At 39.4% G+C, this 114,084-nt stretch overlaps 15 protein-coding genes, 1 long non-coding RNA gene, 4 other non-coding genes and 2 pseudogenes across 23 annotated transcripts in view; 10 read left to right on the plus strand and 12 right to left on the minus strand.

Annotated features, from left to right (window-relative positions):
- The first annotated feature begins 2,716 nt into the window (after positions 1–2,716).
- On the plus strand, positions 2,717–7,374 carry LOC116197178 (putative calcium-transporting ATPase 13, plasma membrane-type). The gene is made up of 4 exons (XM_031527233.1): positions 2,717–2,866; positions 3,717–4,450; positions 4,580–5,027; positions 5,149–7,374. The coding sequence occupies exons 2-4, from the start codon at positions 3,918–3,920 to the stop codon at positions 7,210–7,212; spliced, it is 3,045 nt and encodes a 1,014-aa protein (XP_031383093.1). The 5' UTR covers positions 2,717–2,866; positions 3,717–3,917; the 3' UTR covers positions 7,213–7,374.
- Positions 7,375–7,803: 429 nt separating this feature from the next.
- On the plus strand, positions 7,804–9,352 carry LOC116197180 (annotated as a pseudogene).
- A 7,995-nt stretch (positions 9,353–17,347) lies between these two features.
- LOC116197543 (putative calcium-transporting ATPase 13, plasma membrane-type) lies at positions 17,348–21,015 on the plus strand. The gene is made up of 3 exons (XM_031527714.1): positions 17,348–18,068; positions 18,213–18,660; positions 18,783–21,015. The coding sequence occupies exons 1-3, from the start codon at positions 17,521–17,523 to the stop codon at positions 20,856–20,858; spliced, it is 3,072 nt and encodes a 1,023-aa protein (XP_031383574.1). The 5' UTR covers positions 17,348–17,520; the 3' UTR covers positions 20,859–21,015.
- Positions 21,016–21,190: 175 nt separating this feature from the next.
- Positions 21,191–21,286, minus strand: LOC116198327. The gene has a single exon (XR_004155263.1). It is a non-coding gene; the product is annotated as a small nucleolar RNA R64/Z200 family (small nucleolar RNA).
- Positions 21,287–21,429: 143 nt separating this feature from the next.
- Positions 21,430–21,517, minus strand: LOC116198326. Its single transcript, XR_004155262.1, has one exon. It is a non-coding gene; the product is annotated as a small nucleolar RNA U54 (small nucleolar RNA).
- A 77-nt stretch (positions 21,518–21,594) lies between these two features.
- On the minus strand, positions 21,595–21,677 carry LOC116198292. The gene has a single exon (XR_004155231.1). It is a non-coding gene; the product is annotated as a small nucleolar RNA SNORD18 (small nucleolar RNA).
- An 88-nt stretch (positions 21,678–21,765) lies between these two features.
- Positions 21,766–21,849, minus strand: LOC116198321. The gene has a single exon (XR_004155258.1). It is a non-coding gene; the product is annotated as a small nucleolar RNA Z199 (small nucleolar RNA).
- Positions 21,850–24,393: 2,544 nt separating this feature from the next.
- On the minus strand, positions 24,394–25,650 carry LOC116194912 (thaumatin-like protein). The gene is made up of 3 exons (XM_031523829.1): positions 25,531–25,650; positions 25,008–25,362; positions 24,394–24,887 (listed from the first exon to the last, which is right to left on the minus strand). The coding sequence occupies exons 1-3, from the start codon at positions 25,634–25,636 to the stop codon at positions 24,506–24,508; spliced, it is 843 nt and encodes a 280-aa protein (XP_031379689.1). The 5' UTR covers positions 25,637–25,650; the 3' UTR covers positions 24,394–24,505.
- Positions 25,651–28,280: 2,630 nt separating this feature from the next.
- On the plus strand, positions 28,281–30,780 carry LOC116198099 (probable prolyl 4-hydroxylase 7). The gene is made up of 8 exons (XM_031528439.1): positions 28,281–28,577; positions 28,672–28,758; positions 28,912–28,969; positions 29,075–29,179; positions 29,419–29,476; positions 29,562–29,737; positions 29,823–29,883; positions 30,225–30,780. Exons 1-8 carry the CDS (start codon positions 28,516–28,518, stop codon positions 30,524–30,526), a joined length of 909 nt encoding a protein of 302 aa, XP_031384299.1. The 5' UTR covers positions 28,281–28,515; the 3' UTR covers positions 30,527–30,780.
- Positions 30,781–31,365: 585 nt separating this feature from the next.
- On the plus strand, positions 31,366–34,861 carry LOC116197474 (putative rRNA methyltransferase YlbH). Of its 2 annotated transcripts, none has more exons than XM_031527630.1 (10): positions 31,366–31,576; positions 31,660–31,757; positions 31,950–32,045; positions 32,246–32,350; positions 32,702–32,806; positions 33,047–33,185; positions 33,561–33,676; positions 33,765–33,821; positions 34,120–34,350; positions 34,456–34,861. In XM_031527630.1, exons 1-9 carry the CDS (start codon positions 31,423–31,425, stop codon positions 34,231–34,233), a joined length of 984 nt encoding a protein of 327 aa, XP_031383490.1. In that variant the 5' UTR covers positions 31,366–31,422; the 3' UTR covers positions 34,234–34,350; positions 34,456–34,861. The 2 variants fall into 2 exon arrangements, with proteins under 2 accessions (XP_031383490.1, XP_031383491.1); XM_031527631.1 differs by having other exon boundaries at positions 31,435–31,576; positions 31,660–31,773.
- Positions 34,862–35,776: 915 nt separating this feature from the next.
- On the plus strand, positions 35,777–42,675 carry LOC116197472 (ABC transporter B family member 15-like). The gene is made up of 8 exons (XM_031527629.1): positions 35,777–36,253; positions 36,427–37,649; positions 37,790–37,844; positions 37,963–38,141; positions 38,238–38,695; positions 38,822–39,362; positions 39,489–40,403; positions 41,152–42,675. Exons 2-8 carry the CDS (start codon positions 37,395–37,397, stop codon positions 42,535–42,537), a joined length of 3,789 nt encoding a protein of 1,262 aa, XP_031383489.1. The 5' UTR covers positions 35,777–36,253; positions 36,427–37,394; the 3' UTR covers positions 42,538–42,675.
- A 1,226-nt stretch (positions 42,676–43,901) lies between these two features.
- LOC116197473 lies at positions 43,902–48,515 on the plus strand (annotated as a pseudogene).
- A 35-nt stretch (positions 48,516–48,550) lies between these two features.
- LOC116197471 (paired amphipathic helix protein Sin3-like 2) lies at positions 48,551–57,259 on the minus strand. The gene is made up of 24 exons (XM_031527628.1): positions 56,993–57,259; positions 56,807–56,882; positions 55,749–55,967; positions 55,470–55,650; positions 55,288–55,386; positions 54,969–55,142; positions 54,580–54,880; positions 54,323–54,459; positions 53,959–54,034; positions 53,849–53,878; positions 53,576–53,748; positions 53,097–53,251; positions 52,813–52,940; positions 52,447–52,701; positions 51,626–52,153; positions 51,253–51,329; positions 50,570–51,151; positions 50,381–50,478; positions 49,999–50,137; positions 49,773–49,925; positions 49,499–49,662; positions 49,304–49,415; positions 49,038–49,211; positions 48,551–48,916 (listed from the first exon to the last, which is right to left on the minus strand). Exons 2-23 carry the CDS (start codon positions 56,878–56,880, stop codon positions 49,065–49,067), a joined length of 4,002 nt encoding a protein of 1,333 aa, XP_031383488.1. The 5' UTR covers positions 56,881–56,882; positions 56,993–57,259; the 3' UTR covers positions 48,551–48,916; positions 49,038–49,064.
- Positions 57,260–63,569: 6,310 nt separating this feature from the next.
- On the minus strand, positions 63,570–64,370 carry LOC116196741 (paired amphipathic helix protein Sin3-like 2). Its single transcript, XM_031526612.1, has 3 exons — positions 64,326–64,370; positions 64,049–64,221; positions 63,570–63,939 (listed from the first exon to the last, which is right to left on the minus strand). Exons 1-3 carry the CDS (start codon positions 64,368–64,370, stop codon positions 63,606–63,608), a joined length of 552 nt encoding a protein of 183 aa, XP_031382472.1. The 3' UTR covers positions 63,570–63,605.
- A 182-nt stretch (positions 64,371–64,552) lies between these two features.
- On the minus strand, positions 64,553–65,715 carry LOC116194347. The gene is made up of 3 exons (XR_004154404.1): positions 65,359–65,715; positions 64,789–64,962; positions 64,553–64,695 (listed from the first exon to the last, which is right to left on the minus strand). It is a non-coding gene; the product is annotated as an uncharacterized LOC116194347 (long non-coding RNA).
- A 24,382-nt stretch (positions 65,716–90,097) lies between these two features.
- Positions 90,098–90,451, plus strand: LOC116196766 (metalloendoproteinase 1-like). Its single transcript, XM_031526647.1, has one exon. The coding sequence runs from the start codon at positions 90,098–90,100 to the stop codon at positions 90,449–90,451; it is 354 nt and encodes a 117-aa protein (XP_031382507.1).
- A 1,089-nt stretch (positions 90,452–91,540) lies between these two features.
- LOC116197881 (putative F-box protein At3g58860) lies at positions 91,541–95,064 on the plus strand. Of its 3 annotated transcripts, XM_031528145.1 has the most exons (6): positions 91,545–91,795; positions 92,048–92,129; positions 92,296–92,883; positions 93,128–93,166; positions 93,297–93,467; positions 94,525–95,064. In XM_031528145.1, the coding sequence occupies exons 2-6, from the start codon at positions 92,088–92,090 to the stop codon at positions 94,831–94,833; spliced, it is 1,149 nt and encodes a 382-aa protein (XP_031384005.1). In that variant the 5' UTR covers positions 91,545–91,795; positions 92,048–92,087; the 3' UTR covers positions 94,834–95,064. The 3 variants fall into 3 exon arrangements, with proteins under 3 accessions (XP_031384007.1, XP_031384005.1, XP_031384006.1); XM_031528146.1 differs by having other exon boundaries at positions 91,545–92,129; XM_031528147.1 differs by lacking the exon at positions 94,525–95,064 and having other exon boundaries at positions 91,541–91,795; positions 92,296–93,166; positions 93,297–93,438.
- Positions 95,065–98,134: 3,070 nt separating this feature from the next.
- LOC116196208 (probable galacturonosyltransferase-like 10) lies at positions 98,135–99,689 on the plus strand. The gene has a single exon (XM_031525823.1). The coding sequence runs from the start codon at positions 98,349–98,351 to the stop codon at positions 99,543–99,545; it is 1,197 nt and encodes a 398-aa protein (XP_031381683.1). The 5' UTR covers positions 98,135–98,348; the 3' UTR covers positions 99,546–99,689.
- Positions 99,690–99,926: 237 nt separating this feature from the next.
- LOC116196209 lies at positions 99,927–103,061 on the minus strand. The gene is made up of 5 exons (XM_031525824.1): positions 102,492–103,061; positions 102,139–102,403; positions 100,957–101,055; positions 100,662–100,876; positions 99,927–100,166 (listed from the first exon to the last, which is right to left on the minus strand). Exons 1-5 carry the CDS (start codon positions 102,917–102,919, stop codon positions 100,091–100,093), a joined length of 1,083 nt encoding a protein of 360 aa, XP_031381684.1. The 5' UTR covers positions 102,920–103,061; the 3' UTR covers positions 99,927–100,090.
- A 1,662-nt stretch (positions 103,062–104,723) lies between these two features.
- On the minus strand, positions 104,724–107,791 carry LOC116194713 (E2F transcription factor-like E2FF). Its single transcript, XM_031523600.1, has 11 exons — positions 107,429–107,791; positions 107,240–107,307; positions 106,901–106,953; positions 106,720–106,797; positions 106,576–106,629; positions 106,374–106,455; positions 106,153–106,220; positions 105,989–106,061; positions 105,824–105,885; positions 105,310–105,727; positions 104,724–105,204 (listed from the first exon to the last, which is right to left on the minus strand). Exons 1-11 carry the CDS (start codon positions 107,512–107,514, stop codon positions 105,113–105,115), a joined length of 1,134 nt encoding a protein of 377 aa, XP_031379460.1. The 5' UTR covers positions 107,515–107,791; the 3' UTR covers positions 104,724–105,112.
- A 1,009-nt stretch (positions 107,792–108,800) lies between these two features.
- LOC116193625 (mannose-1-phosphate guanyltransferase alpha-B-like) lies at positions 108,801–111,989 on the minus strand. Its single transcript, XM_031522367.1, has 15 exons — positions 111,824–111,989; positions 111,605–111,702; positions 111,405–111,505; positions 111,233–111,311; positions 111,041–111,101; positions 110,816–110,862; positions 110,608–110,700; positions 110,418–110,508; positions 110,266–110,317; positions 110,034–110,153; positions 109,787–109,934; positions 109,563–109,655; positions 109,414–109,482; positions 109,293–109,335; positions 108,801–109,200 (listed from the first exon to the last, which is right to left on the minus strand). The coding sequence occupies exons 1-15, from the start codon at positions 111,879–111,881 to the stop codon at positions 109,100–109,102; spliced, it is 1,254 nt and encodes a 417-aa protein (XP_031378227.1). The 5' UTR covers positions 111,882–111,989; the 3' UTR covers positions 108,801–109,099.
- Positions 111,990–113,444: 1,455 nt separating this feature from the next.
- The window catches only part of LOC116196543 (zinc transporter 5), a 3,114-nt gene continuing 2,474 nt past the window's right edge, over positions 113,445–114,084 (minus strand). Inside the window, exon 1 of the mRNA XM_031526317.1 lies at positions 113,445–114,084. This exon is cut by the window's right edge and continues 2,474 nt beyond it. Within this exon, the coding sequence (XP_031382177.1) occupies positions 113,938–114,084 (147 nt within the window). The 3' untranslated portion in view covers positions 113,445–113,937.

The raw sequence follows: 114,084 nt of genomic DNA on the forward strand, positions 1-114,084 counted from the left end.
TCTATAATCAGTTTTGTAATATGATATCTATTTCATTATAAAACGAGGCATATCTGTTATTGTGTAGATTGCGTTAAATATGATTTTACACAATAATGTCCTTGGAATAGTAGGTTCAATAGGCATCAAGTGTGACTTGATTGTGAGATCCTATAATTACTGAACATTATTCCTAAATGTCCATAGTCAAAGTATTATCGTTAATTAGGACAACGGTAATACGGTTAGACTAGTGTGAGTGTTGATTGATGACCAAATCTCATAGGTCATGGATATGGAGATATCAAATCACACCACATGTATACATTAAGAGTAATGTGTATTGAACTGACCCGCCATGAGATTGCTACATGGTTTGTTACGTGATTGTCATTAGCATATCTCAAAGTGACTATAGTGTAATGGTCCTTTGACTTGAGGTCACCATGGATTCCTACATGTAATGTCATATACTTTGATACTGTCAAACGCTACCGTAACAGGCTGGTTATAAAGACAGTTATTGGGTATATCACAGAGCATGGAGAGGAATGTGAGTAACCAAGATAGGATTTGTCCCTCCTACGAAACGGGAGCGATATCTCACGGACACTTGGTGGTTAAGTCTAAAAGTGTATGCATACCCAAATGAGTCGATATAACGATATCGAGCTCATTTGTTCTGATAGACTTACCCGGTAAACCAAGAAAAAGAGATATTGAGCCATACAAGGATGTCATCGACCATGCCTTGGGCTCAATAGAGATATAGAGGACAAATGGATTATTCTTCTAGTAGATCTTGGGATTAGTTTCACGGGTAGGAAATTTTGAATTTCTGTTCCTTTTTCGCTTCCGTTGCGCCCCGTGAAACTAGCAGGATTGTGGTTGGGACTGCATCTTGGCCAACTGGCTCTCTCGTAGAGTGTACATAACGGTTCCAAATAGACTGATATACAACTATCCAAAGTCTCTACGGTTATGTTTGTTTGGACTTAAGTGCTGAAATTTTAAATGCTAAATGAAATAAGTACTTTTCCAATTAAGTTCATTTTGTTTGATTGGATACAATGTTGAAAACTTTATATTATTTGAGATTCTAATTACATGATGACCACAAAACTTTCTTTCTTTTCCACTTTTGCCTCAATATTTTATATTTTTGCAAAAATTGAAAAAGAAAAAGTCAGATCAAATCTGACACAGAAGGGCCACCACTGCCCGAAATTGCATCCGCCTCTCTTCTCTCACAAAGAGAGAGAGGAGGTAGATCAGGGAGGTGGGCAGGTCGTTGTCCTCCACCCCACCACCTCCTATCTCTCTTGGCGAGAGAAGAGGGGTATTGCTTATTTCGGGTGGAAGTGGCCCCGATCCCAAACCACTGCCAATACGAGGTCGGCGGTAGGGATTGGGCCCACCGCTACCCCTGTCCCCCTGGTCGCCCGACTCACCTCCCCCAGACTCTCTCTCTCTCTAGCTTTCTTTTTGTATGAGTAAAAAATGGACCACTTTGCAAATTACCGAAAATATAGGGGTACCATTGAAAATCTTCAAAACTATATGGATGGCTAAGCGATTCAGTAAAAAAAGAAAAGGTAGGTTCCAATTTACTTAATGATTAAGCACTTTTTTTTTATTAGGTCAAGTCAATTTTTATATTGTGTTATCAACCAAGCTGAACTCGATTAAGTGTTGAAATTAAAATTTCAGCATTTAATTTGAGTTATCAAACACAAGAGGAGAACTACATGATCAGAAATTGAAGAAAGCAGTTGCATTCTTGGGATCATATGAAATTGGAGAAGAATGTTATGTAAGTGTGCCCGAAAACGAAGACAGGCAAGTGCTCTTGATCAGGAGAGTGAGCTTATTACTTGAGGCAGCATATATCAGGCCCCTGAGGCATTGATTTGTTGGAGCCAATTGGCCTGTACAAGAGTATAAGGGATAAATTTAGGTCAAAGGTTTTTTTTTTTTTTTTTGGAAGCTGATGGTGAATGTTTGCAGGTTGTTCTAAATTGTAGACTAAATTGTCGGAAAAACCTGAAACGACCCGGAGACAGAGGAGTGACTAGATTGGACCCTAAGGGCATGTTTGTTTCAAGGAATCAACGGGAATCGGAAATGCCATTCCAGACCGGCCGGTTCCCATTCCCATGTTCCTCGGTGCAAATGGGTTCAGGATCGAAACTCTCAAGGCAACCCCATTCCGTAAAATCGGAGAATTGAAACCACCAACCCCCCACCCCCCACCACACGCACGCACGCACGCACGCACGCACGCACCCACACACACACACACACACACACACACACACATTACTTGACGTCGGTGAAATTAGCCAAATTCATTACTTCTTCATCTCATCTTCCGGTGGGGATCAGGCAAACACTTCGAACTTACAATGGAGACCACAAGGCAAATTGTTGGGTTGGAAGTTGACGTCGACGGAACGAATATGCGCCATAAGGCAACTCCCTCGGGCCTTCCCTCAATTCCCTTTTCTTGTCAAACTCCAAAAACTGCGCCTCTTTTTCTTTCTTTCTTTTTTTCCCTCCTTCTAAATATATTTTATTTTGTATTATTCATAATTCACCATAAATTTGATTTTGAATATACCTTTGGAAATTCTTCAGGATGAAGACACGCACGGGACACGGCTCAAAGCGATTGCTGGTCATGTATAATTGCACCAGGCAGAGTCATATTCTACTTCCCATATTGCCAACTCTCATACAGTTCCGAGGTATTAGAACCATTTAAAAGCACTCGCAATTCTTGTCGAAACTTGTCAGTGTGTCGATATTGTATCCATTTGTTGCCGATCATGAGAACAAACCTCGATCAGGACTATGGTCAGTTCAATATTTCCCTCAACATGTCCAGGTCAGTGAGCAAGTACGGCACGAAATGGCGATGGGCTTTTTTGCAGATCTACTGCTGATCTATGATGAAGTGCACCGTAAAATTTCACTATTTGTTGTATTTTCATTGGTTGTCAATCTAAAAATCACTCAACAAAACGTAGGTTTCGTTTTACGCGACGTCTTTATATGCGTTGAACTAGGCTTTATAGTTGTATATAGATTTAGATATAGATAATTAAATGAAAAAAAAAGAAAGAAGAGAAGATTTACTTGCAATGCAATGGTACCCATTAGGATTATCTCGTGAACAGATCAAACCAACCATGGTAGAAGGGTTATATTCGGCTAATAGAAGGATATCTCGTGATTGTATCACAGAGAACATAGAATGAGATTTTAGGCTGATTAGCACCCTCTCACATAATAAATTGGAATTGAGACGAAAGACCATAACACATATTCATCCGCCTTAACGTTTATAGACATTTACGGTTTTATGGCTCTTCTTCGTAAACGCGGGTGAACTACTAAAAGAGAAACCTTCACGGGTCGAATTGAATTGCCGTTGATGAAATTAGTCAAATTCACATCTTTCTTCATCTTCCCTCTCGGTGCGGACCAGGCAAATACCTCGAACTGACAACTGGGGACCCGCCGCATTAATTGTTGGGTTGGAAGATGAGCAAGCGCCCAAAGGCAGCTCCCTCCTGCCTTCCCTCAGTTCCTTGCTTTCGTCATGTCAAACGCCAAAGACCGCCCGCTTTTTCTTTCGTTTATCTTTTTCTCCTTCTAAATATATTTTATTTTGCACGTACTATTCATAATTCACCTGAAATTAGATTTTCAATTTACCTTTGGAAATTTTTCAGGATGAAGAAAGGCACTCCGACAGTGATGGGGACTGTTCAAAGCAGTTGCTGCTTATACGTATATATAATTGTACCACTGGGAGGCAGGGGTCATATTGCCAACTCTCATACAATTCCGAGGTATTAGAACCATTTAAAAGCACTCGCGATTCTTGTCGAACCTTGTCGGTGTGTCGATATTGTGTCCATTTGTTACCGATCATGACAACAATCCTCGATCTGGACTGTGGTCAGTTCACTCTTTCGCTCAGCTTGCCCAGCCCGGTGAGCAAGTACGGCACGAAATGGCAACAGGCTTTTTTGCAGATCTACTGCTCGAGAGCCTTCCAGTTCCAATGCAAACATCCCCACTCAAAGGCCGTCCCGGTCAAATCCCCCTCCTTCACCGCCATAACCATCGACAACAACAGCCCTAACAGCACCGTCAGCATCGACCTGGCGGAGCTCAACAGTCTCGTGAAGGAAAAAGACGTTGACCGGATTCATAAACTCGGCGGGGTTGAAGCCGTGGCCTCCTCTCTTGAAGCCAATCTTTCTGCCGGAATCTCCGGTGACCCCGAGGATTTTTCTCGGAGACAGAGGGCATTCGGCTCTAACACTTACAAGAAGCCACCCGCTAAAGGCCTCTTGTATTTTGTCGTGGAAGCGTTCAAGGATCTCGCCATACTGATCCTCCTAGGCTGTGCAGCCCTATCCCTCGGGTTCGGGATCAAAGAAAACGGAATCAGCGACGGGTAATATATATGAACTTCTCTATTTAATCTACATAAAAGAATGCAGCTATTATCTTGATATGATGATACTGAATCATATATCCTGCATGATTAATTTTTAGACTAATACTTTGGTTACGTCTCCAACAGGTGGTACGATGGAGGAAGTATCTTCGTGGCTTTATTTCTTATCATTGCGGTATCTTCCCACAGCAACTTTACACGGAGCAGACAGTTTGAGAAGCTCTCAAGGGTCGGCGGCAATATTCAGATCGAGGTCATCAGGAATTCTCGGCGCCAGCAGGTCTCGATATTTGATATTGTTGTTGGTGACGTAGTTTGCTTGAAAATCGGAGATCAGGTTCCGGCAGATGGGTTGTTCTTGAACGGCCATTCATTGCATGTGGACGAATCGAGCATGACAGGGGAGGGTGATCATGTGGAGGTTAACCAGAGCTCAAATCCATTCCTTGTCTCGGGTACGGAGGTAGCTGATGGCCATGCAAGGATGATTGTCACGTCCGTGGGGATGAACACAATGTGGGGCGAGATGATGAGCTCAGTAAATCACGATGAGATTGAGCAGACTCCGTTGCAGGTAATTAACGGAAACAAAGAAAAAATTTTATTTTCATCATCAACCATATTTATCGGTCTTGATTTTACATTACCAGATATGCTAAAATATGTAGTGATGATTGTCATAAATATAATAACAGGTTCGGCTTAACAAGCTCACATCGTTGATTGGAAAAGTTGGCCTTGCGGTTGCTTTCCTAGTGCTTGTCGTCCTCTTGGCTCGGTATTTCACAGGAACTACGAAAGACGAAAATGGGAACCCGGAGTTTGTAAGGGGAGTTTCCACGGCTGGTGACATAGTGAATGCCGTGGTAGGGATTGTCTCAGCAGCAGAGACTATCCTCGTGGTGACTCTCCCAGAAGGCCTACCATTGGCAGTCACGCTCACGCTGGCTTATTGTATGAAGAGGATGATGTCTGATCAGGCAATGGTGAGAAAGCTCTCTGCTTGTGAGACCATGGGGTCCGCGACAACAATCTGCACCGATAAAACCGGCACCCTCACTCTGAACCAGATGAAGGTTACAAAGTTCTGGGTTGGGGAAGATTCTGTCACTGATACTGGGTCCTCCTCAGTTTCTAAAAGGGTTCTCGATTCGATCCGGCAAGGAGTTGCTTTGAACACAACAGGCAGTGTGTTTCGGGCTTCTTCTGGATCAGAGTTCAAGTTCTCAGGCAGTCCGACCGAGAAGGCGATACTGTCTTGGGCAGTCCTGGAGCTGAACATGGACATGGAAGAGGAGAAGAAGAAAAGAACAATTCTCCAAGTTGAGGCATTCAATTCACAGAAGAAGCGGAGCGGGGTCCTGCTCCGAAGCAATGCCGATGGTCCCATTCATATACACTGGAAAGGAGCGGCAGAGATGGTCCTGGCAATGTGCTCGAGCTACTACGATGCATCAGGAGTTTTGAGAGGTTTGGATGGTGAGGGGATGGAGGAGATCGAGAATGTCATTCAGGGCATGGCTGCGATGAGCCTAAGGTGCATCGCCTTTGCTCACAAAGAAACCTCGCAGACACGGCTGGAAGAAGATGGATTGACGTTACTTGGACTTGTTGGAATTGAGGATCCGTGCCGTCCTGGGGTGAAGGGAGCGGTTGAGGCTTGCCACCAAGCTGGAGTTACCATCAAGATGATTACAGGTGACAATGTCTTCACAGCTAAGGCCATAGCGACAGAATGCGGGATACTCAGCCTTGGTGAGGACGAGTCTACTGGAGCCGTTGTAGAGGGGGTTGAGTTCCGGAACTATACCCCGGAGGAGAGGCTAGCAAAGGTTGAAAAGATCGGAGTGATGGCGAGATCATCCCCTTTCGATAAACTTCTCATGGTGCAATGCTTGAAGCAGAAGGGCCACGTAGTCGCGGTCACAGGAGATGGAACAAACGATGCGCCAGCACTGAAAGAAGCCGATATTGGGCTTTCCATGGGAATTCAAGGCACTGGGGTGGCGAAGGAGAGCTCAGACATCGTCATATTGGATGATAATTTTGGCTCCGTGGCAACGGTCCTCAGGTGGGGAAGATGCGTGTACAACAACATCCAGAAGTTCATACAATTCCAGCTCACCGTAAATGTAGCTGCCCTCGTGGTCAATTTTGTTGCAGCGGTTTCCTCAGGCGATGTCCTGCTAACCACGGCTCAGCAGCTGTGGGTGAACCTGATTATGGATACTTTGGGTGCTCTGGCCCTGGCCACAGAGCGTCCCACCTGGGAGCTGATGGAGAAGCCACCAGTTGGCCAGACCGCGCCGCTGATAACAAACATCATGTGGCGGAACATAGCAGCCCAAGCAGCCTACCAAATGGCAGTCCTCCTGACCCTCCAATTCTGGGGCGAGTCGATCTTCAATGTCTCCTATGAGGTTAACCAGACCTTGATATTCAACACGTTCGTGCTCTGCCAGGTGTTTAACGAGTTCAACGCGAGGAAGCTCGAGAAGAAGAACGTGTTTGAGGGCATCCACCAGAATAAGCTATTCATAGGGATCATATTCATCACTATTGTTGTGCAAGCTGTGATGATATTCCTCAAGGGGTTTGCTGACACGGAGAGGTTGACATGGGGCCAGTGGGGAGCGTGCATCGGCATAGGGGCTGTATCTTGGCCAATCGGATTCATCGTTAGGTTCATTCCAGTTCCTGAGACGCCGATATTCAGCTACCTGAAGGTACTGAGGAAGAAGTTCATGTCCAAGAACTAAAAAGCGGCAACATTCACTTCCATGCAGCATAGATACTTTTTTTTATTTACTTCTTGAAGCAGCATGTATCAGGTTAAGGCCCAAGATGCATTGATTTGTCAGAGTTAATTGGCTTATTCGAGAGTATGGGGATCAATTTAGGTCGCAAGGATTTTTTTCAAAGCTGATGGTGAATGTTTGCAGGTTGTTCTACCTGGGCTTCCAGGAGTTTTGACCTAAGCCGATTTTCTGGGAGGTAAATTTGAGTGAAGACCTTTTGGCTGGGCATGAACCATGTGAAAGTACAGTTTAGTAAAGTTTAGAGCGAAAGCCAAAAGAAAGAAGTGGAAAACATAATCTAGGCCGAATCATGAGGAAAACGGTGAAAAACCTAGACCTTAACATTGTTCCTACCAGGACAAACCTGAAATGTTACCGCAGATTGGAACCTGGAAGCAGAGGAGTGACTACACTAGACTCAAAAGTTGAAGCCACATAATGGTCTATTTGTTAGGCCGTCAAGTCCTCATGTTAGAAGCATAACGATTCGCTATATTGCAATTCACCATATTTTATAGATCTCTCCTTAGGAAGTTTTGGGTGAGAGACGCATCAGGCAGTTTAAACGCACAAAAAATATAAAAAAAATCATCGATGCTATAACAATACGGACTCCAATGGTAACATTGGTTTTCTCCATAAGCCGAGCTAAGCTTGAGCTATCCTCAACTCAACAAACGAAGACACACTCTCTCTCCCTCCCTAAATTTTAAGAGGAGTCTGTCTGTTCTTTGTTCTGTCTTTCATCTGTCCTTGTCAAAGGCTTAGAACCCTACATAAAGTTAGCCATGGCTGAAGAGCTTAGTGATGAGCAGATTGTGGCGTTCAAAGAAGCTTTTACTCTATTCGAAAAAGATGGAGACAGTAAGTAAACTCCTAGAGTTTGGGTTTTCGTAATTCAACTTCAGTTACATGCATCTTATATACATGCAAGCTCTAGCATTACGGTTTTGAAGTTATCATGCATACTCGTCATTGTTTGAAGTTGCATCTCCCTGGAGGAGCTGGCAACGGTGATTAGCTCATTGGATAAGTACCCATGAGAAAAAGAGCTGCTGGAGATTATCAGTGAAGTCGATGCAGATAGTAATGGAACGATTGAGTTTGCCAAGCTCCTCAATTTGATGGTTAACAACATTAAGGTAAGCAGTAAGCACAGACGCACACCGATAAATAAGAAATAGTCACGTTCAAGAGTTTGATGGACAGCTGCTTTCATTGAATTGGGCCTACGTGACTGTTTTTCTTTTAGGCTTGTTTGCCTGACATGGGCCTGCGTGCCTGCGATATATTTTGCAGCCCAAATGTGGTGTTTTCTTTGGTCCGATTTGAGTTGAATAGAGAGCAAAGCTTACCGATAATAATAATTTTAACAATTTTCCGTTAACTTGGTTGCTGTGGATGTATATATAGGAGACTGAGGCAGAGGAGGGACTTAAAGAGGCCTTCAGAAGTTTCAACAAGGACCAAAATGGATACATTTCTGCATGCAAGGTAGGCAAATAACTGAGATTTGGATTCTTTTATCTCCAGGTTGTATTTATTTAGCCCGTAGCATTTAAGTACTCACATTATCGACTATCTTCACGTGTATTGAATCGATTTTCGAGCATTACACCGCCCTGCTCTGTGACTTGCCTGCAACTGCCAATTTATATGCTCAGCTGGTGCTTTGACATTTCATTATTATGGGCCTTGTTTTCTCATCCGCATTTCATTATTGCAAGTGTAGGGGACAGATCATTTCATTTGATTGTAGTTCAGATCATTTCTTTTATTTCTTAACAAGAAATCTCCATGTCCCTTATTTTGATGTTTCCGGAAAGAAATATTAGGGGACAGTTCATGATGTTGGTCTCATATGATTTTCCTGATAATGGACTATCCTGTATATGTTAACATGAGAGTAGATCTGATCACATTCATCAGTTACAATATGACAAGAGAATGGTCTATCCCAAAATTCGATTGCGAAAGCATAACTCGTCAGGCGGTCCCCAAGAACAACATTGATGACTCTACGCAGATCTAGTTGCAGTTAGCAGTTCCTTGATCTCCCCAGCAATGTGCTCAGCAAAGCCTAATAGCTATGGGAGTTGGTCTTTCCTTCCCCTGTCATTTCTTAGTGCCAATGACGTATTGCCGTGGCAGGAGGCCACGTTCGGCATTAATATGGCTCGCCTCGGTGATATGGCTTCCAGCCATCAGTTGGATTGAAATTTATTATCCTGGCTCTCAATTGAGCATCAAGAGAGAGAGGCCTTTGAGGTGACGAGGGAGACGACGATAGGCATTCACGTCAATCATGTAGGCATAGCAATCAAAGAAAGGCATCTCCTACTTGATGTGTGAAGCTCTTCTGGATATAAAACCGTCATTGTGTGCTTCCTTCTCGCCTGGTTTCAAGACTGAGAAGGACTCGGCTGAGAGACCATGGTTGGGAAGTGGAAGTATAAATAATCTTCATCTCCTTGGTCATCATTGTTTCTTCTACGATTACTTTTCGTGTACAACAAGCAACTTCCAAGGTTGTCCGAACCATCCCCATCCCAAGTTAATGTCATCATTTCAGGGCTTGAGATCATTGTAAGGGATATTGTTTGCTTGAGGAGCTGACATCGAGTTCCAATACATGGGCTTTTCCTTGAGGGACAAGGATAAACCCGATTGGAACATGACAACAGAGGAGCGAATGCATTGAAAAAAATCATCATGTTTGCATTCTGGGCCGATAAAAATCTTCCTTCGATTTCCCAGAATCTCTTTTATAGTAGGAGTTTTTACGCCATATATTACGTGATTTTATTATTTTCTCAAATATATCTCATGTTTTAAAAATTATCCAAAAAGACCTATAGTTTATATCTTATTCCAAATTTATTACAGCGTCAATTTGTCCGTCAATGAAATGTAAGTGAGTCCCAAACCTATCATATGGTTTTCATTTTTTCTCAAATATATCCCATAATTTTAATTTTTTTCTCAAATTTATCTTAGACGAAGGGCCACAGTGTCAAGGATGATCCTGCTTACATTTCATGTCAATAACACCATTAAAAATTAATGAAAAAAATTGACATTGGGATAGATCTTGAACAACAAGTAAACCATGAGATAGATTTGATAAAAAAGTAAAATCATGGTATATATGGCGTTGAAACCCCTTTATCCATATATAAGTAAAATTGTATTCTATTGTAATAAATGCTCTCTCATTAATAAAAATTTATTTAAATAATACATTAAAAAATTAAGAGAATTGATTTAATCAAATCAAGCCCAATTATGGAAACCCAAGATCTTCTTGGCTTATTAGAAGAAGCCCAATTCAAAAATTAAGTGACAATTAAGTATATACTAACAAGTAATTATTTAATTAGATATTAACCTGACATAACCAGTTTTGTATCAACATCTATAAAAATACGTATATTATACAATTATTAGATAAATATATAATGCATGACCATTAGTTGGAAAATATTTGTAGAATCATTGGAAATTAGTCTAATTTTATTAAATGATTACATAATGAAATTTCAAATTAACTCTGTGCATATTTTATTATAAGAGTAAAATTATTGTAATATGTGAACTTATTGTAATTAAAAAATAAAAATTATATATTTGAAATAAGAAAGTCATCAAATTTTGTATTTAAAAAGTACGTAACCAATTTTGTTTGAGTATCTATAAAAATATGCATATTATACATTGATTGATTAGATGAATATATAATGCATTGAGACCATTAGTTAGAAAATATTTATCGAACAATTCAAAATTAGTCTAATTTTATTAATTGATTATCAAATCAAATTTCAAATTAACTTTCAACATATTTTATTGTTTAAAGAGCAAATATATGTTTAAAAAATCAGAATAATTGTTATAGGAAAGGATATATGTGTATATATATATATATGTATATATATGCGTGTGCGTGTTACAAATGAACATATATATAAAACACCAAACGATATAAACAATGCAAAAAAATTGATGAAATATAGAATTTCTAAAATTATCATGGTCCTATAAAAGAACAAATTTATAACATAATGCTATTAACTGATAAAAAGTAAAAATAAATATAGAGATAAGGATGTTATAAACAATGTTTTAAAAATACACATTTATATTCTATTTACAAAAATTAATATATGTGATAAATTTATAGTAACGGTTAATTAAAAAATGTGATGCATAATAATTGAATAGAAATTATTATTATTATTATTATTATTATTATAAGTTTTATTAAAAAATATTGAATTTTATTCTTTATATTAAAATTAAAAGTTGAAAACTATTATTATTTTGTATAAGATAATTAATGTTTAAAATATAAATAATTACGATAAAAATGATAAAGAGATATATAAATATGAACCGTGCAATGCACGGGACAAAAAAACTACTAGTACTTGTATAACTTGATAGGTGAGAATATTCCTCTTTCTTTCTTCCCTGACTGAAATCTAGGCTAGGAGAAGTATATGTAACTTGTAACACACAGAGACAACAGTACGATAATAGAGGAGAAATTTGCGCATGTTATTTTCTTAGTTTTTGGGTTATACACCTTAGCTCATTTGAAGATATGAAGAGACAGCGAAGCAAATTCTTGCGTTGAACCACTCTCAGAATGAAACTTCTGTTGCTGTACTATTGCCAGTATTGTTATTCCAGGTAAAAGAACGGAAAATTGCATTGCACATAGAGCAGACTGACTTGACCCCGGAATCGGATAGGTCTTTGGTCTTTGGAGTATTATTATTCCATAAGAAAAGTGCAGAAAGTATCTTCAAGTTTATAGTCTATTCGTTCGCTCCAAGGAAAATGAAAGACACAGCATTCCTTGGAAAGACTAATCAAATCTTCTGAGAAGTAACAATAACAATGTCCGGGTAAAAAGATCGATTGCTTTCCGAAAATGAGAATTTTGTGGCACTTTTTTTTTCTGAAAATAAACAGCAAAACTGAAGAAATTTCATCCAAAATACTTGTACTACAGACCGATATTTTTAGTAATGAAATTTCTCTTATTTCATCCTCCTCGGCCTCAAACATTTCGGTTCACCCTTCTATCCGCTTTCCTTGAAACTCTGGTTCCCTTAATCTAGATTCCAAGGTTCGTCTTCGCGAGCTCTACGATACAAGAATACTCGAATGTTGTAATCTTCACTGACAGAGTGAGGAATAAAAGCCTATTTTCAATCATGTAAAATTAACACGATAACCTGGCCAGATGAACACTTTGGGTTACAACTGGTGGCAAACTCGAGGTATGCGTCTCACTGGAAGTATATCAAGTCCAGTCCAGATGAAAAGCATACCCAAGACAGAAAATGAGACCATCCTGATCTATTCACCATGACCGAACAAATGTGTCAAAAAAAGTCCACAATTCAAAGCGTTATTGATGGATGGCTCGAATTATAATCTCATGTTGGAATTAGCAACGCGAAACTCTTTTCGCGTCCGAGGAATGAAATCCGTCTAGTTGAAAATTAAGATATAGAGAGATTTGCTAGAATGTCACACACCAAATGGTATGGATGTGCCCTTATTTTTAGTAGATGGAATACAACATATATAGAAAGATATCAAAGACTCCTCAATATATCATATATTCTTTGATACCCCTAATCGATTCTCCACAATATCGATATCTCTCGATTCTCTCTCGTAAAAATAAACTATAAAAAGAAAAGAGTAGAACTGTGAACATATAATTTCAATATCAGTGTGCGGAAGATACAAAGAAGGAATGTTTGCGTTTATATAATTGTTCCAGATAAGGTTCTGAGAAATGTTCATGTTTCTTTTTTTTTTTAAAAAAACTTTTTTATCCCCTTTTTATTGTCAACCGTGAGATTGCTGAGAAAGTTTAATGGTCTTAATATTTTTTTTTTTGAAAAGTGGTGCGTTTAATGGTCTTAATACACTACTAAAAATTAATAACGATATCCCTTAATTCTCTCTCACAAAAATAAAATATAAAAAGAACAGAATAGAACTGTGAACAGATAATTTCAATATCAGTGTGCTGAAGATACAAAGAAGGAAAGTCTGCGTTTATATAATTGTTCCGGATAAGGTTCAGAGAAATGTTCCATGTTCCTTTTTTTTAAAACTTTTTTTTATCCCCTTTCTTATTGTCAACCGTGAGATTGCTGAGAAAGTTTAATGGACTTAATATATATTTTTTGAAAATTGGTGCGTTTAATGGTCTAATACACTACTAAAAATTAAGGGATTACTGAGGGGCAGACCTCGGAGGGACAAATCCAGGGAACTTCGTGTTTTTGTTAAAAAAAATTAAGCCCGCTACCCCACATGCGCCTCCTTTCCCTCCCACCTCTCTCATATTTTTCTTTAACTTTTGAAGTCTCGAACCCAAGACCTCCCACCCCCCATCCGCCCACCCCTCATGCCATCTCCTAAATCGTTGAGTTACGAGCATTGTTCTTCTCATTTCTCTACACTTAATTAAATTTGTATTGCTTGTCATTATATTTTCATTTATAAAAAATAAAAATCTTGTAATATTAACAAATTTGCATTGATAATATATACATTTAATAATAAATTCAACATTATTTATTTATATAATGCATGTGATATTTAATTGAAAATAACCACATAGTTTATTTGACCATCTAAATAGATTTTAATGTAACATAATTGAGAATTTTATAGACTCTCCCTTACGAGTTCGAACATGCTTTCCACTACTATCTATTTTGAGGTTTTATTTCTAATACTATTTATTTCATTCATTCCTTTAAAAAAACCATGTATAATATTAAAATTGTAAGTAACTATAAATGTATTTATCTATAATTATTATTGTAAAACAAATATATATTTTCTCATTTGATATTTTATTTTTTAACTTTTATTAGAAGAATTTAAACTTTTTAATTTACCGAAGGATTTTACCTCGGTAAATTATTTTTAAAAAAAAATTTCTTCAGTTTTACTGAGGGATTTTTCCATCGATAATTCCTTGGTAATTTATCTTTTTTAAAATAATTAATTTTTTTTATTTTATCAAGGGAATTACCCAGGGATTTTCCCTTGGTAATTACTAAGGGATGCAACCCCTCTTTAGTTCCGTCGATAATGGCTTAATTTTTAGTAGTGATAAATAAAATAAGACCTGAAATATCATAAATAAATTATTCAATAATTAGGTCATGGACTTAATAGAATTACAAACACACCTTAGCAATGACAAATTCTACAATGAAACTCCAAATTATATTCCATGGTGGAACTCTAGTTTTCTCTAGTCCTTTCAAAACTAAAGACAACATTTTAGTCCATAGATTTTTTTAATGGAGTCACAAATCCATCGGGCCAAATGTAATGTAAAATAAGGTCGCTTACTTGTTGATGGCGTTTCGTTGACGTGTCCATAAATTAAACCCACTTGCATGTCGGTGACGTATCACTAACATATTCGGCTTATATTAGACTGATTTTCTTTAAAAATCGATTTTTGTGGTCCAGTTCAATGACATTGCGATAATGGGTGACGTGACGGAATGTGATTTTACATATGGCATGAAGATTCGAGAACAGTAGTATAGTATTGTAAGTGAAAATTGTGAAATGAAAATATGAAGAAATAGAAATACTATGGGCAAAATATGTAAATAATGGACAGATTATGTTAAAAATTGGTGAGATCTAATGTCTGAAATTAATGTTCCGTCGTGGAAGACAAATTGAGGTCCCATTGTGGAATCTACCCATTGCAATACACTGCATGACGAGAGAAGCAGAACTTATTAAGAAAACTCATATATGGTCAATTTCAATATGCTCATGATACTTGCTTTGCTTCTCAATTTGCTCCTTGTACTTGTAGATCCAATGTCAAACGCGGCTCAACTATTGAATATTTGAAACAATTAATAGTAATGCATCAAAGAGACAACAAAGTGTGAGATCACAGCAAAACTCCTCCTATCTGCAGTCTAGATTCAATATATTCTACGTATATAATCTAGATCTTTTACATGACTTTCATAAAAGTTGAAGAAGTTTAACTCTTATATGTTATATAAGTTCACAGAGCTCCGATTGCATATTTGTATTTATCTTCAGAGCGCGCACTGAGAACATATAAGTGTCACATGATCTGTTCATAACGTCATGCTATGAATTGGGTGAACTTCTCTCCACGGAACTACTAAGAGAAACCTTCATGGACTGAAAAAAAAAGATACATACATATATATATATATATGAAACGCAAGAGGAGCTCCTTCTGGATAAACCTAAACTCTAAATTCTTTCGTTTTTTTAATATCTTAAATTTAACAATATTATGATAATTAATTATTATATATCAAAAAATGCAAATGAACTTTAAGAGCATTCCCACTAAAAAAATTCGGAAAAAGACATTAAAGGGTTTTAAAAAAATACAATTTCTAATCAAAATCAACCAATCTATATAAAATAATAAAAACCGAAGTAATGCACCGGAATGTACCACATAAGACGAGGCATATCTTTAGTTACGAAACCTTTTGTGTCACCATCAATAAAGACATGACCATTGGTGTAGTATCATGCCGTCACATCAACTCTAGAAGTCAAAAGACTTGAACTTATAAAAAGTCATAAATTTATATTGGTGATTATTTATAATAAATTAAATTTGATTATTTTGGACTCAATGGGGTCTTGTTCAAGAGAAATAAACCATTTTTTGGCTCAACAATCTCCAACATGGAGGAAAATTTGAAAAAGAAATTTTATCATCAACGTTAGAAACCAAAATACATTGAAATCACAAGGTTCCTCATCATCTCGAGGGAAGTAAAGTATATTGTATATAGATTAGAGAGAGGACTTTATATTAAGCACCAAAACATTTTGTCAGACAACTGATAAACTATCCGAGAAAATACAATAATGTAACATATAAAATATATTGTATATTGTTTATTCTTATTTTTTTGTTGGGGTCTTTAAAATAAATATATTCATTTGCGGATTTTCTTTTTTTCAATTGGGGAGATTGATATATTCTAACTATGGGTTGAGTACTAGATATGAGAGATTGCATCCATAAAATGTTATAGATATGTAGAGAATAAACAAAAAAAATATTGTAATAAAGGTTATAATAAAAAAAACTTATAACAATAATTTTGTTAATTATTGAACAATTCTAGATCACGCATATGTGGGGGTCGTTCGTCTAGTTTCTCAATAAATGTCGAGTGATAATATTTTATTAATTTGTGTATATACTCGCACGACATGCATACCTTTTATCTGTTTAAAGTTAATCCAAACTAGTGTTAATAACTGGCGCTTTGCACGAGCATCTGAGTATTATATGTTTGCAATAAATTTCTTATTTAAATTTGGCCAAATTCTTCAATTTTTCTTAGTGGGCCGCCCAAACTCGACTAAAATAATCGGAATCCAATTAGATTTCCAAATACTAGTGTTCACACCGAAAAAAAAATCAAAAAAAAATTCATGGAATTAAACTTGTGTAAATTGGCGCGGCTATTATGACCTTGTGTTACCGGGACACGGCATCCCACGCATTGGATGGGTGTGGACTCGCGACGCACTATGCATCCAATGGCGGGGAGACCGTGTATCACCGGGACACACAGTCATATTAGAATTTCCCTATGTAAATATAAAAGATAGATAACATAATTACATATGGACACAGGTACTAATGAGAATAGATTCGTCCCTCCATTCCATTCAAGTGGGACCGGCAGATACTCCGAACTTTCAAAAAAAGAAGAAAGAAACAACAGAGAAAGGCAGATCTATTCAATTCCACATGGGATGGGAGTTGACCTCGACGGCCCGACCGAATACGCGCCTGAGGCTCCCGGCCCCAGCTGCCCCCTTCAACTTCCTTACTCGCGACACCTACGTACTACCTTCCAATGCGAACGGAAAACACCACCTTTCATAATTGCTTAGGCAAGAAGCTAGCATGAGATACTGACGCACGTAAACCGACAGTGACTGGGGGACGCGGCGAGTCGGCGCCGTTCTCGTTTCTCTACATCTCTATATATATTCCATTGCAAACATAATTCCTCCATAAACCTACCTGCAAACCACGGACTTTGCATACATAGATACATACATAAATACAATCCTAAGGTCTCCTCCAAACCTCTTACTAAGTTAGGACACTCCTCATTCTTATCGAGTCTTCTTGGTTAACTGTTCCTTCTCGGCGTCTTGATTCGTCGCATAGCTAGCATGACCAACATCCTCGACCGAGACTACAGTCAGTTCAAGATTTCCCTCGGCGTTCCCAGCTCGGTGAGCAAGTACGGCGCGAAATGGCGCCTGGCGTTTGTGCACATCTACTGCTCGAGAGCCTTCCTGTCCAAATGCAAGCATCCTCACTCAATGCTCCCCAAGGCCGTCCCGGTCAAATGCCCCTCCTTCACCGCCCTCTCCATCAAAGGAAACGACCTCCCTAACACCTCCACCTTCAACGTCGACACGGCAGAGCTCACCAGTCTCGTGAAGGAAAGAAACCTTAAGGGGATCCATAAACTTGGTGGAGTTGAAGCCGTGGCCTTGGCCCTTGAAACTGACATTTCTGCCGGAATCAGTGGAGACCCCGAGGATGTTTCTCGGAGACAGAGAGCATTCAGCTTCAACACTTACAAGAGGCCTCCGTCTAAAAGCCTCTTCCATTTTGTGGTGGAGGCGTTCAAGGACCTGACTATACTGATCCTCTTGGGCTGCGCAGCCATGTCCCTCGGGTTCGGGATTAAAGAGCACGGAATCAGCGATGGGTAATAAATATAAACTGCTCTATTCGATCTAAAATAATGCAGGTTCTCTCTTAATATGATACCAAATCATCTAGGCATGATACGGTCTTATACTCCAATATTTAATTTTAGTCTAATCTAATATTTCGGTTACGTCTCCAACAGGTGGTACGATGGCGGAAGTATCTTTGTGGCCGTATTTCTAGTAATTGCGGTATCTTCCCTCAGCAACTTTAGGCAGAGCAGGCAATTCGAGAAGCTCTCAAGGGTCAGTGGCAATATCCAGGTCGAGGTTGTTAGGAACTCTCGGCGCCAGCAGGTTTCGATATTTGAGATCGTTGTTGGTGACATAGTTTGCTTGAAGATTGGAGATCAGGTTCCAGCAGATGGGTTGTTCCTGGATGGCCATTCGTTATGGGTGGATGAATCGAGCATGACTGGGGAGAGTGATCATGTGGAGGTGAACCTGAGCTCGAATCCATTCCTTGTGTCGGGTACGAAGGTTGCTGATGGCTATGCCAGGATGATTGTCACGTCCGTAGGGATGAACACAATGTGGGGCGAGATGATGAGTTCAATAAATCGTGATGAGACCGAGCAGACCCCATTGCAGGTAATTAATGGAACGAAGAAAATTTTTTTATTTTATATATCATCAAACATGTTTTGTGGTCTTTGATATTAAATTACTAAAGGTGCCAAAATATGTACTGATTCTCATTGCTCTAATAACAGGCTCGGCTGAACAAGCTCACATCATCAATCGGGAAAGTTGGCCTTGCGGTTGCTTTCCTGGTTCTCGTTGTCCTCTTGGTTCGGTACTTCACAGGAACTACAAAAGATGAAAATGGGAATCCAGAGTTTGTAAGCGGGGTTTCCACAACTGATGACATAGTGAATGGCGTAGTAGGGATTGTGGCAGCAGCAGTGACGATCATCGTGGTTGCTATCCCCGAAGGCCTACCACTGGCCGTCACGCTCACGCTGGCCTATTCAATGAAGAGGATGATGGCTGATCAGGCGATGGTGAGGAAGCTCTCTGCTTGCGAGACCATGGGGTCTGCCACGACGATCTGCACTGATAAAACAGGCACCCTCACCCTGAACCAGATGAAGGTCACAAAGTTCTGGGTCGGGGATGATTCTGTCACTGATACTGGGTACGCCTCAGTTTCTAAGAGCATTCTCGATTTGTTCCGGAAAGGAGTTGCTTTGAACACAACAGGCAGCGTGTTTCGGGCTTCTTCTGGAACGGAGTTCGAGTTCTCAGGCAGTCCGACCGAGAAGGCTATACTGTCCTGGGCAGTCCTTGAGTTGAACATGGACATGGAAAAGGAGAGGCAGAAAAATACAATTCTCCAAGTGGAGGCATTCAATTCACAGAAGAAGCGGAGCGGGGTCCTGCTGCGGAGCAAGGCTGATGGTTCCATTCATATACACTGGAAAGGAGCTGCAGAGATGGTCCTGTCAATGTGTTCTAGCTACCATGATGCATCAGGAACTTTGAGAAATTTGGATGGTGACGGGACGAGGAAGATCGAGAATGTCATACGGGGCATGGCTGCGATGAGCCTAAGGTGCATCGCCTTTGCTCACAAAGAAACCTCAGAGGCACAACTGAAAGAAGATGGATTGACATTACTTGGACTCATCGGAATTAAGGATCCGTGCCGTCCTGGGGTGAAGGGGGCGGTTGAGGCTTGCCAGGAAGCTGGAGTTACCATCAAGATGATTACCGGCGACAATGTGTTCACAGCTAAGGCCATCGCAACAGAGTGCGGGATACTCAGACCCGGTCAGGATGAGTCTACTGGAGCCGTTTTAGAGGGGCTTGAATTCCGGAACTATACCCCGGAAGAGAGGCTTGCGAAAGTTGAAAAGATCCGGGTGATGGCAAGATCATCCCCTTTCGATAAACTTCTCATGGTGCAATGCTTGAAGCAAAAGGGCCACGTGGTGGCGGTCACGGGAGATGGGACAAACGATGCGCCGGCATTGAAAGAAGCCGATATCGGGCTTTCCATGGGGATTCAAGGCACTGAGGTTGCCAAGGAGAGTTCAGACATCGTCATACTGGATGATAATTTTGGCTCCGTGGCGACCGTCCTTAGGTGGGGAAGATGTGTGTACAACAACATCCAGAAGTTCATCCAGTTCCAGCTGACGGTAAATGTAGCCGCCCTCGTGGTCAACTTCGTAGCGGCCGTTTCCTCAGGCGACGTCCCGCTGACAGCAGTTCAGCTGCTGTGGGTAAACTTGATCATGGATACTCTGGGTGCCCTGGCCCTGGCCACAGAGCGTCCCACTAGGGAGCTGATGGAGAAGCCACCAGTGGGCCGAACCGCGCCGCTGATAACCAACATCATGTGGCGTAACATTGCAGCCCAGGCAGCCTACCAAATCGCAGTCCTCCTGACCCTCCAATTCAGGGGGGAGTCGATCTTCAGCGTCTCCACAGAGGTAAACCGGACCTTGATATTCAATGCATTCGTGCTCTGCCAGGTGTTTAACGAGTTCAACGCAAGGAAGCTTGAGAATAAGAACGTTTTCGAGGGCATCCACCGGAATAAGCTATTCATAGGGATCATATTCATCACTATTGTTCTGCAAGCTGTGATGGTAGAATTCCTCAAGAAGTTCGCAGACACGGAGAGGTTAACGTGGGGCCAGTGGGGAGTGTGCATCGGCATAGGTGTCATATCTTGGCCTATCGGATTCATCGTTAAGTTCATTCCGGTTCCTGAGAGACCGATAGGCAGCTACCTGAAGCTACTGAGGAAGAAGTTCGTGTCCAAAAATGGTGCCATTTGATAAGAAAAACTGCACCATTCATGTCCGTAGCATTCATTCTTCTTGTTTTTTTTTTACCATAAATTTTTGAGTAGTTAGAGGAACATTTATTTGATTTGTTTATCCGATTCTTCATGTAATTAATGTTCATATCAATAAATAATGAGCTCTAATTTCATCATCGGATCCAACTATTGATCTTTTCGACATAGGCCAGAGTCGCACTAGTAAATGTCAGAAAGTTTTACGATCGCACAATATATCCGGGACCGTTGGTTCGGTAATGGCACAGACAACCGTCCGGGTCTCATCCGGCCGGGACAATGAAAGGTCAATCCGAAAACGGAAGAACCTTCGTGCTCAGAGATCATGAATTATCCTTCTCACAGACCGAAGTCTCTGAAGTCTGACATGTGATCTTTTTCTTTCATAATTCATCACCGCACAGACGCAATCAAATCAAATTCAATCCAACCGAATCAAAAAACCAAAACAGAACACAGATCCTAGACCTCCACGAACTCATAAAAAATAAAAAAGCTTTTGTTTAAGGTTTTTTTTTCCATTCAAAGGAACAAAAATTGATTGAAATGGCTCTCATTGAATGAGGTTATCAAGCTCATGCTTTGAATCGGAATAGCGTATATCGCCTCGTTACAAGGCTCGCCGATCACAGAGCCACTCCCGACAAAATCCCAGATTGAAACATCGGGCGAAATCGAAAACAGAAACGAAATCATTTGTGTTAACTACGCGAGAGATCAGAGGGAAAGGTTAATGAAGTATCAGTCACGGTTGTATCAGAAACACGGACCGAAAAGGTTTTCCTCATCACTTCTCGTAGAGACAGTTTCAAAAAACAGCAATCTTTGTTTGTTTGATATTGAAGGAGTTCAAAGAAGGCTAAAGGAGAAGAATTGAGATGAGAAATCATCAGAGACTTAAATACAAAGGAATCATGGAACCAAGTCCCATCATATTGTTGCAGTTTTTTTTCTCTCATCACCTGATTGCTCCTCGACATCAGAACGAAGCCAAACCAGCAAGAACAAGCAAGAGGAATATCAAATCGGCAATGGCCAGAAGCTAGGAAATCAATTAGAAGCTCAAGAGATAGAAAAAGAGAAGCTCGGACGAGCTCAACGAAGCTGCAGAAGGTCGTCAATGGCGGCGTCCCGTTTTCCTGATAAAGGCGATGGGGATTGCGGATATTTATAGATCGTACCGTCTGAGCTGCCGCATGAAACCCTAGATCCGACGGCCTCTGACTACGAGCCGCCACGGAGTTGGACGGGCCCATTTGTGACTTAGGCCCAATAATGAAATTCAAAAGATAGCGTCTAGGTCCAGCCCAAATTCACAAGGCTTGCGTACTTTATTATAGGGAAAATGACATTGTTGGTCCTAAAACTTTGTCATTTTTTGACATTGAGTTTTAAAAGTCTCACTTGGAAAAATGAAGTCCTAAAAGGTTTGAAAAAGTGTCAACGTTGGTCCTAAAAGGTTTGGAAAAGTGTCAGCGTTGATCCTATCCGTCCGTTGCCGTTAGTGACCCGCCAACGTGGAGTTAACGCTGTCAGTTTCGCCTACGTGGCCGTTAGTTCGCTGACGTGGCACATTTGCTCGACTGGCTCGTGAAACCCGAGTGGAAAAAAACCCTAAAACCCGAAAGCTCTGGAAAGAAAAGCCGATCGTTCTTCTTCTTCGTTTACTGAGTAGAAGAGGGTAGGAAAGGAGAGGAGAAGAAAGGGGAGCGCTCACAGTCGGGAAAGGGGAGCTTGATGTCAGAGCCATGGTTGCTCGAGGTCGAGCTCGCCGGAGCTAGAACCGAGCTTAGGTCGAGCTGGGGTGGAGCCTTTGCTGTTCTCTACGGTCCACAGAAGAAGATGAACGGTAGTTTTCTTATTTTTCTTTTTTCTTTTTTAATTTCTTTTTTTATTATCGGAATCCTAAAAGGACGTTTTTTTGGGTTTAATTTGCGCAGGAAAGAGGCCAAAACGATGTAGTTTTGTGTTTGGGATTGAAAAAACATGTTATTGTTGTCGTCTCCAGACTCTTGACGTAGGCTGTCATGTCTCCAGATCGTCTCTTCCAGTCCAATTGTCTCTTCCAATCCATTTCCCTCAAGAGTTCAGCTTGGAGTCCAAATCCACCATTGGCATTGAGTTCAATATCTGAAGCGGTCTGTGATGCTTGCAAATTTTCCAGGGACTCAAAACTGAAGAAAAGAATCGGTTATATGCATGAAGCAAATCACTGTTTTTCTTTTGGCATTTGCTTAATACTGTCATGTACGATTGAAACCGAGTGTTGATGCTGCTTCCTCTTCAGCATAGAGGTAGTGACTCTTCGGCTTACACGATCAATGACCTGCTTTTCTCACTTGTCATCCTGCAAGTAGCTTCCAACTAAACTGCATTTTTATAGCAACGGATGAACATACTCTTCTTGCTTAATGGAATTGCTCATCACGGGATTTTGGGTACGATGAGGAGAAATAACAGTTTCGATCTGTCCTTGATCCCTACAGAGTGACATAGGGGAGATTATGTATATGACCACTGTTCAGTAAAATTTGAATTATCAAATTATGCACTTTGCTTGATCTTTTCGTCTCGATAGAGCAATGACTGCAAAAAGGTTCTTTTCGCTCCATCTAATGGTGCATCCTCATTGCCACTTATATGCTATGCTCAACAGGTTATCATGTCTTCCTCTCTCGCAGGAGGTTGAGAGGTTATCGTGCCTTCCTCTCTCGCAGGTACCCGACTTCGATGGAAAAGTCCATCTAGGCTTTCTTGCTCCGTACTCTTAATCTCGTCCTATGATACATACAATTTACAAAAATGATGCATACCCCACAAAGCATGAGCAAAGATCGGGTTGGGCTCCAAGGCCTGAACGTCGGGCAGAGGTAAAAGAAATAAAAAACAAATGAATAACCGCAGAGCATATTGGAAGAGACGATCTGGAGTCTGGAGACGACGACAATAACATGGTTTTTCAATCCCAAACACAGAACGACATCGTTTTGGCCTCTTCCCTACGCAAATTAAATCCAAAACAACGTCTTTTCAGAATTCTGACAATAAAAGAAGAAAAAAATTAAAAAAAATAAGAAAACTATTGTTCATCTTCTGCTGTGGGCTGCAGAGAATAGCAAAGGCTCCACCCCAGCTCGACCTGAGCTCAGTTCCAGCTCCGGCGAGCTCGACCTCGAGCAACCATGGCTCTGACATCAAGCTCCCCTTTCCCGACTGGGAGCGCTCCCCTTTCTTCTCCTCTCCTCTCCTACCCTCTTCTACTCAGTAAATGAAGAAGAAGAATGGTCGGCTTTTCCTTTTAGAGCTTTCGGGTTTTAGGGTTTTTGTGCACTTGGGTTTCACGAGCCAGTTGGGCAAACGTGCCACGTCAGCGAACTAACGGCCACGTAGGCGAAACTGACGGCGTTAACGGCAACGGATGGATATGACCAACGCTGAAACTTTTTCAAAACTTTTAATACTTGATTTTTTGAAGTGAAACTTTTAGAATTTGATGTCAAAAAATGACAAAGTTTTAGGACCAACAGTATCATTTTCCCCTTTATTATACCTTTCATTCAATCAAATTAGAACTTCAGTTGCTCTATGGTCACTGTACAATATTCCGAATTGCACATTACAAATCTAGGAAGACGTATGTCCGGTCTCTGCCGTAGGCTCGCTGCCCCATGTCGCGGGACAGAATGTGATAATGTACTCGTTTGATGTGCAGCTGATGAGAGGCGGCGGGGAGTCGTAGGCGTAACTGTAGTAGCAAGGGCACGCATCCTTGAAAAGCTTGGAGTAAAGGCTAGGTTTGCACGTGTTCGGGGTCCCGTACTCGTTCTGGCAGCAGAACTTGTCAAGGTTGAAGGCCAAGCATGCGCTCTTGCACGCCACCACCTCCCCCTGGCCATTCACCACCTGGAGCTCCGATGGGCAAATGCTGTTCACATTCTTCGTGCAACCACGGACGGTGCATTTTGGTGATACAGATCGAGTCGTGACCGACACGGGAATGTTGTATCTGTTAAATAATAACAACGAAAAAGACTATATCATATACTTTTGTGTTAAAAGATTGCAAGCAGTTTTGATGTGATATCACAGCTACAAGCTTGCATCATATAGTTGTAGGTTGTACTACCCGTCCACCAAGCTGACATCGTAGAAGTTTGGCTTGGTCCCGCCGGCCTGGAGCGAAACTTGGACTAGTGTGGCCGGGGGAGTGCCGATATGCCCATTGCAAGCGAGCTGCCCATCGCAGTCTCCGGTCTCACATGCAGGTTTCCAATTGGAGTTGAAATTACAGCCAGTCCGAGCCCAGATCCGGCCACTCCAGCCGGGTGGGGCAGAGATCCGTTTGGTCCGGCTGGAGGGGAGGTAGAACCCACCATCAGCTATAACCGGATTGCCAGTGTTTGGAGCAGTTGCTGGCCATATTGGAAAGGGGCATTTGTTGTGCACATAAAATGTTACTTGCTCTGCTGCTGCAATATTTCCTGAAAAAGGGACAAAAGACATAAATCGATGTCCAATGTGAATGTAAGACCAGATAATATGCACGGTTGATGACCCTATATATAGCCTTCTCGAGAGATGACAAAGGGAGAAACGGATGTGTATCGGAAGATAGTTGACATGGATAAGGAAGTTATAATCGTGAGTACCGGATAACAAGGAGTGCCAGAAGAATGATATAACTGAGATAGCGGAAACAAATATGGGGAACTTCATTATTGCTTTGGCCACCAGGTGAATTATCAATCGGGCCATCAGGTTGCATTTTATAGATTGGAAGACATTATGTAGTGCATCTTCAATTGTACTTCAAGTTTTGATGTGGCAAACCTTTGGAGAAAAGGAAGGTGAAAATACAGAAATTAAGGGAACTTATCCTATCTTAGAAGAAAATCCTATGTCATTGATCAAATAATGCATCAGATAGTAAACAGAAATAATTGCTGCATTGCTTTTAGGCTGGGGAATTCTCAGGTGAAAGACATATGTTAACACATGAGATGCCAAGTAACTATCATCTGCAAACAAAAAAGTTGGAAGCAAGGTTCACTCCCTTAAAAACCGGCTCTCGACGTCGACGTTCCATGGTTTCCAACTCAAAATTTCCCGTTGGCCGTTTAAGATATTTACAAGCTATCAGTACCATTCGTTGTACATTTTCCAAAAATTATCGGGAGCAGTCCGCCCTCTTTCAGAAGCCTGGGCGCCCTTATCAGCAAACTAAATTCCTAGAACAATAGATTTTTATCCATAATGATTAGCCTTATTTTGGAAGATTTGGGGTTCTTTTTGGCCGGACCAGCCTTGCTGTAGGCCGACGGAGGCCTAGGTCGGCTGTATTATTATGGTCTTCTGCGGTTTAGAATGGCCAAGATGCGCCTAGACCAGCCTCGCTTCGACAAGATACGGTCATTCACTGCCCCTACGATGGTTCCGGTGGTGGTAATGTGTTAATCCGGGGTTCCCGTTTGCCTTGTCTTCTCCAGAACCTATGCTAAGCTCACTGCTGTTGTGGTACACCTAAAAAGCCATTGTTTAGTTCTGCTGTGAATCCTCGAATATCCAGAATAGATTCTTGAGGCCGAAGAAGGATATGTCGTTCAATCTGAGGACCCTTCCTAGTCCTCATTAGAGATCCTTTAGGCCGGTAATAGGTTTAGGTCGAGACTTTAGGGGGCTTAACTACATTGTTTGAGTAGATGTGCTAAGTGTTTTTATCATCTTTTATTTTCCTTGTGGTTTGCCTATGAGGTTCCATCTATTGTCCTTGTCCTTGTCCTTGTGAGTTTTTTGAGTATTTTTTTCTTATAATTTTCCGAACAATGAATGAAAAAAATCATTTTTTAATTTTTCCTTTTTTTCGGATGTTAGTGCACAAGGAAATAATTTTCTTTTTCTTTTTTTTTTCTTTGAAGGTAATTCAAATTTCTTATTAGCTCACGAGGAAATAAATTTCTTACTGTTTAAGGCCACATCACTGTTAAATAAAAGTTCAAGAAAAGGCATAACTATTTTGCTGAGGTGGCATAATTATGAATTGCGACTGACCCTCTCGACGGGCCATGGATATATACAGCCCAATGAAATTAAACAGTTTTAATTGTTTAATATAAACTAGATTTATTTTGCCGGAAAAAGAAAAAAAAATAATCGCTGTTTGCCCCCACACAATTTATGATTGGACCATTTAATCAATACTTTAAAGATTTTTTTTTATAAGCACCAACTCTCTAAAGATACCCAAATTATAGTTTGTCCAACTATATGTAATAGCTAATTAAATGATAATTAATTTTTGGCCGGAAAATGCTACGTAAGAAATACTCCGTTTTAAGGGAAAGAAGCTAATTTTGGTAGATAGGATTACCAACATTTCCCACGAATTATACATGATCTTCCTATAATTAAGAGCGATCAGTATTACTATGTCGGGAGAATTGTGAAACCGCGAGACATATGAAAACATATGACATGCCAGTATACTGTAATGGAAATTGTCCAACCCGACAATTGGATTGTTCGCGAGTCTCTTAGGCCTGATTTGGTTTGTGGATGCAATTTTAAAATCACAATTTTAACTTAATTCTACCCACTATAAAACAAAATAACTCATACAAAGTCAAAGAGTGAGTCCCATTTATATCACTTTTTTTCACAACAAAACAACATAACTCATACAAAGTCAAAGAGTGAGTCCCATTTATACCACTCTTTGTCAAAATTAAAATTTAATTTTAAAATCTTACTATGAAACCAAACGCAACAATAAAATCGTCACAGTTGTACTTTAGATGAGCCTGTTGTTTTATAGTCAGCAAAACTGATCCCCAAATTAATTAGTTTATCCACCTTTATGTAGTCGATAATTCATTGCTAAGCAAGAAATTACTCCATTTCAAGGAAACGAGCTCTGGTAGATAGGGAAGACTTAATACCAGCATTTCCCATGAATTGGACATGACCTTTCTATCATGTTACACCGGGAATATGTTAAGTTGCTTTTCACATGGATCACACGAACGTCATTCACTGGTCCAGCAGCCATTTATAAACCTCTTAGGATCGTCAAATCAACATTTCAGAGTGGGAGTCGACTCTAATCTCTCGATCTCGATGAGACCCAAACGATCCATCCCGCAATCGAACCGTAAAATTTTAGCAAAACCAAAAGGCTTTGACAACTGAAAAACGGAAACCGAAACTCGTTTTTAGGTTTTTCCTGTTTCCAATTGCGATTGACGAACGTCGGCATATGCTTACGGAACCCAATTTGGCTACTTTGCCCCCGGAGCAGTCAAAAGACTCCCAGGAACACGAACACGACCGAAACTTCCAGAAGTAGAAAGGAAATAGCGCACATTTGACAAAAGTGTACGTATGTGTATGTATGCAAAATCAGCACAAAATCCCCTCCGAAAAACCGGATCCTGTGGGCGCCCATCAAATGCCCTTTTCCTGTCTTGTCTTCTCCAAAGAAATACAGACACAAGACGAATTTCATCCTCAATCTTCCCTCGCATTCAACGTTGAATTTCTATTTCTTGGACGTATCAGTATTGTGAAGAACCCATTTTTATCCTTTCCCTGTAGCGGCAGTTCTTGTTCTGCGAGGGCCTTTGCAGAGATTCTTGTCGATGGCTGTCCGAGATTTGATTGCCCTTTCGTTCCTTCTCCTCATTTTTCTGCCCATGAGCGCGTGAGTCAGATCAACTTCTCTGCTTTTTTTTTTTTTTTCCATCAGAGTGTGATCGAGGGGGTCGTGTTGATTCTTGTTGGGTTTCTCCTTGCAGGAATGGATCGATCATTCGGATGAAGACCAGCCGGCCATCCGTGACTTTCGACCCGACTCGGGTCACCCAGCTGTCGTGGAACCCCAGGTCAGTCTGTCTGTGTTCTTGTTTTTCTTGACGTAAAGGTCTGTTCTTGCATTGTCTTTCTATGGAAATTGTCGGGCTTGATCGGGGCCGATTCCTTGCTTGCTTGACGAAATTGACGGTATTGAGTGAAATTTGGTCGGATTGTTTCGGCAGGGCTTTCTTGTACAGGGGATTCATGTCGCATGAGGAGTGCGATCATCTCATCAAGCTTGTGAGTATTTTTTTTCTCTTTCTGGGCTCATTGGAGGTTAGGCTCGTAATTTGAGCAAAATCGATTAGTGAATGTCCGCGAAATCTTGGAATTTGGTGGTGCTAGGCTAAGGGTAAGCTCGAGAAGTCGATGGTGGCCGATAATGAATCGGGAAAGAGCATAATGAGCAAGGTTCGGACGAGTTCGGGGATGTTCCTCTCAAAATCTCAGGTGAGCTGACTGCCGCCTCTCATCGAACTGTATCAGCTTCCAGGCTCTTGTGTTTGTGCGTGTTCATACTCATAGCACAAATAGCGAATATGATTCTTCTTTGTCGTTCTTTGTGGATGTTCCCCTCCAAGGATCATAATGATATGTGTGTGTGTGTGTGTGTGTGAGCGTCTGCGTCTTACCTTATTACTGTGTGAAGATTGATTTCGAAATGGTTCCTTTTTGCTTTGTCTTTGAAGGATGAAATCGTCACAGATATAGAGGCCAGGATTGGTGCATGGACATTTCTTCCACCAGGCAAGCTCCTTATAGGTTTCTCGTGGCAATCGGACTAGTTTATGTCGATTAAAAATCTCATATCTTTTTATTTTACTGCCACCAGAAAATGGAGAAGCGATCCAAATCCTGAAATATGAGCATGGTCAAAAGTACGAACCGCATTTTGACTACTTCCATGACAAGGCTAACCAAGAGCTTGGCGGTCACCGAGTTGCTACTGTGTTGATGTATTTGTCTGATGTTGAGAAGGGAGGGGAGACCGTCTTTCCTAATGCAGAGGTTAGCGGTTTGTAGCTGGTTCTTCTGATGCTGTTAATAAAATGATTCTCCCCTTACTGCAATATCTCGTCTTCTCCTGTCACAGGCAGCTTCGAAGCAGCCTAAGGATGACAGCTGGTCGGACTGTGCCAAAAATGGATATGCTGGTAAGCACTGTGCAGATTATCAGTTTTGAAACTCGAAAGGAACTTCTTTTCCATTCTCTTGTTGTGTTCATGTGCTCTGGACATGCTCTTCGATTGTTCGGTGTTATTAGCTGGGAACTCACTCTTTCTTTTCACCATGAGAAAGTATTCCATTAGGCGTTTCTATTTTCAAACCTAACATAGCTCTTCTAGGGCCAATCCTTGATTACTTAAAAGGCCCCTTAATTTAGGCACATGATGCGTAGGACTCAAAACTGATGTGGTTGTTGCATCGTGCTATTGAAGTCTCTGTCCGGTTTCAGCAGGCTTCGCTGAGTCAGATTATGCGTTGTGTTTTGCAGTGAAACCCAGGAAGGGTGACGCCCTGCTCTTCTTCAGTCTCCACCCTGACGCCACAGTGGACACAAGCAGCCTGCATGGGAGCTGCCCGGTGATGGAGGGTGAGAAGTGGTCGGCCACCAAGTGGATCCATGTGAGGTCGTTCGACAAGGTACTGAAGAGTGACACCACAACACGTTGTGAGGACGAGAACGAGAACTGTCCCTTGTGGGCCAAGGCTGGGGAGTGTGCGAAGAACCCTCTCTACATGGTTGGCAACGATGAATCCATCGGATATTGTAGGAAGAGCTGCAACGCTTGCTAGTGCTTGTTAGATCAAACTCATTTTTAACTTTCATCGGTTTTGAACTCTGGCCTCAATACTTTTGGGACAGAGCTGAGTGGGCTAGAACACAAGTTGTGTATATAAACACTGAACAGTAGTAAAGACTAGACAGGCGAATATGTCATTGGAGTCATTGCGGAAGCCCGATAACGTCGTACCTTCACGAAAACTCTCGTCTGGTCCGATAATCATGTCTTGGCCCTCGGGTAATATATAGCAGGAACTTTCTCTAATTTGTTTTGACTTAAAAACATTGCCTGTCGCGGAAAATGATCTCGCTGGCGTTATATGGATCTTGATTCAATAGTTTAGTGCGTATTTTGGAATTAACCTTTCCCACCAAATCCACCTTTTGGGGAGTTTGGCTCGGGTATTGTTATATTATTATTATGGCAATGTGAACATTATTGAATAATAGTCACTTCTGGTGGGCTTAAGATGGAAATATGAAATTGTTCTTTCTGTTTGAGAGCACGTAAGCGGATCGGTAATGGAGCGTTTTCCAACTCTGGTGGTAAAAATTTGATCCAAGAAAGGGATTTCACTGAGTAATTTTGATACGCGAACTCTCTAATATACGATGGAAAGTTTGGATTTTCTCGAGAAAACCGAACTTTACGATGAAACAAGCTACGGCTTAGTCCCGCATGTATGCAGCTTTTTTACTGGGCTGGTCTATCCTCAGGGGGCCCATTTATAAATTGGGCCTTAAGAGCATGAGCAATGGCTGGTCCCAAGTCCCGCTTGTTTGGGACCCACCATGTAGCCACATAGCCCTATTGTGGGTACTCTAATGCCCAATAGAAATATATATCATATCGCCCTTCAACTGAAACTGCAGCTGCTGAGGCGGAGCTGAGCTCGGAGCTGCAACAATGGCGGTCTCATATTCTCTGACCGTGTCTCCCCTTCACGCGACCAACGGAGCTCATCTAAGCTCGTGCTGTTCTTCTAGTTCTAAGCTTCAGTGGTTCACTACCCCTCTGAAGCCAACGAAGAGGCAGTCTCGCTTCGTCGTTCTTGCTCGGAGTGCGGTGCAACTGTCCCATTCCGTCTCCATGTGGTTGAGAAATGAGAGGGACACTGACCTTTTGTTAATTTTATGGTGACAGAGTCGGGGGAAGGGCTGGTGACCGAGAAGAAGAAGAGGGAGCTGCTTCAGAGCTATGGTCTCAATCCGGATGAGTTCTTATCCGATCCCTCCCCTAAGGTCAACCTCCATTGGAGTGAGCTTCATGCTTCCTTATCTTCTCTGCTTCATCAACCAATTGCGAATAGAACTCAATTGCGCCATCGTTTGTTATCCGTTTACGAGCATTTCCAAATTACAGAACGCACAGATTATATAAAGGGTCTTGTTTTTTAATCTCATTATTGCCCTTCTTTTCCAATGTTTTCACAGCCAAGAAGGGGAAAGGATGCGCCGGAGATGGGAAGAGGCAGTAAAGCTCGGACGGAGGACTCTCCCCCTCCGCGAACTACCCATAAACTCCTTCAGGTGTGAGTTGCTCCATTTCCTTATATTTCATTCATATACGTTTTAGTTGAATATCTTGGATGGCTCTGTTCGATTTCTACCGAAGGAGCGGTACTGTGTTGTTCATAATTTCTCCAGGAAACCAACTTTTAATGATTGATTTGCCTCAAGAATCAGTTATTTACTCCCTTTTGGGGATATCCATGCACCGGTTGTTTTAGGTGCTCGGGGGAACGGCTCGAAGAAAGAAGTTACTTTCACCCAAAGGCATGGATGTGCGTCCTATGATGGAAGTGGTAAAAGGTGCAGCCTTTGCTATACTGCAGGTGAGACCAGTTCGATGAGTGAATTCTCTGAAGAGAAAATGGATTATGGGAGTGTGTGACTTGAACTAATGATTGAGCACCCATCAGAGCCATTGTTGAACATTGGCCGTTAAGGCGTATTCTCAAAATATCTATATCTACAGCTGTGGCAATAGACGCGTGATTTCGTAATACGCCAATTTGTCCACTATTAGTAGAATGGCTCCCTGCCTTGTAAGAAAAAACGAACTGCAATGATTACATATGTTTCACTTTGGCTTACTCTGTTGATTTTGAAGAATGTAAATTTTCTTTTGCCTTCTCTTCTTTTTGAATGTTTTAATATAGACATTTTGTTTCTTAATAATTTAGGCAGCTGGTGGCTGTCCTGCATCATTGAGACCTGGCCGGTGGTTGGATCTGTATAGTGGTACAGGCTCTGTCGGTATTGAAGCCATTAGTCGCGGTTGTTCCCAGGTACTTTGGCTAGTCTATGGCTAATATACTTATAACACAACCTGCTCAATATGAGGAAACCCAAAGCTGTAGTTCTCGGGATCACAGAACATGAATGCTAATGCTCGACCGATTTTGAAGTATGTTTGCCCTTATCATGAGATTTCTATTTGCATGAGAACCTGACCAAACAGTATCTTAATTCTTCCCTTTTCTTTTCTTCCATGACGTCCCTCTATATGTTATTGCCAACTATTTCAGGCACACTTTGTGGAGATGGATCCTTGGGTTGTCTCTGATGTTTTACGCCCAAACTTGGAGTGGACTGGATTTCTTGAAGCCGCTGTTATACATACAGTTCGTGTTGAAGATTTTTTACAACGGGCAGACCAAATTGTTGGTGAGTATTACACTTCAACCCGGTATTGAGAGCAATAAATGTCTTGTACCTCTGGACCTAATCATTCTTTAAACTTGGAGAAGAATATTTTGTAATCTGAGAGAAAAGTTTTGCATCAAACGCTAAATTATGAGCCTAAGATAGCTGATTTTTGTCAATGTGATGATGATATATTATCCCTGGTACTGGCACTTGTACCTGCATTGCTGAAATCCTTTTTCTTATAAATTTTCTTTTGTTAGTTTTACTCAATGTAGAACATTTTCTTGTTTTCAATGAAGTAATTTATTTTCTTAGAATATCCTAATAATGGAATGTACCTTCAACCCCATATCTTTTTACTATGATGCATTTGAAGATGTAAAATCTCTGCAGGTAAAGATGGACCTTTTGATTATATCAGTGTGACACCCCCATATACACAAGTCGATTATGGAGTTCTGATGGACCAAATATCAAAGTCAACATTAATGGGAGAAGATTCTTTTATCGTAAGCGTGCTTCTTCATGGCATGATCTGGTTCTATGTGCACATCCTTTGGCAATATTGCAAATTTATCGGAAATATTTACTATGCAGGTGGTGGAGTATCCTTTAAGAACTGACATGCTGAACACTTGCGGATGCCTTGTAAAGGTACCCTATCGGTTTGACTAGGCAACTGCTACATGCTGTAATAACATAAAGAGCAAAAAAGAAAACTGTTAATGATGCTGTCCTTATTGTATATTACTTTGCAGAAGCTAAGAGTCTTTAACCTATTACATTTTTCTCTTTAAATTAATCTAAGGCGTGTTCTAATCTTGGACAATATTTTTTTGGTAATCCTGAACAGAATATATTCACCATCTTCATTTGTATGTTTGGTTTTTGTATAGCCTCATATGATGTGAGTGTTTATGCGCTTCTTTCCCATCACTGGTCTTATATGCAGATAGCTGATCGACGTTTTGGTCGAACACATTTGGCAATTTATGGTCCCCAATGGGCTGAGAAGAAGAAGAAATCAATTAACTCTGGAAGACTGTTTAAAAATCTTAGGGAGTGAGCATAACATGAAGGTGATGGTGTTGCTTTGAATGCGATGTAATATCCATAAGGGCCAGATGATATCCACAGTGGCACGTGTAGTGTTATGGTGATGCTGCATTAGCAGAGGCTTGTGGTAATTTGGATTTTTTTTTTTACAGCATAGTGTATCGAAGCTCCTTAATTCTTTGATAGTGCTTTGAAAGTATGATAGCTGGACTGATCTATTAATTGCATTCAGGTCTATTCTACTCGTCTAATAAATGAATCTGCAAGAAGTCACATGCTTCACGGCAAAGCTGAAAGGGATGGGTCTAGCCCATGCATCACTTTTCCAGAGAATCTGAGGTATCCTTTAAGGTTATGTTCCAAGGAAACAGTTCGAGAGTTGATGCTGCGCGAACTTGAGACATTTGTTGATGTGATTGATATGCTTACTATCATGTTGTATTGCTATAGGATAACCCTAGTCAGAAATCTGACAGTACATAGATTTGTCGGACTGGGGATAATTGGGTCTGGCTTGTAAATCGCGTATGTAGTTGTTTTCAAACCCATCATTTGTTTATCATGGAAAAGTTGAAACTCTTGCTGATAGTGACTTCAACAAGTGATAAGTTGATCGCAAAAGTTTCTTTCTGCCGTAATTGTTGGTGATTTCTTTGTTTTGCTGAGTTGTTGTGGCGTAACATGTGCTCATGTTGCTGTTCTACGTTCTCGTAAAGGATGCTCTTCTAGCTCGAAGGTTTCAGTCTTTATTTACGTGAGTTGTACTTAACCTGGAGAGTGTTTCTGGTGAACACCACCTTGCAAAAGTTTCTTTCTGCCATAACTGTTCATGATTTCTTTGTTTTAGCGAGTTTTTGCATCCAAGGTATGGTTATTTGTGATGAGAAGTTAGTTTTATTTCGGGTACTATTTATACCAAATGAGTTTTCTTCTACGTGTAGTTCTAAAATACTGCAAATAATGATCTTGAAGGTGTTTTTCGCCTGACCTCTGATTCAATTTGACAGCATTAAATAATCGGTTATAGGTGACAAAATTTTCAATAGATCGTTTGAGAACCGTATTTATCCAAATATTTCAAGCCCCAGTCCAGTCATGAATTGATCTACCGTGAATTCAATCAAAGAACTAGAAAGAAATCATCTGAATTTCTTCTGAATCTAATCATCTGATCGATTAAATCCAACCAGAGAAAACGGAAAATCGTTGCAATTTGGCCTCCTCTTCCTTGGTTTGACCATCCTCAATCTTCGATTGTTCCTCATAGTTCTTTGGCTTCCCATCTTCGACTTTCAATTCTCCAATCGTCGATCAATAGTTTTGATGGTATGTATGGCTCACGTTACTGTGGATATCAATGTGAGATCCACATCCAAGAGAGATGTTTGATGGATCCACCCACCCATTGAAACCTTTTGTATCAAGCTAAAAGATTGTTTTGAGATGAAATGCACTCGTGCTCTCGATTTCTGGTAAGGGGGCAAGCTGACTTGCGAGGGGTTGATATCCCCTAAGGTTCTGTTCGAGATCCTGATGATCCTAGTAAGCGCGGGCCGTGTGATTGCAGATGCTGGGAGCATGCCACAGATCTCGACAAAGGATCAGAAGCTGTAGGATCAGTCTTCGCTCTCTTGGACAGGTCCACAAAGCCTGATCCTCAGAACAAGGAAGGATATAAGCCCCAATAACTGCTCGGGAAGATAGAGTTCCGGGAAATGGATTTCGCGTACCCGACAAGGCCTACAGCTTTAGTCCTCAGGGTGTTCTCGATCACCATTGAAGCAGGAAAGTCCACTGCCCTGGTGGGACCAAGTTGATCAGGGAAGTCGACCATTATTGATCTAATAGAAAGATTCTACCATCCGTTGGAAGAAATGGTCAGAATTCGTGGTCGAGACATCTGGTCGGACCATCTCAGGTCCCTGAGGAGACACTTAGCTCTTGTTGGTCAAGAACCGTCACTCTTTGAAGGCACCATAAAAGAGAACATCATATTCGGAGTTTCAAACAGTGATATTAATGAAACAGAGGTAATGTTTGAGCAGCAATCCATTTTAACTTACGGAATTTCAATGAAAAAGTTTTTATACCGGTCATTGCCTCCCCATTGCGTCAAAAGATATTCGATATATTCCCTGGTAGTTATCAGCGGTCGACTCCATAGGGTTATAAGTGATCTTATGACGAGCGGATTTTTCCTCAGGTGATCGAGGCTACGAATGCTCATGGATTTATCCCATCCTTGAAAGACGGGTATGATACACGGTGAGATGATAAGGGGGTGCAGCAATCAGGTGGGCAGAAGCAATGGATCTCAATTGCTCGGGTTCTGCTAAAAAACCCGGTGGTTCTGCTGTTGGACGAGGCGACTAGTGCACTTGACAGCTTGTCAGAGGAGGCGGTCCAGGGGGCCCTAGAGCAGGTGATGGTCGGACGGACCACTGTGATGGTGGCCCACAGGCTGGGTGTATAGTGAAGCAAGGAAAAGAGATTATCCATTTTTCGGAGATAGGGGATGACAAAAGCCACCGAGCCGAAAAGAGTTATCTCAGAACTGCTGTAAGGTGGGGTCGTGCAACAGTAGGTCGGAACGATCTCGTCATGGTATGATTGTTACAATTTATAAAAATTGATTATTCTTGAAACCTTCGCATCTCGGTTCCGAGGTGTGATATGTTGCAGAAGATTCTGTATCTGTCTTTATTATGATTTGTTAGTGATTGGCTAACGAACATATTGATAAGTCTATTATTAATTATTGACCTGAACTCCAGGCTAGGAAGTAACCTTCTTTAATTAATTCATGAGAAAAATGTGATGACTAATTAATTGAGTAATGCTTCCGTAAATCATCAGCTTACGAATAAGAACTTCCCCACATAAAGCTTTGGATCAAATTGTAATAATTAATGAGGCTAACATGCCACAAATCCTGAGGTCAGTCTTGGACCTCTCATCAGCACATGCTCCTGTCATTGTTCTCATATTTAAAATAACCTCAATGATTATTCATTTTAGCTGTAAACCTGCATTATTATAAATACATCTCCAAAGCTGGTTCACTCTCTTGGACCGATCTCCTCGGTGATGATGTTCTTCGAAGAACTGCTGGATCATTAATTCAGCGGAAAGAGACACAGTTCCTTGCCTGTGGAGAGATAACTCGAGAGGATGGGGAACGAGAGCGATAAAGCTCGAGAATTCGCGATGGACGAAAAGAAGAACAAGAAGAAAACCGGGTCCCTGAGGTCGGTATTCATGCATGCTGATGGGTTCGACAAGTTTCTGATGTCTCTCGGACTTATTGGTGCCGTCGCCGATGGGTTCTCAACGCCAGTGGTGCTGTTCGTGAGCAGCCACCTCATGAATGATATCGGCACTTCATCGAATTTAGATGCAAATGCTTTCCGTGACAAGATCAATAAGGTCGGCCCCAAGTCCCTCATCTAGCTTTGTGTTCTGGCTTTTCACCTGCATTGGGAAGTAGTTGGTCGAATGTAAGTTACTGGTTGTAACCTTTAACACGGGCCTACTTATAAACTGATACGGTTATCTGGTTGTGACAGAACTGTCTCGTTCTGCTCTACATGGCATTGGTTTTGCTACTTCTAACCTTTCTCGGTGGGTGCAAATGTTATTTGTTATTTCGATTAATCTTTTCAATAGAATGACAAGTATCTTCTTTCCCACGTGAAATGAAGGTATCTAATTATTTTCTTCGATGAACATGATAATACAGAAGGATATTGTTGGACAAGAACAGCAGAGAGGCAAGCAGCTCGGATGAGAGCGAGGTACTTGCAGGCCGTGCTGAGGCAGGACGTGGGCTACTTTGATTTGCATGTGACCAGCACTTCTGAGGTCATCACAAGTGTGTCCAGTGATAGTCTTCTGATTCAAGACGTCCTAGCTGAAAAGGTTCGTATCCAAACACATCACTCATCTTTTGCTCTCAACATGTCCCAAGATTGACATTCTTTGGAACCTTTTACAAGCTTTGATTTGTTCAATTAGGTCCCGCACTTCTTGACGAATGTGTCACTCTTCCTCGGGTCGTACATAATAGCTTTTGCCCTCCTATGGAGACTAGCAATAGTCGGATTTCTTTTCGCACTATTGCTTATAATCCCAGGAATGATATATGGTCGTATACTGATGGGAATAGCAAGAAAGATTCGGGAAGAGTACAATGTGGCCGGTACCATAGCTGAGCAAGCTGTATCTTCAATCCGAACAGTTTATGCTTTTGTCGGTGAGACCAAGACAATTTCCGACTTCTCCACGGCCCTTCAAGGGTCCGTGAAATTGGGCCTCAAACAAGGCTTAGCAAAAGGGTTGGCGATGGGAAGCAATGGCATTGGTTTCGCAATATGGGCATTCATGGCTTATTACGGGAGTAGGATGGTCATGTACCACCGAGCTCGGGGAGGGACAGTTTATGCTGTGGGAACTGCCATTACATTTGGTGGAATGTAATTACATACCTATCGACCTTGTTCTATCAGTCATATAAAATAAAAGATATATACCATGCATTTGGCTTTCAATGGCGGAAGCATTATTTTGAGCTTACATTCTACTGGTAAACTTTTGCACAGGTCACTAGGATCAGCTCTATCAAATCTCAAGTACTTCTCTGAAGCATGTTCTGCAGGAGAACGGATCGCCGAGATGATAGAGAGAATTCCTGCAGTCGATCCCCACAATCAGGAGGGAGAGATCCTCCACAACTTCACTGGTAAAGTTGAGTTCAACCACGTTGAGTTTTCATACCCTTCTCGACCCGAGAGTACCATCTTTAAGGACTTCTGCCTTGGGATTCCTGCGGGGAAGACAATGGCCTTGGTTGGTGGTAGCGGCTCTGGGAAATCGACAGTGGTTTCACTCTTGCAGAGGTTCTATGACCCGCTAGGAGGAGAGATCCTTCTCGATGGACATCCGATCAATAAGCTGCAGATCAAGTGGCTGCGTTCACAAATGGGCCTAGTGAGCCAAGAACCGACACTTTTTGCAACTTCCATTAAGGAGAACATACTGTTTGGGAAGGAAGATGCGTCGATCCAAGAGGTTATCGGGGCTGCAAAGGCTTCTAATGCTCACGCCTTCATAAACCAACTGCCTCAGGGCTATGATACTCAGGTCAGTTGCCTTGTAAGTATAATAATTTTAATATCTGTCTAGATATATAAGTGCCCTATCTGCTGTAATGCCAATATGGTCATTATTGTCTTTCACTTGAAATTGAATACAAACCCCACATGGTAGGTTGGAGAGCGAGGTGTTCAGATGTCGGGAGGACAAAAACAGAGAATAGCCATAGCACGAGCAGTTATAAAATCTCCTCGAATCCTACTGTTGGATGAAGCCACAAGTGCATTAGACTTGGAATCAGAACGAGTGGTCCAAGAAGCATTAGACAGGGCGTCGATCGGCCGCACCACACTTGTCATAGCCCATAGGCTTTCAACCATTCGGAATGCCGATATTATCACAGTTGTCCAGAATGGCCAGGTGGTAGAGGCCGGCAATCATGAAGAGCTAATCCATATTCCCAATGGCCATTATGCTGCATTGCTTAACCTCCAAGAAATGGAGAAAGAAGAGACCCTTGATAAAACCAAGACAACGGCAACAGCCTATGCTTCATTTTCTAATCTCAGCATGGATCATGTGAACAGTACGAGCAGCCGTAGACTCTCCAAAACAAGCCACTCTAGCTTGACTAGATCAAATGGAGCAGCTCAATCTTTCCGAAAGACGGAAGATGGCCTTGAGAATAAGAAACTTCCAGTTCCATCCTTCCGAAGACTATTAGCCTTAAATCTACCAGAGTGGAAGCAAGCAACTTTGGGGTGTTTTAGCGCCATCCTGTTCGGCGCCATCCAACCCATTAATGCTTTCACGATGGGGTCAATGATCTCGGTGTTTTTCCTGTCAGATCACGACCAAATCAAAGAGAAGATAAGGATATACTGCCTGTCTTTCCTCGGGTTAGCAGTCTTCTCATTTCTTATCAATGTTTGTCAGCATTACAACTTTGCATACATTGGAGAATACTTGACAAAGAGGCTCAGAGAGAGAATGCTCTCGAAGATCCTCACATTTGAAGTTGGGTGGTTTGATCAAGATGAGAACTCAAGTGGTGCTATATGCTCAAGACTAGCCAAAGATGCAGCAATGGTACACCTTCTAACTATTCATTGCACATCAGACAATATTAAGAGTTCGTTTGGGAGTGTGGTAGGAGATTTCATAATCACTTTTCCTTATAATTCTAAGTAAATTTGGTGTTTGATGAGTGTTTTTGAAACCGTATTTGGGTTAATTACAGTTGCAAACCACAATGGTACACCTTCTAACTATTCATTGAACATCAAACAACATTAAGAGTTCGTTTGGAAGTGTGGTGGGAGGTTTCAACATTAAGAGTTCGGTTGGGTCAAAAATTTTGAAACCATGTTTGCAGCAATGGTCCACCTTCCAACTATTCATGGAACATCATACAACATTAAGAGTTCATTTTGGAGTATGGTGAGAGGTTTCATAATCACTTTTCCTTATAATTTTAAGTAAATTTGGTGTTTGGTGAGTGTTTTTTAAACCATGTTTGGGTCAAAATTGCGGTTGCAAACGTGATTTTCTTAAACAGGTTTAGAGATGCTTATGAAATCTGTTTTTGCTTATTCTGCTTCAAGTATTAATAATTAACTTTTTTTTTTACTTTCAGCAGTTTTTTATTATTACCTCCAAAAGATTTTTATTTATTTTAAAATCAACACTTATTTTTCAGCAATTATACTTTGACACTTTTATTTCAGTAACAGCACTCCAAACCAAGCCTAAATTCGTTTTTTCGGTATAAGCCACCCTATTGTATTCTTTCTTACCGTGCTTCTCCTTGTACATATGCGAATTTCTGTTGCCACAGGTGAGATCTATAGTGGGTGACCGCTCGGCGCTCCTTACACAAACCTGCTCAGCTATAACCATTGCTTTCACAATGGGTCTAATCCTTGCATGGAGGCTCGCGATTGTGATGATTGCCGCCCAGCCCCTCATAATCGCGTGTTTCTACACTCGAAAAGTGCTGTTGAAGAACTTAAGCCAGAAAGCCATCAAGTCCCAGGATGAGAGCACTAAGTTGGCCGCGGAGGCAGTATCAAACCATCGAACTATAACTGCCTTCTCATCTCAAGATCGGATCTTCAAGATGTTCGAGATGGCCCAAGAAGGCCCAACAAGAGAGAGCGTCAAGCAGTCATGGTATGCAGGTTTGGGGCTTACTCTGGCTCAATTCTTCACAAGATGCATTTGGACTTTCGACTTCTGGTACGGTGCCAAGTTGATCTCTCAAGGGTACATTACACCAAAGCAGCTCTTCGAGACCTTCATGATATTGATAAGCACAGGCCACGTTATTGCCGATGCTGGGAGCATGACTAAGGACATTGCCAAGGGCTTGGACACAGTTGCATCGGTGTTCGCCATATTAGACAGGCAGTCAAGGATTGAGCCCGATGATCTAGATGGTTACCAGCCCAGAAACATTAGGGGTGACGTAGAATTCTGTGGAGTTGATTTCGCCTACCCAGCAAGGCCTGATGTGGTCATCTTGCAAGACTTCTCTTTCAAGATCGAAGCTGGAAAATCGACTGCTTTGGTGGGGCAGAGCGGTTCTGGGAAGTCGACTCTCATAGGCCTCATTGAGAGATTCTATGATCCACTCAAAGGTGCAGTAAAAATAGATGGCCAAGATATACAGTCATATCATGTCAGGTCTCTAAGGAAGCATATAGCACTGGTTAGCCAAGAGCCGACCTTGTTAGCTTGTACTATAAGGGAAAACATTGTATACGGCATCTCTGCTAACATTACTGAGACAGAGATTATAGAAGCAGCAAAGGCAGCTAACGCCCATGAATTTATCGTGGCGCTTAAGGATGGGTATGACACTTGGTGTGGGGACAAAGGCGCTCAGCTCTCAGGAGGGCAGAAGCAGCGAGTGGCCATTGCAAGGGCTATGCTAAAGAACCCGAGATTATTGCTGCTGGACGAGGCGACAAGTGCCCTCGACAGCCAGTCAGAGAGGGTTGTACAGGATGCACTGGAGTGGCTGATGAAAGGGAGGACAAGCGTGGTGGTGGCACACAGACTGAGCACAATATTCAACTGTGACATGATCGCCGTGCTGGATAAGGGGAAAGTAGTTGAGAAAGGGAGCCATTCCTCATTGTTAGCAAAGGGCCCAACGGGTGCCTATTACTCACTCGTGAACCTCCAGAACACCTTTAGTTCGGGACTCAAACTCGATTAGTTTGTCACTGTTTAGTTTGGTTTGCTATTTTGTGTATGAAACATGAACTATGGGCAAGATAAACCCAATAAAACCTGAAGCCCTTTTCTCTCTATGTTTAACTCATTAATTATCTGAACCTTCGGTTCATTTTCAAAATCCTCCAAATCGGTTGGGTTTTGGGTTTCATGTTTTAGCTTCTTCATCATCATCAACTAATACAACATCGAGCCTCCAGATCAATCAGTTGATCTCATGCCAAATGTGTGCGCTTCAGCTATATATATCAGTGGTCAAATGGAGCTTCCGGCGTGAAAAATATGCCAGTAATATCCTGCAACTTGGGTTTCCTTTTGGGTTCATTGTTCGTACGCCTACATAATAGGGTCAATATCATTCCGACAATTGACAATACGATACATTTGCTTGTGTGTCAACCTCTCAATCGCTCGGTCTTATATTATCCAACGAGGAGCTGTTTGGTCAGGCAACGAGTATGTAGTAATGGCAAATTATGATCCCATTACGCGTGAAATGAGCAATTCTACTTAATTTTTTTCTTATTTTATCTTGGGACTCTGTTTAGGCCTACCAGATCGGATATTGATTATCGACTTGGTGGATTTATATAATACTGTTCATGTTAGATGGTTGAAAATGTGAAGCCACTAAAGTACATGAAATTCAAAAGTGATCACCACTCCCATTCTAAAAGCTCAACCAGTAATCTCTCCTATCTTCTTCTTGTTCTTTATATATAAAGTCAACCAGTAAGTGCGGCTCTGTGGTGGTGGATCGGGGATTCAGTCCCTTGGGAGCTAAATTAACCTCGGAAAACTGGCAACGGATGTACAAGCAGATGCAGAATGAGGGCTTTCCTTCCAGTTATCCAGGTCCGAATTTATCCTTTGCCATTGTTTATACTTAGAAGATCTTTGACAAACTTGTATCATTTATATATTAATCCGCAAGAAAAATGTGATGACTAATTAACGACTTCCACAACAAGTAAGAAGTTCCCTATATAAGCTTTGGATCAAATCCTAATAATTAATAAGCAGCGGATTGAATCTTACTATGTGTTCATCATTAATTAATGATGCTAGTTGGAACCTGCGCTTGTGTTGGGGGGAAATGGAGGGAGAGGGCACAAACCTTAAAAGTCAAGCCGAAATCCTCTCATCAGCGCATTCTCTAGTCATTTTCAATACTCAATGATTATTCATTTTGTTTATGTTACATATATATATCTTGCTGTAGACTTGCATCATTATTGAAAATCTCTCTTGCACAATGCATATTCTCCTCCGATGCATTATTCTTTTAAGAACTGAATTGATCGTTCTGTAGGAGGACATGATTTGTTGTTGGTGGAGATAACTCGAGAGATGGGGCTCGAGAGCGATAAAACACGAGAGACTCAGATGAATGAGAGGAAGAACAAGAAAAAAACCTGGTCTCTGAGATCGGTCTTTATGCACGCCAACAGGGTGGACAAGTTTCTGATGGCTCTTGGACTCGTTGGTGCCGTCTGCAATGGATTCTCAATGCCGGTGGTGCTGTTCGTCACCGATCATCTCATAAACGCCATTGGTACTTCACCCTCATTGGATTCAGAGGTGTTTCGTGACAGTATGAATAAGGTCAATATCCGGTGCAGTAGGTGCTTTATACATCTGTTTATGTTCCTTTACTCCACCTCCATTGATGGAGGAAGATGTTGTTCTTTGAGCAAGTTACTGGTTGTAACTTACAAAATAAGCCTACTGATATACTGATACAATTATCGGTTGTGACACAACTCGCTCATTCTTCTCTGCTTGGCATCTGCATTGTTATTTTTAGCCTTCTTGGTATGGGTGCCCCTGTTGATTTGTTATTTAGATTATCTTTTCAAGTTACAATGAAAAGTTTCATCTTTGCCCCTGTGAAAAGAAGGTATCCTAAGATTTCTTCAATGGACATGATAAATTTAGAGGGCTACTGTTGGACGAGAACAGCAGAGAGGCAAGCTGCTCAGATGAAAGCAAGGTACTTGCAAGCAGTGCTAAGGCAGGACGTGGGCTATTTTGACTTGCATGTGACCAGCACATCTGAAGTCCGTGTCCAGTGACAGTCTCGTAATTCAGGACTTCCTTGCGGAAAAGGATTGGAAATCAAATACATGAGCTCCCTTTTTTTTTTTTACTCAAAAGTTCACAAGATCGATGTTGATGGTAACTCAAACAAGGTCCTGAACTTCTTGATGAATGTGTCACAATTTGCCGGGGCGTATATAGCAGCTTTTGTCCTCTGATGGAGGCTAGCACTAGTCAGGTTTCCCTTTTTTCTATTGCTTACAATCCCGGGACTGGCATAGGGTCGTACACTGATGAGGATAGCAAGAAAGATTCGGAAAGAGTACAACATGGCCAGTACCATAGCTGAGCAGGCTGTGTCTTCAATTCAAACAGTTTATGCTTTTGTGGGTGTGACCAAGACTATGTCCAAGTTCCCCGAGGTGCTTCAGGGGTCTTTGAAGTTGGGCCTCAAACAAGGCCTAGCAAAAGGATTGGCAATCGGAAGCAATGGTGTCACTTTTGCAATATGGCTTTCATGACTTACTACAGGAGCAGATTGGTCATGTACCATGGAGCTCAAGAGGGACTGTTCATGCTGTCGGAGCTTCCATTGCATTTGTTAGAGTGTAATTACATACCTCTCGACCTTCACTTTTTCTATCAGTCATATCTATTTTTGGCCAACTTCTAAGAGTCATATCAAATAACAGAGGCATGATATACGTAATTTTCTGGACAAGGCACTAGGATCCGCTCTATTGAATCTCAAGTACTTTTCAGAGGCATGTGCTGCAGGAGAACGGATCCTTGAGAGAGTTCCCACTATCGATCCCGACCAGGAGGAGGGAGAGATACTTCACAGCTTTACCAGTAAAGTTGAGTTCAATCTAGTCGATTTTTCTTACCCTTCAAGACCCCGAGAATACCATCTTCAAGGACTTTTTCCTTACTATTCCTGCGGGAAAGGCAGTGACTTTGGTTTGTGGCAGTCATTTCACTCTTGCAGAGATTCTACGACCCGCTAGAAGGAGAGATTCTTCTAGATGGAGTTCCAATCCATAAGTTGTAGATCAAGTGGCTGCGATTGCAAATGGGCCTAGTGAGCCAAGAACCCTCTTCGCAACTTCCATTAAGGAGAATATATACTATTCGGAAGAGAAGATGTGATGATCCAAGAGGTTACCAAGGCTGCAAAGACTGCTAATGCTCACAACTTCATAAGCCAGTCGCCATAGGGCTATGATATTAGGTCAGTAGACAACTTCGCAAGAACTGTATAATTTGTGTACTTTATTAAGACAAATTGTTTGAACTAAAGTTGTGTCCATAAATATAGACTTTGTGGTTTGTTTGATGTTGTGTCCATAAATATAGACTTCGTAGTTCACTGTTTGTTTATGGTAGTCGTAAACAGTTCTAATTCTTTAGGGAAAAAAAAAAAACTGATCCCACACCACATGGTAGGTTGGAGAGCGAGGTGTTCAGTTGTCTAGAGGGCAAAAGCAGAGAATAGCCATAGCACGAGCAATTATAAAATTTCCTTGAATCCTCCTGTTGGATGGAGCCACCAGCGCATTGGAATTGGAATCGGAACGAGTAGTTCAGTTCAGGAAGCATTCGACAGGACTTCGATCGGCCGCACCACTCTCATCATAGGCCATAGACTCCACAATCCGAACTGCTGATATCATTGCAGTCATCCAGCGTGGCCAGGTAGTCAAGGCCGGGCCCCATGAAGAGCTAATCCAAAATCCCGATGGCCGTTACACTGCATTGCTTAGCCTCCAAGAAATGGAGAATGAAGAGATTCTTGATAAAACCAAGCCAGTAGCAACAACCTATTCTTCATCTTCTATACTCAGCATGAATCGTGTGAACAGTACAAGCAGCCGCAGGCTCTCCAAAGCAAGCCGCTCCAGCTCAAATAGATCAACCAGAGCAGGTCAATCTTCCCTGAAGCCCGAAGACAGATTCAAGGAGAAGAAGCTTCCAGCTCCGTCCTTTAGAAGACTAATTGCATTGAATTTACCAGGAGTGGAAGCAAGCGACTTTAGGGTGTTCCAGCGCCGTGCTGTTCTGGGATCCAGCCAGTTTTTGCTTTCACAATGGGGTCAGTGATCTCGGTTTCCTTCCTATCGGATCATGGACAAATGAAGGAGAAGATAAGGATTTACTGCCTCTGTTTCTTGGGATTAGCAGTCTTCTCCTTTATGATCAACATTATACAGCATTACAACTTTGCATGCATGGGATGACACTTGACAAAAAGGCTCCGGGAGAGCATGTTCTTGAAGATCCTCACATTTGAAGCAGGTGGTTTGATGAGGACGAGAACTCAAGTGGTGCTATATGCTCAAGACTAGCAAAAGATGCAGCTGTGGTACGCGTTCTAACTCGTCACTACGTCAACAAAAATTATATTCATGGTATTGGAGCCTGGGTTCAAATTTAACATTTTAGCCTGTTCAGCAAATAATACTCATTTATTATGTGTTGCTCTTGATGCAGGTGAAATCTCTAGTGGGTGACCGTATGGCTCTTCTTCTACAAACCTGCTCTGGTGTAGCTATTGCCTTCATGACGGGTCTGATCATTGCGTGGAGGCTTGCAATTGTGATAATAGCAGCCCAGCCGCTTATAATCTTGTGTTTCTACGCCCACGAAGTTCTTCCACAAAGCCGTCAAGGCCCAGGATGAGAGCAGCAAGTTGGCTGCAGAGGCAGTATCAAACCACCGAACTATCACTGCCTTCTCGTCCCAGGATCGGATTCTTAAGATGTTCGAGAAGGCCCAAGAAGCCCCGACGAGAGAGAGTATCAAGCAGTCCTGGTAAGCTGGTTTGGGCTTGGGTGCCCTCCAGTTCTTGACAAAAGCCATTTGGGATTTCAATTTTTGGTACGGTGCCAAGTTGATCTCACAAGGGTATATTACACCAAAGGAGCTCTTTCAGACCTTGATGATACTAATAAGAACAGGCCTCGTTATATCTAATGCTGCGAGCATGACTGCAGACATTGCCAAGGGCTCGGACACTGTTGCATCGCTGTTTGCCACACTGTACAGGCAGACAAGGATCAAGCCCGTGATATGGAGGGCTACCAGCCCAGAACCATCAGTGGCGACATAGAATTTTATGAAGTAGATTTCGCCTACCCTGCAAGGCCTGATGTAGTCATCCTGAAAAACTTCTCCTTCAACATTGAAGCTGGGAAATTGACCGCGCTGGTGGGGCAGGGTGGGTCAGGGAAGTCGACTCTCATAGGCCTGAGTGAGAGGTTCTACGATTCCCTCAAGGTTGTAATATAAATTGATGGCCAAGATATAAAATCGTATCATCTTAGGTCTTGGAGGAAGTATATACTGCACTGGTTAGCCAATAGCCGACCTTGTTCGCTGGTACCATAAGGGAAAACATTGAACACGGCATCTCTGGTCACATAACCGAGACTGAAATTTTAGTGGCAGCAAAGGCAGCTAATGCCCACGAATTTATAGTTGGGCTTCAGGACGGATATGATACCTGGGGTGGGTACCAAGGAATTCAGCTCTCGGGAGGACAAAAGCAGCAAGTGGCCATCGGGAGGGCTATACTAAAGGAACCAAGGTTGTTGCTGTTGGATGAGGCAACAAGTGCCCTCGATAGCCAGTCGGAGAGGGTCGTGCAGGATGCGCTGGAAGAGCTGATGAAGGGCAGGACAAGCATGGTCACGGCGCACGGACTGAGTACTATATACAACTGTGACCTGACTGCTGTGCTGAATAATGGCAAAGTAGTGGAGGAAGGCAGCCATTCCTCATTGTTAGCGAAAGGCCCAACAGGCGCCTGCTATTCGCTCGTGAACCTCCAGAACACATACAACTCGGGCACGAACTTGAATAATTTCTGAGTTATATATATGAATGAACTTTGGGTTTTGCACAAAATAGATCGATGATGAAATTTCCAGGCAAAAGTTGGTAATGAAGGGAGAAAATGGATGAAAATGTCATATCACGTTTCATTTCATCTGATAATAATCGTAAGTGTGACTACAAGATCGACTCTGTTTCCGACTGGTGAAATAAAAATTCTCAAGAAACCAAAACTAAAGAACAAACCTATTTACACTAATCAACATCCGAAAAGCTTTGTATACACAGATGACTGCAGAAGAAGCTGCAATTTTTTAGCTAAATCCCTTCTGCAAAATCATCATCATCTGTTAAGATCGAGCCTATACAGCGAGCAAAGAGACCGTAAAAATATAAGGATGTCAGCTTCAGAGAAACCCTTCTATAGAAAAAGACCGTCCTAATAGAGCCTCCATGTATTTGACTGACTATGTCAGTAAATTTAGTACCTGCAGTAACATACATAGATGTCACCAGAGAGTTCTAGTAGCATGATCAGTTGATCAGTCATAAGTACTATGGGCCCTTTGTCGGAAACAAGCAGAGGGAATTCAGATTTCAAAGATGTACCTTCTTTTTTCTGCTGAAAAGCAAGCACTAGACTGCTACCACCGCGGCTGATAAAAATCTGTGGAAACGCTGAACTCTATCGAGTTTGCGAGAGGAGTACTTCTCCCTCAATATACCCCTCCGCTTACTTCTCGGACGAAAGAAGAAATCTTCAGTGTCCAGAACGTAGGAGATCTGCTTCAAGACAATAAGTGGGAGAACTTTATGTATGTAAGAGAGCAATGCAAACAAGTCTTGATCATTAAAATTGATGGAACCTGCCGTACCTTTGATGAAATGCAAGCGATCTTGCATTCGAGGCCATTGAAGAGTTGAATGCCGTCCAAGGCTGCACATGTTGCAGAGTTTTCATCCATTCGAGAATACTTCCATTTGTTTCTGCATATCAACCAAGACCTGATTTTAGCACTTGATCATCAGATAGAGTATCATATTGTTCAGTTTGTAATGCTGGTTATTACCTCTGAAGATAAACGTCCCTTGGCTCCTTTCTGCTGGGCACGGCCAGAAGAAAATCGTTGAACAAGTAGGCACCGAAATTTGGTTCAATAGAAACAGCAAAAACCTCAGGCTTTTCACTGGCATTGTCCATCAACTGAATAGACAACCCAGGAGGATCCAATGACTGAAGGAAAAGTGGGGAAGAAGAATGAGCTCCAATCTGCGCTAGAATGATAATGGAGCAGAGACTTTTGATCTCACAAATAATATCCACAAGGGACAGATGGAACTTACGAATTTCATTCGGTAAATATTCTCGTCATGAAGAAAGACACGCACATTTTCGTAGTAGACAGAGTCAATGAACTTAACGCGCTTACGGCCTTTCTCGTATTCATACAGCTGAAGAAGCTTATTATCCATGTCATCGGTCGCAATGAGTTGAAGCTGGAGCAAGAGCTAATCAGTAGCCGGGAGAAACTATTGCTACAAAGGGAAAGGTAAAAGGCGGAGAAAAAACCTGCTTCACCAGCTTGTATATCAATTTATCTAATGTAAAAAGAATATACGACTGGTTCCCAATTATAGCTCGGCATTCGTCTTCAAACTTTGCATTGTCAATTGACCCATCAAGAAGGTTGTACAAGGCGGTCATAAATCTGCAAAGCACAGATATAAATATATTAATTAATAGAACGAGCAGACTAGGCCATGGCAAAAAAATACTTTCCACTTCCCAATAGCCCACAACCATTTCTTAACTCGTCGTATGACCAGGGCTCTGTGAAAAGGCCCAAAGTCATCTGGATCCATAAAGAGTGTTCACAGACTCAGCATTTGCCTTTATAGCTGTCGTAACTCAAGGAGAAAAAGGCAAGCTAATGAAGACAAATATTACAAACCTGTTATAAGGATCAGGAGAACCCGTTTCCTCTGAAGTTCTCTGCTTTTCAGTGCAGGCTGAGTTGGTTTTAGCAGACAAAATCCTCTCATACAGAGCCTGCCAAATGAAAGGGTGCAAATAATTTAAGGGCCACTTCACAAATATATAAAACTCCGGGAATGAAACAGGTTCCTCTTCAATTCCTTGCCTGATGGAGCCTAAAGAGAACATAGAAATCATCATTGGCATAGAAAATTCGTGAAGAATCCCTCCTTTCGTCAAGCTGATCAGCCTGGACCCGCTTTGAAAGAGGCTTCACTGATGAGAGAAACCGCTCCGAGACAGGCAACATTATCCCATTCTCTGCTCCACAGTGAGCATCGTGCTCACCTTCACTCTCAGCCTTTGTATCAGCCTCATCGTGATCTGCTTCTTCGTCCTCCTCCTCTTCATTGTCCTCTTCATGAGAGCACTCATCACTCCCAGAGACTTCACCACCTCTCTGAGAGACATTGTTCTCGCTATCTTCATCATCAGCTTCTGCGCCATTTCCTCCTCCCCCACCTTCCCCATTGGTGGATTGATTTTCCTGCTCATGCTCTGGCTCCGATACAGATTTCACATCATCTTCTTTATAGTCTGTAAAATTCTCCTCGAACTCACCTGTAGGAGATAATTCACCCTCTTCTTTCTCGGACTTGGGAGGTTCGGCAGAATAGTCATTACGCCCGTCAAATTCATTTTTATGCTTAAGCAATGTGTCCCAGCTTAGGTTTGAAAGGAGATTGACCTAAATAACACAAATCCGGGATTTATACGTTGTATAAAGTAAAAGAAAAAGGCTGGAAGACTAAACTCCTTAAAAATGCTAGGAATAGCAGAGCCTCAAACCTCATTGTTAGCATTGACTTTGGATTCCTTGCCCTCACCAGGAGGAATACTAGAACTGGAAGGAGTCACTCTAAACCCTTGAAACCAAAATCAAATCACAAAAGAAAATAAAAATTTTCAGGACCAAAGCAATCAGAACATATTTAATGAATATTGTATATTAAGCAATGACATGACTGTTCTTTGCAGAGCCAATAATCAAGATTTCTAACTGTGAAACCAATTCAATTGATAGATCTAATGGCAATGCCATGCTTATCCACCTTTTGACATTTTTTACAGGAAACCTGCTGGTTGCTTGAGTGATTAAAAGGTAAAACAGAAGAATGGGGGCATGTCTAAGGAGCATTTGATTGTCAGGTGTCACTCATACCTTTTGGTTCCTTCTCTGGAAAATGGACATTAGAACTCGAGACATCTTTGCAGGCACGCTCTGATTCCATGCAACTTTTATCTTTGACAGATACATCCCCATTTGTCAATACTGGTGACTGGTTCTCACCTTTATCCTTCTCAAATTTCAGTTGCTTCGGATTAATATTCGCATCGGGACTTACACGGCTCTCACCTCTGCCCACAAAAGCAGAGGAATTTGCCATTCCACGCGATGTTTTTCCAACTTCAACTATTCCCTTACCATGAGATCGAGAAGGAATGCCCAGCATTGGCTCCAAAAAGGTAGTCCAAAGCCGCATGACTTTGTTGAGCTGTTCTTTTGTGGAGCAAACTTCTTCACATGAATACTGGAAAATCTTGTACAAGTCCTCATGAATTCCCTCATCTAAGTACGAGAACTCCAAATGTGCAACATGATTTGGCCTGTTTCCAGAAGCAATGGCTTGCAGAAGGTCATCCTCTTTTTGGTGCTTCTCTTTCAGCTCTTTAATTTCAGCTACCAAAGCTGTTTCCAAAAGTTGCCAAAATGGGGCACATGGAAAAAATAAAAAAACCAAAAGTCCATCAAGGGGTTGACATTCATATATAACCAAATATAATATTTTCAGATTAAGTAATTGCTCTAATTGTTGGGTAATTTGCATAGAAAAAATATCCTATTTGGCGATGAAAGCAAAAAATTTTGCCCAAACCTAGGGAATATCAAAGGAGAAAAAAATTTAAATGCATCTTTTAGATGAGGATACACAGGCAGGATAAACTTTCCAAAATCAAGCAGAGCTTCATCATCAAACTTACTTTTTGTGCTCAGGTTCTTCGAGTCCTGCTGCTTGAAATAGAAGCTGCGGTGGTCCAGTGATTTGTAATGGTTTTTAGCATAAACATCTGCCCAAACCTTATTAAAATCTGATCGGCATTTCGTCCACTCCTCCTGTTTTTGCTTGAGTCGAGTTAATATGACAGGCAGAGCAACATTGGGATTTCTCCGCAGGATGTCCATCACATCAAGTCCATGGTCCCCATATAATCTTTCGATGCATCTCAAATTGAGAGCTGCAAGAGGAAAAGAGAGGGAGAAAAAAAAAAAGAGATTCCACCAGAATTTACTGAAAAAGCTTCGGATTATTAAACATTTTACAGGCACAATAAGGTGATTTTACATACCACTGAAGTGATTCTCGACTTGAAGCGGACTCTCGAGATTATTTTTATTCTCACTGATGCTATTTAACAATTCCTCAACATGCTTAGCAGTCGAGCTCACAGACTCTATCAGCATGTCAAGCTCAAACCTAGAAATAATAAATTATATTGTGATCATTAAATGTTAGAGACAATGGAGGGATTGCAACAAAAGTACATTGTAGAAAAGAACATGCATGTTGAATTGCATCAAAATAGATGAAATGCCAAAAGGCCCCACGACTTCTGCTTAAGAAAAGATTTACCTATCGTCTTCACATCTGAAAAGACTTTCTTCGTACTGATTCCGACGCATATGTTTGAACGAATAATCCTCACTACCCGAAGTCACTGATACCCAGTGATCATTCAACACTTGAGCACCAAGCTCTGATCTTTGGCTTGCAGAGGGAATTGGATACTGCAGAGCAAAAGAGCATTACAAAAAATAATAAACCCATTCATATAATTAATAAGCTATAGAAGTAATACCGCAACGTTCCCAAACACGAGAATGAAGTCCTAGGAAAAGAAAACTAGGCACCATTTGTTTCCGAAGATCTGGCAAAACATTTCCAGCTAAGCAATATTCTTCCTAAAAGATGAAGTAGAATAAGAAAGATATATGCATTGTATTGCACTTCACAAGAAGTTCTATAACCAACTCAATATTATCCCTTCTATTTATCATGTTCAAGAAATAGAGAAAAAAACTGTTTTGAACAATCACAAAGGGCTTACGTACATCATCAGGGAGAAGTCGGTAGCTAGGAGTACAACGTTGACAGTCAGAGAGGTCAAGCTCTTGGATGGACTTCAATAAGTACTCTGATCTTATTGTGTCTTTCTTCCCTTCAGCTTCAAGCTTGTGCTCAACCTTTGTTGGTTTATGCGAGTGTGAATCGTGCGAGAGAGATTCTGTGATCGACAAATTTCCAGAATGAGTCAGGGATGAAGGGGATGGGTCCTTTAAGATGAACCCGAGAAAATTGAAGGTAAACGGATGGTAGTTACATACTCTTGCTCATAACGCCGGCAAGAAAACCATCTGCAACATGAATTACAATTTACTATCCTTAAACCAGAAGAAAAGCACAATAAACTAAACCAGCTCAAGTTATTACGTACCAATATTTTCACATCGCTCTAGGAATTCATTGAATTCATTCATAAGATCTGGATGCTTTCCAAGCAAGTCAGTCACCTGAAATAATGTATGAGATTATCATAAAATCTGCAATAACTCATAAGTGCAACTGACTGTTTAAAAAAATTTAAAAGGAAAGAGGGAAACTCTTCCTGAAGCTCCCAACCTCTTTCATCAGGGAAAACTCTAGACAAACTAAAATCCCAACTCTTTGCTATATTGCTAAAAACAGAATGAAAATCAACTTGAAAATTTATTAAGATAACTGCCATCATTTAAGGAATCAATAAAGTGGAGAATTGTGCATGTAGGGGGTGTATAAAAGAGAAAGACAAAGAGTAATACCAAATTTTGCAAGTCATTCCTTTTAATGATCCCATTGCTGTAGATGTTAAGCAACTTAAGAAATGCCTGGTAATCCTCTGCGCTGCATAACCTTTCCTTAACTTTCTCGCAGAACATGAATCCTTCATTGTACATCCCTGCACATCCATCACAAAGCCAAATATGAAAAGATGAAGACAAGCAAAGCAAAATATGTCAACGACAACAAATGAATAGAGCATATAATTATGAGGTCCAACAACTTGAGATTTACCAACCTTTTAGGGCGTCTTTGTCATCATTGAACGGGTAGTTAGAGCTCGTCCTGAAGCCTTCAACCTTTCTAGTGTGTTTTCTCTTTTCATGTACACGGGGTGAGTTAAAATCCCGATTGTCATGCTCAGACTCTCTATCATCCACTTCGACAGTTCTCTTATTACGATTAATATCCTTCTCAAGATGCTTCCTCTGATCCTTCTGCACCTTCAGCAATGCTTTATCATCATCAATATCAGGACGATCAACACTAATGTCCCGATCAGTATGAGAGCCAGTAGTCCTATGTGGACGGTTCCGATGCTGCACCAGTAAAAGATAAACTACTTTTTCATTCATAAGATCTGAGAAAAAGAATAGGACTGATAGGATAGAAAGACCGAAACATTACCTTGTCCACATGCAGTGGACGAGCTGCCAACTTTGCAGAGTTGCGTTCACCAGGCCGTTGAAACAAATTCCGGTTAGATGGAACATTATGAGCTACAGTTGTTGGTGAGTTCTCGGGTAAGAACCTCGTGAACTCCTCCAGCAAATCAGGGTGGTCATCAAAAAGGGCAGCCACCTGAATTATAAGATAATAAAGAAAATTATAAGATAATAAAGAACAAATCAATAAAAACCACGGATACATACCTCAGAAAAGGTACCAAAATCATGAAGCCAGCACATCATGGCAACCAGGTTTTTCTTTCGAGCAATTTATTTACCTCGTTGTAGACCTCATTTATGTCCTTGTGCTCCTTCCGGTACATATTCAAGATGTCTAGAAATGCTTTATAAATGTGTTCATCATTTTGGAAGCGTTTCTGCAAAGAATAAATTGTTAGAAGTCATATGCAAAACCTAGATACTGACAAGAGTCTATACATTAAAAAGTCAACTTTTTTACCTTAATCTTGTTGACAAAGCTGATGGCTTCATCGAATTCAACAGTTTTCTTTGTTGGAGCTTCATCCTCATCCACGGTAATTTCATAACCCTTCGGTAAGAATGTATTGAATCCCAAAATTAAATTGTTATGCCCCTTGAATAATTCCTTTACTCTTGCAATGACTCCAGCAGTATCAGTTCTAAACCACATTAGAAAAATATATGAATCAACCAACTGATCGTAAAATGCAACTCCGCCGTCAACACAAGAAAACCTTGCAAGGAACAACAACACCACCTTTGAGCCTTGAAATCTTTCATGACCTCCAGGAACATGTCATACTTTTCCCTTTGATCTTGGAACATGTCCTTGACCTCCTTGAGATATGTCAATGCATCATTGGTTGTCAATTTCTGAGAGGCACTGCCACCTCCTGCCAGGCCGCCACCTACGCCGCCACCTCCACCGCCGCCGCCGCCGCCACCTCCTCCTCCTTGGACTTGTGATTGCCCATAGCTTCATAACAGAAAAATTGTTTACCTTAATCGGTGATTTGACAGAACTTGTCAGCTTAAAAAACCAATCTACATTAGAATCTTGTCGGAGAATAGATTTAGTTCTTTACTATAATTCTGAGTAGCAAAACAACTATATAATATCGAGAGCCCGAAATGTGATCCTCTTTACTATAATTCGAGTAGCAAAAGAACTGTATAATTTGAGAAGCCTGAATTAGAACCACCAAAGCAAAAGATAAAAGTGATCCAATCAGAGTTCTTAGTGGCATCACGGGCAAAATTTTGTAAATCCATTCAACCCTTGAACTCGCACATATAGAAATCAAAACGTAAAAAAAGGCACTGGAATGCCCCTGTACTAGGAAAATTACATGAAAAAATATCGCATGAGCGATCATATTGGCAATTAAATTAAATTATTAAAATTGTTCAAACTAAACCCACATGGCAAGAAACTTTGCGGAACTCTACTAAGAGCTCGTCATAATCCACTACATTCCCTTGATCCACTATGTGAAAGAACTGACACCAAACGAGACACTGATCTCACTAATTCACAAGTAACCTAGCCCAATTGCTAAGTACTACGAACAGTTTAGGGGTTACATAAGAGGGTTAAAGATATACCCCGAAAGGCAACCGCTCGAGAATTAAGAGTTCATTTGGCGAATCCCAACACGCAATTAAGATGTTCATTGATCAGCAGCGACAAAAGAATTGTCTGTTACGACAGCGTAGAATTATATACAATAAAATGCAGGAATCTTTCTTTTCAAGCGACAGGCATTCAATCGGCGATCAAATTATCTGCTGTTTTGAATAAAGAGAGAAGCTTACGATTCACACCTCGAAGAACCAAAGGGACGTTTGAATTGGGAGCCAGGGTAGGCGTCTTCTCTTATTCTCTTCATCCCTGCAAGCAGAATGCAGAGAGAGAAAAGCTCAGTCCTTGAACCAACCCCAACGGAGCAGAATCAGAAGGGAGACAGAACCCATGTCATGAATTCCGAAATCAAACTCAACCGTGCAGTTCCCCAGCTCTGCTGCGGGGTGTGAGGCAAATTGAGGAGCAGATCTCAGTGGAGGGGAGACGGAAGAGGCTCTGATCGCGGCGTTGAGGGACCAAAGCACATGGACTACGTCTCTTTACGAGGTTTTAGAGAGGAGATTGGGAGGGAGAAGAGAAGGGGGAAGTGGTTTTTGGTTTTTGTAGCAGAGGGAGAGACTACACCAAGGAACGAATGAAGCAAGCAAGCGAAGGAAGTATTATTTATTCGAGGGGCTGTCCGGGTGTGGGAGAGGAGAGAGAAGAAGAGAGAGGCGAAGTGAAATTTGGTACGCTGAATGAAACTATCCAGTCAGAGTCAAAATTAATACAATTTCGCCCTTTTTTTTTTTAGCTTAAAAATATTGAAGCTATTTATACATATATTTTTGAAAGATTTTATCCTTTTTAGTTTTTATTACCATTTTTTTAGATTTTATTCAAAAAAATATTAAATTTGCTACCTTTTGGTTAGGGACTGCAGTGGATCTTTGCAAATGGGTACCAACCCCGAACCCTTAAAAATGATTAACAGGTTTTACGCGTTGGATACCGTAGAGTTTGAAAAAAGTTCAAGATTTTATCTCGATAACCCGTCCCAAATGCATTATGATTGAACTTATTAAACTACCCTTTATATTATTCATATTTATAAAGATAAATTGCATTGGTGGTCCAAAAAATTTTACAAATATTTCAATATAGTACAAAATGTTTTTTTTGCTACTTGATGGTGCAAAATGTTTCAAATTTGTTTCAGTATAGTATAAACCGTCATCTCGCCGTTGACCCCGCCAAGCCGTCCTTTCAAGATCTGTAAATTTTGTACCATCATGTAACTTACGTAAAATATTTTGTACTATTAAGTTACAACTTCAAAACATTTTGCACCATCATGTAACATCCCACAAAAATCGATTTTGCACCATCAGCATTTGCTTGACGGTTTCAATGGCGAGATGACGGTTTGTACTATACTGAAACAACTTTGAAACATTTTGTACCATCAAGTAGCAAAAAAAACTTTTTTGTATCATATTGAAACATTTGTAAAACTTTTTGGATCACCAATGCAATTTACTTTATTTATAAAATAACCTTCTTTACTATTGTAAATTCATAAATGTTGTAGTTTATTATTCTCAAACATGTTATGAACTTATAAGTGTGGCGGTTTGATGTTCTCAACCATGTCATAAATTTATGTAAGTATTGCGGTTTATTTTTCACAAATAATTACTAGCAAGGAAATCATATTTTATATTTGAATGCTTTTTGCTACCCCAAGCTATTTTGTATAAATCATATATTATGATAACTCCGTAAAAACCTTTTGTTAAACATATTAACAGGCAAAAAAACAGATTTCCAATGGTAACCCGTTAAATTGGTGGGAAGGATTCGGGAATTTTCTTGAGAAGGATTTGAGCTTGATTTTTTAATAGGTACAGATATAAGATGAACATAACCGTCACAAACATTCTTTAGTGTCATCCCTACTTTTGTGGCGAAGCACTTTATACTCTTGCAATTTTTATGAAATCTTATATAATTTTAATAATTTGGTTTATTGTATTATATAATTAATCTCATCGAACGAAAAAGCATATGAATACGTTTTTTCTATTATTATGCGATTTAATATTATATTATGTAATAATTAAATTAGTTAAATCATTAAAAAAGAAACAGGTAGTTTTTTTTCGGTCGGTTACTTTGCTTATCAAAATACAAAAAATGAATAAATCAATTCTTTTCTAATCTTATGTGTTTCCATAAGAATTTTTCATTTGATCTTCATTGATTTATTGAAATCTTTTTTTTGGGTAAAGGAAGGGACAAGAGTCCAAACAGAAAATTAAAGTATACAGGAGCAAGGTGTAGAAGCCCTAATGATATCACTTAACATGAGATGGCTAAGACCGTTAGGAATTGAATCAAGATAATGTAATCCAAGTGAAAAAGAGAAAGTTTTTCGTGCAAGTTAATCCGCACAGCTATTACCCTCTTGGTGTGTATGAATAACTGGAATTTCTCAGCTTCTGGCAAGGAGCTCTATGATTTCAGAAAGAATAGGTTGAACATTTAGAGGTCCAGGTCCCGAACCCAAAATAAGCTGGTAAACAGTGGACGAATCAAATTCAGTAATAAGCTTTCGACATATCCAATATTATTCATTGATCTGATCTTCATTGATTTCTTGAAATCTTAAACACTAGTATTTTTTTCATTACTTCTAATATTGTTTTCTATAATTAATTTAGTCGTTACTATTCCAGGCCGACTTTATACTTTATTTTGTCAAGATTAATCTTTCTTAACCATATCTTATAACAAAAGACGTCGATGACTAAAGGCATTTTTATAGTAGCAAGAATTTTCTTTTTAATTTTTGAATATTACATTATTAGAAGCACTTCATTGACAAATTAGAGAGACTTAAACAAAAGGATTACTGCATATGGGTAAATTTGCTAATATACATATATACATATGTATATATGTAAGCATTGGTGTTGGGAAAAATGCAACTGGTATATATACACTTTCCTTTTCCAAAATTATTCGAACCTCAAGGTTTATTTTTGTCCCGAATCTATCCAACCATTCGTGACATGTAATATGATACCTTTCTCTGTGTGGGATCACTGGATAACCAAGTCAATGAGGCGATTAAATGACAGACAGGTAAGAGAGAATATGAATCGTGATTCACGAATCCTATCACACATTCTTCAAGTAATCCCGTCGATTGATATTGAAGTGTGAAATAACAAAAAATGATGCAGATAATTGATATTGAAATTTTGATGAAATTTCGTTTGTTTCATTGAAATAAAATAAAATAACTGAACAATATATATATTTTTTTGGATTGATTCAAACAAGCGAAACTAGATAACAGAGTTTTCGTCGTGATTATATTCAGCATTAATGAATTCAAATTTGCCCAAGGAAACCTTGCCCGCCCTATTAGTTTGGTTGCTAGAGACAGTGGCAGTCATGTTGGCAATTTTCGCAGGGGTTAAGATATGTCCGGTTTGTGGTTCATTTGGAAAATTTATCATTTGAGGAGGATTAAAAATGAGTAATTCAACTACGAGATGATTATCTCAGCATCACTTCTCCTTAAGTAAGAATAACAAAGTTGCATGCTATATTTTGAATTTTTGAATTTCGGATGGAAATGTTACCAAACGTGAAAATTTCTGGTTCCATCCATAATAAAATTCATAATGGAATTTAGATTTCAATGAACCAAACGTACCATTAGGGTTTGAATGAGGAGTGCCTATAGGTTGAGATTAAATATTCGGTAATTAAAAAAAATATAATGAGATTATATTGTAATCTGATAGAAATATTTATGATTTATTTTTCTGAATATTGGTCGAGATAAATCATGGAGGCCTTCATAAGTTTTTTCCTCCCTAAAGTTGGTTTTTTGCTATTCCAATGTGGAAGCTAGAAAAAAAAGCATGCATCGAAATATGTGAAAGAATATGTTACAAGAATAAATATGATCAATAAAATAAAGATGATACTTCCAATATGTACGTTTTTTTTTTAAGAATGTGAAACAATATGTACATGATTTGGAATGCTAAGTTATTACCCAAAGGTAATACAATCATTTAATATATACATAGCTTCTTTGATAACGTCCAAGGAATTAATTACAAGTCTATAATACAACTTACTGTTTTTCCAAATAAATGTTGGAAGCAAATCTTCTCGAATATGCATACTTTTATCTGAACCTAAATACATTGATTAAAAAATAATCAAAACCGACCCACGAACTACGCTTTAAGTGTCTCTAATATACTCCTTTTAGTACATAAATTATACAAATTTGTTGTTCTTATTTCAAGTATAAACTTGCGCATATTGAATGTAATTTGACTATAGATGTTTTCTTTTTAATTTCTCATATGCATTATTTATTTAGCATAAAAATATATAAAATCAAGTCATAGGAATTTAGTAGCTTGTAACATGAAGTCGAGTTCGTGATTGTTATTTCGAGTTTTAATTATAAAAACAACATTACTTAATCATGCAAAACTTGGTAAAGGTTTTCCCCCAAAATTTGGTCAGATTTATTTGGAGTTGTTAACGCCGAGTAAATTGGAAAGTAGAGGAGAGAATGTTTCAAATGACGGAAATGCACCTCCATATTAGTTAGATCGTGTCTGTTTGAAACAGTTCTATATGGGTCCTCTTCGTAAATTTATCACATCAATAAGGTGAAATTTCAAGAAAACAAGTTAGCAAATTCTCTTAATAAATAAATAAATGCAAAAAGAATTTAATGTGTATTCTAGTATTCAGAAGTCCAATAGACCATGACTAATTCAATTCGGAAGTCAGAGATCGAGCATTAATATAAGTGCAAAAATTTTGATCTGAACTTTTAGTTATTACATATATACTAATTTGTAATCCTCGCGCGATGTTGCGTGTCAAAATCATGTTCACTAATCACATCTAAATATAAAGGAAAAATATATATTTGTATTTTATCTTTTTTTTTGTGATAAAAACAATAATCCGCATCAAATTATTATTTAGATATAGATTATTAATTTATAAATACATAAATAACTTAAAAACATATATGGTACGCATGCATTATATTATTTAATTATGATTGCATCTCATTTTTTATCATCCTATATCATCAAAATTGATTAACTGTATAATTTGCCTCAACTCCGGTGCTTGCTTAGTGCTGTTATTACATATTCATAATGTTCCAAGAATCCTATCCTATATCTTAGAAAGTTTTATGGTTAACATATATGTACTCAATCTTAATATACCCTCCATTATAAGTTAAAAAATATTTTCTATATTATCTTGATAAAAAGAACATCATTCAAAATAGTTGCACAATATTGCAGGTTCAAATAAGTTACTCAACCATATAGTGCTCCTTCCTTATGTGCATAATGAGGATAATAGATGGAAAGTAGAATGGAAATTTTAACTTGTTTCTTGAGTATTTGATCAAAATCTACTAATATATGAATTGTTATTTTAAGCACTTATTCATAATTCATGGAATAAATTAGGACAAATGTGAAACGATTTGAACCAACCCAAATTAATTATGTAGTAGTGTTATTACAACCTTATTATCTATATTCTAATTAGAAATACATTATTTGCAGTAATGATATATTATTATATGCTTATAGCATTGCTTCTCGAATTAAAATACTATACTATAATATTTTTATTAAGAACCTATATTGTGATGTAAAGTACCAAATTAACTCCTAAAATCAAATTTTGGTTCGGCACTATTAGTTTAAAATATATGTATACTTCAACATATCATTGAACTCAATGAAATAAAACCATTTTAATATTTTTTTTGCTATAAAATAAAAGAAAAGATAGAAGAAAGAATTAATAAGTTCAGTTAAACCCCGAGAGATCACAATCAAAAAGTATCTAATACACTAATAACACCCACTTCTTCCATTCATTCTTCACTATTTTTATATAGATAAAAGTTGTACAGTATAATTTTGTGGAAAATAAATACACATGTGAGTATCAAAATCATACTCGGCTCCACTTTTGCAGGGCGTGACATGTTTTGGTTACTCATATATATAGTTATATGTTGATGTTGGAATTCTTGTCAAGGATGTGAAAAGAAATCAAATGGAAGGATAAAAAGGGAAAAAATAAAACTTCAAATTAAAAATGAGGAAACTGGGTAGAAGTGGAAAAAAAATAAAATAAAAATAAAAAGGGACACACGTGCTATTCTCCTTATAGTTGATGTAAACGAGAGATTTATTAGAGATTAGAGATAGAGATTAGAAATATATATAAATAAAAATATAAATAAACACACCCAAAAGGAAAAAGAAACTCTTTTACCAAAAGAAAAAAAACAAAGAAAAAGTGTATCTAATACACTGGGCTGAATACATGATTTATCAAATACATCGAGTTTCCAGAACTGCCAATTCTCGGGATTCCTCGTGGATAACTTTCTTCAAAATATGGTGTTGGATCGGGAACGTATACCCAGTCTTTAAGAAAAAATTGATTAACGAGATCGGGAAGATTCAAGTAACACAATCGACGAACTTGTTATCATGAGCTCCTTTCTGGTAATTAGGACCTTAACTTTGTCTTGCAAAAGGAAGTAAAGAAAATGTGCTCCCTCAAGCTTATATTGCACCGGTTGTTTTTACTTTTTCAGTATGCACCAACAATCTAATATCCGAAAATTCAATGAGTCCTAATTTATCCAAAATCAGGATGAGCCGATTCACTAACGAGTAAAATTCGCTCCGCGTAGTCCACTAAATATAACTCTCTCATCGTGAATTTTCTCTATTTACAAGGCTAGAATGTAAGAAAACCTCATTTGGGAAAAATAGACATCAAAACCACTTGAATCAGCTTATGTTGGTAACTTTTTTTATTTTTATTTAATTATGAATGTCACTACTTATTTTACTTTGACATCTACGTATAATATTTAATATCTACATGTATATATTCCTAAAGGAGTATGACATGATATTTCCAGAAATAAATAAATCAGTAAAACAAACATGTTCACCGAAAAAAAGAATCAATAAATATGTCACATTTGACGAGACAATTATTACCGTAGAGATGCTCTCGAAGGAGCAACCATGTATAGAATACAGAGGCATATATATGCATGCAGGCAAGCAGCAGTTCAACCTTTCTAGTGAATTTTCCCTTTTCATGTATGCGGTGCGAGTTAAAATCCCGATTGTCATGCTTAGACTCTCTATCGTCCACTTCGACAGTTCTCTTATTAAGATTAATATCCTTCTCAGGATGCTTCCTTTGATCCTTCTGCACTTTCAGCGATGCTTTATCATCATCACTATCATCCCGATCAGCATGAGAGCCAGTAGTCCTATGTGGACGGTTCAGATGCGGCACCATTAAAACATAAACTAAACTTTTCGATCATAAGATCCGAGAAAGAGACAGGACTGACAGAATTGAAAGGCCAAAACATTTACCTTGTCCACAAGCAGTGGACGAGATGCCAATTTTGCAGATTCCGCTCACCAGGCCGTTGAATCAAATTCCGGTTAGATGTAACATTAGGAGCTACAGTTGTTGGTGGGTTCTTGGGAAAGAACCTCTTGAACTCCTCGAGCAAATCAGGGTGGTCATCAAAAAGGGCAACCGCCTGAATAATAAGATAAATAGAAAATCAATAATCAGAAAAGTTTCCAAAATCATGAAGCCAGCACAACATGGCAACCAGGTTTTTCTTTTGAGCAATTTATTTACCTCGTTGTAGACCTCATTTATGTCCTTGTGCTCCTTCCGGTCCATATTCAAGATGTCTGGAAATGCATTATAGATATGTTCATCATTTTGGAAGCGTTTCTGCAAAGAATAAATTGTTAGAAGTCATGTGCAAAACCTAGATACTGACAAGAGGATATACATTTAAAAAGTCTTTTTAACTTTTTTACCATAATCTTGTTGACAAAGCCGATGGCTTCGTTTGAATTCCACTATTTTCCATGCTGGAGCTTCATCGTCATCCACGGTGATTTCATAACCCTTTGGTAAGAATGTATTGAATCCCCAAATTAAATTGTTATGCCCCTCGAGTAATTCCTTTACTCTTGCAATGACTCCAGCAGTATCAGTTCTAAACCACATTAGAAAAATATTTGAATCAACCAACTGATCGTAAACTCCGCCGTCAACACAAGAAAACATTGTCAAGGAACAGAGACACCACCTTTGAGCTTTGAAATCTTTCATGACCTCCAGGAACATGTCATACTTTTCCCTTTGATCTTGGAACATGTCCTTGACCTCCTTGAGGTACGTCAATGCATCATTGGTTGTCAGCTTCTAAGAGGCACTGCCACCTCCTGCCATGCCCCCACCTCTGCCAAACCCGGTTTTTTAACTGTAAAATTATACTAAGAGCTCGTCATAATCCATTACATTCCCTTGATCCACTTTGTGAAAGAACTGACGCCAAACGAGACACTGATCTCACTAATTCACAAGTGATCTATAGCCCAATTGCCAAGTACTACGAACAATTTAGGGGTTACATCAGAAGGTTAACAAATATACCCCAAAAGGGGAACCGCTCGAGAATTAAAAGTTCATTTGCGAACCCCGACACGAAATTAAGATGTTCATTGATCAGCAAGCAAAATGAGATTTGTCTGTTACGATAATGTAGGATTATCCAAGAGAATGTAGAAATCATTCTATTCAAGCAACGGGCTATTCAATTGGCGATCAAATTATCTGATACTTTTCAATAAAGAGAGAAGTTCAAAGATTCACAGACCTTGAAGAACCAAAGGGACGTTTGAATTGGAAACCCGCTGCCACGGTAGGCATCATCTCTTAATCTCTTCATCCCTTAAAGCAACCCAACGGAGCAGAATCAGAAGGGAGACAGAACCCATGTCATGAATTCCGAAATCAAACTCAACCGTGCAGTTCCCCAGCCCTGCTCTGCGGGGCGTCAGGCAAATTGAGGAGCAGATCTCAGTGGAGGGGAGACGGAGGAGCCTCTGATCGCGGCGTTGAGGGACCAAAGCACATGGAATACGTCTCCTTTACAAGGTTTAGAGAGGAGACTTAAGGGAGAGAAGAGAAGAGAAAGAGAAGGGGGAAGTGGTTTCTTGTTTTTGTAGCAGAGGGAGAGACTTCAGAGGAACGAACGAATGAGGCAAGGAATGAAAATAGGGTAAATTGCACCGGTGGTCCAAAATGTTTTATAAATGTATCATGATGGTCTAAAAAGTTTTTTTCACTACATAATGATACAAAATGTTTCAAAATTGTTTCATGATGGTACAAACCGTCAACTCGAGCTTGACACCGTCAAGTCGACGCTGACGTGACTACTACGTGTCACCTCCTTACTGACGTGGCCGAAAAATTTTAAATAATTCTAAAAATTTTAAAATTTTAAAACGGGGAAAAAGAAAAAAAAAACGGGGAAAAATAAAAACGGGGAAAAAAAGGGAAAAGGGAAAGAAGGGGAAGAAAAGGGAAAAAGAAAAAAAAGAAAAGAAAAAATTTTTATAAAATTATTTAAAATTATTTTTGAAAATAAAAAAAAATTTAAAATTTTTTAAAAATTTAAAAATAATTAAAAATTTTCAAAATAATTTTCAAAATTTTAAAAATTTTAAAATAATTTTTATTTTTTTCTAAATTTTTACTCTTTTTTTGTATATTTTTTAAAAAAAATTAAAATTTTTTTAAAATAATTTTCAAAATTTTAAAATTTTTTTTATTTTCAAAAATAATTTTAAATAATTTTATAAAAATTTTAAATTATTTTTTGTATTTTTTTGGACTTTTTAAAATTTTATTTTGTCTTAAATGACGTGGCGCACTATGATTGGTTCTACGTAACAAAAGTGACACATAGGACGCGCCACGTCAGCAAAATGTTAACGGCGTCAGCTCGAGTTGACGGTTTGTACCATCATGAAACAACTTTGAAACATTTTGTACCATCATATAGCGAAAAAAACTTTTTTAACTATCATGAAACATTTGTAAAACATTTTGGATCACCGCTGCAATTTACCCATGAAAATATTATAACCCGTTTGATTGATTTCGCGACCTAATTTTAATATTTTAATTCAAACTTTAACTCTACTTACTACACAACAAAAGTCAACAATACAATTATTACTTTTTTCATTTTTTTTTCAATTTTTTTAATCATTCAATTCAATTTTTAATAATAAATTATCTCAACTATTCATTACTTTTTCACATTTTTTCTCATAATTCAACGTCACAATCATTACGAACCAATTAAAATCAAAATTCAACTCAATTTAATTCTAAAACCAAACACACTATTATTATTCAAGGGGCTGTGCTGTGAGGAAGAGGAGAGAGAACAGACAATTATGTGATTTTTCCATTTTTAGCTTAAAATGTTATATCATATATAATATATATTTGAAAACTTTTATAGGTTTTTGTTTTTATTACCACTATTTAATCCAAAACCCTTATAAGTGATTATCGAATTTTACTGTTACCGTAGGATTTTGGAAGCATTCAGGACTTTTTTTTGATAAATAAAACAGAGCCAAAGCTCAAGAAAGGAAAAGCACTTAGGATTTTACCTCAACACTCGTTCCAAATGCAATACGATTGACACTATAAAATTGCCTTCATATTACTCATATTCATAAAATAACCTTCTTTAATGTTGTGAACTGGTAAATATTGTAATTTATTATTCTCGAACATGTTATGAACCTATAAGTGTGGCGATTTGATATTATCAAACATGTTATAAATTTATGTAAGCGTTGTGATCTATTTTTCTCGAACAATTACTAGCAAGGAGATTATATTTATATTTGAAATGCTTTTTGTTAAGTCAAACTAATTTGTATTAATCATCTATTATAATAAGTCCGTAAAAACCTTTTGTTAAACATATTAACAGGTAAAGAAAAAGATTCTCAATGTATAACCGTCAAATTAGTGGGAATGATATGGAAATTTTCCTTTAAAATCTTAATAGATATGGAAAGGGTTTGATATTGATTTATTTTAATATCTTAGATAGGTATGTATAAGATGGGCATAGCCGTCCCAAACATTTTCTGATGTCATCCTTACTTTAATGCGAAATAGTTTATACCCTTGCAATTTTCATAAAATTTTATATAGTTTAATAATTTAGTTTATTATATCTTATAATTAATTTAATTTAAATCCTTCCAGTCTTATTTAATTTATTGAAATCTTAACCACTAGTACTTTTTCATTGCTTCTAAAAAATTTTCTATAGTTATTAATTTAGTTGTTATTATTCTCAGTCAATTTTATGATTTATATTCTTTCTTTACCATATCCTAAAGATGAAGATGTCACTGACTAAGGTTGGGTTTGAGAGTGTTGTTGCTGTAATAAAAATGTTGAAATATAATTACTGAAAAATAAATGTTGATTTTAGAATAAGTAAAAACATTTAAGATGTAATAATTGAAAAGTGTTGAAAGTAAAAACAGCAATTGTTAATGCTTGGAAGCGGATTTCATAAACGCCTATTAACTTGGTTGAAAAATCACATTTGCAACTGCAAGTTTAACTCAAACCATAGTTTTGAAGTACTCTCACCAAATATCAAATCTACTTAAAATTATATATATATATATATATATATATATATATAAAGTGATTATGGAATCTCCCTCCATTACACCCAAATGAATCTAAACACATTTTCACAGTAGCAAGATTTTTTATTTAAATTTTGAATATTACAATAAAAGCACTTCATTCACAATTTAGCGAGACTTAAACAAAAGGATTACTGCATATGGGAAATTTTGCATATATACATATATGTATATATAAAGCATTGGTGTTGGGAAAAGTTGCAAGTAGTATAAAAAATTATTCGAACCTCAAAGTTTATTTTTGTCCTTAATCCATCCAACCATCCGTGACATGCAACATGAGTCCTTTCTCTTTGTGTGTTGGATCATGGGATAATCAAATTATTGAATTTTCATTTGGGTTTATACGGGCTCGGGGCCATATCCACTTAAAAGCTCAAATTGATAAGTGGTGGTATCCAAATCTCATATATATTAAATTTTCATTTGGGCTTATACGGGCTCGGGCCCATATCCACTTAAAAGCTCAAGCTGATAAGTGGTGGTACCCAAATCTCATATAAACTCATGAATATTCTTTTTCTCTTTCCATGTGGGATTATAATTCCGAACACCCGCCCTCACGTACAACGTGTGATCTATTTTTGCGTACACGTTGTCACGTGCTCTTGAACACCCGCCCTCAACAACTAACCTCGAGCCGGGCTCATCTTCCGTGCTGGGGTGAGAGGGGACTAATACGAGGCGCTCTTTTGGCTGCTCTAGATATTGGGTCGGTATAGTGTGAGGCCACGTGAGCATGCAGAAGCGTAACTCGCTCTGATACCATATTGAATTTCCATTTGGGCTTATACGGGTTCGGGCCCATATCCACTTAAAAGCTCAAGCTGATAAGTGGTAGTACCCAAATCTCATATAAACCCACAGATTTTCCTTTTTTCTTTCAATGTGGGATTTATCCCATTTTACTCCTCAACACCCGTTCTCACGTGAAACGTGTGGTCTATTCCTGCCTACACGTTGTCACATGCCCTTAAACACAAATTATTGAGGGGGTTAAATGACATATAGGTAAGAGAGAATATGAGTTGTGAATAGTGAATCCTATCATGCATTCTTCAAGTTTGTACGTCATTTGACATATTGGTTCATTGGATTGGAATGTGAAAGAGCGGAAATTGAAATCACAGATATTTGATATTGGAATTTTGATGAAATTTCGTTCGTTTCATGGAGATATTAAAAAAAATAACCGAATGATATAATTATTTTTTTTAATTGACTCAAACAAGCGAATATAGATATTACAAAGTTTCATGGAGACTATTCGACATTATTGTATTCAAATTGGCCCCAAAAAACCTTGCACGCCGGATTGATTTTGTTGCTAGAGACAGTGGCAATACTCATGTAGGCTATTTTCCTAGGGGTTAAGCTATGTCTGGTTTGTGGTTCATTCGGAAAATTGATTGTTGAGAGGATTAAAAATGAGTAATTCAATTACGAGATGATTATCGGCATCACTCTTCCTTAAATAAGAAGAATAAAAAAGTTGTATGCCAATATCGGATTTTGATTTATGATTTTATATAACAAGTCCCTCTTTTTTGGGGATCTATCTATCTTTCGAAACCTTTATTTATTAATTAATCTGGTCCACTGGCACAATTTTCTATTATTATTATTATTAATTACAAAGATTATTGATCTTAATACTGATCCATGGTGGAGCCCCCTCTTCTTGTTTTGCATATAGCTACTATGAACTTGTGCTTCTTCGTAACTTTGCATCAGCGAGGAGCCATGTGAAGATACTGAATACCCCCATCCGAGCAGTCGAGAGTGCTCGTGATACCTTCATGAAATACGTCGCTCCGGATGATGACATAACAACGATGATCGAGAGGCTCAGCCATGTTCGAGATCAGCTCCGGCTAAAGAGGAACAAGAAACAGAATGACTTAGACTACGTCGAGAGCGCTCGTGATGCCATCATGAAATACGTCGCTCCGGATGATGACATAATAGCAATGATCGAGAGGCTCAACCAAGTTCGAGATCAGCTCAGGCTAAAGTGGAACACAGCACAAAAAAGCTTAAACTGGGCACTCAACGTTATAAACCAGAAAACTTACATTTACGTCCAGACCATGGAGGACGTGGACATCATGAGGAAAATGAAGAAACATTACAACATCCAAGTAGTGGTTTCAATCAACAAAGTTGGCCTCAATGGTAGAGAGACGGACGATCTCTCTACTTATATGCTACGTAGGAATCTATAATAGGAGGGAGGGAATTCACACGGCTCCTTTCAATCAATCTCTCGTTTACGCACTTAAAAGACCTTTTCGATTCCTACCATATCTATACATTCTCGCGCTTAAGAGACGCTTTCGATTTCTATTGTCATTTTGCAATTATTATTGTTGTTGTTATTATTATTATTATTATTGATCTTAATATTGATTCATGGTGGAGCCCTTTTTTTCTTGTTTTGCATATAACTAGTATGGACTTGTGCTTCTTCGTAATTTTGCATCAGCGAGAAGTTAGGTGAAGGTACTAAATATCGCCATTCAAGCAGTCAAGAGTGCTCGTGATGCCCTCATGAAATACGTCGCTCCGAATGATGACATAACAACGATGATCGAGAGGCTAAACCATTTTCGAGATCAGCTCCAGCTAAAGAAGAACACGAAATAGAATGACTTAGACTACGTCGAGAGCGCTGATGTCCTCATAAAATACACCGCTCCGGATGATGACATAACAGCAATGATTGAGATGCTCAATCAAGTTCGAGATAAGCTCCAGCTAAAGTGGAACACGACACATAATGACTTAGACTTGGAACTCAACGTTATAAACCAAGAAACTTACATTTACGTCCAGACCATAGAGGACGTGGACATCGTGAGGAAGATGAAAAAACACTACAACGTCCAAGTAGCAGTTTCGATCAACAAAGTTGGCCTCAACAACATAGAGACGGACGATCTCTTTACTTATATGCTACCCAGGAATCTATGAGAGGAGGGAGGGAACTCACACGGCTCTTTTCACTCAATCTTTCGTTTTCGCACTTAATATACCTTTTCAATTCCTACCGTATCTTTTCATTTTCATGCTTAAGAGACGCTTTCGATTCATATTTTTCATTTTTATTGTCATTTTGCTATTATTATTATTATTATTATTATTATTATTATTGATCTTAATATTGATCCATGGTGGAGCCCCTTCTTCTTGTTTTGCATATAGCTACTACGGACTTGTGCTTCTTCATAACTTTGCATCTGCGAGAAGCCAGGTGAAGGTACTGAATACCGCCATCCAAGCAGTCGAGATTGCTCGTGATGCCCTCATGACATACATTGCTTCGGATGAAGACATAACAAAAATGATCGAGAAGTTCAACCATGTTTGAGATCAGCTCTAGCTAAAGAGGAACACGACACAGAATGACTTGTACATCAAGAGCGCTCGTGATGCCCTCATGAAATACGCCGCTCCGAATGATGACATAACAACAATGACCAGAGGCTCAATCAAGTTCTAGATCAGCTCCGGCTAAAGTGGAACATGGCAAAAAATGACTTAGACTAGACACTCAACGTTATAAACAAAGAAACTTACATTTACGTCCAAACCATAAAGGACGTGGACATCGTGAGGAAAATGAAGAAACACTACAACGTCCAAGCGGCGGTTTTGATCAACAAAGTTGGCCACAGAGAGACGATCGATCTCATTGTTTATATGCTACACGGGAATCTATGAGAGGAGGGAGGGAATTCACACGGCTCCTTTCAATCAATCTTTCGTTTTCGCACTTAAAAGACCTTTTCGATTCCTACCGTATCTTTTCTTTTTCGTGCTTAAGGGACGCTTTAGATTCCTATTGTCATTTCAATTCCTATTGTCATTTTGCGATTATTTATATTATTATTGATCTTGATATTGATCCATAGTGGAACCCCTTCTTGTTTTGCATATATCTACTTTGAACTTGTGCTTTTTCATAACTTTGCATTAGCGAGAAGCCAGGTGAAGATACTGAATACTGCCATTCGAGCATTCGAGAGTGCGCGTGATGCCCTCATGAAATATGTCGCTTCGGATGATGACATAACAACGATGATCGAGAGGCTCAACCATATTCGAGATCAGCTCTAGCTAAAGAAGAACACGAAACAGAATGACTTAGAATACGTCGACAGCGCTCGTGATGCCCTCATGAAATACGCCGCTCTGAATGATGACATAACAACAATGATTGAGAGGCTTAAATAAGTTCGAGATCAGCTCCAACTAAAGTGGAACACGGCACAAAAATGACTTAGACTGGGCAATCATCATTATAAACCAGGAAACTTATATTTACGTACCAGGGAAAACGTGGACATCGTGAGGAAAATGAAGAAACATTACAATGTCCAAGTAGCGGTTTCGACTAACAAAGTTAGCTTCCATGACAAAGAGACGGATGATCTCTTTGCTTATATGCTACACAGGAATATATGAGAGGAGGGAAGGAATTCACACGGCTCCTTTCAATCAATCTTTCGTTTTCGCACTTAAAAGACCATTTCGATTCCTACCTTATTTTTTTTTTCATGCTTAAGAGACGCTTTCGATTCCTATTGTCATTTCGATTCCTATTGTCATTTTGCAATTATTATTATTATTGTTATTATTGATCTTAATATTGATCCACAGTGGAGCCCCTTTCTTCTTGTTTTGCATATAACTACTACGGACTTGTGCTTCTTCGTAACTTTGCATCAACGAGAAGCCAAGTGAAGGTACTGAATACCACAATTCGAGCAGTCGAGAGTGCTCGTGATGCCCTCATGTAATACGTCGCTACAGATGATGACATAACAATGATGATCGAGAGGCTCAACCATTTTCGAGATCGGCTCTAGCTAAAGAAGAAAACGAAACAGAAAGACTTAGACTACATCGAGAGCGCTCGTGATGCCCTCATGAAATACGCCGCTCCGAATGATGACATAAAAGCAACGATCGAGAGGCTCAACCAAGTTTGAGATCAGCTCCAACTAAAGTGGAACACAACACATAATGACTTAGACTGGGCACTCAACGTTATAAACCAGGAAACTTACATTTACGTCTAGACCAGGGAGGACGTGGACAACGTGAGGAAAATGAAGAAATATAACAACGTCCAAGTAGCGGTTTCGACCAATAAAGTTGGCTTCCATGATAGAGACACGGATGATCTCTTTGCTTATATGCTACATAGGAATCTATGAGAGGAGGGAAGGAATTCACACCGCTCCTTTCAATCAATCTTTCGTTTTCGCACTTAAAAGACCTTTTCGATTCCTACCCTATCTTTTCTTTTTCATGCTTAAGAGACGCTTTCGATTCCTATTGTCATTTTGCTATTACTATTATTATTATTAATCTTAATATTGATCCATAGTGGAGCCCATTCTTCTTGTTTTGCATATAGTTACTATGGACTAGTGCTTCTTCCTAACTTTGCATCAACGAGAAGCCAGGTGAAGGTATTGAATACCACCATCCGAGCAGTCGAGAGTGCTCGTGATGCCCTCATGAAATACGTCGCTTTGGATGATGACATAACAACGATGATCGAGAGACTCAACCATTTTCGATATCAGCTCCAGTTAAAAAAGAACACGAAACAGAATGACTTAGACTACGTCGAGAGTGCTCGTGATGCCCTCATGAAATACGCCGCTCTAGATGATGACATAAAAGCAATGATCGTACGGCTTAACCAAGTTTGAGATAAGCTCCAACTGAAGTGAAACACGGCACAAAATGACTTAGACTGGGCACTCAACGTTATAAACCAAGAAACTTACATTTACGTCTAGACCATTGAGGACGTGGACATCGCGAGGAAAATGAAGAAACATTACAACGTCCAAGTAGCGTTTTCGATAAACAACGCTTGCCTCAACGACATAGAGACCGACGATCTCTTTACTTATATGCTACACATGAATCTATCAGAGGAGGAAGGGAACTCACACGGCTCTTTTCAATCAATCTTTCATTTTCGCACTTAAAAGACCTTTTCGATTCCCACCGTATCTTTTAATTTTTGTGCTTAAGAGACTCTTTCGATTCTTATTGTTATTTCGATTCCTATTGTCATTTTGCTATTATTATTATTATTATTATTATTATTATTATTATTGATCTTATTATTGATCCAGAGTTGTGCCCCTTCTTCTTGTTTTGCATGTAGCTACTGTGGACTTGTGTATCTTCATAACTTTGTATCAGCGAGAAGCTACGTAAAGGTACTAAATACCGCTATCCGAGCAGTCTAGAGTGCTCGTGATGCCCTCATGAAATACATCGCTCCGAATGATAACATAACAACGATGATCGAGAGACTCAACCATTTTCGAGATCAGCTCCAGGTAAAGAAGAACACGAAACTGAATGACTTAGATTACGTCGAGAGCGCTCGTGATGCCCTCATGAAATTCGCCGCTCCGAATGATGACATAACAACAATGATCGAGAGGCTCAACCAAGTTCGAGATCAGCTCCAGCTAAAGTAGAACACGACACAGAATGACGTAGACTGGGCACTCAACATTATAAACCAGGAAACTTACATTCTTGCTACGAAAGTAACGAATAACTTGTTACGGATCTTGTCAAAACAAAACTGTCTTAATAAGTATATCGTGACAAGATATCGTTTGGTCACAATATCTTATAACTTATGGTGATAAACTTATTTTCGCGATGAAAATGTTATACAATGTGTGTCTCAATATATGAAATATGTATCTACATATGTTAGTTATTATGTGAATATTTACTTTCTGGCACTCACACAATATTAAAAATATTTGTATACATATAAATATATATGTATATGTATAAATATTAAGTATGTGCATTATGAGAATTTATTTAGTGTAATTAACATTTTTATTACAATATAAAGATTAAATATGTATATACATGTATATTAAGTATATATATACATATATGTTAGTTATTATGAGAATAATTGGTTTTCGACGCTCACAGAATATTGAAGATATATGTATACATATAAATATATATGTATCTACATACATATTAAGTTTGTAGAGCCCCTTCTTCTTGTTTTGCATATAGCTATTATGGACTTATGCTTCTTCATAACTTTGCATCAGCGAGAAGCCAAGTGAAGGTACTGAATACCGCCATCCGAGCAGTCGAGAGTGCTCATGATGACCTCATGAAATATGTCGCTCCGGATGATGACATAACAACGATGATTGAGAGGCTCAACCATTTTCGAAATCAGCTCCACCTAAAGAAGAATATGAAACTGAGTGACTTAGACTATGTCGAGAGTGCTCGTGATGCCCTCATGAAATACGCCGCTCCGGATGATGACATAACAACAATAATCGAGAGGCTCAACCAAGTTCGAGATCAACTCCAGCTAAAGTGGAACACAGCACATAATGACTTAGACTGGGCACTCAACATTATTAACAAAGAAACTTACATTTACTACAATAACAAATAAGATTTCTTGCCACGAAAGTAGAGGATAACTTGTTACGGGTCTTGTCAAAACAAGACTGTCTTAATAAGTATATCATGACAAGATATACTTTGGTCACAATATCTTATAACTTATGGTGATAAACTTATTTTCGCGATGAAAATGTTATATAATGTGTGTCACAATATATGAAATATGTATCTACATATATGTTAGTTATTATGAGAATACTTGATTTGTAGAGCTTATACAATATTAAAAATAGTTGTATACATATAAATATATATGTATCTGCATACATATTAAGTATGAGCATTATGAGAATTTATTTAATGTAATTTAACATTTTTATCACGATATAAATATTAAATATGTATATACATGTATATTAAGTATGTATATACATATATGTTAGTTATTATGAGAATACTTGATTTTCGCCGCTCACAGAATATTGAAGATATATGTATACATATAAATATATATGTATACATATAAATATATATGTATCTACATACATATTAAGTTTATAGAGTGCCTTCTTTTTGTTTTGCATATAGCTACTATGGACTTGTGATTCTTCGTAACTTTGCATCAATGAGAAGCCAGGTGAAGGTATTGAATACCGCCATCCGAGCGGTCGATAGTGCTCATGATACCCTCATGAAATACGTCGCTCCGGATGATAATATAACAACGATGATCGAGAAGCTCAACCATTTTCGAGATCAGCTTCAACTAAAGAAGAACACGAAATTGAATAACTTAGACTTCGTTGAGAGCGCTCGTGATGCCCTCATGAAATACGTCGCTTCGGATGATGACATAACAGCAATGATCGAGAGACTCAACCAAATTCAAGATCAACTCCAGCTAAAGTGGAACACAACATATAATGACTTAGACTGGGCACTCAACATTATAAACCGGGAAACTTACATTTACCACAATAATAAATAAGATTTTTTGCCACGAAAGTAGCGGATAACTTGTTACGGATCTTGTCAAAACAAGACTGTCCTAATAAGTATATCGTGACAAGATATCGTTTGGTTACAATTCTTATGGTAATAAACTTATTTTCGCGATGAAAATGTTATACAATGTGTGCCAAATATATGAAATATGTATCTACATATATGATAGTTATTATGGAAATACTTGGTTTGTGGCGCTCACAAAATGTTAAAAATATTTGTATACATATAAATATATATGTATCTGCATACATATTAAGTAGTGCATTATGAGAATTTATTTAGTGTAATTTAACATTTTTATCACAATATACAGATTAAATATGTATATGCATGTATATTAAGTATGTATATACATATATGTTAGTTATTACGAGAATACTTGATTTTCGCCGCTCACAGAATATTGAAAATATATGTATACATATAAATATATATGTATCTGCATACATATTAAGTAGGAGCCCCTTCTTCTTGTTTTGCATATATCTACTATGGACTTGTGCTTCTTCATAACTTTGCATCAGCTAGAAGTCAGGTGAAGGTACTGAATACCGCCATCCGAGTAGTCGAGAGTGCTCATGATGCCCTCATGAAATACGTCGCTCCGGATGATGACATGACAACGATGATCGAGAGGCTCAACCATTTTCGAGATCAGCTCCAGCTAAAGAAGAACACGAAACATAATTACTTAGACTACGTCGAGAGCGCTCGTGATGCCCTCATGAAATACGCCGCTCCGATTGATGACATAACAACAATGATCAAGAGGCTCAACCAAATTCGAGATCAACTCCAGTTAAAGTGGAACACGGCACATAATAACTTAGAATGGGCACTCAACCTTATAAACCAGGAAATTTACATTTACGCCCAAACCAAGGAGGACGTGGACATCGTGAGGAAAATAAAGAAACATTACAATGTCAAAGTAGCAGTTTCGACCAACAAAGTTGGCCTCAATGACGGAGAGACCGACGATCTCTTTGCTTATATGCTACACAGGAATCTATGAAAGGAGGGAGGGAATTCACACAACTCCTTTCAATCGAACTTTTGTTTTCGCACTTAAGAGAACTTTTCGATTCCTATCGTATCTTTTCATTTTCACGCTTAAGAGACGCTTTCTATTCTTATTGTCATTTTGCTATCGGTGAATCGATGTGTGACACCGTAGCATATGTTGATCGATTCAATATAAACCATCCCAAACAACTTTGGAGAAGATCTCGGTTTGACGACATGGACGACGTGAAAGATTCTGATTGGCTAAAAAGTTACTATTGGGAGATATTAGAGAATTACCTAAATATCATTATTTCCTCGGGGGGTGAAATTATGCTATAGCTCTCACGGACAAGTCTCTAATACATAATTAGATTCAAACTACAATAAACAAAACAAACTTTTAACATGCTAAAAAGAGTTATTTTCAAAATCGAATTATGGATAATGATGCACTCATAAGAATCTACCGTCTCAAATCCTACCTTGAGCATCCTCATTCCGGGCTCAACTGAGTCCTCAAATAGAGGGAGTCGACATCCAGTTGTCTTTGATGACGCGGTGATGAATGATGACAATGGCGATGATGAATATCAATTTTTTGGTGGTGAAATTAATTTTTCAACAAGAATATGGGATACGAAATTTGGCAAAAAGACCAAAAATCAAGTCTGTAAAAGAATAAACTTCGGAAACATGTGGACTTTTTCCCCCCCTTTAAGGTCGATTAAATATAATTTGTTGTCGGGAACAACATATAAATTTTTATTTGTCATTTTTGGTTAAGAATATTATTAAGACCACGAGATTAGATTTCATGAGTCAATTAACGGCATCTAATTTCTGTTTGGAAATCAACTTGGTCATATAGGTAAGAATTATATTAAATTTTATCAATAGAGAGTTCAGTTTACCCAAGTTTTCTCCGACGTTGTGAAAAAAAGAAAATAAGAATTATCTGAAAAGAATTAAGTGAAAATATATTGCTCGTAAATATAAGATTTTTTTCTCTATTATCTAGAAATTAACTATTAACTATCAATTAGTTAATTATTAACCAACGGCGAAAGCTATAGCTATATGAACGTGAAAATGGAAAGAGTTGTAAGTTGACAAACTCAATGAAGTAGATGAAAGCTGAACATTTCTTACCTCGATGAAGCTAGCAAGAGTGTTGAGATCACAAGCAGATGATCATGATGAGATCTCTGATGAAGAACGTATTCACGAGTGCTGAGATCTCTAAAGGAGAACGAAGGAGAAGCTATAGCTCTATGAAAGTGATCGTATATGATTGATTTATTACTTTTGGTCCTCAATCTTTGGTTACTTTTTCATTTTTATCCTAACCTTTTTTTTTTCTAACTTGTCCTCAACGTTACACGTCATGTTCCCATTAGTCCTTCCATCTACTTTTCCATTCAAATATATTTACAGAAAATAATTTGCTTAAAAAAGTTTGTAAAGGCTAATAACAGATATAAAATATTATTAAAAAAGAAGACAATGAAGAAGAGGTTCAAAAAGAGCGAGTGCCGGCCAAAGCCTCACCAACGGCCACTTCTCCTCCTCCCTGATTCAAATATGGGATTCTTGAGGGATGGATGATCGCCGATGAGAGCCTCTCCCAAGAATACTAAATTCAAATTATAGATTAACAAAAGAAACTTCATGAATGTGCTAATAAAATTTATTTCTGAAATCGGACTATCGAGGAACTGCAATGCGTGCATCAGAAATCGGTCTATTGATTACATCGATCGGTTTCGACATGTATAAAATGCATGTACAGCTAAATGCGTGCACGTCACATGCACGTCAACATAAGTTAATGATCAGTGTTGCGCCATTCAACCAAGTGATGTGACACAAATACAATTGGCCAAAGTACTCGATTTCTCATGCTTCATTAACAAGAGGGCATGCTTCGCGTAGAATCATGGAGAGTTCATGTTTTTTTTTTTGTATTTTCGTATACACGTATGACTGAAAATAAAAGTTTAAAAGCACGAGTGATATTTTTTTTTTAACGAGATGTGTAATTTTATCGGAATATTAGATATATAATTTACAGACGACTTCACTCGAGCGCGATAAGATTCAACCAAGAAAAGTCTCCAACTTCTTGGCGAATCGATACCGTAACATGTCGACCGATTCGATATAAATCAGCCTTAATAGAGAGGGAGTTAATTAAGGGAATAAGATGGAAATGTTTGGTGGTGGGATCGTGTGGCGAAGCATGGAAGATTGTGAGGGAAGGAGGGGGGTAGACCCCAGTTCGATGACTTGAAAGATCCTGATTGGCTAAAAATCGACGACTGGGAGTTACAACTGGAACACCTGAACATTATTTCCTTAGGGGTGAAATTAATAAGCTAGTAATTATGCGCTGTTTGATGCTGATGCAACGCTCGAGCATACAAAACCGGTCAATATTTAGTAAGCTGCGTATACTTGGATTGTTTTTATTACTTAAATATCGAGTATCTTACTTACAATTTTAGAATTTTATATTTGAAATTTCAATAATTCTCTAAAATTTTCTCATAGCACGAAGATATCAGGGTAAACTTCTAAAAGTTGGTGGTCAGGTTAGGGTGTTTTGGTAATTTGATTTTTAATAAGCTTCTATTATGCATTCACTCTGATTGTTCATTCCTTGTTCCCGGAATATGAAAAGCTATTTATTCCTTATCCCATTTACTCCTCACTAATTCAGTTCCTCATCAATTATATTCCCCATTGATTCCATTTCCTGTTAGGAAACATGCCGTAATTAAGTTCTCGATAATAATTATATCCCGGTCAATTCTAACCTTAGCCCCATCCACTTCGTCACCAAACATGATTTTAGGATATCGAATATGCTACCGGCCCCAAATCCCGACGATCAAACGTGACCTAGTAGATTGAAAATCGAGGAAGCAAAGCCATCCTCAATCGATCGGGGTACTCGGGTCAGGCACAAACAAATGCAAGGTGATTGGGATTGGAGTCTCATTTGGACCTGCAATGGACAGTTTTTGGAGCAACCCCATCCTCGACCAAGATGGTCCAGAAGGCCCAGTCCAGCCCATGCCAGATCGCTTTTCTCCACTTCAGCCCAGCCCATTTGTTCAGATAACTTCTCTAATCATTCTTAATTACATGCCCTGCCCCTCAAAGGTTATAGCCCAGGGGCCCTCTTGAATATATATATATATATATATATACACACCGTACTTGTCCATAAAATCTTCTTTTCTTTTTTTTTTCTGCTAACGAATAATTGAGGTCGCTCTCTACCTCTCCTAACACCGTGATTTCATTTAAAATAATAATAATAATAATGAACTAAATGTAATCATTTCACTCATGCTTTATTATGTATATAGATTATGAATATATTGTTTATTCATTCTTAGACAGTAAACATTAACTGAAGGCTAAGAATAGATAGCATTTTCGAGTTCATACCTCCTTCCTGTCCCGAGGTCGCCATGCAGGAAGAACTCCAATATGAATCCACTATAGAGCAGGGAGAAATGAATATTTATACATATAAAAACATACGTACATACGCACACACATACATGTATATATTGGACATCAGCTTTGACGTGCTTTACAAACTTGCGTTCTGATGATGGAAAAATAAAAATAAAAATAAAAAGCACAAAAAGGCATTGAATGATGTTGCAGAAAGGGTTTTCCCAGCCAATAGTCAAAGGCATCATGAAATTCTCCGTAGATTTGCAAAGTGGTTGGTTCGCTTATTGGACTTGTTCAGTTTTTTTTTTTTTTAAAAAAAATCCAATATGGGCTGAATTGGGTTGACTAATCCAATTTTATTACGGGATAATATGTTACGAGGAAATCATAATAAAAATATATATGAAAGTTCTGAATTAATTAATTAATCCGGCATATAGCATATATAGTAAAGTAAACCGTTAGCCACTGTAGCGGGACGTCCATCGAGAATTGAAGGAGAGCGACAGTATCTTTCTTGATTGATCGGGTCGATCGAGCACAAAGAAATGCAAGGCAACGGTCAGTGCTCATAAGAGGCACGAACCCGTCCTCCATTGGAAGAAGTATCTAGTACAATCTTATATTTGTTACAATTTTGACGAGCATGCAATGCATTTGCTTGCCTACCAATTGATTTTTTTTAACCTCGATCAGTTTTTACTTTTTTGTTTATTGAGCTGAGCCAGAAGGGAACCCGACCCATAATTTTCCCAAATGGTTGCTCCAGCTAGAGACAGTGGCAGTCATGTACTGACTATGTCTGGTTTGTGGTTCAATTGAAAAATTTATCATTAAGGAGGAATAAGAATATCAAGTAATTCAAGCGTGAGATGATTATCAGCACCACTTCCCATTAAGTAAGAATTATACATCGGATATTGAATTTCTGATTTTTGGATGGTGACGTTACCAAACGTGAAAATTCCCGGTTCGTCCATAATTAGATCCATAGCGGAATTCAGAATTCAACAAACCAAACATACCGTCAGTATTTATCATTTCTTCATCTGAATATTGGTCAAAATAAATCATGGTGGCCTTCATAAGGTTCCCCCCCTAAAATTGGCTTTTTGTTATTCCAATATGGAAGCTGGGGGAAAAAAAAAAAAGCTTCGAAATATGTGAAAAAAATATATTAAAATAATATGATCAAGAAAATATAGATTACATACTCCCGATACGTACATTATCTTTTTTTTTTTTAATAATGTATGTGGAACTAACAATATGTACATGATTTGGAATATTAAGTTATTACCCAAAACTAAACCAATCAATTAGTATCTGCTTCAATAACCTCCTAGGAATTGATCACAAGCCTATATTACAACTTACTGCATTTCCAAATAAATATCGGAGGCAAATCTTCTCAAACTTGCATTGATTAAAATATAATCAAAACCGATCAACGAACTACGCTTTTAATGTCTCTAATATACTCCTGTTAGTACATAAATCAAATAAATTCTTCTTTTTTTTTTCTTATTTGAAGTATAAACTTGCACATAGTGAATATAATTTGACTATTTCTTAAATGCATGGCATATTTAGCATGCAAATACAAAGGTATAAAAGCAAGTCATATGGTACGTAGATGCTTGGAGAAGGAGTGGATGGTGGAAGTATGTCATTGCTATCGGGAGGCAAACTCGTGTGCGGATTGGTTGGCACGGTGGTTTTTGCAGTTCCCGTTGGGTACTTAGTTTTAGTATCAACCGCCTTCCAACATTAGGTTGCTCCGTTTGGGTGATGTTTTTGGGGCCTCCATACCCTGACTATGTAGGTGTTAATTTTATTGTTCTAGATGTACCTTTGCAGGCGTCTAGCCTCCTCTTTCTACCGAAAAAAAAAAGTCATAAGAATTTAGTAGTAACATGAAGTCAAGTTCATGATTGTTATTTCGGGTTTGATTTTAAAAACAACGATACTTTTTCGTGTAAAATTTAGTCAATTTTATTTGGAATTACTAATGCCGCATAAATTAGAAAGTAGAGGAAAGAAAGTTATTTCAAATGATGGAATGCGGCCCCATAATAGTTAGATCATGTCTTTTTTAGACAAATTATATATGGGTTCTTTCTGTAAATTTATCACATCAATTAAGTGGAATTTAATGACAATAAGTTAGGAAATTCTCTTAATAAATATATACATTAATAAATGCATAAATTTTGATCTGAATTTCCTGTTACTACATAGATATATATATTCAAAAATATAGATAAATATACCCGAAAAGGAAAAAGAAACTCAAAGTGCATAAATTATGAAATTGAAGGGGGTAGAGAAATGGGCTGAAATTGTTGGCCCATTCTGATACGGAGTTTTTGAGCCGTACTCAATGCTTGGGTCTAGGTGAAGTGTGGGCCTCAGTCAAGTTTAGGGAAGCTGACATCAAGCCCTTGAAGCTGTTATATTCCTCTTCGTTAAATTTATCGAATACATCGAGTTTCCAGTACTGCCAATTCTCCGGATTAATTCCTCGTGGATAACTTTCTTCAAAATATGGTGTTGGATCGGAACGCATACTCAGCCTTTGGCGAAACATTGATTAACGAGATCGAAAAGAATCGAACTCGTTATCATGAGCTACATACTGGTAATTAGGACCTCAACTTTGTCTTGCAAAAGGAAGTGAAGAAAATTAAATGTGCTCCCTCAAGCTTATATGCCACAGGTTGTTTTACTTTTTCGGTATGCACCAACCATTTAAGATCCAAAAATTCAATGAATCCTAACCTATTTCTCAACATGATTCACCAAGAAATAGAATTCTCTAAATGTGAATTATCTCAATTCACCATATTCAAAATTGAAACCTCATCTGAGAAAAGTAGACGCCAAAACCACTTGAATCATTCAAGGTTGGTTACCTTTTCTTATTTTAAAATTTTTATTTATTATGAATGTCTGCTTAGTTTACTTTGACATATATGTATATTCAATATACATACATACGTACACACACGCACTTATATATATATTCCTATGAGTATGACATGATAATTCCTGAAATAAATAAATCAATAAACGAGCATGTTCACCGAAAAAAGACAACTATTACATAGAGATGCTCTCGAAGGAGCGATCATGTATAGAATAGAGAGGCTTATATATATATCCTTCTCAAAATGATGCTTTCTTCTGATCCTTGTGCACCTTCAGCAATGGTTTATCATCATCAATATCGTCCCCATCGTCATGAGAGCCAATAGTGACGGTTCCGATTGATGCTGCACCGTTGAAACATAAACTAACTTATAAGATCTGAGAAAAGAGAATACGGCTGACAGAATTGAAAGACCAAAACATTACCTTGTCCACATGCAGTGGACGAGATGCAAATTTTTGCAGATTGCATTCACCAGGCCGTCGAAACAGATTCTTCCGGTTAGATGGAACATTATGAGCTACAGTTTGTCGGTATGTTCTCGGGTAAGAACCTCGTGAACTCCTCCAGCAAATCAGGGTGGTCAACAAAACATGCTACCATCTGCCTCAGAAAAGGTAACAAAATCATGAAGCATGCACATCCTGGTGGGCGAGGCGACCAGGTTTCTCTTCTGAGAAATTTATTTACCTCCTCGTAGACCTCAAATATGCTCCTCGGCTCCTTCTTCCGGTGCATATTGAAGATGTCCAGAAATGCTGTATAGATATGTTCTCATCATTTTAAAAGCGTTTCTGCAAATAATATAAATTGTAAGAAGTCATATGCTTTGTAGATGCATTAATTAAAAAGTCGGAACTTTTTTTTACCTTAATCTTGTAACAAAGCTGATGGCATCCTCGAATTCCACTGTTTTCCTTGTTGGAGCTTCATCCTCATCCACGGTGATTTCATGACCCTTCGGGTAAGAATGTATTGAATCCCAAAATCAAATTGTTACGCCTCTTGAATAATTCCTTTACTCTTGCAAAGACTCCAGCAGTACCAGTTCTCAACCACGAAAAAAAAAAAAAAGTATTTGAATCGACCAACTGATCATAAGAAAGCAATTCCGCTGTCAACACAAGAAAACCTCTTAAGGAACAGCTACACCACCTTCGAACCTTGAAATCTTTCATGAATTCCAGAAACATGTCATACTTTTCCCTTTGATCTCGGAACATGTCGTTGACCTCCTTGAGGTATGCCAATGCATCATTGGTAGTCAATTGGCCTTAAAAGTAAAACGTGGAGTGGGAAGAAGAAATTATAATTCCATTCCCATATATCAAACAGGACCTAAAGCCCAATATGATGGACTGGAATAGAATGGCATGGAATGGAATTAGAATGGAATTTGGTCATACAAAATGATTCCATATCATTCTATTTCGATCTATCAAACGGAACCTTTAACTTTCTCTTGTGAAAGGAAGTGAAGAAAATGTGCTCCCTTAAGCTTATATCCACCTGTTGTTTTACTTTTTCGGTATGTACCACCCCCTATCCAATCTTAAATACCTTCCTCTTGTACTCGTTTTTATTATCAATGGATATTCATTGACTTTCGAGATAATGAATGCAATTCTTTAGTCAACTCGAGCCAATCAATCTTAGAATATCAGTTATCGTCAACATTCCCAAACGTGACAAGAGTTCCAATTACGCAATTTACCTACCTTTCAGCAATTTGATGGCTGAGATGATGTTGGAAGATTAGCAAGTAGAGTCTTCCCAAAATCTAGCCACTATATTCTTGAAATCAGGTTTCTGCCACCAACAATCCAAGACCTTAAAACGCCTAGGTCCCCAGCTGATCTCAGCAGAAGATAGAAGGATGGGACAGTGATATCTGACTTCCCTTTGCTAAGACTACATAAAGTGAGATCCTGACAAGCAGAAAAGCCCGGTCAATTCTACTAATCGTTGTGGAGGTGGACCAAGTGAACTTCCAGCCAGAGAGCGGAAATTCAATGAGGTTCCAGTCATCATTACTTAATCTTATGCCCTTTACGCATAAGATTAGAAAAATCCAAAATATATATCCTTCATGAGTTAGTGCACACCAAAAGAACCGACCAGAGGCTCTTCAGAATTTGTATTTTTTTTTTCAGGAGAGCCCCCCTTTTTTGGGTAAAGAAAATTTGTAAAAAAAATTTAATTGGTAAGAAAAATTTGTAATATTAAAAGAGCTAATATATCACAAAATACTGTAAGTATATATAACATTTGCACACACAAGCGTCTGCCTTATTTTGCCAGGCTTTCTGACATATATTTTTTAATTTCTTTTTTTAGCATAACGCAAAATGAATTCCGACCAAATTATGATCGATAAAATCTTGAACCATGACTTTTGCTCAGCTCCAATGTAGGGTAGCATACTATGGTTAGTTGGCTCAATGGTTTGCGCATTTCTTCCCCTCATTTAAGTTATTGGGTTTGAGAGACTTCTAAATTAATTAGAGAAAATTTAGGATTAGAATATTTTATTTTTTAATAGTACGATCTGACTCGAACGTGGAAATCAAGTCCAGTAAAGGAATGAAATAAAAAGAAAGAAAAGGAGAGCTCTGAGTCAATATTGCCATCGGTCATTCATCATTGTCTTTGCACCATCTCAAATGGTATTCTGATCTCTTGGACTGATAAGGGTAAAATTTTCAGTGGTTATATATACACAGTTACGGGGAAAATAAATATATGCCAAAAGATATTCCCATTGATTAAAATTTTAAATGGTCACTCGTACACATAGCGAGATGATCTTTATTAGTCAAGCTCTATCTTTTTTTTCTTTTTTATTGGGAGATATTATCTCACACGAAAAAATTAAAAAGAAATTTATGAATTTATATGTGATTAGATACTACAATGTATTAGCTCGAGCCTTTAGGTCGAAAATGAGCTCAATCGCTAATAAGCCTAGTGATATTTTACATGGCATCAGAGTTGGTTACGCTTTTGCGTTCACGTGTAGGCTCACACCACGCCAAGTCTAGTTTCTAAGCAGCTCAATTGCATTTCATCTTAGTTTGATCTAAGTGTGGCCTCATTATCTATTATCCCTCTCACCCGAGGTCTAAGAAGAATTTCACCTCGTGGTTAAATCCCAAGCACGGAAGTTCAATCTCGGCTCGTAATCAGTTCTTGAGGGCGAGTGTTCAAGTTCACGTGGCACGTGTAGATGAAGCATCAAAGCCACATGTTGCCACGTGAAGGCAAGTGTTGAGACATACACACGAAAAAACTAAAGAGAAATCTACGAGTTTATAAGTGATTGGATCCCACAACCTATCAATTCGAGATTTTGGATTGGAGATTGGCCTCGTCGCTGATAAGCCTAGTGATATTTTACATTTTCTTTCTTTTTTTTGAAAAAGTCAAGCTTGTATTGTAATTGATTCATTGTACTTTCTACTTCCAAGTCTCCCCAAATTATATATCTCATATGTATTGCTAAACTAATCCAATGCCCTATTAATAATACCAGTCGTATATCATTTTCCTTGATCGAGATTCAAGATGGAAAGATCAATTTTACTTATTTATGTGATGTGTCGGCCACATGTTTATTCTTGATCTTTTTTAATAATGTGTGCTCCAACCAGGCCACATATAATACTGTCTAAAACCTTAGACAGTGCGAAAAAAGTAATTGATAGAGATAGCACTGAAAAAATAATATTAGGATAAGGATGGCACCGGGGAAAGAAGCCGATAAGATTAGAAGGAATGTCCAATAAACAACCAACCACATTGGATTACGTCCACGTTAATTCATGCAAGCGTGGTGCAGGGCGACCCATATAATATGGATTGATTGAATCAATTCATAGGGTTTATTCTTTTTTTTTTTCCCGAATAAACATAATATATTATTGCTAATACCGGGCACCATTACAGGGGTAACCCTCAAACATACAAGGGAAAATAAAATTCGACCTAATATCAAGTTGACATAGGCTGTGAACTTGAGGGTTAGAGGTTTGTGGGACCCAAATATAATGCCATTCCGCAAAATAAGACAAAAGTTGTCTAATATATAAGACAATATTTCTAACATCTGGGACATTTCTAGAGCTAAGGATAGCATTAATCAGAAGTAAGGCATCAGATTCTATCCAGATCTTGGACCAGCCGGAATTGAAAGCAAGTGAAGCAGCTATGAGGATTGCTTTTCCTTCAGCTTGCAGGGGTGAAGTGGCAAGGACTGGAGCCCACCACGAGCTGAGAATGCTGTCGTGAAACTGTGTCGCGACTCCTGCAATGGCAGCCGAGGTATTTCTCCAGGCAGCATCCGTGTTAATTTTATTCCATCCGGGAGCAATCGATGGAATGGACTGCCAGGTGTTTTGCAGCGGCGGCAGTCTCTTCCATGAAGGCCTCCATATTGGTGGAGCTATGAGCTGATCGATCAGGGGAATTTTGCATATGTGCTGTTGTACTGTCCAGATGTTCGTTGAATTTTTTGCGTATGAGTTGCGGCATTGAGTCGATGTCAACCTGGCCCCTGCATACATACATTTGTTCCTTGAGTTCCAAAATTCATAGAGTATAATAGTGCCATAAAGTGTAAAAGATTTGGGATCAACACAGTCATTCAATAGAAGAACAGGAGGCTGGATAAGGAAACTAGTGATATTAGCTGGAGTATCACAGGGAAAGTTATCAACTATTAAGTTATAACGTGATTCCCTCCATACAACACAATAGAAAATACAATATCCATAAAGATGAGCATAACTATTGGAACCGGTCTTACAAAGAGGGCAACAAGCCTCACTTTGCGAGAACCAGAGGAGGCATTAATTAACAAATCTCCATAGATCGATTTTTAGTCTCTCGTGAATTTTCAAGGCCCAAAGCCGACTCCATTTGAAAGCGGACTGAGTATTGAACCTGTCTTTCTGATCTAACAAGTAGAATGACTTCACCGAATGTTCTCCATGAGAGGTGGGTGTCCAAATAATCTTATCAGTACAATCAGCAGAAGTAAGGTGAATATTCAGAATTTTCCGCACAATACCTCATTGAAGAGATTAATTAGTAATGGAACATTCCATCTTATTGGAGAGAAGAGCATTAGATCACATACCTTGGTCTCGTTGTCAGTATGTATCATTTGCTCGAACTGGTTTAAAAATAGACATACCTCGGATCCACGGGTCGTTCCAAATAGAGATGGAGGCTCCATTACCAATTGAATAGCACATACCTGTCTTGAGAGTGTCTTGACTCCATGGCAAGAATAAATAAGGAGAAATGGTTTCACCTTGTCGGATTCCTCTCCCTGGTTTTAATGACCATGAGAGGATCCATTGATCACTATGAAGAAAGATGTCGTCGAAATGCATTGGTGGATTCATGAGATGAAAGTGGAATGAAACCCGAAGCTTTGGAGCCCTTTGATGATGAAGGACCATTCTAATCTGTCGAAGGCTTTCATGAAGTCTATTTTCATTCCTATCCATCCTCTCCGAGTGCCGGTTTTATTTATGGAATGGAGAATTTCTTGGGTGAGAAGACCATTGCCATTAATCCACCTTCCTTTGATGAATGCCATTTGGTTTGGACATATAAATTTGTGAAGGAGGGGCTTGATCCTCTCAACTCTGATTTTTGTTATAACCTTTATAACATACATTGCGTAGGCTGATTGGACGAAAATACAAGGTCGAGGCTTGTTGGGTCTTTGGGGTTAAAGTTATAAAGGTATTGTTCCATTCTTTAAGAAGAAACCCTGTTTGAAAGAAGCTCTGGACAACTGCGAATATGAGGGGCTTAACGGTGTTCCCGTAGCATTTATAAAACAGGGATGGATAACCATCGGGGGCCCGAAGCCTTGAGATTGGAAATAGCCTTCAATGCCAGTGCTATTTCTTCACTTGATGGGATCTCTATTAACTTGGGATTTTCCTCCTCTGATATAGCTAGACTGATAAGACCTTCTAAGTCGGATGGAAGAGGACTGGAAGGACTCGAAAGCCCTCCCCAAATGGTTTACAACCCCCCCAGAGCTCGTGTCAACGGCCATTTGTTCCCAGGCCTTCCAGCAGAGGGCTGCAGTCTCACCATTCCAATTCCAGGAGGCAGTAGAGGGCATGCAGGCGAACATCAAGATAGGCTTTTGTACCGGGGACCATAGAGATGGCAGTCCCTTTTATGGTCCGGGCAATGCTTTGGCCCACGCCTTTGCACCACAGGACCGGAGGCTCCACTATGATGGATCCGAGGACTGGAGCACGTCCACTCCGACCTTGACTCAGGTGGACTTGGAATCGGTAACAATGCACGAGATCAGGCACACCTAGGGCTCAAGCATAGCCAGGACCCAAAGGTCGTCATGCACGCTTTTATTAGCCTGGGAGCTGTCAAGAGGGAGCTCCAACGAGATGACATAGAAGGAATTCAAACTATGTATCCTTCCAAGTAGTTGAGTCGGTTGGACGAAAGACATATCTTTCATCAGCTACCACTGTGATTATATCTGCTAATCGATAGATATTTTGGTGAATGTTGGATCATGCAAACATACACGCACACATGATAAAGTCGTATACATCGATAAATAATTAGTTAGTGCAGTCTGACAACTGCATTATCCTTATTTAATTTCAGCTTCTTAGCCCATGTAGAAGAATAATGATCTGTTTGTAATGAATAAATGGAAAATACTTCTACTTTGTTAGTTGAATAATTCTAATTTCTAATACATTTCTATTTTTTTATTATAAGAAAGGCTCATGGGCTTGATAAAGTTATTTTTTACTTATAGGTTATCTAGCGCTTGAAGCGAGGAAATATTTATAAAATTATAACAATGGGATGAACTGCTGTATTTCCAACATTGAGCAATAGAAGCCATGTTTTTTTCCCTCCTTTTCGGGGGTATAGTAGAAGCCATGAATTTGTCTTATACAAGAGATTAGAAAATGAATGATATCAAATATCTTCATGAATTTTTAAATGATAACTAATGATGGATTGATTTAAGTGGTTCGATACTTATTTCTCTTAAATAAAGTTTCGAATTAGAGTCTTTTAAATGGAGAAAATCCACGCTATGAAAGTTTTACCTCTAAAAATATCATGTCGTGATTTGAATTTTTCTTTTCAATTTTTCATGCACAATCTTGATAGTGTTGGATTTTTCAATACTTTGATTAGTCATCTTTTACGTAATTTTTGTTTTATCTTATACATGTATTTTTTCAACCCTATTCAATTGGATAAATTGTTGTCCATTGGACTTTCGGATATTAAGGTGTAAAAAAAAGAAATTATTTCCATTTTGATAAAAAAAAAGGAAAGAAAATACAACTGGCCAAAAGAATAATGCAAGAAAATAATTATTTTCTTTTAAAATAATATATCCTCAATCTCTCTCTCACACACTTTTTTTTTTCTTTCCTTTTTCTAATGACATCTTGGGTGGGTGCCGGTGTCTACACTTCTCTCTTTCTTCCCCGTTCTCTTAAGCAAACTCACCGCCTCCCTCTTCCAATCCTCAAAGCCTGAACAAGTCTTCATCTTTCTTTCAATCAGTCTCTATCCCTTCCTCAGCTCACCGTTGCCGACAAGCTGCTCTCTCTCTGCTGCTCCGTGCTCCAATCGAGTTCGATCTGCTGCTGCTGCAATCGAGTTTGATTGCAAAGGTTCCATTTTTACACACACACACATATATGTTTATATATAAGCAGTGCAATCGCTATCCATCCAATTCTGACCGGGCAGTTCTCTTCTCCTTCAGATTTACTTCTCTCTCTTTCGAAGCTTTTAGTTTTAAATTTTTATTTATTATTATCATATAAGCTCCTGCAAGTTTACTCCCTTTTGATATAATACTCATGTATTGTGTCTCAATTTCCTCCCAATGCCTGTTGACTGCTGGGTTGTTATATCTATAGGCGACGACTGAGCTTAATTGACTGCAAATTTCTGATCCTGATGGCGACAACGTTCAAGTTGGCTAAGTGTTCGGAAATTATGGTATGCGGATCACATTAATTATTGCTTTTGCTGAGAGATTCGGCTTTCTTTTCCTTCAGTTGTAATTTGCCTTCTCCATTGATTATATACACCGTTGATGAACTGATGTTCTAATTATTATGCTTCATAATGTAATGAAATTTTTATTTTTACCTTTAACATTAAGGATCGGCTGAGCCTGCTGCCAGATGAGATCCTTAGTGAAAACATTCTTTCACATTTGCCGACGAAAGAAGCAGTGAGAACTAGCACCTTGGCACATAGATGGAGGTTTCTCTGGTCGTGCATTCCCGGCTTGGATTTGGATTTCAACTCCTCTGAAAAGGTTGCGGCATGCAGTCATCATAGCCGAAAAGAAATCTTTCGCAAAGGCGGCAAAGCAGCGTCTGATTATGTCAAGTGGGTGGATCAAGTTGTTCGCACTTGCAGTAGGAGCTCGACTGCTTTGCGTCACTTCTGTATTTGCTTTCGCTTGGATAAGAGCTTTTCCCACGAGATCGACTCCTGGCGTATCTTCTCCCTAGGGAAGGGAGTGGAGGTGCTTGAGCTCGATTTCTGTGTAGAAGAGTACATGGACGATGGTCCTCGCTATGCGTTGCCCTCCATTCAGCCCCATCTATTTCCCAAACTTAGATTACTGAAATCGCTCTACCTTGGTGGTTTATCCATAAATAATGATTCTCTGGAGCGTCTCTTGCTGGAGTGCCAGTTCCTCGAGAGACTACAGCTTCGCAGTGTAACCTCTTTAACCGAGGTCAGTATCACCGGCCTCGTGTCGAGAGTGAAATACATAGACATATTTCGATGCAGAACTCTGCAGTCAATCATCATATCAGCTCGTACGCCTGACCTGTTGTCATTGACATACCCAGATCTTGACGTAGAAACCATACACATTGAGCATGCGCCTCGGCTTGTTGATATTCATCAGTCAAGCTACGCGAGGGTTGGACCATTTCGATCTCCTTTCTCACCCACTCTTCCTCTTTGTTGCCCAGCTCCAGTCCCTTCACCTAAGCATGCGGTCATGGCACATGGTTAGTTCCACATTTCAACTTTTAAGTTCACTTAGTCTCTGTATAGCTGCTCCCCTCCTGTCGCATCGTGTCCCATTTTGCTCGATCTTTTATTAGATTGTTTTCGCATAATATGTATTGTTTTTTGCAGGTACATAACTGGTTGCCTCATCTTCCGGACCTGAGTGGTCTGAAGCACCTCAAGCTGACATTAGATGGTCTAGATTGGACCAATGAGCAAATTCGTCGAGCACAGAACCTCCATGGTATGGCTTCCCTGATTAAGGCAGCCCCCCGTGTGCAACGCCTGACACTGATGCTGGTGAGTTGTGGGGCGTTCTCTTTCTTAATTGGTTCCACACTTTAAATAAACTAGTCGGTCAGCCTGTGCTAATGCTCAGGCTATTGTAAAAAAAGGGGTAAAAGACACTAACCTCCCTCGATGAGAGGTTATGCTAGATTCTACTCCACCCCATTCTTAACAATAGTTGGACACTCCACCCCATTCTTGACAAAAAAAATCCATCCAACCCCATTGACTATCTTTGACTTAATAATATAATCCTTATTAAGTTCCAAATCCTTTAATTTATTAATTTCATCCTAATTCTTTTTTCTTATGTTTATTCTTATTAAGGCCTCCTTTTTTTGTCTGTCGTGTGGCATGATTTGGAGTTACGGTGCATCACAGTTTAAAAACAATTTTCACAGTGCATCATATTTCGAAAAATTAATGTGGTGCATCAAAAAAATTTTGAAATTTTTCCCCGTGCATCATATCGTTACTTTTCCGTCCAAAATTGGATTGAATGGTGACGTTACTACATTTTCAAGGACATCGTTGCACAAAAGAAAATTTGAGAAATTTAAACAAAATAAAATGAAAAATATAAGAAAAAGGGAAAAAGAGGGGCTGATTCAGGGGGGCCTGCCAGGAGTCGACCACGCGATTGGGGTCGTCGGTTGGCTCAAACCAGGCCGACGACCCCAATTGTGGGGTCGACTCCCCGCGGGGGTGCCGGGTAGCCAGCAGGGCCTCCCGGATCAGCCCCTCTTTTTCCCTTTTTCTTACATTTTTCATTTTATTTCGTTTAAATCCCTCAAATTTTCTTTTGTGCAATAATGTTCTTGAAAATGCAATAACGTCACAATTCAATCCAATTTTGAACGGAAGAGTAACCATATGATGCACGGTGAAAAAATTCAAAATTTTCTTAATGTACTATGTTAATTTTTCGAAAAATAATGCACCGTAAAAATTATTTTCAAACTGTGATATGTGTTGGGATTTTCCCTTTGTTTATGGTACATAGATAAAGATATTAATGAAATGCGGAATCTTCATCTTTTTTTTTTAAAAAAAATTATTGAATATATAGGTGCTTCAACTCCACCCAGAGCTAAATATCCGTGAAGAGGAGTTTGCGAACCTGAATCTTCAATTTCTACGAGTGATAGAGATTGTGGGCTTTAATGGGAGGGAGGTGGAATCTGAGCTTGCAGTGCAATCATCCAAGGGTGCTCCATCACTTGAGAAGCTTATCATCGATCTCCGATACCCACCATTGCGAGGACGCATATCAGGCGAGTATGGTTGTTGTTCTGGGAGCAAAATAGAAGAGTGGAGAAGGAGTGCTTTAGAGATCAAGCAGAGGCTGCCATCCAAGGTGGAGCTAGTTATTATCTAATTACAAGACAAATCATAGATATTTATGAGTTGGTGCTGGTTGATATCTAATTAGAAGACAAATGATTAATTTTGGTGTGAACAAATTAAGCCACATCCCGTTATATTGTACAGACCAGTTAAATTGGCCTTGCACCTCGTCGCGGGTCTATTTTGTGTTATTGTTTTTTAGAAAATAAATTATCAACGATCAAATTATAAATAAAATTAATAAATTTATATTTGTTTATCATTTTCTAATCCATTACATATTTTAATTCTCCTAAATCATAAAGAGGTATAGTGCTAAATTATTAAATTCAACATCCAAATGTTTTATTATTTAATATGATTGGTCTGCGATTTTTATATTACATATAGTTTTTTTACAAAAATTAGTTATCCTTTGCATGTTAGTGTAAGATTTGTTAAGAACGTAGTGGATAAAACATAAGTTCTGTCTACCTACCGTTTTTATGATTTAATAACAATATAATGGATGTCATACTCTATATTTGATATTGATAATATGTTTTCATCAGTTATTTTGCAATGAGGCTTTTTGAGACATATCCTTTAAGACGGAAAAATTCATCTCTAAATCATGTAGAGATGGAGTTTCTCGTCTCTACAGGAGCGAAATCCTGTAAAGAAATAAACGAGCAATGGCTGGCTCTGCAAATTTGCCCTGCTCCTAGTTGTTGTGCCCCAGCCCTTATGTTTCTTGTAATTCACCCTCCAACATCTCAGTAATTCTTGGAAATTGATTTCTACCATGAGACCTAATTTCCACTTCGCTAGACGAACTGAAAAATTACCTGCGGATTGGATACATGAACATTCCTAGCTAGGATCCACGTGACACCTCCGGTGATAACATTTCCCTCGAGTCCGCTATCAGGATCTTCCAAGAGAGAATCCAACGAAAATCGACCGGGAAGCTGGAAATAAGACACCATGGATAGATTGCCCACTGGGAAGGGACATGTGATTGCGATGATATTGCAATGTTATGGCAATATAATATCAATTCCTAGGGTGGTCTCGTCTCAACCATGAACAGTCCATCGCTTAATAAGTATTTTCTTAAGCTTTTGGACAGTGATGGTAGAGCGATCGAAAAGCTGAATTATTATGTACGATGTGGCAATATTGATAATTACTGATCTACCAAACAGGGACCTTAACTTTGTCTTGCAAAAGGAAGTGGAGAAAATGTGCTCCCTTAAGCTTATATTTCACCTGTCCTTTTACTTTTTCGGGATGCACCACCACCTATCCAATCTTAAATATTTTTCCCTTGTATTTGTTTTGGTTACCAATTGACATTCATTGATTTTTGAGGAAAAAAATGCACCACCTATCCAATCTTTGAAAATCCAATAAACCATAACTTATTCAAAATCGGGATCAGTCGGTTCACTAACGACTAGGGCCATGTTTGAAAAGTAAAAAAATTTTCAACTCTACTTAATTTAACTTGCTATAAAAAAAAAAGATGTCGATATTTTGAAGAAGGTGGGATTCACCAGTTACCTTTATTTGACTTGTGTTAATTTTTTTTTTATTGTTGTCGGTGGCAATTGAAATTATGGCAAGATAAAGACAAAGCAAGTTACCTTTTAACATCAATTGTGAGTCCCATAAGAAAGATAAAGAAGGGCACAAGAAGGAAAAAAATTGAGATTGAGTCAACAACTGATGTGTCCCTTCCTCTTCAAAATATCAACTGCCTTTGTCTAGAATTCTCTCTGCGTGGTCCACTATGAAGTAGAACTTTCTCATTGTGAATTTTCTCTATTCATAAAACTCAAATATAAAACCTTATTTATGAAGAATAGACATAAAAACCACTTGAATGAGCTTATGTCCACTACAAAAGTGAATAAAAGGGAAAATACTCGAGTAGAAATTACAAGAGCAGGCTATATCGGTTGACCCGCCAGGCAACTATAAAGGAAAAAAAAGGCTTGAAGCCATAGCAAGTAACAGCAAATACAGTTGTAGAAGCCTTCCTTAAACCAATTATCATGATGAACCACCTTACTGCAACAATTCTCTATGGACCCCGGTAAAAATCAGGAAGGGGAACCTTAGTCCTATCCATTAATCCATAGTGAATTTCTATCGAGCAGAAAAGGCCTGGGGTAGGTATCCGAGTGCAGGCTCCACCTATAGATAGCAAGTCTTAGACAGTCAAACCTAAGGAACAAGAGATGTCAAGCAGTTAAAACTCCTTCGATCGGATCAAACCAATGACCATCATTCCGGTCTTAATCAACCTATACCTAGTAGCTCGATCCCAAGACAATCAAACCTAAGGAACTAGAACCGTTAATTAGCTAGAGTTGCCACAATCAGTTCAAATCAGTGACCGTCAACTGGGGAGCTTAACCAAATAAATCGACAACAAAAAGGCAACCACAAATAGATGACTTAATCTGGCGGAAGGAAGAGCAGACCGCCTAGATTGGCGGTCCTAAACGTGTTGACGAGACAATCATTAAGCAGAGATGTTCTCGAAGGAGAAACCATGTATAGAATAGGGAGGCATATATGTGTGTGTACATATATATATATATATATATATATATATGCATCGAAAGTAATAGCCCGACGGGGTCATTTGACTTTCCAGCTGCCAGCCATGAAATACGATGGAGATCGAGCAGTCCAGTGTTGCCGTGTGGTCTAAGTCATCTCCGATGTGCTAAGCGATCGACGAAACATTGGTTCACCCACTATCCATATTATTACTATCTATTAATTGGGTGGATACTAAAACATATATCGTGCATGATGGCATCTCTTTCAAATATGCAAAATACGAGTCTCGCAAAGAATTCTCGAATTCCTTTATTGAAATTCATTATATGTTTATCATCACAACTTACGAAAAACCCTTCAATTCAAGATTTGAGATTCAAGAATGAACATCTATTTGTAGTATGTCTCTAAGAACAAGCAATGCATCATACCTAACAATAAATTCAAAAATATGAAGAATAAAGAGTTCATTTGCACGTGGTCACATGTCTCCATGCACAGACCATAAATTCGAGAATCCAACTTGAATTAAATTAAATTAAATTAATCATATAAAGGAAAGTGTGGGGAGACGTCCGTTTGATCCGTTCACAGCATGTGGTCACATCACATGTGCCAACTAATGGTTCACCGAAAAATTAATTAATTAAGTAATAATCAAACAGCAGCTCCTTTCCTGGAACCAGACATTCCTACCAGACAAGAACGAGAAAACGTTTTCCAATGTTAAATTAGACAATTCAAATTCCGACCACTACATGAAATGGAAACAAACAACGTTGGACTTGGAGAGGCTCTCATGCATAGTAATTGCCGCGTTCTGTTCCCTAACGAAAGTGCGTTTCCACTTCTATTCTTTTCCCGTTTTCGATTTCCCTTCCCATCTCCTCTTCCTATATATACTGAAAACCAAAATCGACATGCCCATATTGTCTTTCAAGGAAGAGCTAGGTAGAGTGAACAGTTTTCCGTTTTCCGTCCGACCGGAGAATGTTGTCGCGGCAGCCTACACTTGTTCTAGTCCTCCTGGCCATAACCTTTGTCACTTCGATTCCTCACTTCTCTGTCTTCGCGACTGCTGCTCGGTTAATCCCAGGAGATAGGAAGTCCACCGGAAATGAACTGGCATGCGGTTCTGATGAGCGAGTGCAGTTCTTTGAGGCTTCTGAGTATAGGAATGGACCTCAGAGCACTGCTCTGGATCGGAGCAGTTCGGAGTTCGTGTGTGACCCGAGGCTTGTCCGAATAGCTATGACACTTGACCTTGAGTACCTAAGAGGCACTGTGGCCGCGGTTTACTCGGTTCTCAAGCATGCTTCATGCCCCGAGAATATCTTCTTTCATTTTGTAGCTTCCAATTCGAGTTCGAGTTCGAGTTCGAACTCCTCACACTCGGACTATTTAGCGATGGTTCTCCGAGCCACTTTTCCTTCGTTGAGGTTCAGAGTATATCAGTTTGAAGAAAGCCGTGTGGGCCACTTGATTTCTTCTTCAATCCGGCGAGCTTTGGAGAGCCCGCTGAATTACGCAAGAAACTACCTGGCTGAAATATTCGAGCCGTGCGTAGGACGGGTGATATACCTCGACTCCGATATCATAGTTGTGGACGATATCCGCAAACTGTGGCAGATTCAATTAACTGGGTCCAGAATGATCGGAGCGCCCGAATACTGCCACGCCGACTTCACCAAGTACTTCACGGACGAGTTGTGGTCAGATACCGAGCTGCCTGCAGTTTTTAATGGAAAGAGCCCATGCTACTTCAACACCGGTGTGATGGTGATGGACCTTTCGAGGTGGCGGGAGGGTGAGTACACGAGGAGGATCGAGAGGTGGATGGAGATCCAGAAGGAGAGGAGGATCTACGAGTTGGGCTCGCTCCCGCCATTTTTGTTGGTTTTCGGAGGAGATGTGGTCCCGATCGACCAAAGGTGGAATCAGCATGGCCTAGGCGGGGACAATGTATCAGGCAGTTGCAGGGCCCTGCACCCAGGTCCGGTAAGCCTACTCCACTGGAGCGGGAAGCTGAAGCCATGGGCGAGACTCGATGCAGGGGAACCATGCCCGGTGGATTACTTCTGGATGCCTTATGACCTCTACAAGTTTGCAACTAGCGCAAGATCGAATCGGCACGGGGAACCATCCCGAACAGAGATGAGGCAGGATAGGAAATTTTTTCTTGTGTAGGTGAAAAGATCAGACGAAATACTCTTCTTTTTTTTTCGGTAGGAAATATTCTTTCATTGAGTAGTATGGAAATCGAGCTGTAGGCATACAACAACAATTCTTCCAAGTTCTGTACATGATTAGTAAGAGCAAAACATTCATCAAGGTCCGATTGTTTCGTTTACAGTTTATTACAGACTGTCTTACCATTACATTAATCTCTTCTGTTATCATCTTAATCAAAGCCTAAACCGATTCGCCAAGCTCGGAAGCCCCCTTCACAATAGGATCCATAGCAGGTTAGGCAAGATCCCATCAAATGGGCCAAACAACTCAGAAGAACTTTAACACGAGAATTCAAACCGAGTTCACACCGTCCATCCATCTCGTGGCCCTTGTGAATGGTTCTTGCAGAAACCCAATTCTGAAAGCATTGATTTTGCTGAAAACTATTGATCGAAGGTTTATTGTTTCTACGGGTAGGGTTACATAAGTGATAATATTACATCGATAATGAACAGTGAAAGAAAGTGAAAAAGGATATACACAAAATGCCTCTCGCTCTTCTACAACAGCCCCACTACACAACTCAATTGCAGTCTGTTCTCCAAACCTCTCAAGTGATGTCCCAACAGCATACACCTGCCAACACCGTAATGATCTTTCCTTAGATTCCATCGACAATTCAAATTGTGGGACTCTATCAGAGTTGATGAAGTGAATTGTCCAATTCGTGAGATGAATCATATGATGACATGGTATCAAGAACAAAAACCATACTTTGAGTTGAGGCAAATTTCAAGAGTAAGTGCCCAGGAGTGGGATACTACCAGATCAGCTGAAAATTAGTGGCGAAAAAATTTTGTGCAGTAAAACCTGAAAGTGAAATTAACTTGTGTCCCCGAAGTACACAACCTAAGTATGTCCTCATCTAAACAATGTGGTACATAGAGAAAGCCGTGCAAAGAACAAGTAGCATCTCCGACAATTGTCTAGGTTATGAACAATTAAGAAATGAAGTCTGAAGAACAGATCTTAAGGGTGAGATCTGGAATCAACATCTAGAAAAACTGAAGTTAAGTTGAAGCACATCATGGAAGCAACAATGATTCACTAAGAGAAGGGGCAGTAACGTACCAGAACAGCAGTTTGGCCAAATAATCCCTTGAAGTGCCTATCATATCACGTGATTCATCAGATCCATCCTCACAACTCTCGGCATTTCCCACAAGAGAACCTACCATATGCTCACTCGCTGTGTCAATTTTAAAGAATCTCCGCAGTATATTTTGAACAAGCCGTTGAATGATTTCTTCTACTTCTACTGACGATGGCCGTGATAGTTCATTCACCTGTAAAATGTAAGGAGGATGACCAATGGGAACAAATAATTTTAAAAAATGACTTCAGCAAAAATAAGAACTGCACTTACCATATCAGAATCCAAAGAACGCAAATACTCCAGCAGATCATTTCTGCTTTCTCTGCCAAATTCCATTCTCTTGTTTTCCTGTTTCTGGGCACACAATTCCTGAAAGAAGAATCCACTGACAACTTAGAGGAAGAACTAAATGGAGGCATGTGCAGAAATGACATTTCAACATCACCCGAGTTCCCAGCAGAATTAGATGTCGGGCCACTGCTTGACAACGACAAGACAAACCATCATATTGAAGAAGTGAAAACAAAATCCCCAGGCAGCAATTCTGAATCACTAGGATTTGACACATGTCACAAGCAATAATTTAAGCGGCAGCTCATCATGGTAAGGTAAGGCACATATTCCAGATCTAAAGCATTGGTGCAGCTCGCAGTGAGTAAACCCCCTTTTACTTGTATTTAGAATAGTCAGAATCTAAAAGCAAGATCCTGTAAGGTCCCCCCTCAGGGCTATAACCCAAGGCAAGTTTTGTCTGTCGAAATACATCCAGTAAAATCATGAATTCCTTTTTAACCCCTCATATAGCATTAAGGCCTGATGTCAAATGATACCAGTTATCAGTATTTTTGTTTTTTGGATAACTTACCAGCATTTGTTACCAAAAACGAACACGGTACTCTATAGCTAATCAGGTAAAGAAACTAATTTACCAAAAAAAATCAAGTAAAGAAAGTTATTTAAAAATTATCCTTGAAAGTGAACATTATGAAGGCTGGCTGATATAAGAGCCTTTGCATGTGCAGCCCAAAATCTGCCATGTTGGAAATATGGGAAGGTGACTTTCTATGTCACCTTAGAGTAATCAGACCGCATGATGTCTTCCCATTGGGCCTTAACAAACCTCTTTATATTCCCCTATCAATAAACAGTGCACTGAAGCATTTATCATGTTGAGGCATGAACGAAGTATAGCACTTAACAAGCAGCAACTGATTCGGACATTAGAAAACTTTGTTCCTCCCACGTTACATAGGTGTCTGAAAGGATCACTGCAACATTCACTTTCCCTAGATTCCGTAGGTACATTAAGCTGATCGAAACCTTAATCCAATGTCCCATTTTCAATTATACGCAGCAAAATATTTCATTTTTTCCTGTATACTTCAAAGCTCAAATATATTGATGCCAACTCAACACCGTAAAGCAAGAAATTCCCAGAATTGAAGGACTGACCTCTTCGACCGCATGCAACTCTGATTGCAACTGCTGAATATAACTCAAAGCCTCCGGAGATAGATCCCCGAAAACCTGTATTCTCTCCAAATCCTCCGTGCACGAATCATCTAGCTGGATGTTAACATTGCTGCCATTGAATTTCTCTCCTTCCGCTTCCAAATCCTCAGTTTCTTCCAGGGAATCCACGCTTTTTAAGGAACTCGGAGATATATCGAAGTTCCTCATCAAGGAAATCCGATACTCCGCGTTCCACAGCGTATACCTAACACCAAAAGCAATCGACTTCATTCAATTTTAAGCACACGTGATTGTTTACTTTGTAAATATAAGGTCCCTGCTGAGTTAATTACCCTGTAATGATGGACGAGACGAGGAGGCGGTACAGCGGATGCTTGGAAACCGTGACCGTGACGGAGAACTGATCCGACGGGAGGAGGCCAAGCATCGTCGAGATGGTCTGCTTCATGGAGTCCTTGGCAGAGTCGGAGACGCCCTTGGAGATAACGGAATTATCCAGGGGCTCGATCCTCTTCAGCATGTTAGCAATCACAGAGAACCCCTGGTCCAAAGACGACTTGCGCGTGGAGACGAACTCATCCGAGAGCCCGCCGCTGAGGCAGCTGACGGTGGCGGAGGAGGGGGCGGAGTCGGCGCGCCGGCGGGTCAGGGGGGCGAAGGAGGGGAGGAAGGGAGTCCGGAGGTGGCGCGAGAGGGGAGGAGACCGGGGGGAGAGGTCAGCGAGGCGAGAGATGATGAAGGCCCGAGCTGAGGCCGCCATGTGAGGAGCTCTCTCCGAGCTTCGAGGGCTCAGGCGATGGTCTTCCACTCTCTCCCTCTCTCTCTATCTGTCTTTGTGATAGAGATTGGAAGGATCATGGAGAGAATCTTTCAATTGGCGTTGGACCTCTCGCTGGTTCTTTCCTTGCTTGGCTGATGTGAGTTAGGTGGGTAGCTCCCGAATTTCCCATATTTTACAAACATGCCACTCAATGCCCTTGAAAAGAAGAATAACAGTTCAGTCCCTATACTTTTCCACCCCGTCCAGTTTAGTCTCCATCCATTTGTTCCTTTTGAGACCAACCCAATGTGGAATTGCTCCATTAAACAGGGCCTAACGGATAGTTTTCGTAGGCATTTGATTTAGGGTTGTTCATGGTTAGGGTTTAGGACGGCTTGATTCTTCCCAAATTTAAACACTTAAGGGAAGGTCTATCCCAACCCTTGTTAAATCCACTAAGAATTTGTGAAAATATCTTAAATCATTCACAATAACTTAACGGATTTTCATCGAGAATTCTCTTACCATTAAGACATTCATGTCCACCGTCAAAGAACATGAATAAATCCTGAACAAAATCTAACCAACAACTACAACAAACTATCATACAAGTTTATTGAATAAAACATAGATCAAATTAAACGAGTTTCAAGAAATCATAATCCATGTTAAATTCGATCAATTCACTCTACTAAAAGCGCTAAACTCATTCAAATACATAAAACTCCATAAACTTAATCCTTTACAAGCTCTTTAATGGAAGTATTTAAGTAATTTTATACTTAACGGGGCTTGAGATGAGTTTTCATGCTAAAAAATAAACCGTTCTCGAACCCTACAGGGTATTGATGAAAAATTCTTTAACCCTTCCCGTGAACCAACTGGCAAAACCCTTTTATTATTGGGGTCCGGACATGGTTAACCTATTTACTAAAACCCATGAACATCCCTAATTTGATTAAGGGGAATAAGTACGTATGCAGTTGATGACATGAATTACGTAAAGAGATAAGTGTAAGAATAAAAGGTAAATATTCAATATGTGCGAATAAGATATAAAAAAAGTCAAAAGGACTATATAAATTAATGCATATATATCGTTAAGAGCAATATAGAAAGGGCCAAACGACCTTACTGAGTAGGCTATGATGCCATGTTGGCCCTTGAAGATTTTATCGATGCTCATGCAACTCTAGTCTCGACACGCTAGAATAGCATGACTAGAACTAGATGGCTAGAAGAGCCATATAATATAAGGACTACCGCGTAAGAAGGAAAAAGTTAGGGGGAGTGATTTTGACAGTTTTGGGTCTTCGGCAAGTGGAATTAATTGGTGATTTTTTTACTTCGCCTCGTAGAGTCGTATATGTCATGATCAATCCGACATTTTAGTTTAGCTCCCATGCGGGATGCTGCGACGACGTTTCCTCAGCCGCCGGCCACTGTGCCCTCTTCTCTTCTTTACGGCAGGCCCTTCATGCCTGGTAATTTTTGCATTTTTATTTTTATTTTCTTTGTTGAACAAAATATTTCATGCACCACGGGATTAATGATTCGCCATGATCCATTTTATTTTTCTTTTATGATTGTCCAAAACAAAATTAAATCTGAACTCATGAAATTGTCATGGCAACGAGCAAGACAATCTACCATCACCAATTTCCCGAACGTTAAACCTCAGATTCAATGTTGTTGTTCCTTTTCTTGTAAACCTTCATTAATAAGTTATATGATATGATATACGGATCCTTGCCTTGGATTTGCATTTGTAAATTATATTATATATGAGATAATAAATAAAATGAGTTCTAAAAAAAAGATATATGAATGAGTTCGTGAGCCAAAGGAAAAGACATTGCGAATCTCTCAACAATGGACAATTTGAAAAGGAAAAAAGAAAAAAAAAGAAATTGAGTCATAAAATCATCTACCTGAGCTTCAAGCGATTATTTGTCTGTTGTCAAACCTAAAACTGACACGAACCAATTTGAAGAACACGGCCAGTGAAATATTCAAGGGGGGATCAATGAGGATTAGTGAACTCGGGTTGGTTGTGACTATACAACGGGGCATCAAGAGAATGCACCCGACTAGCCATGGCCTTAGAACAAGTGAAATCAAGAGAATCTTCTGAAGTTGAGTTCTTCTGCACTTAAGAATCGATCGCTGCCAATGGAGAAACGAGAAATTTCGTTAGGAGACTTCCTGTACATGGTTGTTTCCCGCGACTTCGGTGTACCATGACTTCCAAGCCTCCATGTAATGAGCAAAGAGATCACTCAGAGCTGCAATTCAACGAAAGCCACATCTTGTGTGATTTAGTTCTTTCCTCTGTTGTAAGTATAAGAAAAGGGCATTTGAAACTTATTCTGCAGAATAAGATGCACTACCTTGATTCTGATATTGAGGGCGATGAGCTGAAGCAAGGGTCTCCCAGTCTTGAGTACGTCGCGCACTGTTCCGTTCTGTAGCTGCTGATTGGCTCACAGGTTCAGGAGCAAAGGGACCGAATACATAACCCCGCACCTCGTGACTCGGCTGCTGTTCTACTTCACTCTTATTATCACAACTGTTCTCTGAATCTTCTTGCTTCACAGCGACAGGATACTTAACCATCCCGTTTGACTTCCAACTAATCGAAGAATCCACCTTACTTCTCTTGGACTCGTAATTAGTTAAATCCAGTCCGAACATTCTTTTCCGGGATTCACTCTTGTCTGAACCAGCAGCATATATGAATCCATTGACAGGAGTTCCTCTCCATCCCAACCACCTGAATGCAGGTTTTCTAGTCTCAGGGTGATGTGTCTGCAGATAAGTCCATCATATGTAAGTTAAGTAATAAAATCGTACGAAAAGCAATCACTTTGGTTCTTATCAGGCAGTGCTAGTTTCGTATGTTACCTTCTCAATCATGTTCATCGAAGAGAAAACATTGGCAATGTCATAGAGTCGTCTAATTTTTGCTGCAACACGATGTAAGATAGAGGTGATCAGATCAGCAAAGGGGTCACCTTTCGTTTTCCTCTATTGACTCTCTCTATACATAGATAAAATAAAGTGAATTACTTCGCATAGCTGTTGAATTGCTGTTATCTCCGAGCAAAGCCATGGCTGCACTGTCAAGAGTGATGAGTTCCGCCTGCAAAAGCACAAGAAAAGAAGGAAACATGAGACGGGAACAGTATATGACGAGAGTACTAAAAAAAATGAAGTAAATGATGTTCACTTACCCCAGAGCAGAGAAAGAGCTTGACAAAGTTCTGAGTGAGTATGGCCAAAGATTTCTCTTTCCTGTTGTCTACAGAAAGAAACCAACGCTTATGAATTGACACAAATATGCAAGTACCCATCTTGTCAAAAATAATCTCGGTTTCAACTCTGCGCAAGATCTTGGGTACTTCCCAGATTGTCAAGATGATGAAATGGCATTAACAAAGAGAGGCAGAATTACCATTTTTAGACGACCCAGAGGAGACATCTTGCATCTCGAGCTTGAGATCGGAAGACCCAACAGTTTCACAATCATTCGAAACCTAGCAAAATTTTCCACAATAAGTTTCAGACTCCAAACACTCGACAACGGATTTAGTTTGAACATTCTCTTCCTACCCTAGCTCAAATAACTACTCTTGAGTGTGATTTGTGAACTATACCTTGGTCGAATTGAAGCAACTTGACATGGTAAAATTCTCCTTCAGCCCTACTTCCTGGTTCAATGGTCGAATGTGTCAGAAACCCCAAATCCCCACCAGCAAATAAGCAAGGGAGACCTAAAGAAGAATAGAACCAGGACACACCTTGAGCTCTTCAAGAGCCTCGGGGATCACCCCAAAGCCTTTCCATGCGTACTGATTCTTGGCTTTTCTAGCTACAACCTAGACAATATCAAATAACCCGATTAATTGGGCCATCCATAAATTAAAGCAAATAATTGTTTATGCTTTTTCCACGACCAAATCCAGGGACAGAAAGTCCTACTCCAATGCTTTCCAATATGTTGACAACGTCATAGATGCGGCGCCGTTCGACTCCTGAAATATTTGCAAATATCTATTGAGAGAAATAATTGATGAACCGAAAGCTCAGGTGTTCATCCACTATCAGTCAATGAAATCTATCTCGGTTACAGATTCAACTAGCGTCAGAGAGAAACCAAAGGACGTTCAGATAATATATTTGAACTACGGCATTTGACACTGCTTATAAAATCCAAAGACACTATTGTTTGCGAAATTTTTTTTTTTATGGTTTTCGAAAATGTGACCCCGGGGAGTAGTACGTAGCTCCAGGGCAAACAATTAAAGACAAGATCCGCACCTAACCGGATAGCAGCGTCGTCGAGCCCGATGGAATCGACACCGTCCTTGTTGTAGAGCCTCAGAAAGCTGGCAAGAATAAGAGATCAACCATAGAGCCGCATCAGTGAGCAGATCCAGAAACAAAATTCAGAATGTCTGGGAGAAGAAGAAGAACGGAAGGAAGGAAGGGAAGTTTGAAATAGTTTACTTGGAGGAGAGGACCCCGAGGGACTTATCCTTCCGGCAGTAGAAGGGCTGCCTCGATTCGCAGTCTCCGCCTCCAAGAACAGACATTTCCGAGCCCCAGAGAAGAAAAACAAAGGAAACTCCTTCCTCCGTTCCTCGTCGGCCCTCCTGCTGCTCAGTGCTCTGATCCAGAGAGAAAAGCTGAGACCCAGAGAAGGAGAGAGAGAGAGAGAGAGAGAGAGAGAGGGACCGTTAATAATGGAGGGAGAAGGGAGAAGGAGAGGGAGAGGAGGGTTTTCGTCTGCTGCTGCTTGAGGAGAGGGAGGGAGAGGCATCGTTGCTTTTGGCGGCTTTGAAAATTTGAATCTTTGGGGGAGACGACAATCTGAGTATTGGATCTGAAATCCGCCCGCGCCCTCTCTCTCCCTCGCAGGTTTTCCCTCTTTTTTTTTTTTTTTTTGGCTCGCGGTTGTTTGAATTGAAGGCGCCGGTAGCTCGGTTCTAACAGAATGACGGTTTTACCCTTGTCTTGGTCCCCGTTATCCACGATCCGGGAGGTGCGATTTGGTAATTTCATCCGGGTAAATTAAAATATAGCCGTTCCTTGTCTCTGTCCTTCCGCTCCTCATTCCCTCCAAAGGCCCAACCATCACGGGCCCGGTATCTTTTTTTTTAAAAAAAAAAAAAAATTATAGGATACAGGATTAGGATAGGATTAAATTTTGTTAAATCATTGTGATGATTAATGATTATTGAATTTGCAAAAAATGGATACAATGCAATATATGCACTCCGTCTCAAGCCAAAGAGTTCTAATCTTGACTTTCAAAATAATCTGGACATTCTAAAATGAGATAAACTCCCATAGGAAGCTCTTTAAAAGAAGTAAATTACAACGGTCCATCAAAAAGTTTTCAATTCACTGCTAATTAATAGGAAATTTATTATTTTACTAGATGAATTATTATTTTATAAGAGATTTATTAATTAAAAAAAAATAAAAACTCTTGTAAAATAATAAGTTGGCTTGTTATATGATAAGAAAATGATTTTTCGGAGCATCTACTTAAGGATGCTTCGAATGGAACACGCTATTCTAAAATCCCAACTCTGCTTTGTTGTGTGCTGACTCGTATGTATAGTTATCCCATCGTTTCTGATTATGAACATGACATTATGTAAAGCTGATCAAGCCCATTATCATTCTCGAGCACATGTATTTGCGCCTCAATAGGATAGAAAATAAAGGGAGACGAGCTCATATAACTTAGCTGATTCGACCGACCTTACGCCCAAAAGAGCATAGAAACTATTCGAGAAAGGCAATTTCAAACTTCTACATATATGCTCTACAAATAGAAAATATTCAGAACTTCTGTATGTACCATTATAACTTTGCTGACAATTGAATATATGCCGTGCATTTCTCGATTAGCAAAGAACATCGAATAGATTCGAACTTCATCTTACGCCCAAAACTGGCTCAGTTTAGAAAGTCACTCATGAAAGCAAGCCAAAAATCACGTATTTTTCCTTCTATTCCAATTATACTCTGTTCAACAAGCTGAATCATTCACCACGCCGATGAAATCAGTTCCCTCCTGTTTCGTCTTCCGGCGCATTTTCTCTGTTCTCAAATTAATGCACTCACGCAGTAAATTAGAAAAGGGAGCCTTTGAAAATCTCATTTTTGTTACAAGATGATCTCATCCTGCACACTGACATTAAGGGTCTTGTTTGGCAGGACAATGCTGTTGACAACCACGACTTCATCTTCCACCGTCACAGCTTCACCTGCATTGTCAAGCACGAGCTATATGTTTAGAACACGACCAAGAAAATGAAGTCTTCGCAGGAACATTGAAATCCATTACAAAGAAGATTACCGAGAATAGTTATTCCGAGCTTAGAGTTGTAATCCCCATCACCCTGAAAAGGAAAGAAAGTATGAGTAATTAGGAAAGATAGCAAATAATTTAACGAAGATGTTGCAATAAAGGAACTAACCTGGACCCGGGCCCACTTCCCCAGAGATGATTTCCAACCAATGATCGAGTCCATAACTACCGCATTTTCCTGCAAGAAAGTCTAGACATATAGTATAATGCTCATCTTTAAAGATATGGCATTCTTTAAAAGCATGTCCAGTCTCTCACCTGTAGTTCTACACCATCCAAAATAATACAACTAATAAGTCTCACACCTGCTCCTACACGAACATTTGCTGAGACGGAGACATTGGGACCAATCTGCTCGAACAGCGAAATTGTAATAAGCACGAATCATATGAAGCATAATCGAAAACCTTGGTACATCAACTAAAGGTCTATTTTCCCAGTAAGAATTGAGCACATGAGCGTAGGGACATAGATGGCAATACCTTTGCAGTGGGATGCACTTTTGCAGATGGATGAATATAAACATCGCCGACAATCTTGGCACTCTTGGCACCATCTCCACAAGCGAGAACATAAGGAGAAGTATGGCGGAACTGAGCGAGATAGAGAGCAGAGCATTTCAACGACATTCTGCTCGGGAAGAGCAAGATTTTTAAGTCGCCAAAATACCAATATGGTAACATTATCAAAAAGAAGCAAAAGCATGAGACATGATATTAATAAACGCACCCAGGAGTTTTGATCTGTTCCCAGAAATCCATCGTCTCGTAAGTGTACAGCTGCTTCTTTCCTGCAAGAGGTGATAGAATGTCCTGGTCCAATCTGACAAAATCTCTGGGTGGGTTGGCTCTGTTGAGGAGAATAAGCATCAAATCAGGAAAAAAGAAGAGGAAATTAAGATGCCCAGAAGTTGCGATAAGATTTCATGATTTCACATTTTGGAGCCAGTGAGGATGCTGACCTAATTGTCAAATGTCCAAGGGCATCAATGCTTGGTAGCCGGTGCGGATTGGCTGTAATTAACAACAGGAATGTCACCTCCAACAGAATCGATGAATAAAAGCACATGTTGATGATTACTTTAATCAAAGCTTGACACACGAGATGACCAACCTCTGTCCTCCCGGTGAATCATTACTTCATGAATGGCAGTAAAAATTTCAGGAGTAAAAACATATACACCGCAGTTTATCAGGTCACTTACCTGCATGCATAAAGAATAAATGAATCCTCAACACAGGAAAAATAAATAAAAATTCTTACATTGTAAACCTGCCAGAAAAGATATACTTCATATACTCACAAAGGTCTCAGGTTTCTCTGTGTAATGCAAAAGCTCATTGGTGACTGGATCAGCAACCAACTCCCCAAACTCGTTGGCTGATTCTGCGGAGACCTTTTGCCAAAAAAAATCAAAGAAAATTATGCAGATCAGCAAAATGTTCTAAAACATGGAGAAAATGTTCTCATCATCCGTTGGAAAACAGTAAAAGTTTCCAACGGCCAGTTACCTTAACCACTAGCATTGTTCCCATCCCACCATATCTCTTGTGAGCTTCTGCAAGCACAGTTAGAAATAGATTAACTGCACCACTCGGACAAAAACATGAACAGATTCGCCGAGCATTCAACTGGCAGTAGATTGATTACACCACTGAGAGAAAGCAAGAACAGATTCACCTAGCATCAACTATGATTTATACAGTCTAATCAAGAAAATAAACATTTGGACTCACCGAGCATTTCTAGGAGAGGAAAGTTGCAGCACACGTCACAATTCAACAGAAAGATATCAGTCTATCAAACAAAGACAGAATGACAACACATCAACCTTCGCTCTATCAAATCAGAATACATGAATTAGCAAACGTATTGCCCTTGGCGCGTGCAAACCAAAGGGGAAATTAATAAGCAAAAATGGCACGAACCGGGTTATCTTCCATTATTAGATCTCTAAAGTAGTAGAGGCCACCGGCTGAACCGTAAGGTTTATCCTCTTTCAAGTATCTAAGAAACAAAGAAAAACATAAGAAAGTCCAATAAGGCTTAAATCTCGGAGCCGCAACCAAAGCACAACGTTCTCAATATGACATCCATTACCTCACGGGCACCTTCAACTCGTTTGATATTGAAGACACGTATAGGGCAAATTCCCTCTCATCGTAGAAACCAATCAGGAATACTTGGGCCAAGTTGGGAATCTACCAAAGAAACAAAATTGAATAAGACATCCGCTTTCTGTACCAGTAGATCATGCTTCAACTTCATTAATTAAATTGAAAAATCAAAACTTTGAGTACCCTTCTGCAAGCAAAAATGGGATGCTGAACCATAGGCTGCCCAGCCAAAGGGAAGAGGGGCTTTGGGGTGTTGAACGACAGAGGCCTAAACCTAGTCCCTGCAGAGAATCATACAGCTTGAATACAATCAAGAGGACACGCAATTGAAAAGAACAGAAGATTTTGCCGGAGAATGGAACAGGGCGAGAGCCGAGTCGGTGGTTGATACATGTGTGCTACCTTTGGTAGGCCCGCCGACCATGATCACGGCTGTCACCTTCTCCCCTGAGCTCTCCATCGCCAGAAACCTCAAAGCAGTAAAAAGCTCCAGTAAAGATTTCAACTTTTAGATCGCAGAATGGCCTTTTCTGTTGCTGGGAAGCTGAGGAGGGAATATTCGTTTAATCGCATTGGACGAGAGAAATAACAAAACGGAAAATGGGGGAAAGAGAAAACAAAAGAGTTGGGTGAGGTTTTGGTCCCTCAAAATATTTTGTCATTATTTTCGTCCCTCAATATCCATTCCGTCTAATATTTTAGTCCTGCCGTCATCTTGCGTGTGCGAACCATGACGAAAATCTCACGTGGCGGATAAATTGGACGTAACGTCATTAACCACCCCCAAAATTGCCAAAAACAGCGTCGTTGTCTTCCTCGATCGAAGCCCGCCCTAAACGACGTCGTTCCCCCTCTTACTCAACAACATAAACGGAGGGTTGAATGCCCCCCTTGAAAGCATGTTACCCGGAATCCCCAATTTGCCAATTACAAGCCCTAATTGTGATTTTGCACCCCCAAATTCTAAGCCCTAATTGCAGAGCGGGGTGAGGTTGGAGAAATCGTCGGGTACTTGACTAGATTGGCGGTTGGAGTGGAGACTGAGAACCCGGAGCTGGGTGAGCTGGCCGATGGTGTTGGGGGGGATGAGGCCCACGAGAAAGAGATGCAAGAGACTCGAAATGGATATAGGTCAAATGCTAAAGGAGAACTTGGAAAACGTTTTTCGATAATACCGCCAGCTAGATAACAATGCTTCTTTTCAGCTTTATTTTCCTCTCTCACCGCTTTCCATCCCTCACGATCACTTCTATTCATCGTTTAGGGCGGGCTTCAATCCAGGAAGACAACGACGCCGTTTTTGGCAATTTTGGGGTGGTTAATGGCATTACGTTCAGCTCATCCGCCACGTGAGATTTCCATCATGGCTGGCACGCGTAAGATGACAGTATGACTAAAACATCAGACCGAATGAATATTGAGAGACTAAAACAATGACAAAATATTTTGAGAGAGCAAATCTAAGGTATTGGAATCTTCCAAGAACCAAAACCACACCCAACTCGAAAACAAAAGGAAAACAGTTTCCATTAAATTAGCAAATTTTCCCTCTTGAATGGGAATATATATAACATATATATATATATATATATTAAAACTTTAAAAAGAAAGGGCTAAGAAAGGAAGGAATTGATTTTTTTTTTTTGATAGTTGGCTGGAATTGAATTTTAGTTGTCCTTTTGCAAGTATGCCGACTGAAAGTTTCTACATAGGCTTGATTAGCAAGATGATGTTTAGGTTGCACGAAACTCGTAAATTTACGACACTCATAGTGGTTGTTTTTCTTCTTATTGCCAAAATGTAGTTTTGTTTCTCATGATTTTCGTTTGTTTTCTAATAGAAAAAACAAGAACGATGCATTTGCGAACGATTCTGAGCTTCTGATTGTGTCTTTTGCACAAGTTCAAATATATTTTTCCTACGAGAAACCAGAAAAAAGGACTTCCTTTAGTCCGTCATCCAAGTTCCTGTCTGTCAAGTAAAACTGCGAGCTTTTCGTTTCACATCCAACTGATAACGCAGAAGAGACAACTTTCATAATTTGGTACTATGCAAAAGTTCATCTGTTTGAAAAGGAATCTCTTTGCTGAGTTCATAAGCTGATCATCCCAGCAGTTTAGTAATAGGCGCAAGATCACAAAACTCATACACGAGATGCTGCTTTTCAAGAGTGAAGGAGGCTTATACCCGACGGCACTAATTACCATCTATGTTTCTTCAGAATCTACCAGCATTTCCATTCTACACCAAATGCCTCGTAATTACAAGGAAGAAAAAAATGACTCCAGTTCTGGTCTAAGAGATCTGGTCAGCCTATCTCCTTGCTTATTAGTGTGCAACCACCATGTATATGAACAAACTCAAGAACCCATGCAAATTCAGCAGCTTACAACACTGCAGCAGCAGATCACCACCATATTCTCAGAAAGCTCGAGCCACCTTTCTTAATTGATGAGGTACTGATCTTTTCTTCGTTGGACCACTTTCAAAAGGATTGCTCAGCTCATTCCCATTGACTAAACTTTGACACGCTCCACCTGCACCGTAAGATCCTTAACCCCAGCATCTCGCAGCATGTGTGAAACCTGAGCTTTTGCAGAAGCCTTGTCAGCTTCCGTCTCAACATGCAGATGAACAGTCCCGACAACATCTGTGTTTGTAAG

The sequence above is a fragment of the Punica granatum genome, chromosome 2, assembly GCF_007655135.1.
Source record: "Punica granatum isolate Tunisia-2019 chromosome 2, ASM765513v2, whole genome shotgun sequence".
Taxonomy (NCBI): Eukaryota; Viridiplantae; Streptophyta; class Magnoliopsida; order Myrtales; family Lythraceae; genus Punica; species Punica granatum.

What these genes read in the sequence shown, in the direction of transcription:
- LOC116197178 (XM_031527233.1), top strand. Translation starts at nt 3,918, where the DNA reads ATGACAACAATCCTCGATCTGGACTGTGGTCAGTTCACTCTTTCGCTC. An exon ending in GAAAACGGAATCAGCGACGG is followed by an intron (nt 4,451 to 4,579) that starts GTAATATATATG and finishes CGTCTCCAACAG; the next exon opens with GTGGTACGATGGAGGAAGTA. An exon ending in TTGAGCAGACTCCGTTGCAG is followed by an intron (nt 5,028 to 5,148) that starts GTAATTAACGGA and finishes ATATAATAACAG; the next exon opens with GTTCGGCTTAACAAGCTCAC.
- LOC116197543 (XM_031527714.1), top strand. Translation starts at nt 17,521, where the DNA reads ATGACCAACATCCTCGACCGAGACTACAGTCAGTTCAAGATTTCCCTC. An exon ending in GAGCACGGAATCAGCGATGG is followed by an intron (nt 18,069 to 18,212) that starts GTAATAAATATA and finishes CGTCTCCAACAG; the next exon opens with GTGGTACGATGGCGGAAGTA. An exon ending in CCGAGCAGACCCCATTGCAG is followed by an intron (nt 18,661 to 18,782) that starts GTAATTAATGGA and finishes CTCTAATAACAG; the next exon opens with GCTCGGCTGAACAAGCTCAC.
- LOC116194912 (XM_031523829.1), bottom strand. Translation starts at nt 25,636, where the DNA reads ATGGCCCGATTGATAATTCACCTGGTGGCCAAAGCAATAATGAAGTTC. An exon ending in CTGGCACTCCTTGTTATCCG is followed by an intron (nt 25,363 to 25,530) that starts GTACTCACGATT and finishes TCCCTTTTTCAG; the next exon opens with GAAATATTGCAGCAGCAGAG. An exon ending in GATGTCAGCTTGGTGGACGG is followed by an intron (nt 24,888 to 25,007) that starts GTAGTACAACCT and finishes ATTATTTAACAG; the next exon opens with ATACAACATTCCCGTGTCGG.
- LOC116198099 (XM_031528439.1), top strand. Translation starts at nt 28,516, where the DNA reads ATGGCTGTCCGAGATTTGATTGCCCTTTCGTTCCTTCTCCTCATTTTT. An exon ending in ATTTTTCTGCCCATGAGCGC is followed by an intron (nt 28,578 to 28,671) that starts GTGAGTCAGATC and finishes TTCTCCTTGCAG; the next exon opens with GAATGGATCGATCATTCGGA. An exon ending in TGCCAAAAATGGATATGCTG is followed by an intron (nt 29,884 to 30,224) that starts GTAAGCACTGTG and finishes TGTGTTTTGCAG; the next exon opens with TGAAACCCAGGAAGGGTGAC.
- LOC116197474 (XM_031527630.1), top strand. Translation starts at nt 31,423, where the DNA reads ATGGCGGTCTCATATTCTCTGACCGTGTCTCCCCTTCACGCGACCAAC. An exon ending in TTAGTCGCGGTTGTTCCCAG is followed by an intron (nt 32,807 to 33,046) that starts GTACTTTGGCTA and finishes CAACTATTTCAG; the next exon opens with GCACACTTTGTGGAGATGGA. An exon ending in ACGGGCAGACCAAATTGTTG is followed by an intron (nt 33,186 to 33,560) that starts GTGAGTATTACA and finishes AAATCTCTGCAG; the next exon opens with GTAAAGATGGACCTTTTGAT.
- LOC116197472 (XM_031527629.1), top strand. Translation starts at nt 37,395, where the DNA reads ATGGGGAACGAGAGCGATAAAGCTCGAGAATTCGCGATGGACGAAAAG. An exon ending in GCTACTTCTAACCTTTCTCG is followed by an intron (nt 37,845 to 37,962) that starts GTGGGTGCAAAT and finishes ATGATAATACAG; the next exon opens with AAGGATATTGTTGGACAAGA. An exon ending in TAGCCAAAGATGCAGCAATG is followed by an intron (nt 40,404 to 41,151) that starts GTACACCTTCTA and finishes CTGTTGCCACAG; the next exon opens with GTGAGATCTATAGTGGGTGA.
- LOC116197471 (XM_031527628.1), bottom strand. Translation starts at nt 56,880, where the DNA reads ATGAAGAGAATAAGAGAAGACGCCTACCCTGGCTCCCAATTCAAACGT. An exon ending in GGAATGACTTGCAAAATTTG is followed by an intron (nt 54,035 to 54,322) that starts GTATTACTCTTT and finishes ACATTATTTCAG; the next exon opens with GTGACTGACTTGCTTGGAAA. An exon ending in TCCAGAGAAGGAACCAAAAG is followed by an intron (nt 51,330 to 51,625) that starts GTATGAGTGACA and finishes TTTGGTTTCAAG; the next exon opens with GGTTTAGAGTGACTCCTTCC.
- LOC116196741 (XM_031526612.1), bottom strand. Translation starts at nt 64,370, where the DNA reads ATGGACCGGAAGGAGCACAAGGACATAAATGAGGTCTACAACGAG. An exon ending in TAAATGAGGTCTACAACGAG is followed by an intron (nt 64,222 to 64,325) that starts GTAAATAAATTG and finishes CTTATTATTCAG; the next exon opens with GCGGTTGCCCTTTTTGATGA. An exon ending in GTCCACTGCTTGTGGACAAG is followed by an intron (nt 63,940 to 64,048) that starts GTAAATGTTTTG and finishes CCGTCCACATAG; the next exon opens with GACTACTGGCTCTCATGCTG.
- LOC116196766 (XM_031526647.1), top strand. Translation starts at nt 90,098, where the DNA reads ATGGAAGAGGACTGGAAGGACTCGAAAGCCCTCCCCAAATGGTTTACA.
- LOC116197881 (XM_031528146.1), top strand. Translation starts at nt 92,088, where the DNA reads ATGGCGACAACGTTCAAGTTGGCTAAGTGTTCGGAAATTATG. An exon ending in CTAAGTGTTCGGAAATTATG is followed by an intron (nt 92,130 to 92,295) that starts GTATGCGGATCA and finishes TTTAACATTAAG; the next exon opens with GATCGGCTGAGCCTGCTGCC. An exon ending in GTGTAACCTCTTTAACCGAG is followed by an intron (nt 92,884 to 93,127) that starts GTCAGTATCACC and finishes TTTGTTGCCCAG; the next exon opens with CTCCAGTCCCTTCACCTAAG.
- LOC116196208 (XM_031525823.1), top strand. Translation starts at nt 98,349, where the DNA reads ATGTTGTCGCGGCAGCCTACACTTGTTCTAGTCCTCCTGGCCATAACC.
- LOC116196209 (XM_031525824.1), bottom strand. Translation starts at nt 102,919, where the DNA reads ATGGCGGCCTCAGCTCGGGCCTTCATCATCTCTCGCCTCGCTGACCTC. An exon ending in GTCTCGTCCATCATTACAGG is followed by an intron (nt 102,404 to 102,491) that starts GTAATTAACTCA and finishes TTTTGGTGTTAG; the next exon opens with GTATACGCTGTGGAACGCGG. An exon ending in GTTCTTTGGATTCTGATATG is followed by an intron (nt 100,877 to 100,956) that starts GTAAGTGCAGTT and finishes TACATTTTACAG; the next exon opens with GTGAATGAACTATCACGGCC.
- LOC116194713 (XM_031523600.1), bottom strand. Translation starts at nt 107,514, where the DNA reads ATGTCTGTTCTTGGAGGCGGAGACTGCGAATCGAGGCAGCCCTTCTAC. An exon ending in ACATATTGGAAAGCATTGGA is followed by an intron (nt 106,798 to 106,900) that starts GTAGGACTTTCT and finishes GATATTGTCTAG; the next exon opens with GTTGTAGCTAGAAAAGCCAA. An exon ending in CGATGAACATGATTGAGAAG is followed by an intron (nt 105,728 to 105,823) that starts GTAACATACGAA and finishes ACTTATCTGCAG; the next exon opens with ACACATCACCCTGAGACTAG.
- LOC116193625 (XM_031522367.1), bottom strand. Translation starts at nt 111,881, where the DNA reads ATGGAGAGCTCAGGGGAGAAGGTGACAGCCGTGATCATGGTCGGCGGG. An exon ending in GGTCGGCGGGCCTACCAAAG is followed by an intron (nt 111,703 to 111,823) that starts GTAGCACACATG and finishes GATTCTCTGCAG; the next exon opens with GGACTAGGTTTAGGCCTCTG. An exon ending in CTTGGACATTTGACAATTAG is followed by an intron (nt 110,154 to 110,265) that starts GTCAGCATCCTC and finishes TCTCCTCAACAG; the next exon opens with AGCCAACCCACCCAGAGATT.